Consider the following 144,179-nt stretch of genomic DNA (forward strand, 5'->3'; position numbering starts at 1 on the left):
CCAGGTGAGAACACAACGCCCCCATCACCCTCTTTGCACCAGGGAGGTGTGGGTAGTGAGGGAAATATTTCCTTGTGAAAGGGAAGAAGATCAACACAGAAAAATAACTGCAGAAGCCAGAAGTCTGACTTCTTTTAAGCATCATTAAGACAGGAACAGATTACAGCAATCTGGATTTCACTCTTCTTGCCAGACCCGTTTCCTCACTGCAGCATCACCTCTCGCAGCTGCCCAGGCAGAGGGCAGCCTGGAATGCCTTGTGCCACTCATGCTGCGAGCACATGGCAGAATTTTCCACCAAAAAGGTGAAAAATTTCCTGCTCTGTCTTCTCTTGCAATGACCTCAGAACAAAACACACTGCTTAAGGTTGTCCAAGCCATCAAGTGTGGAGCTGCTGAGCTGCCTCTCAGTGACACAGACACCCCAGTCTTACAGGACAGAGGAGGGGCTGGGGCAGGATGGAAAGCAGCTGGCCAGCCCAGGAGCAGCCTTGGAGAGCTTCATGAGGTCTCAGCACAAACAGAGGATAAGGGAGTTGTAGGAAAAGAAAGGGGAGCCAGGGCTGCCCCTCTCACCCACAGCCCAGGGATCAATGCAGCAGCTCTCCGGGCTCTGCCAGAGACAGAGTTTGAAACAAGGTCATTGTCATAGCCCTGATTTTCTAGGCACACACCTCCTTTGCCTATGCATCAAACTACACTTCCTGACCTTTTCTGGCCCCTTTTATTTTGTCTCCAGTAAGTTAATAAATCACACACAGTGGCGTACAGGAGGGGTGGAGGAACTGCATGCTCCTCTTCAGCATGCTCCCAGGCTGAGCAGCATTAGGTTAAACAAGTCTGCTTCTCCTGTGTCACTCCTCAGCAGTGGTGGAAGTAACTAAAAACTATGGGTTGGTACTTTTTAAGCCCTTCTAACAGAGGGACAGAGCTCCTGTGCTCATACCTTTCTACAGCAAAAAATAATTATACCTTAATCCTCCCAGTTAAATGCCTATTTCTCCCCAGTATCAAAAACTTTAGTGGCTAACCAGAACCTTAAGCTTACTCCAACTAGGAGATTTAGTAACTGCTACTTTGGACTGTTGAAATGTAAATTAAAATCTCTTAGGGCAGTTCTCTAGCAATTTAATTTCAGGCTGTGCAGAGCTGTGGAGAAATGCCAGGAAAAAATCTCCTTCTTGCAGAAAAAACCATATTAAAATATGGAAGCTGTTTTGCAGTCTATTATGCTGTCATTCATCACATGCTACCTGTGCCAAATAAAGGGCTGGGAATTTGGCAGTCAACAGCAAGTCTCAGAAACATCAATGAACTTTACATGCAGTCTTCATGCGTTGTACTGGTACCAGAAACACTTGACTGCATGAGTCCTCAGAGATGGAGCAGAAGAGAACCAGTGCTTCACCCCTGTGAGACACCAACCTAGAGTAAAATGGGTAAGGTTTACTGCAGAAAGGTTATGTGGGTGGGAAGAGAAAATATTTGGTCTAGAGCTGCTGAGATTGTCTAATCCAGGGGCTTGGATTCACTTTATTTAAATCTGTCTTCATTGCTTTTTGGGTCCCAAAGGCCCAAAAAAGTCACTCAGGGCAAAAGTTCCGGACTCAGCCGTGCAACCTATTGCCTTACATAGTGCAAAGGGTGCACCCATGCCAGGCAAGACTCAGTCCTCACCTGTAACAACCAGGACCTGGCAGTCCTGCAGCAGAGACTCTGTGGTTCCTGAAGACAGCAGGGTTCAGCCCCTTCCCTGCAGCACGTTGGCCAGGTCGTTCTCCTGCAACAGCTGGGAGAAATTTTGGAGAATCTTGAAAGCAAGATCATTAGATGTGCATTTCACCATCACCAGCTCCAACAGCAAAAATAAGTCTGCAATCATAATAAGTTTGCCTTACTGTGGCGCAAATTGAATATGCTGCAAGTACAGGGCAAAACAAGTAATCTGATTTATCACAACAGACACCAGTCCCCATTTATAAAAACTTGAATTTGTGCTGTACAGTTGTTCTACAAAAAGCCTCAGTAAGTCATTCGCTATCCAATAGCTACATTGAGTTATCACAGGAGCAGCCATTAGTCACAGTGACAGTCCCAGCACAACAGGCCCCTGTTGAGAGCAGGAGTTTCTGCCTATAGGAAGCAGATGAAGCTAATGGATTCCCACGTGCCTGGCTGAGCCCAGCGCCCGCGCCGCCCGAGCCTGACTGTGCACAGGGGGCAAAGCCACCACAAGAGCATCTCGCCAACAGCACCTACTCTCTGCAGGAGAAAACTGACATGCTGCTGCTTTTCTTTAGACAAGCCTGGGTTTTGTTGATTTGGAGGGTGGGGGGTGTTTCTTTGTTTGCTTTTGTTGAGTGAGTGAGAAGTAAAAATAACTCCCATTTAACAGGCATCAGGCACATCAGGCAGCATATGAGGGACAGGAGGTAGGGAGGAACCTTTCAGACGTGATGGGACCAAGCTTGGCTTTGATGTTCTCCATCAGACCTGATCTGCCTGGAGCGCTGGGGCACAAAGATAACCAAAGGCCTGGCCATGAAACCTTCTTTTGGGAAGGAAAGGGCTGTGCAGGCTAAATCAATCTTGGGGGCTATTCTAATCCAAATCTATAATCTTATTTAATTTACTCTATAATTATAAAATGTAAATTAATAATATTTATTATATTATTATGTATTATATATTATATTTATTGTCATAATATCAATATTATAAATAATATATCATTATAACCCTCCTATAGTATCAAATATCTTGAAAGGTAAGTTTTCTAAAGCTGCTACCTGAGGGAGAACAAATTTTCTTCCATGGCTATGTCTCTTGATTAGGAGATATTTCCTGGCTGCAGGCAGACATTGCTGCATTTGAGCTGATTCTAAATTATTTTTGTTAAAACCTATCACCAAGCCTCACAGTGAAAAGAGATGATTTATTCTCTAACCAAGAATAATAAAGAAGAAACAAAACGCACACCAGTTATTTTCCTACTCTCGAAGTTGCTTCATTGTAATTTTATAACTATTTCTTCCTTCTAAAAAAAGTAATGGAATCCAGTGTCTGAAAACAGAATATTAATTTTCTGGCTTTTTTTACCCCAGTTTTAGGATTTTATATCTTCACTGCATATTAGGAGGAAGAAAACCCCAGTAAGTAGCTAGTGAGATTGATTTCTGAAAATGTCATTTAATCTCTGGGGGTTTTGTAGCTCGTAATACAGCACAGCCAGTAGGGAACAGTCACATTTTGTGTTCATTCATCTGAGTAAGGAGAAAAAGTCAGATCCTAGTGCCACGAATTTAGCAGGGGATTAGATGAATTACTATGGTCTGAGTCACCAGGGCTGTACCTGTGCTCCATCAGCCTCTGCACACCCTTCAAGCAGGGAGCTGCATGGCATAGTCCTGCACCCCAGTTTCTGCAGTGCCAGCATCCCAGAGCAGCCTCCAGCCTGGCCAGCTGCCACCACTGGTAGCTGCTCCAATCCCATGGTGAGTTCTGCTCCCAAAGAGACAGGAGGAAAGAAAAGGCTCAGAAAGTCCTCCTCGCCACAGGCACCAAGGAAACATTGCCACTGACAACAAGCAGGAAAATTATGTCTACCTGGACTCTTTAGTTTGAAGCTTTGTTTAAAAGGAACACAAGGCAGATGGACAGAAAAAATCTGCACTAAGCAATGAAGTGGGATAACAAATAAGATGACAACACTGAACTCCGCTCTTCAGGGAGCACAGCTACCTTCTTTCCAAGCAGTAAGTCCCTTTAATGATAATACACTGGAAACAGTTCGAAATCCCATTAATATAAAAAATAAGTTCTTACCTTCAGTTTAAATGACAAAGCTCTCTATTAATGTGAAATCCTTACTATCTCATTCCCTGGATGCATATATCTAATTTGCAACTACATTATTATGGGGATTTAAGCTACAAATGACCCTACCTGATGCTATAGTACTTTTAGCCGTAGAGGGGTGGGAGAGTGAGAAGTAGGTTCTCTTCTGAACCATTGCCAAACACCACAGCACAGCAACTTCACTACCTGATCAGGAAAAACCTTTTTTAAAAGGCAATAGTTATTTACTCAGACAGTGAAGAGCCGAAAGAAGCACAGCCACAAGAAATTGCACAATGTCTCTTTGCCCAAAGATGAAGAACAGCACTGACAGAAACCACAGCAAAACTTCAGTACCTGAAGTCATTCTCTATCCATCACATCTGCAGCTACCTTTGCAAGGCAGGCGAGATGATGATGATAAATATGGTGCGAGGACATTTAAGTGTCTTTTTCCTGAACCACCAATAAAGCTACCTGCAGGATCTGCCTTCCCAGAAATAAATGTCAAGGAGAAATCCAGGGAAAACAAAGGGAGCTGGTTAATTAAGTGATGCCCACATCACACAACAGACATGATCCTACAGAATGGAGCATGCAGTTCCAATCTGGCACTGTTTACAAACACGATGCAACTGGCATAATTTCAATGTTGTTGTAACAGGTGAGAACACATATAGCCTGGGGAGAAAATAGCATTTTTATTGACTGACAGATTGTGGTACCACATTACATTGAACATCCCTATAAAAAGAGGGGTGAGCCTTGCCTAAAATATGGCACTGCACCGTGCAAAGGTTAGCAGTGCAGTGGTGGTTTTATCAAGGTTCAGGATGTTCTGCAAAGCTTTGCTGGAACAGCTCTGTTGGTTATGAATGTTCAATAAATAAGTAAATACAAATCATATCTCAAAGCTTAGCTCTGGTAACCCCTGGAGCAGGTACAGATATGCTTGTATCAGCTCAGCTGGGCTGTTGGAGGAAGCAGTGTAACAAAAGCAGGATCTCTGTGTGTCTGTGCTGCAGGGCTCAGCAGGCTCCTCGACCTCCCCTCCCATGCCACTTGTGCCTTCCCTGAATCCAAAATCTCGCTGTTCCTCCCCTGAATGACAATGCTGATGTCAGCTTCTACCGCTGAGCAGCTCAGAGCCAGCCCTGTCCCCTAACTGGCCAGGCAGACCTTGACTCTGCCAGGAATTTTGCTGAAACACTAATGAATGAAAAATTGGAGATATTTCTGCTGCTTGTTATGTCAGCAGCACATCTGTGGGCCTTACAGGTGCTAAGGAGCAATAAGGAAACATCATCAGAGCACTCACACATCTGTCACTCCACCTCTCCAAACACCACAAGTCACTGGTACAGCAAAAGCTTCACAGTCTCTCCTGGGTTCATAAATCTGAGGGACTTTATAACTCCCAGTGTCCCTTAAACTCTACTTCACATTTAGACAGACCCAGCACAGCACTGCTTTCATGAAATGCAGATTACACAGAGCCTTAAGTAAGACTCCTTGGATGAAGCACAGCTGGAATGTATTCTAGGGAAGTAAATATTTCACCACTAACTATGACACTGTCCAGGAGCAAGGACAGAGAACATCAATATTTAGCAAACTAAAAAAACAATATTTACTACACATGGACACCCTTGTTCAGTTCTAGCCAGTAACTTCTCCTGAGCTTGGGGCTTTGATAGCAAATGGGAGAGTGGAGAGTGGGATCTGAAAATAAATCACTGTCTGGGAAGCTGCTCTCTTAAGCAGTATACACTGGTATTTCTTACAGGAGAGAGAAATGCTTTCTTGGCTTCACCTTTGACACAGGTGAGCCTGCTGGGAGCAAACAGCAGAAGGAAAATCCTGCCTCAGATGTGATGCTGTGCCATGCAGCTCACACTCCATCCAGGGTCATCACTGCTCTTAGTTTTCAGAAGCCTGCACATTCTCAAAGAAACAGTCTGTTTCCATTAATAAAACCTCTACAGTGTGTTCAAAAGATGGAAAGCATAAAACTGTGCATGGAAAAGTAAGGGGTAGGATTAGCAAAAGTGTTTTTCAGTCTTTAATTTCTTTCATAGTCTGAAGAAAAGCTAACCCATACTATCTCTGCAGTTGCTTCAGCCAGTTCTTTTTCTTAAAATTCATGGAAATAATCATTTTCAAAAGAGCATTTAAAGACCACACAGGATTTCAAGCCTTTTTTTAATCACGAGACAGCAAAAACAGCAGATCACAAGAGATAAAGCTAGAAGGAGCCAAAACTCACTGAAGTTTAAAGACATCTCCAGATGGATTTGGTCCAGAGTTTGCCTTCTAGTCTAATCATCCTAAAGGCTCCAGGCAATGACAGAATACAATTTCTCCTTTTTCATTTATGTGAAAGTCACATAAATTGATAAATGCTGCCTCATTTGAAAGTTGGGTGCTTAGTCCCTGGTTCTAATAACACTCTGCAGACTTAGGACTGATTAATTGACAGACATTTGGGATCCCTAGGGATAAATATCAACAACAAAGTGAAATGTCAGCAAGTGAGTGAAATATATTGCAAGGCTTGTGTGGATTATGAGAAGCTGTATTATCAAACAAGAGAATGAAGTCAAGGGATAAGCAAGTGTAGAATCAGAGCATGCAGCAGGATAGTGATAATTAAGTCCAGGGAGATAATTTTGTAAACGTAGATTTAACAGCTTTAGTCAGATGCTCATCTTTTCTTGTATAACCAGCAGGTTTATTCAAAGATCTTGTTGGTAATCAACTCAAGTAGAAGTGGCAACGTGAGGAGAAAAGGGGTAGCACAGAGGAATGGTTAGGTTGGAGAAAAACAGAATTACAGTCTCCCTGCTGCCTGCTAATGACTTAATGACCTCAAATGTGATCCATAAAGGGCTGCAAAAGAAGCTGTCTTTTGAAATTCAAGAAGTTTCATAACTGTTATGCTCATTTCCAGGTATAATTGTGACCAAATTAATATATAAAAAAAACATTTTATCTTTCACTTTGGGCTCAAGATACAATTCTTTTCAGAATATATATATATATATATATATATATTGTCCAGCCATTTCCTCCTCTGTAGTGCTTGGTTAAAATGGGTCATTGAGTTACTGCAGTGTTTTTCAGTGGGGAGAAGCCACAGAGATTGGCAGATAAATGGACAGATAAAATGGCAGATAAAAAAAACCATTTTGTCTGTCACTTTGGGCTCAAGATACAATCCTTTTCAGAATATATATATATATACACACACATATATGTATATGTATATGTATATGTATCATATGTATCAGCAAGTAAGCAATAATGCCCCTTAGGTTAGAATTGTGACCTCAGTGTCACCCAGAAAACAAGCTGTGTTAATTGCCCAGCTGCAGTGCCATGAAAATAAACACATTTATTTATGAGAATTGCCTGTTCTTACATAGCTGTTACTGGGTGCCCCAGAAGCACCATCTTACTTTGATAATGGGTCTGGCCAGAAAAGAAAGCAAAACAAAATGAAATTTTTTATATTTCACCACAGAGTTTTGCCTACCATAAGCATGAGCTGGAACAACCATGTGGCTTTGGGAGAGGGCAGGAGAAAAGCAATAATAAGATAATTAGATAATTGCTGTGGATATCCAGTGTTAAACCACTATTCCTTGAGGTGCCAGATTTCCCAGCAGTTCCTCAGGTGCAATACCACATGATCATTGCTCCACACTGCATGTACAAATGGAATGATGGGCTTCCAGTCTGCAGCCTCCAAACCCATAAGGTGTCCATGGAGCGATGTTAAGGTGTCCAAGAAAGGGGATTACAAAAGCAAGATCCTATATTCTCTGTATAGGTTGGAAAGGGAGTTTTTTGGCCCACAATTGCTAGAAATTGAAATTCTCTAGGTAAATTCTTTGAACAGCCTAATGGGAGTGATAACCACAATCACAAGGCATGACCTGTGGGCTCACAAGACCAGCGCAACTGAGTGTGCCACCAGAGGATCCCTCAGCCTTTCTGCTGCAAACACCAAGCCAGAACCTGAGACGCCTTTGCAACAGACATCTTGCTAAAAGGTGTGCCCAAAACTTGCAATTCCAACAGATTATCATTTCTCTACATACATAAAACAATAATAATAATAATAATAATAATAATAATAATAATAATAATAATAATAATAATAATAAATAACAGAGGCACAAACAGTTTGCACAAAACACTTCAGTCTTTAGGTATCATAAGCTTAGAATCAAATGGAAAGAAACTTCAGTGCAGTGAGAGATTACAACCAGAATTATCATAAATTACAATGAGAACAAATGTGTATTCACTTTAAAAATTTTAAAGTCTGATTTCACATTTAAGCTATTGTTTCATTACGATGGCTTTTAAATACCTATAATTATATGTTAGTTACTATTGTTCAGACCATTTTATATGAACACATAAGGAAAATGCTCAGAAATAAATCCCAGGCAGTGATTATTTTTAATAATGCAATGCTTTTTCTATAGTAATTACTGGGGTACAATGCCCATTAACCTATTCAGCATTCCTAGAGGAATTTAAGTCAAAAGCAATCTGATTAACTTTAAGGTAAGGGCTTCCCATCTCTGCTTTCTCTCCCCCTTCTCTGCTGAAATAAATATAAATGTGTATTAGCTATGCAGAGAATCAATGAAATTATATTAAATTTGCAATTCAGCCAAGTGTCTGCAAATTCAACTAATTATTTATATTTTGAGTCTTGTTGATGCTGCAGTTATTGTAAAGCTTAACAGTTCATCTCTTTATTGTAATCAGTACCTGAATCTTTTTTACATGTGAATTTCATTAAATTTGAAACATTTTGTGACCTAGTTAAGTGGCATAGTCAGTTTTCTAATTATTTACCAGAAATTGTGAAAAATGGTTTGATGTCCTGAAGTGCATTTTATAAAGTAGCATATTTTCAATAGGTGCCAACAGCTTAGTACACCTGCTTTATAGATATTTGGATATTTGGAAAATGATTACTGACCGAGTTTACTTCTCATAGGACTTCTGTGAAAAGCTTTGGTGGTGGCTGGAGAGCAGCAGCTCCTTTCAGACTCCACACAGCAGGCCCTGCTCCAGGAAACTGTGAAAATACCCCCCAAAAAATATCATTCTCCCTGTTCCAACAGTAAGAAAGCAAATAGCTTGATATTAGCAAATCCTGACAGGAACAAGGAAAGCCTGCCCAAAGACATTGGGCAGCCATTTTCAATCTGTAATATGACAAACATTGGTACAAATACTTCAAACTTGATTTAAATCCACAAGGAATAGTTCACTGCAAAGACCTGCTGTCCACACTGCTAAACACCCTGCAACATTCATCACAGGAGTAACAATCTCACTTTTCCTTGGCAGACATCCTGCCTCCCTGAACTCAGCTTTAAAAATGTCCGTGAATTGTACATTACTCATTTCTGGCTTAAAAGTGTCCATTATTAGCAAAAATTACATTTTGGTAGAGAGAGAAACTATTTCAGTGCAATCTACAAAATTATTTTTGGGGATTTTAGCAAAACAATTAGGGGAATTTATGGACTACAAACACTGTAGTGTGTAATGTGAGATTTCATCTTGACTGATAGACCTGTTAGGATTTCCATCCAAAAATACAGCCATGTTTTCCTCCTTGCCACACCACCCTTTAATTAATTATACGTGAAATGTTCTTATTTCCTGTATTTTTTATTAGCACCTTACCAAACTTTAATCTATTTTAATCCTTCTGTTGTTCCACTGAGAAGAATAGATGTCCAGCAGAAAAAAGGACAAACAGGTGTTATAACTACAGGACTCAGGAGCCACCAAAGAGAAATGCAAACCAAATTAAACCTCTCAAACTTACCAAGTGCTCATTGGGCAAGGGGAAGCAAGGTGAACCAACTTTAAGTTCATAAGCAATCATAGAATGGCCTGGGTTGGAAGGGTCCTTAAAGATCATCTAGCTCCGATACCCTTGCTGCACTGGAACACTTTTCACTGGGCCAGGTTGCTCAGAGTTTAATCCAACCTGGCCTTGAACATTCCCAGGCATGGGCATCCACAGGTTCTCTGGGCAACCTGTTCCAGTGCCTCACCACCCTCACAGTAAAGAATTTCTTCCCAATATCTAATCTAAACTATCTTCTTTCTATTTTAAACCGTTCCCCATTGTCCTGTCACTGTGTGTTTTTTAAAAAGTCTCTCTCCATCTTTTCATAGGCTCCCTTCAGATGCAGAAGGACACAAGAAGGTCACCCAAAGCCTTCTCTTTTCTAGGCTGAACACACCTGATTAGCCTTTCCCCATAGGAGAGGTGCTCCAGCCCTCTGATCATCTTGTTGCCTCCTCTGGAGTCACTCCAACAGCTCCATGTCCTCCCAGTTCCAGGGACCCCAGAGTGGGAGGCAGTGCTCCAGTTCCTCCTGGCTCCATGGATGGTGCTGCTCCTGATGTGAGCTCAGCCTGCTGTTCTGCTGCTTGCTGTAAATCAGCTCAGACACAGCCATGCCAGCTGCACTGGGAGGGAACACAAGCACGGATAAACAGAGCATTAGAATAATTAGATACCCACAACACTGCAAATAATTTAAATAGGGGTTTTCACACTCTGAAGAGTGGGATGGAGCTGTTCATGGCAGATTTTTAGTGGCTGCATCTGAACCTACTATTAAAGCAAACAGCAGAACAGAAGAGGGAACTGAAAGCCTGCACCATCCATGCAGTCAGAAGGGAGATTTCCTTTCCTGCCTCATGTACCCCATGCTGGAGCCCTTACACACAGACCATACCCAGCCCTGATGGCTGAAGAAGAGATTATGTTGTGACAGAGGAGTGAGAATCATTAAGTTTCAGGTGCACTGCTGGAAGCACAAATATTTGAAGGTAGCATCAAATGGCAGATGGAAATCCAGATCAACATGAAATCCAGAACATGACAGAATCAGCAACTAGGAGTGTCCCAAACACCCAGAACTTTTAGCATCAGGATGCTAGAGGAGGTTACCTGAAGTATTTTTTCCCATTAAAACCCAAAGTTTTTATTCAGGTAAAATACCCCTTTACATATCATGTGCCTGAAAAGAGAATTTTCATCATTGCTCATTGTCATTGCAGGCAGATGAGACAGTCTTCTCCAGATTTCACACAGGAGGAGATACAATACATGTGGTACAGACTGATGCAAATGGGCCAGAACTGGGGTAAGGAGGGATGGTTCCCTCTCCCTTGCAGGTGGGGCAGGTAGACAATTAGCCACAAATCACCAGGGAAATTCAGAGTCACACCTCAAACAGAACATAAACTGTCCCAGGCTCTGCAGCATGGTTTCTGAGTGGCAAGAAAGGAGATGTTTGGTGGGACAGCCCTAAGAGCAGCAGTGGAGCTGTGCCTGCTAAGCCAACATGAATCTGATACATTTATTAGGAAGAGAAAATAAATTAGTGAACAAATTCACTGTTGTCCCAACATACAAGGGTGTCCCCATAAAAAAGTGTCTCTGCCCTCTGCTGGCATGTGACAGAAAGATTAAGAGATTAATGAAGCAGAAAAAGATGGTGTCAACATCAAAATCTGTTACTGCAGCTGTACCCCTCCAGAGCATTAAACTGCAGTTTGGGTATTTGGCCACTTCCCCACAATTTCCCAGGGAGACCACACAAAGAATACAACGAGCAAAGTTCAGAAACAGGCTCAGCCCTGACAAAACTTCACTTAGTGAAGAGAGAAGAGAGGGGTTTGCAATCAGCTTGTAAATCTGGAAATATTTGGCCTTAGGCTCATATTTGGCATTAAAATGTGGTAGTTTCTGTTAAGCAGGCAAGACTATGTTTGTCTTATCATAATTTGCTGGTCTTCCCATCATCTTCCAGTTCACCAAGGCAAAACCCTGTTATACCTACCTCTGACAGCATGTCAACCTTCTCTTTCTGGCAGGATTGCCCAGCTAGTCCCTATTTACCATCCTTCATAATGCAAGCTGGATACTGTACCTGCTTGCACATCCTGAACCTGTGACTCTGCAGTTTTTCATTACTGCCTCTGAAAACCATTCTGCATCCTTTTGTAATGCATGTAGATAAAACTGTTCTCTCCCTCCAGGCCCTATAATATTTTAATTTTTTTATATCTTTAGTAAAGTAACTAAAAAAATCATATTAAGAGACCCTTTTTACTGCTATTTATACCTAAGGTATGCCATTTTGTGCTGCATTCATCAGAAATATGTATGCCAGAACAAAGAGTTACTAAGCTTCACCCGCAGTGCATTGACAATGCATTTATTCTGGCTGTATTCAGCCACCATCAGTGGCTCACAGTGCATCCTGACAGCTGCCACTGGTGTGTGACTCCTGAGCAGTCCTTGTTAGTACAGTTTCTTAGCTATCATTTCACAAAAAAGAAATTACTATGGAATAGCTCCCAAATGAGCACCTCTCCCTGCAACTCAAATTCAAGAGATGAGACAAGACACAGAACATCTGCCAGAGAAGAGGATATTTTGTATGTTGATCAGCAGTGGAGAGCAAGTAAACCATGTTCTGAAAAGAGAAAATTGACTTCCTCCAAATAAGGAGAGCATCAGGAGAGCATCTATGCTAACTTTGAAAAGGAAAAGCAAGTGACTGACTCTGCATACAAGAGCACCCCCAGTCAAAGGCAAGGTAGCTCCCCAGCCTTGTTACTGTTCAGCAGGCAGAGGAAATGGTCCCTTTCCCAAAAAGACTGAGGTTTCTGGATGATGGAAACACTATCCCTTCAGTGTAGGCATTACTTTAAGGAGAAATTTAAATAAATAAATTAAAAAATTAAATTTGCCTTTCTTACTCTTTTGGTTGGTACACTTTAGACTCTTGAATGCTCTGTCCTTGCAACTGAAAGCTCATATGTGACTGCAGAAACAGATTTTTTTTCTTCTTCTTCAGCCTTTTGTCAGGAACAAAAGCATTTGCTTACTGATCTACCTGTAGAGAAACAAAGCACTACTTCAAATACCTGTTCCAAATCAGAAACTAAAATAAAAGCCAAGTAAGTGGGTGCCTGCTCAGAGTTCATAAATTTCTTTATGTGACATCATTTCTACAACAAGCTTCTTTTCCTGAAAGTACTATTTAAACCTGGAAAAAAAGTCTCTGAAGCAATTCTGGAATGGCAGAAAATAATTAAGTGACCAGAATACTGTTACTGAACACGTTTCAAGTTCTTATCATGAAGTTTTTTGAATGTATTTGACTGGAAGCTTTGGAAATAAAAACTGCGCTAGAAAGAACAGAGCAGGAAAGAGAACAAGCTGGTTGTTTCACTCCAGACACATCTGTTAAGTCTAACACTCTAGCGGAACATATCTAGCGTGTGGAAGACATTTCTGTCATCATGTCAAAGATGAATAAAATATCAAGGTATACATTTTGGATATTCAAGTATTGAAAAACTGTTTGTTGCTAATTATTAGGCTGCATGCAAACAGATAAATTAACAGAAAAGGAGTTCTCTTATTCCCTAGTCAACCAAATCTGTCAAGCAAAATATATTTTCATTTATTTTTTTGGCTGGGTAGTATTTTTGTATATTACAAATTGTTAACAGTTAGTTATGATTATAAAATAATTACTAAAATATGAGATCCATTTTATGGCATCAGTCCAAAGTCATTTGCTCCAGCACATAAGCTAGTATATGAAATTTGCTGAAGCCAGGGTTTCACTCCAGCTATAAAATCACAAGACTAGAATACAAAACAGACCATTCAAATACAAAGACATTTATGAACCTCAACTATCTGTATTTAGAGGATATGAGACCAGCAATGCTCAAAACGAGAGGAAGTGTTTACAAAGTAGACACAATCCTATTATTTGGTCAATCTGTAACAACAAAAATAGTTTATATTTGGGGTATTTCATCCAATCTTCAAGATCTCTCATAGAGGAGTACAATGATAAAACATGGGGCTGGCTTTGGCTTTCACAACACTGAAATCAATCAAGTACCTGTATGCAGTCCAGAGGGATGATAAATTGTGTTTGTCACACCTAAAACCAATTTTCTGGGAAGAAAAAAAAAAGTTTAACAATTTAGAGGAGCTTAGATGCCCTATATTTATTCTTTCCCTGAAAGCCAGAAGTGAAGACGAACACATCTCTCATATATATATATATATATATCTATATATATATATATATATATAGATATATATATATTTAATGAACATTTTTTTAAATAGAGCCTTTCTTTTTAGAGGTAGATTTCTTACTATAGCTGAAGCTTCTGCTTAAGGCAGAAGCTATTTGAAATGTTTGAAACAGCACTCTGGGCTCCATGTAGTGGCTTAGACTATAATTCATAAAATGAATTTACATTAATCTCAGCATTTCTCAGGAAGCATGAAAGAGGTCAAAAAGCCTTGGATTTTTTTTATGAAAAACAATATCATGAAAAATCCTTTCTATTATATCTGTTTAATTTACTACCTTCTTCTACATATATATTCTAGTTACAAGACATGTTTGTTTTCTTTATTGGTAATTATTAGGACAATATAAAATTTTAGATTAGAAAAAATACGTGCTGTTGTGAGCTCTTAGTTACAGAATTACTTGTTTCCACTAGATCTCCTAGATACATCACTGATCTGAACAATCCTAACAAATATTTGAGCAGGTCAGTCTCCAACACAGTTGCTTACCAGGCAGATGATGTTTCTGGAGCTAAGAAAACACAGGAGAGTCATTTTCTCTGCAGCATGTCCAGCCACCTTTGGTTATCCCCAGGCAAAATTACCAGGTACACAGAAGTGCTCATGCAGGTTTGATATGAGAGGGGAACTTGTGCTCTGAGCATAAGGTGTGCAGTGAGACTCATTAGCTGCACTGCAACAGTGACCAGACAAGTCTCTGGAGCACTGGGACTGAAAACACAACCTGAAGTCCAGGATGGAAATAAACCACATATTAAAAAGACACGAGAAGAAGAAATATGAGAGACACAGAAGAACTGTGCAGAAATATCCAACACAGTAAGACTCTTCTGTTTACAAAACCCAGGACAGTAGAACCTGCTATTTTGACAAGGTGAAAATCATATTTCATATAATAAAAATTCATGTGTCATGGTACTACAAGAATGCCAAGATTGAAAGTGTAAGTAACTTCAAAAACCTGCTTTAAAATTCATGGACTACCCAGAGAAGAATCACTTCCCAACTCGTTTCCTTCCTTTCCTAAGCATCCAATGAGTTGCAGCTGCCAGGGATGAGGTATAGACTAGAGAGTTATAGGACTCACTCGGCTTCATCAGGTAGCAAAAATTCATTTCAATTCAAATGCTCAGGGACTACAAAGCAGCAGCAACAGCAATGAAAATTTAAGATTTGCCCATCAGAATAAACAATATACAGAATAGGCAATAAGGATATATCAAGCTTGTTATTGCCATTCTATGTTATGAGAATTAGAGCTGGGATTGAGAGACTGCAAGGAGCACCAGAACTCATCACCTGAGTTACAGAGCTACTTTCTAACCATAGGTCTTAAAAACAGAAGGTATCATGACTAGTTTGTGTGTATAATATTTACTTACTTTTATTTTGACTGAAACAAGCAAAGAAATCCAACCTTTAGATGCCCTTGTGATCACTCATAAATGAAACTGAATGCACTAAACCCCAATATAGTAAAATAATCTTTGTAAATTATTATGAGCTGACACCCAAGAGCTAACATGGCTGAAATGACAAATTGTCATCTCATGATGTGCATTAGCCTAGTGTCACTCAAAGCCAATGTATTTTAACCATTTTCCAGCCAGGTACTGTGGACTTTTCTTTCCTTGAACAAGGTACAGATGAAAGGCCTGACAAGAATCCCACATTTCTTTTGGAACAACCTACAAACTTTCCAGATGTGCCATTAATGTTGGACATGGGAGCACAGCTGGTGCATGTCAAACTGCTTCCGTGGTGAAAATCCTGCTTTGGAAAACAAACCAGGCTCATAAAAATGTGGTTTATAAGCTGAAAAAAATATTACAAAGCTGAATGAAAAAGACTTGGATAACATCAGAAATAGGACGTGGACTATTCTGTCTCCAGAAGTCCCAGGAAGTCCCAAGCAAAGAAACAAGTAAAGCTTTCTGAACACTGAGAACAGCATGACTAAAGACCTTGTCAGACACAAAAGCATTCTTCTCATAGACATACATGAGAAACAGGCACATTGCTGTGCCTTTTGTTGTCATTGCAATGCCACATCAATAATCTAGAATTAGGAGCCAGAAAGTGAAAGCTCGTGCTCATGCAAGAGCTTCTGCGTTGTCCAAGGTCCTGAAAAAGTTTGTGGACAGCAAGAGAACACAGAGTAAGAGAGGTACAGACTTCATCTCAGGGTTATTTTGCATATAATTTAATTTCATGTATATTCTTTGTATTCATTGATGTAAAATGCTTCCTCAGTACCCGGTTGCTCATACGGGATAGGCAAGTGGACAGCGAACACTATGGAAATAATTAACATCTATTTTAACAACCCACCTCAAACCTTCAACAATACATAAATGTAAACATCATTGGTCAAAGTCCATGCCATTTTATATTTTACTCATCTGCCCCTCATATTTGTTACAGTCACTCATTACATCATCTCATAATTTTAACTGTGAACAGTTGGGGACAAAAATTATTCTGTCTTCCATATTCCTGTGCAATGATACCATGAACGATGAGACCCTGCCACAATAGCTCCTTTGGAAATTAATACATGTAACAATATTTGTAACAATACATGTAACAACCTTTTCTTTATCATTTTGAAGTATGTTTTTTGCTGTATTTCTTTAGGAGTAGCAATGGAAGCTCCTGTCTGGTTTGTACCTCTTTGCATTTTGCACTACATGCCCCTGACAGCACACATCTTCCATGGGAAAAGTGGGTTGTAGCAGCAGCAGAGTAAATTAATTCAAGAGGGTTTGTCCTTCAGGGGAAGATGCCTTGGTTTTGTCACACTCCATGTTTTTGTGGTGCTCTAAAGTCACAGATCAGCAGTCCACAGCATGCAGCACCTCAATATTGTGGTGGAGATTACACAATGGAAATTGTGTTCTTTTGGAAAAAGCAATTTTTCACACTGCATCTATTGACCAAAGTGCTGCAACTCAGGTGGCTCATTAGCATTTTAGCAACTTCCAGGTTCCCACAGCCTGATGGAGGAACATTCAGACATTCCTGGTACATATTTTCCCTCTTTCCCATTCGTTGAACCAGAACACACAAAAAGAGAATGGCAAAATGAAGTTTGCCTGAATGTCTCCATTAAACCAAAGCTATTTCTAAGAGCAAACCTGACAATAAAACCCCATATGGGAAGTGTTTTCAACTGAAAGCCTGCTCAGAGAGCACACACACAAAAAGGTCTCCTGCCTACCAAAGGGAAATGCTTGTGGCACTGAATCATCCCCTTGTTAGTAACAGTGAATAGGAGCAGCAGCATTTTCCCGCAACAGTGGAACACCATGCCCTGAAATGATCACTTGGTGCTGTTGGGTTCATAGCCGGGTTTAATGTCACCATTCTTTTCATTGTGTGATTCTGTGCATTCATAGAAGTGAAAATCTATACCGTTTGGGGGGTTCTTTTGAGCTATTTGTATTCTAACCACCATGAGTATTAAACAAAGTTCCTCAGATGTCACCCACAAGACCTCCAGTTTTTCTAGGTACCTGATGGCTGTTGGCACACAGCCCACAGCTCACATCCCATTTACTGTGCTATCAGCCCATCCAGGCAGAAAACAAACATATTGATGCTTTTATCCCTCCCTTTTCTATTTCAAAGCCACCCTCTGACCCCAAGGACCACGTTGGACTCCTTTTAGTGCTAACAACTGTCCTGAGTCATGAAAATAAGATTTTACCAGTCACTTACAAACATCCCACTGAGACTAGTTCAGAAGTATATCTTTAATTATTAGAGTTCAGTCTTCCACCTGGCAGAACAGACATGCAAAGCAACCCATGGCTTTAATAATTTACCCTCTGCAACCACAACTTGGTCATACAGCTAATTCATGCTGTAGATTCTGCTCAGTGAAGCACCACAAATTGTCCACACAAGGAAAAAAAAAACCAAAGGAAAAAAAAAAAAAAAAAACACTTTCAGAGAGTAGATTTAGGTTAAGCAACATTCAAGGATTTGCAGGCAAGACTTTCACCACAGTGAACCATGAAGACATTAACACCATGATACATTAAATACACCAAATGCATTTATTTACTTAGAGCACAGAAAGAGCCAACTCTTCATTCCCAAAACAGTCATTCAGCAACTATTAAAAATTAAGTCTCTTCTAAGTACCCAGCAATAGCATGTGTTGGTGTTGTTTGTTTAGGGAGTGGATTTAGGTTAAGTAACATTTAAGGATTTGTATGCAAGACATTCACCACAGTGAACCATGAAGACATTAACACCATGATACATTAAATACACCAAAAGCATTTATTTACTTAGAGCACAGAAAGAGCCAACTCTTCATTCCCAAAACAGTCATTCAGCAACTATTAAAAATTAAGTCTCTTCTAAGTACCCAGCAATAGCATGTGTTGGTGTTGTTTGTTTGATTTTAATTGAAATATTTAGACATTTGGATTTTAAAGGGATGCCAGCAACCTTCAACTTACTGGTTGAAATAAGTCCAAACCAAGTTGCTTATCTCCTTATGCAGCGACAAACTGAGCATTGAACTTGTGAATGAACTCTCACATGAATTCAGATTGTGAGATCTGAGTTTTGTAAGCAGCTGGTCAATGCACAAAGTACAGCCCACCTGCCTGTCAGACCCAAATTCCTGTCCTCAGATGAAAACAGTCACAAAGAACAGCTCAGTCTGATACTAGGAATCTCAGCCCTGTTGAGACATAAGTTAATACCAATTTCAGAATAAACTTTGCTCAGTAAAAGGGGTCTATTCACTTCTTTATAATGCCAATTTAACAGCTGTTAAAAGTGGTCCTTACTAAAGCTTGAGGTGTCCTTATTTAGACAATTCTTCCAGATTTATGGAGAACATTAGCTCTTAGTAATTAAATGTTCTCTACAGCTATGATGATTAAGAAGAGGACAACTGGAACAATGACATTGCATACAGGAGCACTACTCTCTGTTCTAAGATTTTATTGTTTCAAGCTACAGAAATTTCTCAGGTGATTTTTGTTATAGAAAATTATTATTGCAGTCACTCTCATTGAAGAAGATTCAGACAGGTTTAGGTCTATTAACATGAAGGGTAAAAAAAGTAACTTATTAGGAATAAACATCTGGCAATAAGCGCCACTGAAGTAAAAAAAAAACTTCAGTAACAGACTGTAATTAAGAAATGTAGAAATTTTTTCAGTTTAAATGTAATTAAAACTTTTTAAAAACAATTCTTTCTTATAAAGATTACCACAAACTACTGAATCACTACAGCTGAAGAGAGCAAGTGAAATTTTTGAAGCGGCATTAAATTCTATTTAGGAAAAAAGTATTTCTAGAGTTTGCTACTTGGTGAAAAATAAGATCAACTCCCCTAGAGAAACTGAATCTAAACTGTGAACTGAGAGTGCTGGCATTACTGCAGAGAACCGGGTTTAGTGCTCTAAATCTGCAGAGTAGACAATTTAATAAATATTGAAGTTATCAAGTTATGGAATAATCATGTGCTAAGAACACTTCTTGCAAAAATATGACAAGTCTGTTACAGTACAGCTGTTGTTATTCAGACATAAAACCCATTTAGAGAAAGCACTTAGCAGAACCAGTTATACAGCTGGATGGCATTCACAGAGATATGATTTCTCCCTCCCAGATAAGCATTTAAGCACCTTAAGTAAGTGTCACACAGGTGAACTGGCTTAAACAGGTTCCAGCTACCTACAGGAGACAAGCGGCTCTCCTCTGCCATCTCCTTTGATACATGCTGGGAGCACACATTGCAGTTAAAAAGACTGAATATCCCATCAAACTTGCTTGACAGCCAATTTAGATATTCCAGCTTGATGGCTGTGCTTCAGAAAATTTTGGCCTTCAGGTTGAAAGCAGTTCAGCAGGCTGAATATTCTACTATTTTCATTTCTGATAAGGCTACTGAGGTTGGTTTGGGTTTCCCTCACGACTGAAGTCCCATTTACATATGCTCCAAAACAATTCAGAAATCAAAAGAAAAGCTTTGCCTCTAGAACATATATAAATATAGTCATAAGTCTTCCTCAGTGTAATTACACCCCCCTGTTTAGAAGAAAATTTACTTAATTTCTTTATTTATCATTTCTTTTGATGGAAACTTTAGAAGGTCAAAGAGAGGAGTTTATTTCATACGGTTTATGAAGGTTTTCAGAATTTTCATTGTGGAGGGACTTTTTTCCTAGGTGATGCATGAAAAAAAAAAATGAATTTTTTTACAATTTCTTTTGATGGAAACTTTAGAAAGTCAAAGAGAGGAGTTTATTTCATACGGTTTATGAAGGTTTTCAGAATTTTCATTGTGGAGGGACTTTTTTCCTAGGTGATGCATGAAAAAAAAAAATGAATGAAGTCGGATTCTTTAATCCAAAACTACAAAATCCTGAAGTTTCAAGGTAAGGCCTTACACAGCTCATAAGAGGGAGCTTAAACCAAAACATAGACAAAACTACAAAATTTTGGATTGAGGTTTCAAGGTAAGGCCTTACACAGCTCATAAGAGGGAGCTTAAACCAAAACATGGTAAGAGACAGAAGCAAGAGACAGAATATCTATGAATATCAGTGATTAATTTTAAAATGATATTCCAATGCATTTTTTTCCACTGCATAATAAATTTGAAATTTTCACAAAACAAAATTATATCAATTTTTAAATTAATGTTAAAAAAGCAAGAAATATACTTTTAAAGGCTCATTTATAAACACACCAAGAAATAACCTGGGAAAGGAATACTGCACTTCTTTCACATACGCTTGCACACCCCAGATTACCATGGCAGCACTACCAACATGTTTGACTATTGTAGCTCTGATTACACAGCCTACAACCTACATAACAAGTACATTTAAATGATTCTTTTTATTTTTCTTATTTGTATTCAGGTATTTGTACTTAGGATTCAGGTATTTGTACTTAGGATTTTACTTACTTGTTATTCTTGATCTACTATAGTACTAAAGCATGTATAGATATATTTTGATGTACTAAAGTAGTGATGAAACAGAAGAAGACCATAGTTGAATACCTAAATCCAAGTGAAAATTTCCCCAACTGTAAAAAATTGTATTTCTATTAATGCCAGGTCCTAGAAAAGGAAGTTTTACAACCATTCCTTAGGATATCATAATAGAGAGAAAAACTGGATCACTGTAGATAAAACCACTCTTCAACAGTGCCACTGGATTTAAACAAGAGACAATGTAAGAAATCCTTCACCTCCTTCCTAAGCCACAGGTGACAAGGATTCTCCTTTTCTTCCATTCGAAGTCACACAGTAACTGCAATTATTACTGGTTTTCAGCTACAGCATGTTAAGAACATCACATATTTTTAATTATGCTCCAGTACCAAAGACCAGCTCAAAATCAAAGTCATTCAGCAGGTTCCCAGGTATTTTTCTACAGCAAACCATTTGTTTGAAAACTGTAGCTGGCCAAAGCACCAACAATTCAAAGACCTGAACTTCAAGTGGGTGAATCACACATCTCTGACTCTTCCGTCTCTCGCAGACTGGCTCCACATCCCACCCTAAAGCACTACAGTAGCTGCATGAAGCAAGGACACTTTCATCTTAGAAGAATAAATTTGTATTAAGCATAGAAATAAAGCCACATGTCATAGACTTGAATGGCCAAAAGGGCCAGTCAGGCCATCTACTTTGAACAGTGTAACATTTCATCCAGTGCATGCATCCATTTGACTGGTTCAGTTTGAGCAAAGACACTTCTGATCTAAATTATTTTTACTGAAGTTCACTTTAGCCATTGAACATGGCTGAGATTTTCTGTTTGCATAACATCTCCCATGACACAACTCTGATCCAGAGTAGAATGCAATATTCTTCTGAAGATTGTGCCATATCTTCTTCCACTATACTGATTTCTTTTTCATTACCCCATGTTCATGAACCATCTTAATTAAAGTTTATGATTATATGACAAAACATCCTCGACTTGGCTGAAAACTTTCAGCTAGAAACACAGCTTCTCATGATGCTTCCATTGTGGTTGCAATTTTTATTCTAAGAGAAACTCAGAGTTCATACATCTTCCCTTTTTTTTGCAGCCTAATCACCAAGTCTTGCTCTCCCCCAGTTGATACACACTGATATAACTTTCAAGTCTGCAGCTATTGATCTATTTTCCACCCACCCCAACCGTCTTCTAAAGTCTTCCAGTGCTTCCTCTGTTAATAAGTTAGTATTTAGGTATCTATTCCTCATATTTCACAGCTATAATTAATTCTTGACATTATCTCAGCCATTTTTATACTTGTTTTTCAATTAATTTACCTATGTAAACACTTCAGGTTCCTTGTGGGATTGAATTATTCCCAGTGATCGTAACCTTTGTCCAATTCAAACACCGTAAATCCTTCAGCATTTGAGGGGTTTAGACAAATCTCAGCAAGGAAGTGTGTTAAGGGGTGAAAGTCTTTTTCTTTCTGTCAACTAGCTATCACAGGTAGAAGTTTCAATGTTGAGATAATATCATTACTAAGAGTAGCTCATGAATACAAGCAGAAAAAAAAGTGATTCTTCTGTGGGTTTTTAAAGGACTCCAAATAGATATGGATTTTAGATTATGCTATATATGCTTTAAAAAAATAAATAACAACTGAAGTATCATGATGTGAAATACACCCAAAAGAACCACTTAAATATGGAGACCTTGAATACATCTTTCCATCTGTAATTAATTCGATTTTCCTGATAGGTACTTGGAGAAAACAAGGAAAGCATCTCTAATTGCTTGGAGTCAGTAAGCTTACCTGAAAGCTCACACACACCACAGACTCCTGGGGAGGGATGAAGGGAAAGGGTGAGAACCAAAGCAAAAGAAAAAAAACCAAAAAACCTCATGGCTGAGATAAGAACTGTTTAATAACTGAAACAAAAAATTTTAAACATATTATTCTAATAATAGTAATGAAAAGGACAGAAAGGAAGAAAACCCGTAAGAAAGAAGTGATACACACTACAACTGCTCATCAAACACTGACTAGTATTTGGTGACTCTCAATAACTCCCCTCAGTCTACACACTGACCATGACATCCTGCAGTATGGAATATCCCTTTGGCCAGTTTGGGTCAGCTGTCCTAACTGTGCTTCCTCACAGTTTCTTGCGCAGCTGCTCCCTGGCAGAGCATGGAACACTGACAAGTCCTTGATTTAGAGTAGACCCTGCTCAGCAACATCTAAAACATCTGTGCGTCATCAACCTTATTCTCATTCTCAGCCCAAAGCACAGCAAATAACAGCTACAGGAAGAAAATCGACTCTATCCCAGCCAAAACCAGGATAAATTACATGGACTTAAGACTGTCTGAAATGTTCACCACTTTCAAGGCAATCTCTCAAGTCACCTCCATTTGCTCTGCTTTGGCTCACGCTGCCAACCAGTCTGCATGCATACAAACTGGGTCACTTCTGGAAGGAACTCGCACAAAAGGCACATCCTGCACATTCCTGTACCTGTTACTGACCACTCCAGCCACAGTGCAAGACAAAAACCAGTCTGAAGTAAAGCTCCCAAAGCACGCAGAGAAGGAATGCAGCGTGCTCAGCATCAGGAGTGCGGCCGCGTGGATCAGCTCCTGCACTGGGTGCTGTGACAGTGGTGGCAGCTCCTGCCATTCCCCTTGCCACTCCTCACCTCAGCAGAGCACTTAAAGCCTCACTCAGCTTGGGAGCTCCTCAGCTTCCTTCTGCTGAACACCCAACAGTGACACCCTCTTCATCATTAGACCTTGAAAGGCTTTGAAGTCAGAGACTGTTTTATTGTCTTGGATGCTCGCACTTGACCAGCTTTGGGCCAGCATTCCTTTTGAAACATCCAACTCCAAACTGAACTGGGCTACATTTGAGATTAGAGGTTGGACAGAAAGAAAACTACTTCCTACATCAGCATGACTGCTGCACAGAAGTACATGCTAATAAGCTTCTAGCTTCTTCATAATGAGTCAGTTAGTAGTGTATCTTTTTTTTATTACTTTCTTACATACAGGTGTCTAAACTCTGATTATGTTCTCTTCCAAGTACCAAAACCAGCTCTCTAAATTTAGTGCCAAGGTACAAATTAGGAAGCTGATTTCCCTCAGCTCCTCATATAGAAGAGACAGACAGACTCCTCCAGAGGATAATTTTGATCGTAAGAACTCCTACTTAATTACCATCCCAATATAGCTGAAAAGAAAATACAAAAACCTTTGCAAATTTTTTATTAAGATGATACATAGAAAAGTGATCACAAAAGAGGATAAAAATATTTGAACTTTTTGAAGAAAACAAAAAAGGTAAGTCAGACAAAAATTACCTAATAATTGTGAAGAAAGTGTCATTTCCCATCCTTAAACACACCCTATAGAACAGCTTCCTAAAGCAGTAAGAATAAATACTGGATGCAATTACAGCTTCAATATTTATCTTTTGTTTTTTCAGCCTTCTAAAAGCACTAAATGCTTCTGTATTCCAGGTGGTGAAGTGCATATTCCTCAGTACAGAGACAAATCCAGCTAGAGAAGGGAAATAATAAAAGAAAAATAACAAATAACACTGCTGCTTAGTCTTCAGTGAAGTATGCTTCCAGTCCTTCCAGTTCTGTATCATCTTTTGCATTTGAAGAGGTGGGAGTAGAACTTGAATTTATGCTTTCCTGACTATTATTTTTTTGTTGAAAGTTTCCCGAGTTATTGAATTCCTTCTTCGGTTCTCTACCACCACTTAACAGCTTCTGACTCTCTGTAAAGTATTGATTAGGATGATTCAAAGAAAACCCAATGTCATCAACCTGTACATAAAAGGAAAGGAACACCAAGTTATCACACTTATTTCTAAAAATCATATTTTTCATATTCAAGAACAGATTAATTAACAATTTAATAAATTCCAATTTTGTTGAAGAAAAAGGCATCAGTTTGTAAATAATGTTTCTGTAAATGTTAGCATAACACAAATCTCGTTTCATCAGAAGTTTTCTTCCTTCATTGCAGAAATAATAACTTTGGCATATTCAAACATTATTTCACACTGTCTTTTCTACAGTAAAGAAAACTAACACCCCAAAGCATCTAAAACACATAAGTAAAATGACATCTCTTTAGAGATGAACCTACATCTTAGTTGAATCTTAATCATCTGCATTGAACCTACATCTTAAAATGGACTTTCACCATCCAAAAAAGGGAGTGAGAGAGGTCTAGAGTGCAAATGAAAGTGAAAAATACTGCTAGAAGTTGTAGCAACTGCACTGCATAAATCCAGATCTTAAGTATCAGTGTGAAACTGTAAATGGAAAAGGGGACCTTCGTGTCTTTCCCTGCTTTCCCAAGAAAGCACAAATGCAATATTTACAAGGGAGTGAGCTAAGAGAGAAGCCCCAGAGATCAAGCTTATCCTTGCTCCATCAGTGCCACCATCAGCACCCTGACTCTAAATGCACAACCATTTTGTCTTCTGTGCAAAAAATACAGAAAACTAGCAGCAGATTTGTATTACTAGTTTTTACTTCAGCAGAAGTATTCTTTCAATTCTGGAATTATTTGATAAATGAACATTCAATTAATGCTCTTCAAATACTTCAAATCAAGAAAGCTTTCAGCTTTAAAAGGAAGCTATTCTGATGTAATGACCAAGAACCAGAGTTATAACTTTTGTATTTCTTTTGGGAGGCTCAGAAGTTGGAAATGCTTACTTTAAAAAGTGCTTTCACCTCCTATTCAAGGCAACCTGCATCTTTCATTTGCCTCTGAGTTCATGTGAATTCTAGGAAATTTTTTAAAAAACCACTGCTCTTAAAATACATTGGAAGACTTACCAAACATGGGGTACAACACACCATGGAAGACTAAGAGTCATGTACCTGTTAATTTCTGCTACCACTATATTCCTTTGTTCCCAGAAGGGAGTGGCCAATTCAGGCATAATAAGCAACTCTGCATGCACACAGAGTCTCCTAAGGACATACTGTGGCTAATTTAATATGCCAAACCCCATCAATTTAAATTTCAGCTGCTTGTGAATAATCATAAAGTAGAGGATCAGTGTGTGCTCTAAATGGAACCCTGATTAAATGCATTACCACTGCCTAGCTTAGCTCCATTAGAAAATGGTGACATGGATAGCAAAATCTAATTCAGACATGAATTAGCAACTGTAGTCAGTGACCTTGCTTGAAAAATCTTAAAAGTAACAGTCCTAGCACTCTAATTTGGTATTCAAAGGCATAACAAAAAAAAGCCACCAAAAAATCCAACCCAAAGTCATCACTGAATTTGATTTTAGTCTTATCTGGATGAGTTTCATTCAGCCAGCTTTCATCCATGCTCCAATTTTCATTACATGCAAACTAAATTACTTCTTTACATGAAAAAAGCTTAAAAAGAAGTGATATAGTGAAAAACTGGCTTTCCTTTTAGAAGCTCTTAATGAGCTCTGGTTGTTTTAACCTGAAAATCTCAGTTCTCTTCAAACCAATTTAAGAGTCACTTTGTAACTCTTAATTTTATTCTAAACTCTTCTCTCCCCAGCAGTCTGGAAAAAGCTGTAGAAGCAGCTCATTGTATGAAAGGAGCCTACAGCCATGTTTTCAGAGGTGATTGATGGTATTTGTGAGCTTTAATTTCTGGGTTTTTAAAAGTTATTTACTGTTTGTTAGTTGAAATTCTTGTATGATTCCATGTACCATTTTTTTCCTTTTCAAACTTGAATGCTACATAAATAAAAATCTATCAGATGAAGCTTAGACAACTCTTCAATTAGAAGAATTCCACCCACGCAAACCATCAAATTTTTGTGAGAGCCTTAAAAGAGAAGGGGGAAGATTTTTTTCATTATCTTCATTTGCGATATAGTGATATAGAAAGAATTCTATTCTCTGTAATTTTCAACAGGGTTCAGTAAGCATTTCTTTGAATAAGAATATTCTACTCTGGCTGGAAACTCACAAGAAATTTGAACACAAAAATGGTATTTTTTTACATTAGAATGCTCACACAACTTTATGCAAGTTTTACAATGTTTTTACATAATATAGATCAAAGCATATGAATTTTAAAAGCCTCATCATTAACTTTGCTGTAAGTTAGCTGGGACTTACTACCAGAAATATCTCTAACAGAAGCAGCTTTGCCAGTGCACAGTGGTAAATCTATCTGAATCTATCCACCACACCCAAAGAAAAATGAATTTTTTATGCAGTCAAAACTTGAAGCTTTTAACACGGAGAAGCTTTAAAACTTTAAGCTTTTAACCAAGCAAAAAGACCTGGCACTTCAGACACAACTGTATAATCCATCTAAGTAGGTGATACTGACACAAGACTTTTTTTTGATTTAGCACATTTTGCACATACTGGCTCTCATACAAACTCCAGTTTAATATTCCTGCACTAGTATATACTGTTTTGAAAACCCTGAAATAATACTTTTGAAGCTATAACATCCTTGGGTTTTAACCAAGAACTTTTAAAATGACAGCTGATATTAAACAAAAACCACGTGGAGCAATCATGGTGCTACAGCTTTCCTTTTGCACTTACTGAAGAGTTAACAAATTGCCTGCATGTATCTTAGTTTCTGCCAGGTCTATCACTATATCACAAGTGATGTCTGCTTTTGTTCTTGGTTGGGAAAAAGTGCAACTGAAGTTCAGGAGAGGTGTAGCACTGGAGTTAATAAGCCCAGGTTACACAGAATACAGAGAGCATCAGCTTTTTGTTAGCCCACGCTATTCGAACAGAGCAGTGAAGTGCAAGGACACAACCCCCACCACTACCCCCCAAAAATGTATCTCAACAAGAATGATGCACCCCAGTCCAGCTGCATGTACCAGCACAGTCTTGGTGCCAAGCACTAGCCTACTGAAGCTGACCCTGTGAACTTCGAGAAATAAAATCTTTAACAAGTCTCTGTTACAAAGTCATTCATAGTCAATCTTACCCACATATACACCATAACTTTTAACAATTGCAGGCAACACCAACAGCTCTTCCCAATACAAATCAAGCACTTTCTTGGTAAAATTTTTACATAATTTAAGCTAAAATTCTCCATTTGAGCAAGTCCATTATTTCCATGAAAATTTTACTTAAGATTGTTCCCCTGCTCAAAGAAACAATTGAAGTTATGCTAATTGATTCTTCTGAAATTCCCTTCAATGAAAAACTCTGCTAGTGATATGCAGGAAAGCAAAGGTTTGACTGTCACATAAAAGCTTTGGAGACACATCTTTTACCTCCCCATAGGAAAAAAAAATTAAAATAATAAAGTATATAGCTGTAGAACAGAAAAATCAATCCAAGGAGGCTGGTAACAAGTTCAGCAGCTAAATTCTGTTAAAAATTGCCACCATAAGCATGTGCCACTCAAACGACAGGGTCTGTGTATTTTGCTTTCTCTCACTGAAATAATATCAAGAGCAAAGCAGAAAGATGATTGTGAGTGCAAGCAGCAAAGATGTTTATATTACCACAAAATTGATAAAAAATAATGCTTTTCTGGAATTTCCTAGAGAAGAATGTAAAGACAGCTTTCCTAAAATGCATAGTACTGATTTATCTTTTGATGAATGTTGACCTCGGCGTCTACAGTCATCTTGAGAAAATATTATTTCTACTGACGTGAGCAAGTGTTACACAGAGCAAGCCTTACCTAAATTTAAAATTGTGTATTATTTTGAATTTCCTTCCAGATTAGTAGACTTCTTCTCACATTTTCTAAGACCATAAGACAAAATACAGCTGCCAAAACAACACTAGACACAGGCTCAGGATACACCTTTGCTATACATTCATACATGTGACTGCTGGAAATATGTGAAGATGAACAGTTCCACTTAAATCAATTGTGAAAACCAGTCAGTGGTAAATGCCTCTGGGTGGGTCATCTAATCCTCATCCATCTCCTCAGTAAGGCTGTTCCATACTCTGCTGTTTGAAAGTGATGCTTCCATTTTTTGGTTTGTGAAGAGAACAAAGCTATAAGAAGAGCTGTGGTTCACTGGGTTTTTTTGTACACCTTTGCTATACATTCATACATATGACTTCTGGAAATACATGAAGACGAACAGTTCCACTTAAATCAATTGTGAAAACCAGTCAGTGGTAAATGCCTCTGGGTGGGTCATCTAATCCTCATCCATCTCCTCAGTAAGGCTGTTCCATACTCTGCTGTTTGAAAGTGATGCTTCCATTTTTTGGTTTGTGAAGAGAACAAAGCTATAAGAAGAGCTGTGGTTCACTGGGTTTTTTTTTTTGATGACAAGGAATCTTGAACCAATGGAAAAGCTGCTTCTTAGAATCAAGAAATCACACAGGAGATGGAGTGTGACCATTTATTACCTTAAAAATTTTTGGAGAAAATTTTAAGATAACTTTGCTTACAATTAAGCAAATGGGAAAGCCCTGAGAATGCTCATCTTGATTTAAAAAAATAATCACACATGACTACAAATGTGAAAAAATACCAAATAAAAATTAACAAAAGGTACCATGAAAATGCTGGGAGATTGAATTCAGAGGTTTTAGATATTTTCCCTTTATTTTTTGAAGGTTTTTATGTATTTCATATAAACACATCAAACTTGATCAATGTATTAAAGCCTACAAATTTGATTAAAAGCAGGATATTGAAAAAGCTAAATGACTTTGAAATAGATATGATTCAACAATATTGACCTTTTTGGGAAGATAGCATAATATTTTACCACATTTTGTAATATTGAGGGTATTAATAACATCAATATATAAATGCAAAAAATTACAAAGCAATATTTGAAATTACTGAAAAGATAACTAACAAGGCTAATGATGGATGGGCAAACTGAAAACAGTCTCAGGGCTTCATTCATGATTTCCAAGGCCTTCCTCAAGACAAAGTGGGTGATAACAAAGAGCAGTAGCTACTCACATCATGTGTCAGCTCGAAGTACTTCTGACAGGCCAGCTGGTAATGCATGCCCTTCACCAGCTCCAGCACCTGCACGGAGGGAGAGCAAGGAGACACACTCACAAGGAGCACACAGCCAACTGACTGATACTTACAACAAGGTGTTCCAGGACAGCCCTGCACAACAGCTCATGGACATTTGCAGCACACCTGTGAATCCTACAAATAACTGACAACATTTTAAAATGCCCCGGCTACGTTAAAAACAAAAAAAGCACAGGAAGGTACACGCGACCCTTAAAATGTAATTTCAATACTCTTAACTTCAAGCATAAGTTGAATCTATATTTTGGTAATATCATTGTGACAGTTATTGTCAAACTATCATATTGCAACATCTCTTCTATAATTGCAGACATAAATCTAGCAATTCAAGTGGTTGAAGCATGAAGCAATCAAGGACATGATTTGTATTTTTATTTTCCACATTACCAGTTCATGCAGATGCACAGCAAAATACTACTGTGCTCCCATCAAGAAAATTTAATGCAAATCCTTTAAACAAGTATCTGTGAGAGGGGAATGCTTTTACCTTCAATCAGATTTGTCCTTTTAGAAATGAAGCTATTTCTAGTCAAGCTCAGCAGAATATGTGAGTGAATAGGCTGTTTTGAACACGTATTAGGAAAATCATGCCATCTTTTGTAAATACAATTTGCTTCCCAATTCTACTTCAGGTAATCTCTTCTGTGCTGCATGAAGTCCCATTCTTATCACTAGAATGCAATGCTGGTTGAAATATTTTAAAGTTTCATTACCTCCTCCCTCCTTTATATAATCTAAATGTATGCTCTCTCTGCTTATCAAACAGAGAAAATTGCTGGAATTAAGAGATAGCCTCAGTGGAAGGAAAAATAGTTTTCAAGAAATGTTAATTTCAAGCCATTTCCCAAGGTTGACCTTTGTGTCAGACACAGCAATATACAGCTTAAATCCCTGCTGTACTCATTATCGGATGCTGCCTTGTATTTATTGACAGATATATAAATAAATTACATTTGCTGAATGGATAAAAACAGCAACACACTGCCAGGAAAGTACTTAGTCCCATTATTTCTCTGTAATAGCCCAACTGATTACATTTCTATCCCTCTTGCCACCTCCTGTTAAACCTTCTGTAAAACACAAAGGCCAAAGCCAGCCAGGCAATGAAGTCTGAAATCTGTGTACATACATATAGTTCCATTTTTTCTCCTCTCTCCTTGAAACTGACTGGAAAAATCAGTAGTTAAGGGTTGAAAAACCTCATTTATTCTTAACACTTCAATTTCGTAGTGCCTTACATTTGCTTATTTGTTCCTTACAAATAATCTATGCCATACAAAAGAGCCACCTCTATTTTAAAGAAGATGCAAACCATGTTATATGTACACACTTTCTTAAAAAGTATTCTTCACCTAATATGGAATAATTGTTAGAAGACCTATTTGTCTGTTGGTTAGTTAAAAGAAACATTCACAATATTCTGTGGCATTCAGACCTGTCTAACCTGAATTTCCCAGTTGAAATAATTCGGCTAATTCAATCTAGTTCATAAACACTTAAGATTTTCTCAGAATTCTTCGTTATTTAATCAAGATTACATGTAATAAAATTATATAAATAAAAAGTTTTCTAAATTTAGGTGTAAATACATTTTAAATCTCAGAATCTTAATTGGGCAAACAAACTCAGGTATGCACTAATTCTTAGTATAAATCCTAGGAGATTAAAAAAGTTAGATACATGTAAGTTTCAACTGGCCACATCATGGAGGACGAGGTTCCCCTTCTACATATATGAAAGAGAGGGAGCATAAGGGGCATATTTAAAATATTTGAAGAAGAGTAACTTTAGAGATTAACTTGCTTTATCAGGGAAGAAGTTGCTAAAAGGAAACAAAAAAGATTAAACAGTGCAATAGAATGAAGCCCAGCTAGAAGGGAGTCCTCTCTGTGAGACAAACAATCCTCTATTAAAATAAAATAGATTTACCATCCCTAATACATATTATCTTTTCCACTACATTTCTGTCCATAATGAAAGCAAGCTTGCAGCCTTTTTTCCCTAGTATTTCCCAGAAACAGACCACTCAAAGCTTCATTCACAGCAGCAATCTTTTGCCTCTATGTACATTAAGCCATTTACACTGCATTGCTTTATTTTGTAAGTAAAGGTACACACTCAAGGACTTTTCCTGTGAGTCCTTATGTGCCTTTTTCTTCACTGCCATCTGCAACTTGTTTTTCTGATGTTGCTCTAGACTGTTAATGAGGCTGAGATGATGTTTGGCAGATGTATGCAGCCACCTGCTTTTATAGATCCTAAGCACTCAAAGTAAAGATGTTGCATAGCAGGACAGTTGGGGCTCTATAATTATCCACTGTTATTTTGAACTTACTCAAAATGAGTTTGGGTTTGGGGTTTTTTACATTGCAGGATTAACTTATTATGAAAATCTTTCTACTATAGACTCAGTTATGTGTGATTAATTTCTAACTTTTCCTGGAAACCTTCTTTAGATGCAAGGGAAAATATTTTTACAGACAGCAATAACCTAAAATTTTTAAAATATTAGATCAATAGGCAGAGTGTTACATTTTTTTTCCACTTGTGGTGGGTTTTTTTGCAGGTTTGGCAGTGTTTTGTTCAGCATTTTGACAGGATTTTTTTCATTCATAGAAACATATATCCATATTAAAGGCCTAGGCACAGACTGGTTTATTTATTTCCATCTCTGTGCAGAATGTCCAACCCACCTAAACACTAAATTTGTTGAAGAATACACAAAGTTCAATGAGTGACTTAATAAAAACCTTTAATTTAACCCAGTTATAGGGAAAAAAATAAAATTAAGAGAAAAATTCTATTAGAAAGAACAAGCCTTCTTCTGAAGTTATACGCTGTTCACCGACTTAAGTATTTTTCCCTAAAATGCTTTTACTCCTAGTAGGAAAGCAAAAAGAACTAGTCTAGATTCTCTGTTTCTCCTGTTTGCAGAACCAGAAATTTTTACTACTTTTTGCTTTTGCTATTATTATTGACATGATTTGGGAAGAAGGTAATTTCTGCAAGAAAACTTTCTGAAACAAATAATAGATATTTTGAACAAACTAATTCAAAGCCTGTAGCTTCTATTTCTCTATATGTAAGATGCCGGCAACACATTACAGTGCATTTAGTACAGCATCACAACAGATGTATTAATCACAGAATCATAAAATGCTTTGAGTTGAAGGGACCTTAAAGATCATGTAGTTCAGACCCACCTGCCATGGATAGAGACACCTTTCACTGGACCAGATTGCTCAATGTCCCATCCAGCCTGGTCTTGAACACTTCCTGGGATGGGACACCCAAATTCTCTGGACAACCTGTTCCAGTGACTCATCATCCTCATAGTAAAAAATTTCTTCCTTATATCTAATCTAAACCTTCTGCTCTTCAATCTGAAGTAGTTTCTCCTTGTCCTGTCACTACATGCACTTGTTCATTGTCTCATACGTAAAAACATAACATATTCTTTAATCTTTATAGTCTTCAAATTGATTAGCTGATTTCATTAGGATTTTACCTAATCAGTAGTATACTAGAGAGAGAAATGAAAAATTATACACTACAAATTCAAATGCTATGCACTTACACATCCACATGTCAGATGCTCAGCTAATGCTTCTTTCTCCAAGCATTTAATAAAAAAAAACTACTATCACAAATGTAGACTAACCTAAGGAAAATGTGAAATTAATACAAGTTAAATAATGCAGTTCTTGGAATAAACATCAGGGATAGCTCTCTGCTTCAAGCACTTTGATAACTAGACAAGACCTGTAATCATCTGCCGCATTACTTTGAGATGATTACTTCAGCAGGTACAATCCTAGACAAGATACAGCCTCAGAAAATCTAGACTGGAACAACAGGTTGGATCCAAATACTTCATAGCAAGCAGATTCATATATTCAAATACTTTAATCCCTGCTTTCATTACTGACAGCACTACAAAATGAATGCAATGAAAGCAGTCTAATGCTCAGACTGACTACTGAAGTCACATGAGGTCTGGAAATATTTGCTCTTTACCATCATCACATCATCCTTCCCTTTTCATATCCAGTCTTGTGAAAAAGCCCTTTAGGATGGGGTTTGTTCCTACCATGCAGCAATCAAATGCTTTATCTGAATTGGAAAAACTCAGAAACTTCATGAATCTTAAAGGAAAGAGTGCCTGTCAAGAGTATGGACAGCCCCAGAAACAGAATGCTGAGAACATTCTGTTTCTGGAGCTGGGTAAAACCACAGCCACTAGGGCTAGACACTAACTTCCATAATAGCCTTGAGGAACAAGCTTCAAAGACAAGGAAGGGCCTTGTTTGTGGGTTTGGAGGGAAGACGTGAGTACTCTACCCAAAAGATGAAAATCCCAGTGGGGAACCAATTAATCAGTGCATAGCTAAATTCAAAATAGATGTTTGCAAAATTATGCATCATTCCCAGAATTTTGGAACAGAGCAAGGAACAAGCATAAAAGGACCCGAGCCCTGGAAAAAACATGCTTTTTATTGAAATACATAGCTGAAAGGTCAAGCTCCAAACCATTCATTAAAAACAGGTATCTACCAGTTTGTTGGACCTGGAGTTAACAGGAAGTCTAAGAGTCAAAGGGAATGGTTTGAGTGAATGCCAGTCTAGTTACATGAGACAATTGAATGATTGGTAAACCATCCACCCCTAATACCTATTCACAGGGCTAAAGGGAAAAAAAAAATTTCTGATACTCAGGAACCACCATCAACATCAGAGAAGAATCCTAAAAGCCCTGTCTGGACTGAAGGATCCTGAACTCTTCTTAGTCACACAATCATTACTGAAACATGAAAACAGAGCAAAATGAGGGGCAGAAGTAATGGCAACTTGGAGACTGATGGCAACTATTTCTCTTCCTCTTCTCCTACTGGATATCTCAAAGACTGTCTGATGTAAAAGCTTAATTTCTCAGAAGTCAGGCACAGCCAACATTTTATTTCACATGATTTTACTTTATTTTTATTAGATTTTGCATGGAGAGTGTATAATTTTGTGGGGTTTTTTGTTTAACACTAGGAGTGGACACTGAAGAGCCCTTTACCCTAATTGCACTTAAACACCACAAAAGTCATGGCCAGGACAACATCCATTTCTGGGCAAAAAAGATGTTGATGGAGACAGTTTTCCTTAGGCACTTTTGATAAAACAATATAAGACTGCTAGTGCATCCAAATTCTACTTAAAAAAAAAAAACCCCAAAAAAACCCACCAAACCCTAAATACATACACACACACAAATAAAATCACAATTCACATTAAATATGAAGACACAGTCTTACTGTGCAAATTCACTGAAGAAATAACCTCTACTAAATCCTACCCACATATACAGCAAGGCATCTAAGCCAGTAAATCCTCACCAATCTTCCCAATGATTAGCAGGATAAAAAATCCTAGACCAGCATCAATTCTTGATATATATAAAGGAAAAAAGCCAAAGGAAAGTATCTCTAGGGCATGTCAGATATATAGACGCTTATTGATATGAACCAGAAGAAAACAGGGGAAAAAATGTAAAAGGAAAAAACACTCCTATAGTGAACAGTAAACTCTTTAAAATTCTTTTAATTTGTATCTTAATTAATCCTTCCAAGTGAGACTGCTTCAAGTGGAACTTTTGCATTCTTTTCCATCTGGTACAACAGTCTGTTGATGCCTGACAAACAATGGTGACATTCCACATAACTAAAGACAACAACTTAAAGCAGGTTTTTCCTATGGACCTAAAGCAGTTCTAGCCAGTTAATACACAGAAGTGTTTGGTCTCAGCTTAAATCTCACCAGTACCTCTTCTTTCAATGAAAATGATGACAACCTCTCACTGCCTTAAGCTCTTGCTAGAGAATGCAGCGGGAGACACAGTTCTTCAGGACACATCTCAAAATTCCAATTCCCACATTGTTTTTGCCATATAAGATAGATTTTCAATACAAGTTTACATTTTTTAAAAGCTGATAAAAATTTCTCCTTAATTTCATTAGGGTTTTATGTGCTTTTGCTGTTCAGAGGAAGTTAGCAGAACAGATAATGAGGAATGCATGGGTTTTAGAAGTTTATTATAAAAAATAATTACATCTGTGTAATGACAACACAGTAGTCATCCACAAGTCACTACAAGAATAAAACTAAATTCTCTAAAACACTGCCAGATTCATTTAAACTTCTTTTCTAATCACAGTGCGGTAAAACAAAGCAAAAAGAATTTCTGGATTGTATCCACTATTGGAATAAACCTCCTCACAATATTAAACAATAAAATCAGTGGGAGCATTGCAGCCAGAAAGCCAAAATTCTGGTATAAAACCTTTATAAGAAGAATTATTTCACAATACGCAGTGACAAATTGCATATGGCATTCCTACACAAACTGAAAGTAAAACTGAAAAGCAGTGTCTTCATAATGAAAGTGTCAAGCAAAATACGCCTTACCTGAGCTATTCCACTGGGAGGGATCTTGTATGACTGCAGCTTTTGCTTCAGCAGCTCGGGATCACTGTGGCGGAATGGGCACCCTGACAGTAAAAAATAAGCAAGCTCACAAACAAGGCTGTTTACTCAGGAGTTAGTGCAGTAAGGCACTCAAGAGACCAGCTAAGCTGTTCCTAATTGTCTAACAGCTTATTAATAGGAAAGTTAATTACCCATGTGTACAATTGCCTTTTTTTTTCTCTTTAAATAATTACTTTACTGCAGAGTTATCAGGGCACCACAGGCCCAAGAGTCACATAAAATATCCCACCATAAAGAGGCCACAATTCTCATTCACTGACAGGAAAAGAGTTTAAGTTAGTTCATTACTAACAATGACAGTGTTGGTACATTTAATAGCTGTGGAAAAACCCAAGAAAATAAAAGTAATGAGAGTGAACTGGTCTTTAAAAGCATAGTCCATTGTAAAAATACTACCTTATAAGCAACTTAGAAAGTTCCACCACCTAAGTGGATTTTTTTTTTGTCCTAGAGTAAGTTTTGAGACACACATGAATTAATGACTTAGTGTTAGCATAACAACAATGAAGCAAGTGGAGGTTTCCCATGTTTAGTCACACAGTTGTAGGAATTTTTAAAATACCCTAGCAAACTTCAGACTTCCTATATGATTGAATTCATATCTCAGAACACCTCTAATTGGTTATTTCTTAAAGCATCTGCACATTTAAAGTCTCCTTGAGTTGCATGACAACTTATATCAAAACTAGCAGTTATGAAATCTGATCTAAAGAGAGCAATTCAAGACCACTATGGTCTGGAAATTAAATAAACAATAAAAGAGACTACAGGAGGGAATAACTTCTCTAGCCAAGAGATTCTGCTGTTTGTAAATGCTTGGGGTTTTTCCCCTTAAGGAACTCACCATGATAATCCCCTTGGCTTGGTGGATTGGACATGATAATCTTCATGCAGCTGTATGGGGTATAATCAGTCCTCTTTCCTTCTTGCCCATAGTTGTGGCGAATGCTGTATGCATATCCTTTGTCAAACTGAATAAAAACAGAAGAATAAATTCTTATATACTGGGTCAGTAATTCTACCTTCTCTGCAAATAGAAATATTGAATAACTAATGAAATTTTCCAAACATATTCAAACTCAGCAAAATAAAACCCAAAAGTTGCTTGCTGCTACCTTTGAGTTTTATATTACATGAACTTGCATTTGTACATAAATGTTCTTTATAGACACAACTCAAAAGAAGTGTGTAACTGCACTGATTTAAGGTCTTTTCAGCTGATTCTGTAATGGTTTTAAAGATAAGATGACATAAGGATCAAAATTTTGGACCCCACAGTATTAGTAAATGCAGAAAACAAGGTAATTTAAAATCTTTCACAAATGTCCATCAATTGATTGCCTGATCAGGGGAAAAAATAGAAATACAGATTTCTTTACTCAGGTTCTTGTTCTCCCAAAGTACAGCGTTACACCTAGACTTTGCTTCAGCACTGAAGTTCAATTCTTCAGATTCTAAAATGAAGTACACTTCATATACTTCTTGTATAAAAAAGATTTTCTCTTATGTCTACCAATAGACTACCAACTCCTCCAATAAAATGAAATCTTCTAAAGGATATAGATGTAATCAAGCATTTATCTTACAGCTGAGCACAAAGCTATCAATATATCATTTTAGACTTGTGGAAACCATGCAATTATATGAGTTCGTGTCATTTTTTACATGGTAATAGGTGACAAAATCTGTAGAGGAATCAGATTACTTAATATGCAAATTCCATTAAATTGCATTATCTACTGTAAGATATTAAGGAACATTTGTTCAAATAACATACTTCAGGTTCCAAAAACCACAAATATGAAAAAATAATGAAGCATCATATTTAGAATTACACCACTTCAGTCTCTCTTTGCCTCAAAAAAACCCAGACAATACATAAAAGGAACAACTCTGCTCTTGCTCAATTCAAAATTATAGCATTAATCTCAAATTCTGCATCTAAATATAGACAATTCCCACAAGAATTTAAGTTTTCTTCTCAAAAACAATTTAAAATTAACTTTTCACTCTGGCTCTGGTATTTTACTAATAGAAGACAATGTAATATACTGAGAAAAATCATTCAAACATATACTGCTAACAGTACTACTGCAAGAATATTCTCATTTCTACTGATACAAGTGGCTCCCTATTTGACCTGTGGATGTCCAAAGAGTACTTCAGAACATTCATATACCTACGACTGGCCTAAAGATGACAGAAAACAAAATAGAAACCTAAATGTATTTTTTTTCATATAAAACACTTCAATGATCTTGAAAATATAGTTACTTAAAACTCTGTAACATAATATGCAAATATACATAATAAATGTTTATAAAAATATACACAAACTTTGAGAATAAAGTCCTAAATTGCACCTGACTCGAACAGTAAAAAAGAAACTTCTCCATCAAGATGCTGCTCATAATCAAGTCAATACAAGAAGACTAAAATTCAGCATTCATCCATAGTAAGGCTTAAGACAGCCAAAGCTCTCAATAAATATTGACTAATTAATCTATACTGTGCATTTGACAAAGTGACTTTACTCTACTTCAAAAGACTTTTTAAAAAGCAGGAAGGGGAAGAAAAGAGAGAAAACAGCATTTTGTTTTCCAGCACAGCCACAGGCAGGATCAAGCAGGTGGGAATACTCCTTCCTATCTAGTCAACCTTTTTGCTCAGCAGATAAAAGAACTGGTTGGTTGAATAGGAAATGAACACCACTTTTTCTAGGAATAGAGTCGGGCTCACCAACTCATCATTAGAAGGAATTCTCTGGGTGTGTGCTCCCACTCGGAAGGGCCAGGGAACAGGTCCCCACCCTCACACAGGGCTCCAGCAGCTGCTGGCCAAGTCCTGCTGCTGCTCCTGTTGGAGCTGCAAATGGTCTGGTTACTCCTGAAAACAGCAAAGATCAAATACAAAGATGTCTGCATTTTAATTTCCAATCTCTGCATGAACCTGTTAAACTGAAGATGGAATCTGTGATCCTGTAGCCACCTGTTCTTCTAGCCAGAAGCAGTGGAATATTTCCTCCTTTACAAAAGATGAATTAAAGCACATTTCATCTTCTTAACAAAGGATATTTGAGCAAACAATTAAGTTAGACTAATTTTTTTTTTCCCCAAGGGTAAAGCAAATCATGAATGTTTCAGGAAGCACTGCTTAGTTTCCTAGAAAATTAACACCCCTCTTTAACAGCACTGTATACTAAAATCTTGAGCTGTACTTTTCACATCACTTGCCTTAATGCCCACAGAAATTACTTTTAGTACCTAACTCATTACTTTATGCTGAGAAGCAGCTCTTGCAGTAAATAGAAACAGCAGCTACACAATAACACAACACAGCCTTGGGAGAGGTTGGATATTTTCTCACTGCTTTCTTGTAATCCTGTTTGGTTCTCTCTTTTTGCAGTGGCAGATGGCAGAGAAGAACACAGCTACGTGGTGCAAGTTGGCACATGTGCAGTTACACACATCACTGAGAGCATGGCAGATGGCAAAGAACACAGATACGTGGTGCAAGTTGGCACATGTGCAGTTACACACATCACTGAGAGCTCTCTCATCCCTGTGATTCAGCTTTTCCTATCATTGATCAAAAAAAACCAGGATTTTAGCAGGGCCAGTATCTGACAGGCTGTGTGGTCATCCTCAGTGGGAAGAAGCCATGAACTGGGGCATTTCATTACAGAAAACGCATCCTGCAGAACAGCCTTCTTGTGCACTGGGGAGTGAACTCCATGGTCAGCCTCATTCTCTCCTAATACCATTACTCTAGGATGTGCATAAAGGAAAAAAAACCAAAACATGAGGAGCAACCAGTTTTGCTAGAAAAAGCACTGAGGGAAAATTGGACATGTTTGAAATCTGCAGAAACAAGAAGGCAGAAGGATTTGTTCCTTCTTATTTAGTCTAACGCTCCAAATTGAAGTGGTTCAATTAAAGTTCATTGAACAAAATAAATTATAGACATGACATATCATGCATGTAGATGTTTGCAGGATCATTGTAATTGCTTGCTTTTAAACTATTTTATAGAAACAGCTCAAAAACCCACAAAACTACTATCACCATCTATTCTAACTGCAATCTATTAAAAGGGCATTATGGCAACAACTTGTAAAAGGTCAGACTCAAATAAAGTGATTTGAAAAATCACCAAAAATTTTTGGTGATTTTTGTATGAAATTTTGAGGGTCTTATTGAACCCTGATATGAACTTGCTCAACAGTAACGATGCTGCAGGAGCAAGTACATTTCCCTTCTACTCTGCATGACAGTTTCCACTGAGATGAAACGAAAGCAAAACAAAAAAATTATTCATAGAAAAGCTGGGTATGTTCTACACATTCCACCACAGTTGTGATAAATATCAACAGAAATTGCCAGTTACTATGAGACAGTAATACTGAAGCAACATCATTATACTACTGAGATGATCTACTGCTGGTCACACTTGACAGCAAGGATTCTCTCCAACTTTTTAACTCTATGGCCCACATCAGGACTATCTCATTTACTCTGCCTCTGTTTAGCTCTCTGAGCTTTCTAAAATCTGCAACACATTTATAATTTATGTGTGAGGTGAATGAGGCATGGCTTTGGCAAGGGAGAAAGAGATCAAGAAATGTATCTCATTTCAGCAATGAACTGATTCACACTGAGGCCAAGAAGCTGAGGCAAAGGCAGCCCTACCAAAAATTGTCACTTGGATCTTGGAATGTGGAAGTCTAGATATCAGCAGCAGTGTGAATTTTTGTTTTAAAAGAAACTTCAAGTCAACTCTCCAAGCTTTAACTTGATGGCTAAAGGCATAGTTTTTTAGGGACCTCTCATTCTTTTAAGCATGGCTGTAGGATGCAGGTGATGCCATCAGCAGAGCACTTCAGACCAGACAAGTGGGTAGTTCTGAGGTTTTATGCACCAGTGTCTGCTGCAATGAACTGACATGTCCATTGTATGATAATGAATGTGCTAGTGGTGATACTGGGTACCCTGGTGACACTGAGACTTTCTTAGATAACTTCTCCCTATAAGAAACAAAACACTGGGTAGGACAAAGCAAATAGTCCAAAGCCAGAACCAAGGAGGCTTGGGAGATAGCTCACTCGGTACAGATAAGTGTACTGTAGCAAGGAACTGATCTTTTGCTTTTATATGGTACATGAGTATCTGGGAAAAGCAGATTAATTTGTCTAATAAATGTTAGTTAAGACACATATACTATACTAGATAGCCTTCACTAGAAGATATAAAAAGTTAGAAACAAAAAGGGATAGATATAGATACAGACATCTACAAGCTATAAATTTGCAACTGGTATAGCCTAATACCAGATATCCATACTCCAGATAGGAAAAGCTTTTTTCAACAAGTTCTGATCACATAAATGCATACAAGGCCTTTAGATATGGGATGAGGATGGACCTCAAAAGGACCATTTAGCAGGTGTACGCTCTCCTCTGAAGGCAAGTTTTCAACAGACAGAGCAGGAAAGCATGGGTCATGTAATTATCAGTCTGATATAACAGAATACACTTTCAAAGCTAGCAAGAAATTACATTCCCCAGCCACTCCAATCACTGAACAATGGGTATCATGTCATCACGGACAGCTACCACCCCTATATCACTTGCAATATTTGCAGATTAGTATCTGTAAATATAACTAGGTGCCCCATAAAATTTGTAATCAAATCTGATATTCAGCATGCATATTGGATGGAAAATAATTTGCTGAAAGGTCTTGCAAGCCCTGTATGCTCAGGTTCACAGTTCCACAAAACTTTTATGTTTCAGTTAGAACTACTTTTATATATTCTTGTAAGATTTTACGCATCTATTCCTTACAGTACTGGGAAATTTATTTAAAGTCTATTAACTAAGCAAAATTTATTTATTTAAAGTCTATTAAGTAAGCAAAATGGTGCACCAACTTTGTCTAGCTTCTTGACTGACCACCTGACTAGATCCAAGTCTGCAAAATTCAAAGAAGTAATGGCTTAACACTTTTTTTTTAAACAGTCACTGGGTAATTTCCTGTCTAAAATTGTTGAGCCTGTGTAGATAACAGCTTCAGATTCATAAATTTATCACACACAGTCATGTATCTGCTGAAGTAATTTGTTCTCTTTTTCATTCATTTCCTAGGCAGGCACTCAAATCATTACTGTTGACATTGCTTAGTCGGCATATCTTTATCCAAGCAACTTTTCTGTTTTTAAGCTCATTCTTAAAATAACTTCAACTTGAGATTATCTTTTGCAAGCACAGTTGTATTTAGAAGCACAAATAAATGCTTCCCTATCTGCCAACAATAAAAACTTGTCCTAAATTACCATCCTGTAGCCCAATTTCTATCTCAAAGGTACAGACCAGAGACACCACCTAAAACCGAGCTGGAAAACTATTACATTGTGTAGCAGTCAGCACAGACCAATTCACAGCAGTACAAAAAAACCTTTTCCCCTCCAGTCCCATGATTATCAAACTACATGAGGCAAGGACCACTTAGCACTGGAGATGGTTTTATCTACTATAAGAAAATGAGAATTTTTTTATATCAAACACCTTGTATACTACCCATATGAGCATAAAGTGTGGGGCTGATGAACTAGCTAAAATCTGATACTGAAGGCTTTTATTTTCAGCAGTCTAAGCTTGCCTTCATATAATTTAGCTAAATACACAATTTATGTACACAATTTTTTCACACATTTACATGCACCAAGATTTTGAAAAGGAAAAGTAAAACATAAACCACAGCAGGCTGTCTTCTGCCTCAAGACACTGCATCAAATAATCAGCACAGCACATCTTAAAGCCTTCTCTATAACAACTTAATTTTTCTTAGGCACATGCTTGGTCACCTACAAAAGATTTTATTAGCTACTTCAAAACATTGCAATATTTGTTTCTGTATCTAAATGATTCTGATGGTTTCAGTTGGGATAAAGTTAATTTTCTTTCTAGTAGCTGGTACACTGCTATGATTTGGATTTAGTATGAGAATGATGCTGTTAACACCTTGATGTTTTGCTTGTTTATAATTAGTGCTTACTCTGAGCCAAGGACTTCTCAGTGTTCTAAGCTCTGCCAGTGAGGAGGTGCACCAGAAGCTGGGAGGAAGAACTGTCAGGACAGTTAGCTAAGGATATTCCAGACCACAGAAACCATGCTCAGTACATAAACTGCTCTAAGCTGTGTGGGTGCTGCTGGTCACTGCTTAGGGACTGGGGGGCATTGCTCAGCACATGCTGAGCACATTTACTGTGTATCACTTTTGGCTTGTTGGGGGGGTTGTGATTTTTGGTGGGGGAGAATAGAGGGAGGGGGTCCTCTCGCTATTTTTATTTTGATAACTAAGAAAGTTCAACAGAAGTAGAATAGTAACTAATTGAACCTGCAGAAATAAGATCCCACTCCAAACATCTAAATCCAGACATCTCTCATTAGCATCAATAGCAGTCAATGCAATCAGAGGAGTCAGGGGAGCAATTCCATTTGCTCTGGAGGCTCATTAAATAAATCATTCTCTAGACACTATTGACTATATAGGCTAGATTTCTACTGGTCATAATGACATTTTATAATCCAAGTGTAAAGAGAATGTATACTTAGGAGAACGTAAATTTAGTAGGTCTGTATCAAAACTGGGAGAAATCCATACTTACATGTATACCACAGCACCAGGTATTACAGGTTTACAGAGAAGAGGGATGAAGACTGGCCAGGGACCCAAAGTCCAAAAACTAATTTCCTATTGCTAGTTCAAGCCCTATAAATTCCCTAAACAAGAATGCTCTCATATGATGTTCTATACTTTGAATTTTACCCTAAGTCTCAGATTTTCAAACATGGCAACATCACTCAAAGAAATTCAGTGACTGAAAAACTGAAAAACATTCCTTCAACCAAAATTTGATACAACTGTGACAAAACCCCCTGCCTTTTACTGAGATACGGTTAAACCTCTTGGACAAGGATCAGTGACAAAAGAAAATGATATTAAGTCCCAATCACATTTCAAGATGTCAGCAAATCCTCAGTATAAGTGCAAGTTTTAAAAAATTGATTTAATTTCTGGATTAATTGATCATTGGAAAAAAAAATCCAACAATTCTTAAAATAAAATTACAAGGAGACTGAGGAATGAATAAAATTCCTCAGGCTGATAAGTATTCCTTATGTCTACTCTAGAAACATATACACTTACCTTTTTTGAAGCAGTCACAAAAGAATGACAAAAGCAAGGCAATGAAACACAAAACAGTACATGGATAGTTATGTTTATTAACTCTCTTGAACATAGAGTAAACCAGAGATTGGAGCTCTCCTAACAGCATCGTTTGGCTCAAGATCACGGCATTCTCTCTCTAAAAACTCTGCGGTAAAACCAGTTTTTTTTATTTATTAACAGGACAATAAAAGACAAAATGACATTTTAAGATTATGATCAAACAGAAGTGCAGAAAACCAGGTATCAGCCTTTGCTGTCATAATAAAGAGAACTGCTTACATACAAAGAGCATTTTATATTCTATCTTATGCTAAGTGCACTATAATCAAGACATATTTCAACTCTAGACTGCAATTACAAGAGCCTTTCTGCACTCAACAAAAGAAAGCTTATTTCAAAAATACACATGACTATTTTCCTATCCCTTTAGGTTTTTTATGACTAAAAGATGACTTGACTGCAGAGAAAATGGGAACAGAAGAATAAAGAAGCTCCACTACCAGACTGCTCTGAACTGTCTCAGAAGAAGTAACACACATTTCATTTTCAGTGCCTGCTGTAAACTTCTAAAAACAGGGAAGTAACTGTGGTACCAAAGTACAAGAAGAAGCCCAACAATTGTAATTGAATTTTTAAGTTTATTAGAATTCACTAGTCATGCCCCAGTTCTCATGATCCAAATTCAAATCCATTAAGTACATGAAATTTCAAAAAACAAAATAAATTGGAATTTAAATGGCAAAACTTGCCATAAAGGCCACGTTTCCACTCCTACATGTACAGCAGGTGACCAAAAGAAAAAGAAGGAAACAAAAAAAACACAAACAAAAAAATCCAAAAATTCCACAAAAAAACCCCATATTTAAGGACATTTTGTTTTTCTTTTTTGTAAGTGGACTTAAGAGGGGATGCAAGGAGATGTAAAAGCCCAACCTATGGAATTCAGTTTCACAACTAAATAGCATTGTACATTTCATACAAAATCAGAATTCAATCTTCTTTCAAGAAGTTAGGGACTGGGGGGGGTCCCTAAACTTGAACCCTATCATCATTTCCCTTTCCTAAATCAATATATTAAATTTCCAAAACATAAATTGCACATAGAACAAATAATCTATGAAGAGCTGTTCTGACTTTAATTATGAGATTCAACAGATTTCAAAGATATGAGGCAGAATGTTAAATCAATTCTGAAAGCAAAAGGACATTTTTATTTACATCGTGCCTATTGTGATATATCAGCAGTGTGCACATTTGATACCATATGGTGCTTTTCTGGATGACTGAATATGAAACACAGCAATAATTTATTGGCTGAGTATAGACTGAATATGACAGCTATTTGATATTACAGCAATTACATGGACATTATCAAAAAAAGTATTCAGAATTCTGGGTTTTATTTCTGAAAACAATTTCTACAATTCCAGGATATCTGAATGTTTGAAAAAATATTTGAAAGTATTATTTCAACTAAGAGTATCCAGATTAAAAAATTTTCTATGAAAACTTTTCTGTTCAAAAAGCACAGGAACAAAACTGGAAGACACCTGCTGTGTCATTCAGCTTGTCCTGGAAGGTAGTAAGAAGATGTGGATGAAAAGATTTGCATCTCAAAAACCACTAAACCCTGTCTCAGAACTTGGGGTAAACAGCCAAAGAGCTTAAATACATTAGCAGTGGTGTGTGCAGCAATGTGCAGCAGGCATTTTTCAGCAGATGGTTAGAGCAGTATGGTTAAGAAGGTATTCAAAAGAGTCTGCTAAAAGCTCTATATTAAGCAACACTCAGATACTTCACTATCCCTAAACTTAGAAATTTATCAGCCACATAGGCAAATCCACCTATTACTTTTCTTAAAATGTCATGGAATGACTTTCTTGCTGCTGCTGCAAAGGCCAATAAAACAAAAACCTCTTCTGACAAGTACAGTCCATCTACACTTATGATGAAGTGCAAAGACTGACAAGTGATTCAAAACTACAAAAGGAATATTAGAAAATTAAAGGTCTGGCTTCACCATTCATTTTTACACATGCAGTTCTAAAAAGACACTACATCAAGGAATATCTAAAGCAATGTGTGTTGCTGAGAATAAAACAAGTCATAAGAGAGTAGATTCTGATCTAAATTAGTTTCAGTACAGGAAAGATAATTATTGCTTTCACTCTCTTCACTGAAAGAACCTTATCACCAACCAGCTCATACATTGGATTATTAAATGCAGATTTCTGTGTCGAATATGTAACAACAAAGTGATCCTATTTCTTTTTATGGTAGCTAGCACAGTTAAACATCACTAAAACTATGCCAGCACTGTTAATGTTCTGGAAGAGAGATTATAGCTAGAGCTCTTCTCTACCCCTAAGACATGCCACAGGCTGAAAGACGGCCCAAAATCCTTCCTTTTAATGTAATTCAGAAGATGAAACCTGATTATCATACATTTTTAAAAGGTTAAAAAAAATACTGAACAAATTAAAGCACTTTAAAGTGCCTAATCATAGGCAAACGCCAGCATAACTTCGGCGTTACAACAAAGACTGCAGAGTTCCAGTTTCAGCTGGAATAACTGGGAAAACTGAAAAGAGGATTGAGTTGGGACTGAAAGAGCACACATTCTTAATATCATTTACTACTGTGTTTCTGCAAATATTTATTATATTTATGTGCACACTATAGCCTTCATGTATATTACAGTCTAATACTCTTCAATGTTTTCTAGTACCTCATCTTCAGCTGGGGTTCACTAGAATAACACCAATGAAACAAAAATATGATGGAAAATAATGGGTCTATACCAGATCCATTTCATTTAAGAAATACTACTTTAAGACTTTGAAACTATTATGCAAAAACTAGTGGTTTTTTAATTAGAAGTTTCTGCAATAAAAATACTCTCTTATGAAACACAGTTATAAAATGAAACAGATTTTTGTCAATGCTCCTAAGCTTAGATAACTGCAAGACACTGATATGATGATTTTTGGCTTGAGACAGGAAAGTTTCAGAGGGAAATACACAGAAATGTTGTTGAGTTTAATATGCATCATTAGCTACAGGGCATAATTAAAACATAATTATGTCCCAAAGACATTTCTTCTTTAGCATCCTTAATTTCACTGATAATCCTGTAAACACCCTGGGTTAAAAAGGTCAGGCAATACTGTTTAAAATAAATTCTCACAAGTACAAAGTAAAAAGGGTTTGCTTTGTTTTTATGCCTTCTAGTGCTCAGAACTTCCAGTGTGTCAATCAAAAAAGAAATTATATGCAAACTGAAAGAAAACAGTATCAAGTGAAGCTACAGATTATTCCCTGCCAAAAGGAACCAGTGCAGAATCTACACTTGGAAGGTGTGTGCATGTATATTTATGTATTTATGTTTACATAAAGTTGTAAGTTAACAGAACCTTCTCAGTGTTGATTACATATATAGCATATGGGCAGAAATAGTAAAAAGAAAATTACTTTCAACTTACTTCCCTGAAATAAGTGGAACATGTACTCATATTCACATCTGATTTTTCATCTGATTTATGTGTCAATTGAAATTATGATGTGCTCTGTTTACTTGTCTAATTTGGAACGAAAAGTTTTTGTTTAGTAGAGAGGTTAGAGCAACAATACCTACAAACGTATTTGTGTGAGAACTGTGAACAACGTAGATGTTACTGGTAAATCTCTTTGCAGCAAAGTCAGAATTTTTTATCCATCAAGAAAGCAAAAATGGTTATCAACGGCTTTGTAAAACTTGTACTATTAATCACATCAGGCAGTAACAACCCCAAATGCAACACGGCATGTTATTTTAATGACAGCAATTCCATACCATTATTTATATCCAAGTCCTAATAAAAATCATTATCTGATGCAAACAACTTCAAACAATTCTGATTTGATCTCACGATGCTTAATTAAACAGGAAAAAAACAGCTATCTCTAGCTCTGATTAGATGAGCTGATTTTCTGCAGCCTTTCCAGAATCACTGTGTACACAAGACTAAACACAAGTAACACTGACAACGCTAACAGGGACTTCCCTCCAGCCACGGTTATATCTTTACAGGCATTGCTAATCATCTCTGCTTCTGATACAGCAACTAAGCAATCTTGTCCCAGTTCCTTCCTATGATCTGGCAGAATTTAACAGGACTGCAAGAAGCTATTCAAGTATGATCACAAAAGCACAAAAAATCATTTATGTTAGAAAATACCTTCAAGATTGAGTCCAGCCATAAATTTAACACTGCCAAATCCAACACTAAGCCATGTCCCTAGGCACTTTCCTTCTTGGAATACAATCAAGTGCAACCCCTGTCAGTGTGCTTTCTCAGTCCTCTCACTTCCAGAATCCATTACAAATCTCCTTCCCACTGCTGTAGTCAATAGGCACACACAACAAATTGACAAAACCTAACCACGCAGACCAGCCTGTCAGTAATCCACAAACAGGACTCCAAGGAGCTTTCAAAATTCTGAAGCACTCCGCAAAAAAAGGGAACAGAAGGCTAGCAAGCATAAGCAAATGTGCCCAGGACACACAGGACATGAAGGAAACACAGGACAAATTCCCACCTATAAAACACAACTTTAGATAATAATATATGATAGCAAGAATCTTGCACAGACTTAACATACATACCATGATAGCTACAAAGCCAAAAGCAACCCAATTTTAATGGCAATTGAAGCTTATTTTCATTCAGGTAAAGAAAGATATTACAATTTTATGATTCTATGATTCTAAACTCCGTGGACAGATGACAGAGGTTTTTTAAGAAAATCCTACTTGTCAGGCTCAGCTCTAACTATTCATATGGAACCAAATGGTGAAGAACAATAGCAGACCACAGAATAGGTCTTCAGGATTTTCATATATTTTAGTCTTATTCCCCACTGCTAATTAGCACGTGACCATAGCCAAAGGAAAATAAAATCTTTTTCCAAATACAGCCAACAAGAATACTACTAATTCAGCTTGACTTAAATGTAACACCATTAATCCATGTATTTATAGCTTGAAGTCATGTGTTTAATTCTCATGCCTGGTTGTATAAATTTTTATGATAAAACAAATTCATTCAAAACACTTCTGCACATTGCTTATTAAAATACAAAAGGGACTCCAGACTATACTCTTCAGCCAGGATCAAGGCAGCTCATCGATCTCAGCAGCCATCCATCTTCATGTGAATATCACCTACAAAAACAGTTATGTCCCATTTGGACAACACACCTCTCCTCCTCCAGGCTGCAATTTATATGCAAAAAAAATACTGAAGATGTTATATGAAAGGAATAGATCTCCTGATGTTTGATTCACTGATATTAAGCTGATTTCTGGAAACTAACATGAATAATTTTTTAACTTGGTGTTCAGTATATCACAGTCTCAAAGGCTGCTCAATTCCTAACAACCATCTCAAGATACAACTCAACATCTTGGTGGAGTCACTTTGCAGTTATGCACAAATACTCTGATTTCATAGACTTGTCTTTCTTTTCTTTACCTGGCTCTTTTCTTTAGCCTTTGGGGTTAAAATTCAAACTAAATATTAATTTTTAGTTCAAACCTACATGCCTAGTATTTAGGCCTTGGACCATCTACTTACTGTCTTGAGACACCTAACAACTGCACATTACTGTATTTTTCTTTGAACTTGCATTGAAAGAAAAGATTTAATGTAAATTAAAGTACAGTACATTTGGGAATAAAAATGAGTTATGCAAATGAAAAATGCATTTTCATGCTTCTTCTGACAATTAAATCACTTTAAGCATGTTATTAAAGAAATTTCAAGAGCTAACTTTGTAGAATATAAAACACATTTTGAAACATACTGTTTGAAACAGTTATACTACATAAGTATTGCCATTCAACATACAATAATGTTATGAATGGATTGCAATTTTCCCAAAACACAATAAAAATTATTCACTCAACATCTTAAAAATTCACTTATTTTATTTCACTACAACTATAATATGAAATTATACATTCCAAATAATCAAAGACAAATACAGACAGTAAGTGGTTCCACTGAAGCTAATTTTTACAGTCATTGGTGGAAGGAAAAAAACCTTTGTGATTTTATGGTAAGTTTAACACAAGACCACAATTTAATCAATAATGTGAATATCTAGGCCCCTGATAACTAATGAAAACAGCAACAACATTCTTTACTATATTAACATTTTGTTACCATGACATAGTCCTTCACTGTAGAATTCAGGAAAGAGGATCTTACTGCCAATATATGCTGCACTTTTATTACAATTTTGTCTTATATATCCTAGTAGAAAAACTACACCTTTCTGAAGTTCTATTTCAGTCTTCATACATCTCAGGAGAATTCCAGCCTGGCCACCTATTTACATTACCTTTCTACTGATGTACAATTTTTTTTTTTAAACGCGATTTTAATCAATATAGAGGCATTTCGAATTTTACCTTTATCCCTTAGATGTTAAATATTGTGGCTTGCTGTCCAAAATGCCATTCTACCCTGCAGATTTGTAAAGTTTACATAATTAAAGAATGAAAATAGCAGAAACATTCAGAACATTCATAGAGAATTAGAATTAAAAATATGAGAGAATAAAGATCCCTTTCTGATTTATGAATCAAAACTTTCCTAAAATAGTAGCCAGCAATACCCAATATAAAGGGGGCAACTAAGAAAAAAATATAAGAGCAAAACAACCCACAAATCTCTAAGAACTGAGAGAGTAAAATAGGAAACCCAAACATAGCCAATTGACTGATAGAGAAAATATTTCTGAGGATTTGAGCAGGTGGAGGCTGTTTTACAGAACCACCATATCATCCAAACATTACAAACTGCACTGGGGATAGTTGTATATGCTTAGAAGCAGTGACCTGAAGATTGCCAAGGGCCTACCTCTATTTTCATTTAAATACAAAGGGCTTTTAAAATAATATAATTGTACAGGTTTACAATGCATTAGAGCATAAACACTTCTAATTTACATCTATACATGATACTTGTTTATTCCACACTATCTTGTCTCCCTCTAGTGGTTGGCTCTCACAAACATGGGCTTCTACCTGGATTCAGCCCTTCTGCAGAATCACAGGGTAATTCAGGCTGGACAGGACCTCAGGAGGTCCCTGCTCCACACTCGCCCCCTCAAGGAATTTCTGACTGGCCTTGGTAGAAACATTCATCACCAGCTCTCTGCAATCAAGGTAAAGGCTCACTCTTGAATCCAGACTCAAGAACCTCCAAAGATCATTTGGAAAATAAATCAAAGAGCCAGGAAAATAAAGTCGCTGGAACAATCATTTGGGATGTATCGTCATCCTAAAATTTCATTGTTTTTTAACAGAGTAGGAGATATGTTTCTTTGCATATTGATGCAGTATATAGCCATCATATTATCTGTCCTCAGCTTCATACATGACCAACGTGTGGAAGAAACATGTAGAATATATCAATGATCAACTCCAGTTCAAAAGCTTCATTGCAAAGGGTTTGCTTCTTTAATAACAGACCCTGAGCAAGGTTGAAGTTGAGTGAACTTTCCTCCTCCTTCTTCCAGCAAAACATCTGTCATGAGGACCTTCCCCAGCAAGAAGGGATGAAGAGGCATACCTCAGACAACCAGAGAACAACCTGCTCCTCACCATTTGCAATCAACTGTGACAGAAAAACACGCCCTATGAAACAACAGTAAGTCAATCTGGAAGACTGACTCAGGATGAATAAAAGACTTTGCCAGCCTGAGTGCCACCACATCTCTAAAGAAAGAGCCCTGGAACACAGGAGCTAAAGAGCCATAAGTAGTCACAAAGACAAGAAAGCTGTTCTGTCACAAAGGATAGTTTTGGAAATATAGTAATACTTTCATTTCAAGATTTATTAAATAAATAAACCCCCATGCTCTTGCACGATTTTAAGATGCATTTCAGTAGCATATGCAACAATAATTAAAATTAGTGCAATATCAAACTGCAGCACCAAAGGAATTACTTTTCAACAAAAGAGTGTATAACTAGTAACTATTACTTCTGCACAATGAGGCAAAAAATCAGAGTACCAGAAGAGAGCATTTAGTACCACCATACACCAACAACTGCTAAGAAAACAGAACATGCATCAGAAGTATATGTAGCAATGGGAAGCAAAAAGTGAGGAGCTGCCTTAAAGCCTTCCATCTGTATAAAAATCTCAGATCCAGGCTATTAACTAAAGAACTAAGTGAATAACACCTTAAAGAAACTGATTCTGCATTCTTTCTTTCCTTTGTTCTAAATACTGCATTATCTTTCAACTCCTCCTTTTCACATTCACAGGTTAATCATACAAAAATATCTGAAAACAGCAACAAACCCCACTACAATGATATCTGTTAGATGACTTTATTTTCAATTACGAAAGCATTTTTACATCTGCACTCTAATTATTTAATTTGTCTTGTCATCTTACTACCTTTATATATTTTTAAATCATAGTGGAGTTACATCCCCCCACCATTTTTTTGGTGGTTATTTTTTTGGACAAGGTCAGGAGTTACTTTTTAAGCAAGAATTGTGAAAGAATCTATGAGAATCAGTATCTGTTTAGAATAAGATTTCAATTTATAGGAAAAAAAGCCAGTCTTAAAATAACACTGAAGTTATGAAGCCAACTGGCACAACCATTCACTCAGAAGTAATGCATCTACTCCTATTAGGCAGCTGATCCTTTCATCTGAAAAACAACAATTTACCATTTAGGCACTCTTAACCTAGCAATCTGCAGAGTAATTTTAATTGCAGTGCCTAAATTAGAAAATGTTTTATTTTGCATTCTGCATTTGTCCCTGTTGTGAAATGCCAATAGATGACCATTCCCCCCCTCACTCCACCAACAGAGCATCTCTACCTTCTTTGTTTGTAGGTGTCACTTGATTTTTTTTCCCCACTGACTACATGATTTCACACTTCATTCATACTTCATGGATTCCTCTCTAAAGGTAAAATATAACTTCTTAAAAGCTTTTCTACAGTGTTTTTATCAATGAGGCCTGAGGTATGCCTGAATCAGTTATTCAGAGCATAGGAGGAGTTCTTTTTGTGCAAACGGTCCATATGCCTATGCTCAGCCCGGAGACCATGCTTAGCCAGTTTGCTAACATGTTCATGGTAACTCCCTTCCTGCTGAAGACTGAAGGTGTGTGCCAAGAATTCTTAGGATTTAAAATTGCCATAGATGTTGCAGCAATTAAAAGACAAAAACGAACAAACAATTTTTAAATCATAACCATTTCCAGCAAATTGAACACTCCCTCTTTGCAATATAAGAGTCAATAGGTAATACAACATTAACCTTAATCTTTACAAAGTATCATGCATATATCTTCACAATGCTCCAGTAAAATGAAACAGTGTAATTAATTATCTCCACTCTACAGGAAAGGAACAATGGCACGAATGCCAGAAAATAAAAATGTCAAAAGAAAATAGTTATAAGAATTGCATTAATCTTCCTTTTTTCAGGACATTAAACACTGTATGACACTACTGTGAAAAATCATGGGCCACCAACCTCAGTTAGAGACATGAAAAATTAGTTTTCTCTTTCATTCAAGATTGAAGCTAGTTATCTAGAACTTGAAAAGGACCAAAATTACATGGAAGTTGCAGCTTGCTTGTGAAAAATGCAGTAACTTAACCCCTTGTTTGATTCACAATAAGCCTTCTAACTCTTGAAGCTAAACACAGGATCATAAAACTTCATTTCTAGGGCCCATCAACAGAGATGCTATAATATAAAGTCATAACCTTGTGACTGAAAACAGGATCCAAGGTGCACACATGTCTTCATACGTGTGCATGTACACATTTGGCCAAAGCACAAGTAGATGGAATCAGATGTGTTCTCCCAATATTTTTATGCTACTGTTATAATTTCTCATAATTTGTTTTAATTCTTTCAATTCCTTTAAGCACAGGATATGTCAACTGAAAATTCTGGATTTTCCTGAATTCAGGTAGTGTTGTGGTTTAATTCTGGCTGGATGTCAGGTGTCCACTCTCTTCCTCAGGTGGACAGGGGAGAGAAAATAAAATTAAGGACTCAAGCATACAGAGGGATCACTCATCAGTTACTGTGACAGGCAAAACAGACTTCACTTGGGGAAAGTAATTTATTACCAATCAAATCAGAGGAGGGAAATGAGAAATAAAAACAAATCTTAGAACACCTTCCCCTCATCCCTTCTGTCTGCCAGGGTTGACTTTACTCCTTGTTCTTCTACCTCATCCCACAAGTGGTGCAGGCTGACAGGAAATGGGAGCTCACCACACATTTCTGCCACTCCCTCCTTCTCAGGGGAGGACTCCTTACACTATTCCCCTGCTCCAGAGTGGCATCCTTCCCACAGGAAATAGTTCTGCATGAACCTCTCCAATGTTGAATCTTCCCAAATGCTGCAGTTGTTCACAAACTGCTCCAGCACAGTCCCTTCCATGGTGTGCAGTCCTTCAGGAACAGCCTGCTCCAGTGTGAGTCCCTATGGGGTCACAAATCCTGCTCCAGAGTGGGCTCCTCTCTCCATGGGGCCACAGGTCCTGCCAGGAGCCTGCTCCAGCATAGCTTCCTACTGGGTCACAGCCTGCTCCAGGCATCCCTCTCTGCTCTGGGGCATGAGGTCCTCCATGGGAGGCAGGTGGATCTCTTTTCCACCGTGGTCCTCCATGGGCTGCAGGGGCACAGCTGCCTCTCCATGGGCTGCACCAGGGGCTGCAGCGGAATCTCAGCTCTGGCACCTGGAGCACCTCCTGCCCCTCCTTCTGCACTGACCTTGGTGTCTGCAGAGCCGTTCCTCTCATGTATTCTCACTCTCCTCTCACTGGCTGAAGCTGTTATTGGGAAGGGGATTTTTACCCCCTATGTTATCCCAGAAGTACCACCCACCACTGCTGATGGGCTCAGCCCTGGCCACAGGGCTCCCTCTTGGAGCCAGCTGGTTTTAGTCCTGTCAGACAATGGGGGAAGCTTCTGGCAGCTTCTCACATAACCTAACCCTGCAGCCCCATGCACTACCCAAACCGGGACATAAACCCAATACAACTAGTAATTAATTGGCATTCCATTGCAACATTTACTGCCATTCTTCTGAGATCTTCTTCTTGAGACCTTTGTAAAAAAATGCATTTTGAAGGTTTTTTTAAGAAACTACCAATCTCCTTTTAAATCAAATTACATTTAAGGAACTAGATAAAGAGAGGTTTAGATACTCATTCAAATCATACCTTTAAATCCCTTTTTCCTTCCCAAAAAATTTGCAGACAAGTTGATCTATCTTCTGGATCTTGAAAGAGGCATATGTACCATAATTCATTTTAGCCTACTTTATTTTTTGCCCTGTATCTTCTATAAATAGCCATGGCCCAGAGAAGCTAAGGTAAGGAAAGATTGTCTACCAAGCGCTCCAAAAATGCTTCATGTACTCTGGAAGGCTGAGATCTCACAATATTAAATACAAAGTATCATACACCACACAAAACTGATATAAATTCTGAAACTCTGCTCTAACACATACCACAGGCCAGGCAGAAAAGGATGGGGGAGGAAGCCTGCTTCATGGTACCTGAATTGTTCAAGGTAAGAAGCAGTCTACAATTCTCCAAAAATTAGACACTACATCTTCCTCACCCACAATACTCCCAAAAATATTGACAAGAGTGAGGCCAGTGACTGATATGTCAGTAATACCTCCCATTGCACTGAATAGTATTTTTTTCACTATTTCCTTGAACATATTCTTCTGTCTTCTGTCCCCAGTTTCTTCTTTCATTCTTCAACTGTAAATTTGCTACGGCAAGACTACTTCACACAGAGCTGCCCAATATTTTTTATTTTTTTTTAATAAACAACAAAAAGTCTAACCTCGTCTTTCAGACAGTACAGGGTTTGGTCACTGATCTGCTTGGTGAATTAATTTAGTTACATAGTACCTGTATTCCATAAAGGACACTGGTTTCCTAGTAATTTACTGGGAAGGTTTTTCTAATCCACACTTATCAACAGCCTCTTTATGGTCTGCCTTTTTTACCCATAGCTCAGGTCAATACCCAACAAAATAACTAAAACTATAAGCAAAGAGAACAAAAAAAATCCTCCCACCTTTAAAAAGGTGTACCTTTTGCCCAGTTTTCTACTTCAAAAACCATCCATTCAAATCTGTAGCACAACATACACATTAACTACATCCCCACATTTACATTTTCTTCCATTACCTTATCTGCATCCACTTTTCCTCTGATAAATTCTTTCTTCCAGAACTCCAGTGCCTGTTCCAGCGTCAGGCCGATGCCTTTCAGGAAGAGCCCGTACTGCATGCGGCCGCCGTGCCGGAGGTGGTGGCTGTCACGCAGGGCTCTGTGCAGCTGCCGCATGCACAGAGGGAACGACTTCACAGAGAGCTGGCAACACAAGAATTTCTGTTTAAGGCATACTGATCATTTAGTTTGTAGGATATGTGTTTACTATGATTATTAATGAGCTCCATTTGAAAATGCCAATGGCTGGAAGAAAAGACAGGAATGTACAGAGAGCCTTGGGAGTGAATTCATAACACAGGTGAGTGCATAAACTCACCTGTGTTATGAATTCACTCCAATTCAACAACCACCTCAAGAACAAAATCCAGAGGACAGAATAATACAGCTGGTACTATCAGACTGTCTCCAGCTACAAAGTTAAAAATATACCCACACTTGCATTACAGTATTTCTTAACTCTGCTTTTTTTTAGCATCTGGAATGGCAAAATGACCTTTTATAGAGTTCTGGGGGTTGGGGAAAGGGAGGGGATTTTAATTCACTGCCAGAGAAACACTGTCATGGTTAAGACCGATGTTGAAAACACATGGTTCTTAAAATTCAGATGAAGAAGTTATGTTTTGAATGGATTCTGCACAATTTATGCATGGTGTTTTACATCCCATGTTTTACTTCCATTTTATTTACTTCCTTGTTTTTAAAACTCTGCCTGTAAATCAAAAATCAAAAACCAGCATTAGAAAGACTAATACTGCAACACGGTAATCATAAACTTCACGGTTTGCAAGACTGTCAAATAAGAAAATTTTGTTGTATTCTGCTTATAATTAAGTATTTGTGGAAGTACACAAAACTGAACAGCAAATTAAGCACTTCACTGCAACTTCACTCTGAGTCTGAATCCTGATTAGGAAGCATTTTCAGCTAATTCTGCTCAGTCTTGAACTTCAACGCAATTTCCTTCAACAGTTACAAATCAAGCATGAATAAAACAAAGATAAGGGCTTTATATTTAGTTTGTACAGAGTACTTGAATTTAAAAAGTTATACTTCAACATCCTATATGACTCCAGAAACATAACTTACAGCATCAATTTGATCTAGAGAAATTTTTCCGGTGTTCTTTTGGACGCTGTAATCTGGACCAACATAAGAATGGCTGAAAAAGAAAGCAAACAGTATGTCATCATTTAAAGCAGTTCCAAAAAAATTTTAAGTTTAGAAATTTTGAAAGAAAATAATTTATCAATTTTAGGCTGCAGATATTTTATATCAGGCAAAAATAAGAAACCAAGTAGTTAGGACTCATAAAACCAACATGAGAGCAAACATAGCAAAGAAACCCTCTTTCCCTTCATCTGAAAGGAGAGGTGAAGGATTATATAGGACTTAGATCAGAGAGACCACTGAAGATCATCTAGTCCAACCCCTGCTCAAAATGGTGTTTGCTACAGCAGGTTGCTTAGGAGCTCATAAAGCTGGGTTTTGAGCATATTCAAGACCCAGACCCATAACCTTCTGAGTAACCTGTTCCAATGTCCAACCATTCTGTAAAAAAAAAAAAAAAAAAAAAAAAAAAAGGTTTTTTTTTTTTTAGGAAGAAAACCCGCAACCTGTTCCAATGTCCAACCATTCTGTACAAAAAAAAAAAAAAAAAAAAAAGTGTTTTCTTATGTTTAGGCAGAACTTCCTGCATATCAGTCTCTGCCCATTGCCTTCTGGCCTATCACTGGTTACCACTGAGAAAACGCTCATTCTTTTTTTACTCCTCCCTATCAGACACATATTTACATGCACTGAATAAAATGCACACACACTTCCTGAAATCTATCTCCTCCAGGCTGAACAACCTCAGTTTTCTCAGTGTCTTCTTGTACATATTGGGGAGCCCAGGACTGGACACAGGCCTGCAGAAGTGGACTCAGCAGTGCTGAGTACAGTGGAAGGATCATCTCCCCTGACCTGCTGGAAGTGCCCTTCCTAATGCCATGCAAGAGGACTGTCAGCTGTCTTTGCTTCACAGGTGCTCTGGTGGCTCACAGCTTGCTGTCCAACAGGACCCCAAGGTCTTCTTCTGCATTCACAGCAGAATTCAACCTCAACCTTCAACCCTCAACTTATACTGGCTCATGGGGTTATCCTCTTCAACTGCATGCCTTGCTACTTCCCTTTGCTGAACTTCATAGGATTCTTGGCAGCCCATTTCTCCCTTTTGCTGTCCAACAGGACCCCAAGGTCCTCTTCTGCATTCACAGCCATTCAACCCTCAACTTACACTGGCACATGGGATAATCCTCTTCAACTGCATGCCTTGCTACTTCCCTTTGCTGAACTTCATAGGATTCTTGGCAGCCCATTTCTCCCTCCTGCCAAGTCCATCTGAAAGGCAGAGCACCCATCTGGTGCAAACCATTCTCCCCACTTTTATATCATGTGAGTCTTGCCAAGTACACACTGAATTCCATCACCCAAGGCAATAAAGTAGAAGCTAAAGAAGATAGGACCCTAGGTACTCCACTAGGGATTACTGTACTTAATAGATTTTTTTCATCACACAAAAGGGATAAATAATTTAAAGTATTTAAACCATGTGTGTCTATTATTACTAACTTTACCATAGAAGCATGTAAATTCCCTTTGGTCAGCTGTCTGTTCACTTCCAGAGGTTGCTTTTCAAGTTGCAAGGTCTGATATATTTTGTTCATTTTAAAGGAACTTACAACAGGCAACTTAGATGCATTTGTATCTTTTTTTTTTCAGTTGGTGACAAAATAAACTGCAAACAGTCCCTCCATTTTCAAAAAAAGCAAAATAGTGTACCAGCTGTATAACATACATACCCAAGGTAATATAAGAATGTACAAAAATTGTACAGTTGGCATAAATGTGGGGTATGGCATCTCTCTTGAAGTACCTTCTTTTGGAACCTTTAATTTTTCCATATTAAAAAAAAAAGCACAGACAGGACTGATCGTGATACTGAAGGACTGTTCCACTGACATAGAACAGAGCATACATCAAAAGAAATTTTCAATTTCTCAGTAATTACTCCTAGAGAGCACAGTTTATAAAAACCTAACTTAAGTGCTCTTGATCTTCAAATTAAGAAAGGTATACCACTGAGGCATATTTTTACAGCCCTAGTAAGATGTGGGGCAATAAAATCATGGAAGGTTATTGGCATTCAGAAGTACTCCCAGCTACGTAACAGTAACAATAACACTGCAATCCTTGTTTTCATTCATTGGTCTTGAAGGAAGTTCAATCATATGTAAATAAGCAGAGATACAATGAAAGCTATTTTTCCTACTCTGACTTACACTAAAAGCAACAAAACATAAAACTCTTCCTATATAATAAAAATTATGAGACTTTAAAAATCAAAATAAAATGTCAGGGTTTGGGAACAGGTAGCTCAAGCAGTAGAGCACCATAGAAAATAAGGAGGATGAGTCAGCAAACTAGATCTGCATCCCAATTCCCCATGCAGTGCTGCCATGATGGAACCTCAACACTTCCATTTCTAATTCATCCAACATCATTTCAATGATCTTAATGCTAAGATGTATGTGCTCAGAAACAGCTTTCATTGCTGACATCCCATATTTAAGTACATTTCTATTATTAGAGACATTAAAAATTCTGCAAAAAGAAACACATGAGCAACCTAATCTAACCAGATCTGCATTGAACACGGGCTAGATTAAATCATCTCCAGAGGTTCACTTCAAGCTCAATTATTCCATGATTCTAAACCAGCTTGCTCTACTTGTATGGACATTGTCCTCCTGCATGTGACCATAGTAAGAGAAGTCTACCATATAAAGTGGTAAAAAGCAATCATATATATACCTAAGAAAGAGACCAGAGTTCTCTACTTACACTCTTCTTCAACTAAAGTAGAAATTTATAAACATATATATACACATATATATTTATCTATACACACACACAACTAAGAGAGAGGCAAACTATTTACTCTAATGGTTCACACTTTCAGCAATCTACATAGGTCCATTAAAAGATCAAATTAGTATTCCGTTCATTAATGATAGCAAAATCTTCTAAAACAAGCAGGGAGTATGGAATATTTGCAACAAGGAAGGCCTATGCTCTGAGCATTGTAATGTGGAAACTGTTTTGTTTATAAAGGAGCTCAACAACTTTGCACTTGCTATTAAAAACAAAAACCACAAAAACTTTATAGAAGCTACAGCTATTTTTTGTTACTTAAAAGCAACACTGGTTCTATAAACTATGTTCCATGCAATTTATAAAGCTTTTGTTAAGTCAAAGAATTACTTTTGGGGTTTTTTTCAAAGCCAATCACACAGATGAGGTCTGTAAAAAACTTGTACCTAAGGCATTTTACCAGAACAATTACTTTAATCTATATGAAGGAATATAGTCATGCTTTCACTTTATACTACCTGAGATGATTAAGCAGAGGTTGAAGTCTCTCATCAGACTGTATGGAAGGTAGTGATCGTGCTGTCAGCTGGAAGAAAAATGAGTACAATTAATAAAATATTAGCTTAAAAAAATTGATAGCACAAGGCCAGAATTATGTTAGAAGTCACACTGCATTGTTATAACTTTATACAACATTGGGTAAGACATAATTTCTCCTATTAAAAATAACTAAGCACAGCCTTCCAGAATCTGACGCTAGGAGAAATATTTACAAGTTAACAAACAGTGAAAAATCATTTTTCTAAAATTACAACGCTATTAGAATTAAATAGCAAGACATCATTGAAAGTGGTATACATTTTCCAAACATATTTAAACTAGAAGTGATCTTGTGCCTAGACAGCCTTCTACCAATGTAAATATAATGCATGAAGCCATATTATGTATACTTTACATTTATATAAAAGCAATTTACATAGTATTTAGCACTATGTGACTTTTATATAAACATGCCTCTGTGTACACTGTTTCCTTTTAAATGGGCATAACCTATGTTACAATTTGATTGTTCTAGAATATTTTTTTTCCTTCTAACTTATATGACTTGTTAAAACACTCCAGGTTTTTCTGCAAAAATAAACCTAGCAATCTATAGATCAACAAATACATATCACACTGTTGTAGAATATTAGTTTATTGGTGTATTAACTAAAATAACTGTAAAAATACATGTAAGAGATTTGCTTAGTATCTGTACATAAGATGGCTACCTTCACCTATAAAAGCTACAAACATAGCACTTGGGATAATTCTGACATGTGTTATAGAATATTAGTTAATTGGCGTATTAAAATAACTGGAAATATACATGTATTAGATTTGCTTAGTATCTGTACATAAGGTGGCTACCTTCACCTATAAAAGCTACAAACATAGCACTTGGGATAATTCTGACATACATCTAACTCAAAATACTGAACAGAATCATGCATTTCAGGATTCTGTGGCTGCCATCATTCTTAGGCTGTATTTTGAAAACTACCTTTGAACAAAGTAGAAATTTCAAGATATTTCACACTGTATAAATAAACATCAAGGTCTTAAGTATTTTACAGGTAACTCAAAAATAGCATGCAGTATTTGAATTATTACTAAATATACATACTAATTAAAAATATGTAATTCCTGAAAGACCACCCATTTGTTACATCCATTTCACAACCTTTGCTGCTGGGCAGAAGTCAGACTGGGATCAAATTTGAGACTTGTACCTCAAGCTTGCAACACCATCCAAGTAAATGAGAGGAGGTTCGAGGCAGCTGTCTGCCAAGAGAAGGCTGAAGCCACTGAACACAGGGACAGCAGGGAAGGGGATGGGGACATTTCTGCTGTTGGGGGAGCCCTGGACTGCAGCAGTCACTGTCTTCCAACGTGGCTCTTCTCAGCCCCAGGTATCCCAAATGTACTCATCCGATCTGACTGCTGCAGAAAACATTAACCTGGCACTCTCAGCAACCCATTCATCCTCCTTTTAAAGAAGGCAGCTCTCTTGGCAATTACAGCATGATCCACATTCCCTTGTTTTATGGAGCTAGACTGAGAAGCATATGATACACTAAAACTTCAGTAAACTCTGCATTTAATCAGAAGTTTCTTTTACTCAAAAAACAACCCCTCATTTTCCTACCATGGAGTTTTAAAGGTCAATATAAGTATTGTCCTATATTCATATCCCTTACAAAGTAACCCTCTAACATTGTCTTGGAAGCCTTCTAAACACCAACCAAAGTTATCAGAATAAAGACAGAGCCACCTGAAATATGTTTCTTTCTCCATTATTAAAACTTAAGAGATACAGAAAACAGTATTTGTGTGCACACTCAAACACATAAGTATAATTTTACATAAGACAAGCATACTGTATTTTTCTCTACACAGTACTTGAAATATTGCATTTAATCAGGAAAAAAGAATGCATTTATGACAGGATGTTTATGAAAATCTGACTGGATAACAATGTAAGCAACAAAAAAAAAAATTCAAAACCTGAAAAAGTATCAACATTACTCTGAAATATTGCATTTAATCAGGAAAAAAGTATGCATTTATGACAGGATGTTTATGAAAGTCTGGATGGATAATGATGTAAACAACAAAAAAAAATTCAAAACCTGAAAAAGTATCAACATTACTATCAAAGTTATATACACAATAAACTACATTTTCGTGTAAGCACTATCAATTAACAGAAACACTGGTTTAAAACTAATTTAGGAGACTTGTAGTAAATTGAGGCAAAACCAAGACCTAGTGATCTTTAGCCAAGATTTTTCTTGGTGCTGCAATGAAAGAATATGGAAGAGGGGGTCGATGCTTGGCAGTTTCAGGATCCACCATTAAAGGGCAAAAAACAATCCCTTGAAGTCAAAGGAGAATCCAAACGGCCAATTTGTTTCCGAATCTACAAATCTTAGTAGCAAATTTACTCCCCATTTTCCTCTATGATGTTGCCTGGACAAGGTAATGTTCTCGACAGACTATGGTGTTGTGAAAATAAGATCTAACACTTTCCAAATCCTAGAACAAGCACTTTGTCCAGTTATTTCAAATTTTTAATGTCAGGAACATGTGGGATCCTCATGACACTGTTTTTTTTCTGTCTGCCACTAAGGGTAGCTTTCTTTAAACATAGTTGAGGAGACCTCATCAAAATATTTGAACAATGTTAATTGAAAGAGCACATTTTCCTTCAACTCACCTGGATTATAAAAAAAAAGGTAATATTTTCAAGTATAAAGTTTCTTCTTATAACCCTGTATTTTTATTAACAGAGCGACATTGTAAATAAAGCAGCTTTTACAAAGGTCATGGAAAATAATTGCTGGTATTTTTAAACTGCTAAGAATTTTATGAGCTTTTTCAATAGCATTTTTCTAAAAGATGATTCTACTACAAAAGTCTTGGGAAGCTTTTCTCTCCTCATTCCCATTTTAAGATATGGAACAGGTTAAAAATAATACTGTAGAAACATTTTAGTTCTACTCACTTAAAGACTGTGTCATAATATTCACTATATTGTTATAGATACACAACATCTCAGAGTACTCTTCACATCTTTATGGGATCAACACAAAATCACAGGACAGTTTGGGCTGGAAGGGGCCTTAAAGCTCATCTAGCTCCAAACTCTGTCATGGGCAGTGACACCTTTCACTAGACCAGAGCCCCATCCAGCCTGGTCTTGAACATGAATCCTGCAAATATCCAGCAGGATTACAATAAATAGCAGGCCTTTAAGTCTCAGTTCCATTTACACAGAGTCCATGAGTCCATATATAAGGCCATGCCTTTATATAAAAATGGAAACTCTACCATACAATGACATTTGAAACATAAATCATTCATGTAAAATCTCATTGCTACTGCAATCTGCCTTCAGAAACAAAAAATAGTTTTCATGTACATTTTATTCAGCCTACACAGAGGAAGTAATAGTTGCAAAAGACTTCTTAATGCATTTCTCTCTGATTAGAAGAATTGTTGATAAATAGAAACTCCTAAAACTTTAAAACAAAATCTGAATTTTAGCTGTCTATTCTCTAAAATGTAGTACTAAAGGATATGAATTCTCCAGTAAGGCATTATAATGCACCAGGCACCAAAATACTTGCTTTAGATTAAATTTCAGACTCAATGTCTAGAAAGGTTTTGTACTGCTCAGAAAGCCTTAATATCACTTTGGTTTGTTTTTATTTGTTTTTTTAAAAGACATTTCAGAATTACATTACCTGGTCTGTATGATTTTTCACTAGGAAGTCATGAGATGCAGATATTGCCAGAACCAAAGAATTCCAGTTAATTGTGCTCCAGAGAAACACCTTCAACATCCAACTAAGCTGCAGGCTGTCTCATACCAACAGAAAGTGATTGATTTTGAAACATCAGCTATGGTGCTAATGTTGTTAGAAAATGTCACAATGCAAATGCTATGCAGCTGGGGAACCTGGAATGAGAGAGCAGTGTTTGCATGCCAGTATGCTGCTGTACCTAGACAGCTGACATTTTAACACTGATCAATTTTCTGTTGAAAAAAGTTGGGGTTTAACCTTTCACAGCATCTTACAAATCTCAAGCAAAATTAATAAGTAATTTTGGCCAAGGCTTTTTCAGCTATTAAAAGTTATTTCAGCAGCACTTACACTGAAATACCCTCAATAAAAACTACACCAAACAATTAATGTTACATCCATTCCACAACACATAACCTGTATAACAGCAAATAACATTCTTCAAAACTAACAAAACTATGCAAAAATGCTTTCAACATTATGAAACTTTTCTTTTTAATTGGTCAATATAATTTAATACATAAAGCATTTAGATTCTTTCCATCTAGTACCACCAAATTTATGAAAGGAAGGAAATAAATAATATAGACTAGCATTACTGGGCTCCTAGTACAAATGTAACAATTCTGACATTTGTAAAGAACAGAAAGATAAATTCCCTCTTGAATCCCTAGTGGATTATATTAGTGTCAATATAAGGCTGAACTTGGTTTTGTGGGTTTGCTTTTGTTTTGTTATTTAATTACATAAAACTCCCCACCAACTCCATGCGCACACACCCCTGTTCACAGTAAAACAAGCTAGCCAAAAGAAAATCACACAGAACACTAAGTGGCCTACTGTGTTTAAGGAAAGCAAATCAAAGGCAGCAATTAATTTATTTACAAAACAAACAAAAAAATTAAAGTTATATTATTAGCACTCTCATTTTCTTTTTGGACTCTAAAAGGCAGAGAACAATAGTTATCAATGTTGCTTAGATGCTGTATCTAAACATTTAAAACCTATCTACGAGTATAATAAAATATAAATTATGTTGTAAAAATATATAGTCTAAATTATAAATATATATATATATATAAAGTATATAATGTCTTTTCATTTTGCCAGTTAATTCAAGCTGTCAAATGAAAAATTTTCCATAAGTGAAGAAACAAATTAAGAGTTGTGAAAAGTGTCCTTGCTAGCATGTCCTAGATATTTACCTAATGCTTTAAGAACTCTGAAGAAACCAAAGTCCACTAATTTCAGCTCAGCATTTGTCAAATGCACTCTGAATAATAATTAATGTTTTCCTGAGGCACTTGCTTCTGAAAGTAATTGATTTCTTTTTCCCATTTGGAAATGTCTAGGCTTTCATATTCACACTGATGTATAAATAACACCTGGATTAGAGTCTCATATTTAGTCTTTAAAGCAAAATCTTTCAATCATTAAGCCTTGTTTAATTGCCAAACGAACTGTTGCTGGGTTTTGCAGCATTATTAGTTGCACATATCATCATTTCACTTGCATTTGAGGGTGACAGCATGTAAATCAACTCATCTCTTGTACTTTTTTGAATACTAAAATAAAGCTGAAGTTGACAGTTATGAGGATGCTCATTAGTTATATTCCTCCAAAAATAAGTTATTGATTCTTTCTTACAAGAGTGCATAGTGTGTTTCAGGCTTTAATTATATGTAGATTGAAGAAGACATTAAAGAAGTTCCCTTGTCAGCAAAATCCAAATCTTCTGTTAAATAATACTGCTTCCCACCGTTGTGAACGTTCTTCAGTGATTTCATCAACTGACTCGGCCTTTACAGAGAGCTTACTCAACTTTATTTTAGTCTTGAGTCCTTTCTTTGTATCAACTTCCAGATACCTAGTTATTTTCAAGCCAAATAAAGAGTGTACTGGAACGCTCACCTTCACAGCAAGCGTGAAGGTGAGTGTTCCAGTACACTCTTTTTATTTCTTTCTTTTATTTCACTCTATTTCACCATGAACTTCTGATTCATGCAAACAGTTCTTCACCTCTTCATTATTGCTTACTATTCTTTGGCTGCATGCAGATTTTTTGCACCTTCTTCTGGCATTGTTTATGAAGTTTGTTGCCTTTCCAGTCCTCCTCCCAGGTTCACAGACTAAATGGTGATACCAGTACTCTAAAGTAACCTGGAATGTATTCCTCAGTTCCACTATACAATGATGCTTTAATTAACTTGCATCCATGGAGCATTACTGATGTGGGAGAAGGTAACTCAGACAGCAGTGATTTCCCCAGGGTCTCAACGTTACAATTTCAAAGTTTCACACACACATCCTGCCCCTTGCACTTCATTTGTGAGAAGGAAATTAAGAAAGCAAAAATCTTCATAAAAATCTCTTCTTGGTAGAAGCTACTAGGCAATATCGCATAAGAAGCAATTGGTTAGAACATATGAAAGATTATTATTTCAAGACCCTCAAAGTCACTGTCACAAACCATGGCAGGTGTTTCCCATCACAAACCTCATCAGCCTAGCAGTGTTCCAGAAGAGCTTTAAGAACAACCACACTAGCAAAAGTTCTCTGATGCTGAAGACTATATGGACAAAAAGAGAAGAAACAACTCTCTGTATACCCATCCAATATACTTGATTAAAAGCTCATTTTCCATAGTCATCATTACTACTACAGGGCTTCATCAATGAAGGCCTTCATAAAAACCTCCAGTTAAAATCAGTTGTGTTTTATCTTTACAAACCCTATTACTAAAGCCCTGTGCACTACAGGAAATAAATGTCTTCTACTGCATAAAAATCAGGTACTATAAATCAGTTTTACTGCAGAGCTTCAGAAGAGATATTTAGATTTTATTAGTAATAGGATTTTACTACTGGGAATCAATTATCTGTCCAAGTTCTAGGCTCCCCTCTAAAAGAGGGATGGATATACCAGAGAGGGACCAGCACAGGGCCACACAGATGAAGAGGCTGGAGCATCTGCTATGAGGAAAGACTGGGAGAGTTGGAACTGTTCAGCGTAAAGGAAAGAAGGCTCTGGAGAATCCTACCAATGCATCTAAATACATGGATGGAGGGTGCAAATAGGACAGAGCCAGGCTCTTTCCACGGCTGACCAGTGACAGGACCAGATGAAATGTAGGCAACAAACTGAAACACTGAGTTCCCTGAGATCTGAACATCAGAGATGTGAACAACTGAGATCCCATCTGAACATCAAGAAGCACTGTCTGTATTACGTTTTGTGCATTTGATTCTCACCAACTGTGATTCACAATGTGGGCAAGGTTTGAATGCACCTCTGGAGATCATCCCAAGCCCTCAGATCAAGCAGGGCCATCTAGAGCTGTTTGACCAGGGCTGCCCAGGCAGAGTTTGAGTATCTCCAAGGATGGAGACTCTGCAATCTCCCTGGGTAACCTGCTGAAAACCAAATACATAATACAGCCCATAATACAGTACCAAGTATTTCTGAACTACTGAGCCTTCCTGTTTTGCATATAAGAGCTTCCATTCTCTAAGCAGCCTCCAAAGTCCACATTTTCATCTGCATTGAAGGGAAATTTTAAAAATTACTCATGATTTTCTTAACAAATGCTAACAAAATTGCCAAGTCTTTTTTCAGGAGGATGAAATTAAGAGATTTTTTTGGAAACAAGATCATTTTACTTTTAGATTTTCTTAAAGGAAAAATTATTAACAAAATATCTTAAAAATCACTTGTTCTTAAAGACCAGGAGTACTTAATGAATTTGACCCTTATCAAGGCTGTGTTCTTAATTCAATCCTTAAATAATAAGATAGACACTAACATCTAAGGAAAAAGGATATTATTGCAAAACATTTTTCTGTGTTTAATGAGCTTCTTAATCTCCATGTACTTATTTTTTCCCTTGACAAATTTACTATACAATTTCAAATAAGTTTGAATAAGCCTTAGGAATTCCATACCTGATCTTCAGTAACAAACAAAATAGAAAAGATTTCATCACAACAGCCTGCATGACACCAATCTTTTACTTTCAAAACTCACAAGGCAGCATTTGAATTTCCTTGTTTTATTCTCTCACTATGTGGTACTGCTTGAAAATAATTGTTTTGTTGCTAAAACTTGGAAAAATATCCATCTGTTAAAAGCAAAAATGTATTTGAAACACTTCTGCTCATTTGTGCATATTTTAAAATATTGATTATCTTTTATCAAGAAGCAAAATCAAATCTTGCCAGCCTTAGAATTTTAAGTCCCAATTTCCCTCATGTTTAAGTACCAGTGATTACATTCTTATCTTTAGTGAGTAGAACTAAAAACATGACAGGCACTCAAATTTCATACAGCTAAAACCCAGCATTAATCTGAGCCTACTTATCATCATTTCCCAACATTTTACTTCATCTCAATTCTCAATTGCCAGTAACAATGACACTTCTCAGACATAAGTAAGAGTTAATGTTTAAGTATTTTCTTTCCAAAACAGAAAAGAACACTTGTATCAAAGAAAACTACTAGCAACTCAAATGACATGCAGCACTCTATTTTTTAATAGTTATTTGCATTTACAATTATTGCAAATGTTCTGAATAAACAAATACACTCCAACATAACACTTCCCCCAGGAGTAAATTTCACAAAGCAGAAAAGCAAGCCTTCAAAACAGCTACTTATTTATAAAACATAAATATTGCTGCCTTAGAACTTAACCATGGAAGTGGGACCCCCATCTGACCCTTATGAAGGCCTGTGGCTCAGTGCTCTTTCAGAGCAAAGTGCACACAGCGAGCTGCTGAAGCAAAGCTGGAGCTGATGGCTTCAAGCCCCAGGGATGTTCTCCTTCCCAGCCCCTGACCCCAGCCAGGCTGACCATGTACTCTTACACACAATACACTGTGGAGACACTGCTGGCTACCTCAAGAACTCCAAACACACAAAAACAGGCACCAGAAGACCATGGAGTCCAGCAACCAAAAATACAGGATTGAAAGGTAGAAGTTGCTTGAAGCCAGATGAATGTGCAAAGGGAAACCAACCCAAATAAATACTACATCAGGTACTGCAAGTGCATTTCAGAAGGTAAGGTAATCTACTTTACAGTAATGCTTTCAAATACAGGAAGTACTAAAAAAGAGTTTTATGAAGAATGTACTTTCCTAACATTAGTCTTTGAACATATCTGGTATCCATTTTCTGAAGCAAGAACATATGGTTAAGCAAAACCTGTTACCAAATATCCTTTGTATTCTTGTACCACTCCAACATTCTTCAAACCACAGTTTATGATCCATTGGGAGCCACGAAAATATACAATGGTATTGGCTAAGTGTCTGGCAACAGACTGCAGAAGTTTGGTTTCTGCTAAGTCACACCAGTTCAGCACCCTCAGGGTGGAGCAATAGAGGATGTAATTACTACTGGCAGAGGATCAGAGGCTGTAATGAGTAGTTCAAGTATTTATATTAGCCAAGGAACTCTTGCTGCTAGCATCAAATCTGTTTCACTATGGCTGCTGAGTAATTATAAAGCCCTAAAGGATCTCTAAGCTGCTCACAATTACTTGCAGCACGCTCTCATAATAGAAAATAACCCATGTAGAGAAAGTGTTCATAAAGTACATAAAAAGCTACTTTCTACATAGTTCAGCAAAGCCATTGTTAAATATAGTATAAAACAAGTAATGTATATACAATAATGTAATACAATAGAAAGTTAGAAGTTACTAGATCCAAATACATATCATACCAGTCATGTTCTGGGTAGTTCATCAACATAGCAACAGCAAATAAAAATTAAAACATCACTTATCAATAAGATTCAGCTTACTAATTTTTTCGCAGATTGGTTTGGCATAAACCTTGGACACCAAGGTGGCTCCAAAGCTCTCACTAAACTGGGACCAGGTGAACTGAGTGATGCTTTTTTTATATATACCCATTAGCTACTTCCTTATTTCTCGAAACAGTGTTCGCAAGTCCTGCTAAGCATACTTCCTGCAGCACTCAGCATATTGCATCATCCTTATGACCATAAAAACACAGATTCCAAACCTGTGCAGTTCTTTAATTTTGCTTTTTACAACACTTGCTGTAATGGTTACTGAAAATCATGTGAAAGCCCACTGTCCATTTTGCATAAGAAAATTAGCTTCTTTTCACACAACTTGTGACTTTGTACCATGACTAAGCCTGCACAGAATACTCAAGCAAGAAGAAAATTATCTGGGACAATAAGGTTACCAAGGTTGGGAAAATCATACTGTTTTCATCTATGTGCAAGAAATAATGGAAGAGGTTAGGAAAAAGCAGAAAACAATTCCCACAAAATGCCAGAGCAATCACAGTCACTCCTCAGCCTATATAGAATATTGTTTTAGAAAGCAAAATTAAACAAGAAATTACCTAAAATATTATCTGTTTTCTTTAAGGTCAATTTGCTAAGTGAAAATAGAAGAACATATGCGACAAAACATCCTTATTTTCCTTTATTCAAACTTTCTGTTCCTAATGCCTTCAAGAAGTGACAGAAACAACTGTGTATTGTCCAAGTGTGCTTGAAAGTGTCAGTCAGAAGACAGGAATTTGACTACATTTGTCCAGCTCTGGCTCTTCAGATGATACCTGTATACACTGGTAAAATGAGGAAAGCAGAGGTGGTGTAAGCTTGTCCAAAGAACATCTGCCTCGTTCTAATGGTTTAGGTTAGGGTGGGATAAAACCAAAAAGAATAGATGAACTCATAAGAGCTTTGCATTCTTACACTTGGGACAAAATGCAAAACAATGACAACATCTCAGGTAACACCAGCAGATGGGCTTTAGATATAGACAAGGTCAAAGAGACAACATCCCCAAGGAAGCCACTGACTTAATGCCAAGTGCCTAAATTAGAATGCAACAAATAAATAAAACAGCCTTGAAGAGCAGGAGGTGACTCACCTTGAGCACTGCAAAAGGCTGAGCCCAAGAGGGAACCACAATGCATAGAAGCCAAGCCACCAGCCAAGACCTGACTCTTGCTGGAAGTGCCCTGCTCAGAGCCCATGGCACCAGCCACAGCTTGACAAGAGGAGATTTGTTTGATGTAACTATCTTTTCTTCAAAGAATGTGAGAGCTGGTCATAGAACCAATTGGTGGGTAGAACTTGGCTAAGTACCAAACTCCCACCCAGCCATTCACACACTTCTCTTCCTCAACAGGAAGGTGGGAGAAAATAGATCTGTAAGTCCATGGATTACTTATAATTACCACTATGGGCAGAAGAGTTTCAGTCTGGGGAAATGCTAGATTGACAATAAAAATAGATTTGGATGGTTGGAAACAAAGACAAAAAACCAAAACGCAACCTTGCTGTGACCCTCCTCTTCTTCCCAAGCTCAGTTTCACTCCTGTATTCCCAATTTCATTACCCAGCCCTATCAAGTGGTACAGGGTGAAAGGTAAATGAAGAGAGTAAATCAAAAGCAGTGTGCAGTGTTTTAAGAGATTGCAATGTTCTTAACCGTATGCTCTAAAAGACATACTAAATTGTCATGCAGATTTTTCAGTTGTATTTTTTTTTGTTTCTAATTAGCCAATTATTTATCTTTTACTCTATTTTTCCATGATATTGTCTATATATGAACAAAAAGTTCAGAAAACCTACCAGTGAAGCAGTATTAAAGATGACTGGCTCTTTTATAACATTTATCAAGAGGTTGTTTTCTGCCAAGTAAGGTCAAATGCCTCTTATTTTCAGGAAGAGCCACTTCAGCTCCATCTCTGACATCCACTGCCACTTCAGTTGTTCTTCACTGAATGTTATATCTTTAAAGTACTCCAGATGAAGAAGGCAATACATACATGGACTATATAATTTTGTTTGCCTGAGACAGTCTGAAGCTTGGATAAAAACAAGGATCACAATTTTCACCAAACCAGGTCCCTTTATCTACAGTACAAAGTGATATTGTGTGGGAGCATTTGCCTTGCTCTTGAGGTGACCATTGCTAAAGCACTTTTCAACAGTGTGAAGCTACCACCAGCCAGATCAATATTTTTCAAGAATATTACCACTAGGGAAATACAACTGCATAATAAAACATGCCAACCTTGCACCAAACAAGCATCAAAGGGACCAAAAGAGATCAGAGAGATCCAAAGCAACATGCAAGGAAAGTCACAGAATTCCATCAAGGCTTCTGGGTAGAAACAGGTGATACAACACAAGTTATACCAGGCTAAACAGTCAAGTCTAGACACCACAAAATTTAAAATAAAAACTAAGACAGTCTCCATAAAACATCATTGCCTAACTCAAACATTACATTTCAAATCCTAAAAATATCTCAAGTTCTTTTTGAACCAAAACACAGCAAATATGTTTAAAATAGCATGCTTAATTTTTGCATATCACCAAATAATCAGAAACAAGATTCTGTCAATTCCCGTGTGTTTTCAATAAAAATGCAACTATTTTTCATTTAGTCCTAATGGTTAACCAAGTACACTTAAACACACCTACCAAAAAAACAACCAAACAAAAATCTCTCCACTCAAAACAAAAAGAGCTTTACATAACAGTCTATTATGCACAAAAAAAACCCCACGAATCTCTTTCAAAACCCCATAAACTTTAAGTTCACAGAATGAACTAGGTTGGACAGGTTATTTGAAATAGTCTGTTTGGATCTAATCTTCCTTATGTGTTCCTAAGAATTTTTTATTTCTTACTTGATATACCAAAGACTGAGAAAAGTACACATGGAAAATGTGGAATGGTAAAATAAGCCAACAAAAACACAAACCACACAAAATTTAAAATAAAAACAGTCTCCATAAAACATCATTGCCTAACTCAAACATTACATTTCAAATCCTAAAAATATCTCAAGTTCTTTTTGAACCAAAACACAGCAAATATGTTTAAAATAGCATGCTTAATTTTTGCATATCACCAAATAATCAGAAACAAGATTCTGTCAATTCCCGTGTGTTTTCAATAAAAATGCAACTATTTTTCATTTAGTCCTAATGGTTAACCAAGTACACTTAAACACACCTACCAAAAAAACAACCAAACAAAAATCTCTCCACTCAAAACAAAAAGAGCTTTACATAACAGTCTATTATGCACAAAAAAACCCCCACGAATCTCTTTCAAAACCCCATAAACTTTAAGTTCACAGAATGAACTAGGTTGGACAGGTTATTTGAAATAGTCTGTTTGGATCTAATCTTCCTTATGTGTTCCTAAGAATTTTTTATTTCTTACTTGATATACCAAAGACTGAGAAAAGTACACATGGAAAATGTGGAATGGTAAAATAAGCCAACAAAAACACAAACCATCCTCACCATTCACCTTGGTTCATTAATGAGGCAAATCTTGCTTAAGGAATGACACATCCAGAACATCAATATTCAAACACTAAGTGAATATGTCTTCTCCATAATGACAGCAGTGACACATATCTTTTACTTTAATAAACAGTGTACTAAATTCAGTGACAACACTGATGGATCTGTTTTATTTGCCTGAAATACATATTCTTTTGATTCAAGTTTTAAATAATAAAACACAATAATAAAAATATTATATTTGTGTATATATATTCATATATATCAAAAACTCCATTAGTTATTCATTACAAGCATTTAAATGCACAGTAAGATACACCAACAAATGGCAATTAACTTTTTTTGTAAGAAAAATATAATTTATTAGGACTAGAGAAAGTCTTTACAAGTATTCAAAGTATCTTCAGCTATCTGTGTTTTTTTAAACAGATGCCTGTTTCTAAACACTTGTGGGGACTACTAATTTAATGCTGCATAACCAGATCATAAGGGTTGATTAAACTGTATTTTAAATTCAACACACTACACAAGTGTACACAGCACTGCTACTCTGACTGAAACTTCACAAACAAGGCTTGAAATGGCAAGTCCAGGAAAACACAGAAAAGATTTTTTATTGTGAAGGCATCACTAACGGAGTTAGGATTTATAAAGTCAGATCTCTACCACTCAAGAAGTACTATGTCTCTTATTAGTTTTATTATTTTGAGAAAGACCATTGCAAACAGCAAGAGGAAATGTTGTTACAGGAGGAAAACAGCAAAACTGAGCTATATAGGAATCGTTACTTACAGACAAATTATGTCAGAAAATGTGTCAAATATTTTTCAAAGCTATTTTATTGCTTTATCTTGCTGCAAGAGCAGACAACTGCAGAAGCATTCCAAACTGATATATTTTTTTACTCAAGCCTCTATTTCTTCATTCATTTACCAGCTTGAACACAGACAGTAACAGGGTTTTAGCTTGTTCCTGATTGTGTGAGACAACCTAAATTTATATTGCCATTTAAACCAGGTAGATCTGATCTGAAGTAGAAGCAAATCTGATGAACTATGTTTGCACTATATTTAAGTTCACATGCAGAAAAGCCATGTTATGTAGAATGAGTTTTAGAATGTACATGCCTCCACACGTCCTAAGCACACAGAGCTTTTACTAGAGACACGAGCACAAGTCCTAAGGATAAAATCATCATGTTAGCATGGTACTCTGCTGCTACTTTCATTTACTTCTCAGTCACAGCTTGGCATAACACAGATATGCTGTGGAAGCTAATAGAGCCACATGTCACTAAGCTGCACACTCACCACCTAGCATAACCATTTTTTAAAGCTGTGGCTTTACAAAGAATAAGTAACATGGTTTGTTATTTACTTTTATTGCAGTCTATAGTAGAATTGTGGTTTGTTTTTTTAAGCTTGCTGAAGAATTAGATTTGTTGCCAGGTAGGGAGCACAGAAGTCAACATAAGCTAGATCTGACAATGAAGAGAATTCAATTAGAACACAAGTCTGAGAGAAATAGGGTTATAAGATGCTACATCCTCTCCTTGAAAACTTTTAGACATAACTCTGAGATATTACCTAAAACCCGGAATACGTATTTTCCTACAAGGAACCTGACACACAATTTCATAGCTGACAAGAACAAAAATCTGTGACTGAGCCCCTGTGCCACTGTGGCTCTACAGTACCAGGAACAGGCTGTGCTCTTCTTACAATATCAAATGCAGGACAATACTCTAAATATCCAGCTGGTAAAATGGTATCTATGGAGATCCAATACACAATATTTGCAAGAGAAGATCAAACACAGAGACCTTCAACTGAAATACTGGTCATATTGAGGTTTGATGGTGTGAAGAATACAACCACGCTCTGAACACAGGATGACTTTTACAGCCAGCTGTCCACTGATGATGATACATCTGCAATATTTCAGGTTATAGAGGACTTGAGGGAAAATGCTCAAACAATGACCTCAGAAAGCTGAAAAGACAGGTAAACAGAAACAGTTTTCGAAACCAATGAGTAGTTAGTTAATTAGTAAAGTCTTCTGCTTTTTTGGTAAATCCAGATAGCATTATTTTCCAGGATCAACAGTAGTTGGTAAAAAATATTCAGGTAGAAAGAATCACTCATCTTTTAAAGATGAGAAAAAGCTCATAACATAGATTATTAAAAAAGGAACATATTTCCATTTAGTAAAAATACAATGACATTAGGAAGAAAATTAACTAAAACACTAGGGAAAGAAAATAAGAACGAGGAATTGACCATAAAAACCAATGGCAAGCAGTCTCAACAACAATAAACAAGAAAAATGTAATTGCTCATTTATGGTCAGACACTTGATTTAGTTGATGCTAAGTCTTACAGAATGAAGTTTAATGACTGAAAGATTAACCTGCATAGTCCTAACATCATGGACAAAACGAAATATTACCTAGGACACTCAAAACTTAGAATGCACCATATGTAGAAGATGGAGCTGCAGATAACAAATACTCAGAGGCTTGGGGAACGCCGTCCCAGCGCGCCCGCCCGGCGCTGCCGCAGGGAACTCCCGGAGCTCCCGGCAGGGAACACGCAGAGCTCCCGGCAGGGAACACGCTTGGGCAGGTTCTGCCTAAGCCACACCAGGCTCCCAGACCTCACAGCATCACCTGTGTGCTGGCCAGAACTAAACCTGCCCCTGCGGCTTATAGTGGCGCTGCCGCAGGGAACACGCAGAGCTCCCGGCAGGGAACACGCTTGGGCAGGTTCTGCCTAAGCCACACCAGGCTCCCAGACCTCACAGCATCACCTGCGTGCTGGCCAGAACTAAACCTGCCCCTGCGGCTTATAGAGTCAGTTCACAAAACACCAAACTGAGGAAGCCACTCCCAACTCACACTCCGTGGGTGAAATGTCCAATTGGAACACATGATGCGAGTTGTGGAACTGCAGCAGCCTGGAGAGAAAATTCATACAAAGTATTTGATTTGTAGTTTTTTACCTGGGCTTGCTTTTCTGAAAGTTTCCTTAAATTCGAGCCCAGCACAAAAACAATGCATTCACAGAGCTCACTTTAACAAGCTGAATAAAGACTTCAGAGGCAAAAAAATCTAACTTGAAAACTGACAGAATTATCCAAAAGTATTTTGAAATTCCCACGCTCTGCCTTTTGGATCCTGCAAATACAGGAAACTTTCGAGTCCAATTATGCAGTCACTGAAATTTAATTGCTATAGCATTTCCATGTAATATTTAAAGTGCATAGTTTAATTATGTTTGCTAAGTGACAGGACACAGTAAACAAAACAAAAAAGGAGTATTGCATATTGACTTTCCAAATTTCCAAAAGCAAACAGAAATCAATTAGATCTTAAGTATTTTAGCTTCTAAGAGTAATGCTACAAATTAGAGACAAATGCAAGTTTGAGAGCAATTCTAACCTTCACATTTTTTGCCAATCTTTACTGATAAATTTCCAGACATTTACACCTTATAAAGATTATTTAAGGAAGCAAAGAACTACCAAGCAGTCAAAAAGGATTCAGTAAGAGATCTACCAAGAAACGTCCTCTAATGCCAAGTCTGTGAAACCTGACAGGATGTACCTGAAGGTACTGAGAGCTGAAGTTATGAACCCACTCTCCACCTTCACTGGAAGGCTACTCTCATCTGGAGAAGCTCCTGATGACTTAAAGAAAAGTCATCCATCCATCCTCTGATGGAGCAGTAAGGATGAATGGGGAACAACAGGCCAGGCAGTCTCCCTCTAGACCCTGGGAAAGCCACAGAGCTTAGAATTCTTGAAATGCTGTTATAATTAATTTGGTTTTAACCAACATGGTTGCCACTGTCACAAAAACAAGTGTATCTGTGAGTAAGGAACAGCGGATGTCATTTGCCTTGGCTTTGACAAGACTTTTAATACTGGGTCCCTGTATTTAAACTGCAACTTTATAGTCCAGGTTAAATTAGATGGCTGGAAAGCTGTTGGAAGGTTGGAGTGATGCTAACCAGCTCACTGCTCACTGTAAAATGCAAGCAGCTAAGGATTCTATTTACAGCAAACCTGAGTAAGCCAAGCCTGGACTGTTCTGCACTGCATGTGCTGCCTGGACTTGTGTTGTGCCAACCATATTCCTTGGCTGCAGGAGAAATTCAGGTGACTAATTGTAATTGAAATTCACCAAGCACAACTGAGAAGTCCTCTACACAGGATGATGGCCAACTCACTGGAGAACAGCTCTTCCAGAAAAGAGCTGAAAATCTGGTAAGCAGTAGGTTCAACTTTGGCAGCAAAGTAGAAAACACAGAGGGTAGAAGTTTGCAAAACTTGCCCCAGTTTACCAACATCTTGTACTGCAAGACATAATATTCTAGATATGGTCTATTAAGTGCAAAGTAAAGGGGTAATCAGTTCTCTGTACCTACCTGCTACACTTCTGTGGATACAGCCCAAGGTACTGTTGACCTTCTCTGCTGCAAGGGCGCTTTGCTGGCACACACTGAAACTACTGTTTGCTTAGATGTGAACTACACTCAATCCAAACTGCAACACTTGTACTAAAAGTTTAAGCAACAGCATCACATAATCCCACTGTGGTTGCTTTTGCTATGCTATTTAAGTGGCTGAAGGAACACACATCAGTGACCAGGGAAAATCTTGGTGACTGTGACTTAGATTTCAATAGTGCTATCCAACATTCAAAAATTATGAATGTTTTTTTATGTGGGAAAAAAACCACATAAGGAAAAGAGTTGAAGAACTAATCCGGAACTCAGAGTAATAATTTGTCAGGTAAGAGTATGTTACCAATTGCTATACAAAGTATTATGTTTCTGTGGTGAGCCACATTTAAAAATAAATTTTAAAAACATCCCAAAAAAGCCAACACACACAAAACCAAGAGTTGCATCTTTTCCCAAGAAGTTCTCTGTGGCTTCTAGACACTGTCACAAAGGCAAAGGATGTTATGAAAGAAAATAAAATTGATTTCTGTTTTCAAATATCCCATATCCTTATCCTGCTTGTAATAGCACTCCTGCCTGGGGAAAGGTTGTCCACCTGAAATAAGCGCTCACAACGACCCTCACACAGCTTCTGCACAGATTTGCCAGCAGGGGTGACAGAGCACCCTGCACTGAGCAGGACAGGAGCTTTCATTCTCCTCTCCTCCTGACCCTCACACAGCTTCTCACAGATTTGCCAGCAGGGCTGGCAGAGCACCCTGCACTGAGCAGGACAGGAGCTTTCATTCTCCTCTCCTCCACATCTACTTCTGAATCCCTCAGCAGCAGAGCACAGGTTTATGCTCACACCCTGTATGATGTATTCTCCCTTGCACCAACTGAATTCAAGTATCACATCTGTGCCTGAAAAAATCCAACTCTCTTAGGAGCTGAGTACCAAGTTGTGAACTTCATTTCATCAGAATTCCCCATTGTCTTGGAGCCATTATAAATTGCTAAACTCACAGACCTAAACACAGCGTTGGTTTGAAAAACATGTAGCTTGAAGAATTTTTTATTATTGCCTCTATAATTATTAGTTCAATCATCTTTGTTCTTATCACAGGCTCTAACAGCAATTGTCCTATAACATTAAAAAAAATATATATAGATTAATAGAAGCATCTAATAGTATTCCACTAGAAAGGACACTAATGATGAAAACCAGGGATTATTCCCCGCCCTAAATTTTGGCAAAAGCACGTCATTCTATAATTATTCGTTCAGTCATATTTGTTCTCATTGCAGGCTCTAACAGCAATTGTCCTATAACACAAAAAAAATATACAGATTAATAGAAGCGTCCAATAGTTTTCCACTAGAAAGGGCACTAATGATGAAAACCAGGGATTATTCCCCAGCCTAAATTTTGGCAAAAGCACATCATCAGGTGAACTACTACACTCCCCTCCTCACTCCTCCTGAAATAACTTAAGATCAAAAGTCCAACTGGATCTGCTATTTAAAACTGGTTAGTCTAAAACTGGCCAGTTGCACTATGAGTGATAAAAGCACTGACAGGGAAGAAAGAAAAGGTAACTAAGGGCATCAAGATGCCTACTCTCCAAATCCTTTTGTTTCTTGGACAGTAACATCAGAGAACATACCAAATTTAAAAGCAGATTCACCCCAAGGTATTTGTTCAGTAGCAACAATTTAGAGAAAAAATTTCAGTAAAGTTTAGAATCATATTTCAAAAGAAACAGTGCAATTTGCCTTTGAAATCACACTTATTAAAGTGTCTAACACAGCAAAATGTATTGTGTGTAACAAATAAGAGACTGATTTTAAATTTAAATATATGCTAAATTAATTCATAGCTTTTATTTTTTCTTATTACATTTCTTCTATTTACTTGCTCATGCAATATGAGCTATCATCAACTTTTATTTAAAAACAAGTATTTGCTTTCTGTCAACAAGAGGTGTCACATGCCTAGCATTCTACAATACTGCCTGGGAGACTCACCTCCTCCAAAAATTACTTTAAAAGCCTGTCATCTAGAGTAAGAAGTGATTAATAGTTTTATTCATTTACTCTGACAACTGGTGGCATTCTATTCACTTTGAAAAAAATTAATTCTACATTTCCACCATCCCCAAAGAAGATTCTCCTGATTCACACTTCAGTTTTAAAGAGAGAGGGTGGGGGGCAGTGTGTTGGGATTTCCACATTTTTAAATTTTATTTTTACTGTCTATAAATCAAAAGGATGGAGTAAAAAGAAACATAAATAATGTTTGGGATTAAGAAATCTGGTAACAGAACAACCTTCACCTCACTTTGCCATTGTAGCTACAAAAAAAACAAAACAGGGAAAATGCATTGGTTTGTCTGTTACTTAAAGCTCTAAGCACTACATCCAAATTTAATCCATTTTTTTTTCATGTGTACATACATACCAAAGGCTGCAGTCATTAATAAACCAAGTCATTTTGCTTAACTTGCAACAGATGGTAATAAAAAGACCTTTGCTTTCTGATATTTGTTCAAGAATACAGATTATTTAAATTAAACATCAATCCTTACAAACAGAGAAATACTAGTATTTACATAAAAAGGCATTTGTTTACATAAATACAGAAAAAAATTACAGCCAAAAAGATCTTTCACAAGCTACATGTAAATTGAAACTGAGTATCTTCATTGGTCTGTTTTCTACCTTTCTACAACTCAGACACTGGACAGCTAATTCAGTGTCCCTGCAAAAATCCACAGAGCACATACAAGATTTTACAAAATTTCACATAGAACTGGAGACTTCCAAATACATCATCACCTTCCAGAATCCATTTTTACAACAAAATATCTATATTATAATACTCTACTGTCTCCTCCCTGAAATAGATATCAGACCAATGAGGTTATAGAAAACATTTATGTATGTTGACACTACCAAATGTACCAAAATAACTCATGTAGGACCTGTGGAATAATCCAACAGGAAATCCAATCAAAAGAAGCCCCAAATCAATGATTAGCCTGCTTTAAAACACCCCTGCAGTCCAAACATGCAGGGATACAGCAGTACACTCCTGAGGAAGGGGAGTCAATGGCAACTAGAAGGAAAGGGATGACCCAGCAGGAGCCTGGCAGCAGAGCACAGGCAGGGCAGAGGCACCTGATGCTTTCCTGGAGACAAGTCATTATCCAAGCAGGGACCTGCTTCTTTTCAAGCCAGAGGTGCAAAATGAAGCCACAGCTGGGAAGGGATGGGGCAGGATTCCAATGCTACTACAGTCAAGTTTAACTACTCTAGCTCATATTTGCAGCCTAATTAGATCATGCTTCTAATATTCCAGGAATATTTTCTGTTGTAAAAATTCTGTTCAAATACACAGCCTCTGAAACATATCCTGTTTTCCTATTATTAGGAAAAAGCTATTCTGAAAAATAAACTTTGTTTACAAGAACTACAAAAAAGTCCACTTCCTCTATAGCACAGGTATGCCAATTAGGAATTAATTGAAGAAGTAATACATTAACAGATAAAATATCCTTTGGGAAACTGCAGTAAAATGGAAAGACATACAATGAGGTCACCCAGAAATTAGCTGCAGGAACACTGGCAGTGACAAGCATTTCTAAAAATATTCACTTCATCTATATTTAGAAGTCTGAAAATAAATATTCAGTAAGTTCAAAAAGCACATTGCTACTTTTTTCTTAAAAGAGTTCAAAACTTGAGTTGTGTAATCAGTAAAACTACTGGGGCTTTTTAAAATTGGTTTTCAGTAGAATTTCTTTTAAACACATCTTGGCAAAGGCGTTGCTGAGATAAAACTTGTGCATACTTTACTCTGACATTCACTGCTTTAAGGTGCGCTCCAACCTCTAAAAAGATTTTATAAGTTAATCTGCTAAGACCTGAGATGACTACCAGGTGTTCAATTTATTTCAAGTCTGATTTTGATCTACTCACAGTCATTTCCAATTTTTCCTTCTGACGGAAAAAATTATTTAAAATTTAGCCCTTCCCCAAAGGTCAGCCAGTCTTTATCATTAGTAGGAATGGCAATGAACATGTTAATGTCACATGTGCAATGGACATTCCTTGGCTCAGGACATCATAACACTTAACTAAGGAGAACAGCCATTCTCCATATTTTATTGCAAAATGTGTGAAAAAAAATCATGTAATTGGAGAGGTAGTCATCAAAATTTTTAGTGATTCAACCCATTTCTTTTTGCCTGCTTCATAAACTTGCTAAGCCAGAGCAGAGTGGATGAAATTAACTCCAGACAGAAACTGCTACAGCAACCACATAGCCAATGGCTGTGGGTCACAGGCCACCATAAGAAAATCATCAGGAAAAATTCACAATTGTAATACAGTGTCACTCTGAGATACAGACTTTTGTTTACTCACCAACTGCATATGCCATTGCAGTTCTTTCTGACTGACTAAAGTGCATCATTCACAAATTACTGTTAGCAGCATATTAATAAATTACACTTAATAGTGCCATATTAACTGACGAGTTTTCAGGTTATCACATCTACCACACAACATAGGAATAAAATTGCACTTGCAACTAATATATTCAATTCCAATTTTTTTCTGAAATTTGGGGAACAACCTACTTACTTGGGCAAACCTTCTACATGCTTCTAATACTGCAAATCTTGTTTTGTTAGCTTGACTATCATGAAGTATTGATGTGGATTTGAAGACTGAAGCATTTTTATACAAATCAAACCAGACAGGACTATGTAGATACCACAGCAATGGTTTATGCTGCAAATTTTGTACTTAACAAACTCTTATACTCTGTATGAAAGATGCAAGAAGACAAGAGAAGAAATAGAGACAAAAAAATACTGAATGCAGTCAAATTTCATTTAGCCTCCTAACATTATTTATAATTACTTTATGATAGCAATCTGTGTGGTCTCTAGAAGGAACACATGTACTTCAATTAGTAGAGGAGACAAAACACTGAAGGATGTATAGCAGAAAATAGCAATGGGACAATAGCCAAAAAAATGTCACAAAGGAAAGTCCAGTAACACGTCCACATACAAGCTTCAGTCTTCTCTTGACACACACACACTCTCAAAATAATTTCTGTGAATATCACTTTTCCCACCCAAAATATCACTATTTTATTCAGTTGACCTGCGCCTTAGACAATCACCTTGTAACACTCAGAAACCAAGACCAGCTGCTTCTCTGCAAAATTCTCACTGCAAACTTTACCTGAAAGATTCAGAGGACAAAGTCACTGTAATCATGTTTTACCTTACACTGCCTAAGTTATTGCCTTACTAACCTTGTATGTGCATATTATAAAAATCATCCATTTATGTTACAGTGAATTACTTTAAGTTAACATTGGGAACACAACACCTGAAATTAATTTCAAGTGACAAGACCATCATCAATCATACTTTCTCAACATTAATGCCACCACATAAAGCCTTCTGCTCTACCGCTTAAAAACGTAGGTGTTTTAGGAAGAAAATGTTTCACAGATGGTGCTATGTATACTGATACTTTTCTGAATTAGGAGGTTCTTTGTAACTATAGCATAAGTCAACCAAAAGAGCATATTTGTTTGACTAATATTTCATTTTAAAAGACAAATCATTACAAATATTAGTAATGCAAATTATTTTATTCCCATTTCTAACCATTTAAAAGATTACATGCCAAATAAGGAACAGAATCAAGAAAAAATATACAAAATTAGAAAACAGCAGTGACGTCTTCCTTTTGCAGCAAGTCCTCAAAACCCAGCAATTTTATTTGTAGACATTTTTTCTGATTACAAAAGATGGTAATTCAAAGTAAAAAAGTGCTGGAATTAAATTAGGAATTAAAACGCTCTATCAAGATTGTATGTATTTATATATGTATTTATATTGGAATCAATTTCTTATGATGCCTGTTAGTGCTATTTCTAGGTTACATTTTAATTTGCAAACAGTAAGATGTTATATGATGTTCTGACAAAGAGTTTTCACAAAAGCAACTTTTTTGCAGTAATTTAGAGACCAGCCAAGTTATTACTTCAATTAGGCAAAAAAGGGGCAGTATTTAAAAATAAGTATGATAAATCTATGGCTCAGTTATACTAGCATAGATAATTACAAGTCTTTGTAAAATAAACTCTTCAACACACCATAAAAGCACTCACACAGCAGGAATATTTACACATTCTCAAAGATCAGCTTACAGCTTTAAAATATATTGTTCAAAAACCACTAAAACTTTAGGACAAAGCATTTTCTGAATTAAGGTAAAACAACAAAGATTCAATGTATTTGATTCAAACACTACTGGAAGGCATCCCAGTCAGAGCTGGGTTTTTCAGTATCTAGGATCCCCACATCTTGAATTTATCAGGGAGCTGTTCCAGAGAAAGAGCCTAGGAAACACAGAAGCTAACATGGCTGTGTGAGCTGGAACCACAGTGCTGAGCCTCCCTTCCTCAGAATCCAACCTCAGCAGAACTACAAGTCTCACAACAAAATATTAGAAGAACAGCCATGGATAACTCACCCCAACTTAAGGGCCAAATTCCCACACAGATAAAGACAGGGAGATTGATAAACAATTACCACTGCGAGTGTAACAGACTCAACATGAGGGAAATTAATGTAATTTATGGTCAATTAGACTCAGGTAGTGAGGAGCAGAGACAAACAAGACAAGGCGTTTGCTTCCCTCTCTCATCAGCTGCTCCTTCAGCCCAGATTCCCACACCTCCCCGGTCCAGAGCTCCTCTCCATAGCTCCTGCCTGCTCACCATCCCCCCTGCTCTGACATGGGCTTTCTCCCATGAGATGCAATCCTTCAGGAAAACAACAATGCTTAAGCACAGGTTCTCCACAGGCTGTGGTTCCTTCTCCACCTGCTTCAGCGTGGGCTCCTCCTTCCATCCCACGTCCACGTGTCGGCTGCTTCTCCCACCCTCCCCCCTTTTGTCTCACTTCAGATTTCTCTGGAGCAATCCTCTTTTATGCAGTACTGAGACCAATGCAGCCCTGATATAGGTCTGTGATTAGTGTCTGAGCCATGACATTAAGCTGAATCTTCTGATTTTTTTTTCATCAAAATTTAAAACTACTTTCCTCAAATATGAGATGGATAATTTTGTATGTTAGTGTAAATGCAGTGAAACCCTCATGAATAAAACATTAAGCAAACTTCTATGAATTTAAATTGTGTTACATTATAAAACAATTGTTGAGCTAACATTACAGCTCACATGTTACAGAAAATGTTTAAGCTTTCTACAGTTTAATCATCACTAATGGCACAAGGAAATTATTTACTATCAAATGGGTCAGAGAATACATAAAGAAGGCCTTTGCAGTATTGATTTCGCACATAAAATTAACATCTTCAGTTGTACTTGGAACTGCCAAAAAGGTTTGACTAATATCAACTCCTCTTATTATAAGGCCTCAAGAAATAGCCACAGCTGGGGTGTCAAGCTTGTTTTTAAATGATGAAAGAACATCTGAATGCTTCATGGGCTTGACTAGTAAGTGATTAAAGTGTAACTGACTGAACTGAATTTCTGCCAGTGTCAACATAAAACTTTTTTTAAAAGTCAGTGCTATGAATTATTTACTGTTCTTTCAAAGCTCAGTGTCAACACATCAATTCAGTCTCATTCTATTCCTCCCTTACAACCCCAACCAGAAGCACTCTAATATGCAGGATGGTGACATATATCTGCAATGTAATGAGCAATGTAACAAGGCTAGGCAACCACCCAAATTATTCAATCCTTTGGAGACCTAAGAAGAGCATCTTTAGCACAAGAACAATTCCCATAAGGTGTACAATTTCAGAGCACCTTGGAAAAGACAGAGCAGGCCATCATAATATTGCTCCTGCATAGGCATAACTCCTTCCTAAAACCTGTGCATGTGACTCCTTAGAGTAGCACCAAATCAGCTCCATGAAGCAAAACCCAGACCAATAATACTGCACAAACAACCCATACTGGAAAACTATGGTGCATTAACATTGAAAAATTGTGCCACTAATGACAGCTGCAAGAAACAACATGCCTGAAAAACCATCTCCCCAATATCTGTAACCAGGGTATTTTGTCCACTAGAAGTATACAGCAGACTGCCAAAACCACAAGTATTGCCCAAAGTCACAGAATCGCAGAATCATTTACGCTACAAAAGACCTGTGAGATGATCAAGTCTAACCTATGACCAAACACCATCTCATCCAACAGACCATAGCAGCATAAGCCATGTTCAGTCTTTCCTTAAACACTTCCAGGGACAGTGACTCCACAACTTCCCGGGGTAGCCCACTCCAATATCTAATCACCCCTTCAGTGAAGAAATTCCTGCTATCCAACCTGAACCTCCCCTGGTGCAGCTTGAGGCTATGTCTTCTTGTCCTGTGACAAATCACCTGGAAGCACAGGTCAACCTTGCTACAACCTCCCTTCAGGCAGCTGTAGAGAATAAGATTTCCCCTGAGCTTCCATTTCTTCAGGTTAAACAACCCCAGCTCCCTCAGCCATTCCTCATGGGACTTGCACTGCAGACTCTTCACCAGCCCTGTTGCCCTTCTCTGGACCCACCTCAATGTCTTTCTTGAACTGAGAGCCCAGAACTACACACAGGACTCAAGGTGTGGCCTCACCAGTGCTGAGTACAGCGGGACAATGTCTGCCCTGGTCCTGCTGGCCACACTATTGCTGATACAAGCCAGGATGCCCAAGACCTTCACGGCCACCTGGGCACACACTGGATATCATGTTCAGCTGGCTGTAAACCAGCATCTCCAGGGTTTTTCTGCAGGGCAGCTTTTCAACCATTCTGCCCCCAGCCTGTGGCACTGCCTGGGGGAGTTATGACCCAAGTGTAGGGTCCAGCACTTGGCTTTGTTGAACCTCATACCGCTCACCTCCACCCATCCATCCAGCCGGCCCAGATCCAGATCTGCAGAGCCTTCCTACATTCCAACCCAACTTTATGCCATTCACTAATTTACTGAGAGTATACTCGAGTCCCTCGTCTAGATGATCAGTGAAGATGTTAAACAGGACTGAGCCCAATACTGAGCCCTGGGGAACACCACTAGTGACCACACACCAGTTGGATGTGGCTCCATTCACCCATAGTTGGGACCTGGCCATCCAGGCAATTTTTAAGCCAGTGATGTCAAAATATCTAACAAAAGATACAATTTTTTAACGTAATTTTACAAACCCCTTGCACCACTAGTGACCACACACCAATTGGATGTGGCTCCATTCACCCACAGTTGGGACCTGGCCATCCAGGGACCTTAAGCCAGTGACGTCAAAATATCTAACAAAAGATACAATTTTTTAACGTAATTTTACAAACCCCTTCTTTAGATATTTCTGTATTTAATATATGCTATTGCATAAGCCTAATTAAGATGATCACACCATTACAGTCTTAAATTCTCAAATTCTAATACAAGAATTGTCCATTAGAAAGTGCTGAGAACAAAGTGTGAACACCCAGATGCTGCAAAACTACTAAAACATACTCCCAAAAGAACACACAAGTAATGCTTACCAAAGTGATAATGTTATCAGATATATTCATTAAGAGACAAATTAAGTAACAAAACAGATGATGATGTTCAAGGCTTTATTACTTCTTAATTAAGTCTGGCCATGATGCACAACTTCTGTGCAAAGTCGTGAAGACCTCTGTATCACCAGAGTGCCTGAAATGAAACACATTTCTCTTGGCTGACTGCTCTTTTGCAGTGAGCACGAAAAAGCACCCATGTCCTAAAAAAGCACAGCTAAACCAGCTGTACTTGCAGAACTTGGGCCTAGATCAAATAGTATTTCAACAACTACTTTCCACAAACAATACTTGAATTGTGCTATTGTGTCATAACTTCTGCCTCGTCAGTCTACATATGGCTGAGGAAAATTGTTAAGATTATTCTCTGGATTTGTATATATACAATCCTTGCTTTTAAAAGTGAAAAGTGTATTCTTACAGTTTCACTGAAATGTAATTTATGTTTATAGCTTTGTTCTAGTGAAAACTACACTAAGTATCTAGCTACCAAGTATCACACTTCAATTAAGCCTCTGGTGTAACAGAGTTAACATCAGACTGACCTCAGTAAAACATGCTGGAACTTCAGCCTTCATTTCCAAAGACTCAATAATATCCCTAGCATCACTCATCTGTGCACTGTGCTGGCTAAAATTAGCTGAAACAGTTTATTAAATACAGTTTCTAAATTAGTAAATTAGTAATCAAAACCCCTCAAGTTCAATTAGGAGCTTTGGAATAGGACAGAAATCACTAATCATTTATCCCTTGCCTAGAAAACATGGTGAACTTTAATAAACAAAGCTTATATATTAGAAGACTAATGTGAACCAAGACTAATGTGAAACACCACAATAACTTCAAATACAGCAGTCCTGTAGAAGATAGTTTTCCTAGGTCATGACTGCTCAAATTTCTTAACCATGACTACTAAGTATCACATAAAGAAGTACTTTCCTGTAATGCAGTTATTGCCTTTAAGGAATCAATCCAGGTGCAATGAATAACATATGAGATAGTTTGAGGAGAAATCTGAGAACACACAGACTAAGTCAGGGCCTACTCATTGCAGTTCTTACTGTTTTTCAGACTTCTCAGCTATTCACACAACACACAAATTCCAGACGTTCACGAAGCTTCTTAAAAGTATTTTGAATAGATGCAGATAATGTGCATATTTAGCTACATTTCTGTGGAGTACGTTCTTTCTTTTTAAATCCTGCACAAGTGTTATCAGCTTCCAGCAAAAACATTATGCATCAACTCAAATAAAGGCATCTCTAGTTGCAGTTCTGTTGCAGAGTTCTAATGAAAATGTTCATATAAGACTATAATAATTTTCACTGTACATGAAATAATTCCACAGACTCCAGTTATATTCAAAATTGATAAGACTGCAGTATGCTAATTTTCTAATTTGACAAAGGAATGCATTTTTGCTTCCCACTGTTTGTTTACTAAATGCTTGTGGTCAACCTTGGCATTAATGTAACATAACAATACAAGGCTTTGAAAACATTTTTGAAAAGCAATCCAATCTGTCTTCATGTTATTCAATGCTGCATTTTCTATGACTAAAATTTTGTGTATTAGACATGATCACCCCCTTTTAAACCCTGTGAAGAGTCTCAGAGATATTGTAAAACAAGCAATTCCTGAGCTGAACACTGAATTACTAACAGGAGTATATATTGTCTGCAATAGGACAGATGTCCTAACTAGATATGATAACCCAAATGTTCATACAACAAAAACTTTACCTTTGCCTGACATATTCTGGCTTATCCTCATTTGAGTGCATAGAATATTCATTGTTAAAAGGGACCCAGAAGGACCTCCAAGCCCAGCTCTTAAGTGGGTGACCTGTACAGAGACTGAACTCATGACCAGGGCATTAATGGTCTCCATGCTCCAACCAAATGAGCTAATCTCAGTCCGTACCAACAGAACACAGAGTAAAAACCCACAACTGTTATACTTGTTCCAACAAAAAACTGTTGCAAAATGTTGTGGGAGGAATTATAGGTATGAGTAGAAAAAACAGTTGTGTGCATAGAGCTAACGTTGAATGAAAGGGCATCATGTTGCTATCTCTGCCAGAAACAATTTCTAAAATCCTCTAGCACAAATTTCTTTAGAATGCACACTATATGCTAAATACCATTTGAAATTAATGGACACTCAGCTCACAATGAATGCTTTTTAGTGCTACCTGTACTTGTAGTAAGGTTTCTGGTATTCTCCAGATGGAAGCATATACATTTTAAATCCAAAAAGGCTATTGTCCAGGAGTGTCACCAAGCAATACCACAAGAGCTGTGAAAAGCAGACTTCATGTGACTTACCGCCAGTGCTTTAGACAACTTTGTTCTATAGTTATTCAAAACAATCACATCAATCTCCTTAAACGGCACATAGGCAAAGCCATCTTTAATAAACACTCTTCTGGCTCTAAATAAATCCACAGCATCTGCAAGTCCAACCTAAGAAGGAAGAAAACCCCACATTGTGAAATAGAAAAATAACACAGTAACAATGTTTACAGACCTAAGATTTAAGATAGACCAATAAAGCTTTGAGTCATTTTCTGTCTTTTAACATTGTCTCCAGACAAAACTCAAAGTGTGTGAAATGAAATCTTGACTTAGGAATAGCTAATCATTATTTTGGTGGGAAAATAACGCTTGCTTACAAAAAGTCATGCAACTAGGCAAAATAAGGTATTTCAAAGTTTGTGTCTATGAGTATTGATCCAATTATGTCGCTTTGCATCACTTACTGATTTGATATTTGCAAATGGATTTCTGTTTCTAATGTCTGGAAATATTTGATTCACATAAGCTACATACAAAAGGTTTTGCAAGCTGATCTGGAACTCAACCAGCTTCACTCCAAAGAATCAGTGGGCCACATTACAAATTTTTTCCTCTCCCCTTGCTCTCTTGCAAAACAATCAGACCAAACCTAATTTCAGCAACAGATGTTTGACAATGTCTCCATCCTGAACAATCTGACAGCCATGTAAATTAAGTCATTTGTCTGGGAAACATTAAAACTTAAGATCATTTTTGTGGCAAATGTAAGGGATGGCAGAACAGGACACAGAGTTTCAAGCTTCCTTCATTTTCCCAGGCCCTCCTTCCACCCTTATACTCACATGAAGTAGAGGAACTCTCATTAGTCTTTTAGACACTTGGATTTACTGTGACTGTTAGGTAAACTTAAAATTAGTAACTCTGCGTTTAACTGAGAGAGAACGAATGCAGATCTGTGGGACTCAGCAATTTTTACTTACCTTATAGAACATTTGTTCTTTTACTTTAGGCAAACTGAAGCCAGGGGTTGACACACTCAGCTCATTAGCCAATTCATTTTTCAGGTCTTCACTAATCTAAAATTAAAAATTTGTTTTAAAACTGTTTAAATACTTTACGATAAGGCTTTTTTATTTTATTAGCATGAGCTAAAATATTACTTAATCTGTAATATTATCAGTTTAGTTGAAAAGAGAAAAAGAACTACATATTCAATAAGTGATCACTAATAATTAATTAAGCAGAAACCAGGAAAACATCAGTGGGTCAATAGTGTTAAGCAACCTTCCCTCTGAAGTGGAAGGGCAGATTTTAAACTACAATAATTTTAAGGATTAACAAGAACTATAAAACACACTTCTTAGAAGTCAGCTTCTCTAAAATAAAACTCATGACAATCTTTGCTTGTCTCTAGATATGCACTAAAACAAAGCAAGTTGAATAAACAGCAAATAGTAAGGACTTTACTTCATCAGATATAAACAAAAAGAACAGTTTCAGCTTATTTTTAAATACAGATTTAACAAAACTATATCTAACTATATATATCTATATTCAGGAATTTAACATTGCTTTCTCTAAGGAGTGAGAACAATAGTATCTTTACTGTCCTCTAAGTGTTAGTGTTTTTGCAGTTCTTGAAACAAGTAAGTAAAGCAGCAATGCTCTAATTTAACAACCCAAGGTATTTTAAAATCACAATATTACATTTCCTAATAGAAGAACTTAAATAGTACACATACACAAATACACATCATACAATCATAGAATATGCTGAGTTGGAAGGGACCCATCAGGATCGTGAAGTTCACTTCCTGGCCCTACACAGGACACCCCAAGAGTCAAACCATGTGCCCAAGAGCATTGTCGCAACACTTCTTGAGCTCTGTCAGGCTGGTGCTGTGACCACTGCCCTGGGGAGCTGTTCCAGTGCCCAGCCACCCTCTGGGTGAAGAACCTCTTTTTAATATCCAACATAAACCTCCTGTTACAACTTCAGGCCCTTCCCTTGGGTCCTGTCACTGGTCACCACAGAGAAGTGAGATCAGTGTCTGCCCCTGCTCTTCCCCCCAGGAGGAAGCTGCAGACCCCAGTGAGCTCTCCCCTCAGTCGCATCCAGGCTGAACAGACCAAGTGACCTCAGGCACTCCTCATACAGCTCCACCTCCAGACCCTTCACCATCCTCATGGCCCTCTCTCAGACACTCTCTAATAACTTCATATCTTTCTTATATTGTGGCACCCAAACCCACACACATTTGCATAACATGCTCTTGATGAAGTATAATGGGAGTAGTCCCTGACTGAAAGGATTTTAAGTGATAAGGAAGGCAGAATACCTCCTCAAAACGTAGATGGACAGAAGTGTCACCAAAGCATAACACGCTGTGTGACCCTGCTCTCCATGAACTGGATGTGTGCTCCAACACCTACAGTGAGCTGATACTAGGCTGCAGTCAAGGTAGTTTTTAGAGACTAGCCAGGAACAAAGCCCAGGCCATCACATGCAATAGATCTGCAGACTCCAAATGCAAGATAAAGTTACCCAAAGTCTATCCTCTCCATGGGAGGGGATGTGCTTAAGCAGTTTTATTCTCTGAATGGAGCAGAATATCTAATTTGTTGACCAACACTGATATACAGTTAAACAGGCATTTCAACAAAACTTTTTTCCTTCTCAACTGAAAAACCCAAGGGGAAAAAAAAAACAACAAAAAAAACCACCCACCCCACTTCTCTTGGAAGTCATAGGAAGGACCATTTAATTCCAAACTTGGACAAGTAGCTTAGTGAAAAACAGTGACTTGATATATGCATATGAAATAGCCAAGGCAGCAATGTTGAGAAGGCTTATGGTTACCCTGTCTGCATCTTGATGCAATCTGTAGTACTCCCCAAGGAAAACCAGCTTTAAAAAATAATAAAGATGCCAGCAAGGCAGAAGAATGTAGCTCTGAAGAGAAAGGAAATACACAACAGTATTACATTTCTGCATGTAAAAATGTAAAGCTCAGCAGCCTGTAAAGACAGCATTCTTCTTTAACGAAGTAGCTGTATCAAAACAATTAAATGCGATTCTGTAAATGAAATGAGAATACTTTCTATAAAATACTCTCATTAACAATCTTATTCTTGTTAGAATTTGAAAAATTCCTGCTTTTCATGACACATTGAAGCTATAAACAAATTTCACACAGTGGTACCAAAACTCCATGACTCCTTCCAGATGATCCATTTTTGTCTAAATAATTATAAATCTAAGTCATTGCATCAGTCTGAAGCCTGCCTTTCACCTTCCAGAGACCTAAGTTTTCATTTTAATTCCAACATAGTGGCTTCCATTTTCAAATGTAACAGTTTTATGCATTCTTAGTAGAAATCCCTTAGGAGAGCCTCTCCACCCTGTCATTCCAAGCCCTCACTGACCGTGTAAATACACTGACCAAATAAAAACAGTACAACATGTTGTATAGAAATGGTGGTTACAATTCCACTATTTCTTCTAAGATATCTCACTAAAAATAACTCCATCCAACAAACTAAGCCAAGGACAGAGCAGAGTTTTTTTCCAGAGAGCTATTAAAGGAGTCCAGAAACTGTTTTACAGACAGGCCAGCAATATTGAGGGGAGAACAAGAAGAGGGAAAGGATTCCTTCTTTATCTGTTCTTCCAAACAAATCAGCTTAATTTCATCAACAAAACCATTTCTTCCAGTATTACATTTTGTTTCAAGGGGAATTTATTCCAAGCTTCACAAGCTGTCTACATCCTTCTTTATTAGTAATTTGACCATATCAGTTTTGTACAGATACAGTGACAGTCATTTCAGATTTTCTTGCATGTCACTAGCAAATAATTTAACATTGTTGGGGTAAAAGTGATCCTGGTGAACCTTCACAGAAAACAGGTCATTTGCCGTGACTAAAGATTTAGGTTAGGCTGTGGACAGTGTGACCAAAAATACAGTTTTATCAGAAATTTTATTTTTCAATCCAACACAAATATTATTGCAAACCACTATTTTAAACCACTATTTATTATATACATAAAGCTGTTAAATAGTTTACTTCTTACAGGCTCAAGTATCTTAAAGGTTAGGCAATCATTCAGCAGCCCCACAAACACTTTGCTCCTTGCCTTTTCACAAAATTCACACTGCCTTCATGTTTTCAGGTAATAGAGAAAAAGAGGAAGATGAAACAAGGATAACCCTAGCCTCTACCTAAAGCTGGAAAATGACTCCAGAATGCATTCAAAAACAAAACTGGCTTCCCTAAATACTGAAGCATGAAAAACAACCTCCCACTGGCATTAATGATTTCACCATTTTCACATCAAAGAAATACACTACCCATAGTCTAAAGTCAGACTCAAGCTTTCAGTTAGGCCATGTCTGTATTGCTGCATGCAGAGCATCATGAAACATGTATCCCAATTTTTCTTGGTTCACAGAAGCTAGAAAAGCTTTTTTTTTTACTGTTGTTTTTGGGGCTTTTAATTATTTAAATAAGAGTACTACAGTTTGTATATTTAATAATTTCATCCTAAAATAGCACCTGCAAACACACATTCCAGTAATCATTAAAAAATTAGATATAATTAAATACAGCTTTCAGGATTCTAACCAAGATTAGAAAGATAAACTGGCTGCTTGACTTCTGACAGAACTTGGTGATCTTCACCAGATAAAACACTGCTTAAAATATTAAAAAAAAAAAAATTAGAGTCCTTCTGAGGATCTCACCAGTCATCATCTGACCTTCCACAAGGAACTGATTAAACTCACCTCACAGAAAAGAATTCACTAGTTTTGCCTCGTTCATTTGCAGCCAGTTTAGCAAGCTGCTCATCACTGTGTCAGACTTTGCTTTGCACAAGCAAAGGACACCAGGAAAAGGCTCTTCCCTTTTCAGTAACATGGGTTAGGAAGCATAGCTTGAAACAATTGAGCAATTCATTGCAAACTCTGGAGACTTAGAAAAAACAAAGGTACAAAAAGAGAGGAAGGGAAAGAAGCAAGTACTCAGGACAAGTTCCATTATTTCTAGTTTTCTTGCTTTCTACATGCAGTTTATTCATTGACTTTTAATCACAGGACTGTCCTGGAAACACAAAGACACATAAATTTAGATTAAAATATGAATAATTTAATGTGCAGGGCTTGGTTAAACAAACAGAGGCAGTGAGGTAGTCCAAAAACTTCAAAATAATTTTGATATCACTACTCTGTTTTAATGAAGAGATAAAGATGCATGCACACATTATACTGCTATATATGTGCAACACTTAGTTTTACTGTTTCTAAGTCTCCCAGTAAGGAGCAAGAACTCCATGCACAAAGTCCTTTCCTTTTCCAAGACTCAGCTTCAGGTATTTATGTGCACATGCCACTGGTGTCCTTAGAAAGTGAACTTCCTAAAATTTGCTTTTAGTTACAAAGCACCTGGTACTCAAGAGGCACAACACCCTTCCCAAAAACAAGTGTTGTCAATCTATATTTTGCTCAATTGCCACTCTAGGCATGAAGCAGAAAAAATAATAATTTCCTAATCAATCTTCTCCATTGCCACACATCACGCTACAAACTAAGTGAGCACTAGAATGCCAAAGTATTAACCTAGATACCATTAAATTTGAGAATATAAAGTGTAATCAGCCAGTTAATGAATTGCTTGATTAGCAAAGGACACCATTCCCAGCTCTCCTACCAATTAAAAGGATGAAGAGCCCTAAAGAAAACATTCCAGAGGCTTGTAAATCTGTCATTCACAAACCTGATGATTATCAATTTCATTTTGGCCAAGCACAAATTAATATGAAAATTTTATCTTGCAAAATACTACAACTTTATATCTTAACTGAAGTTCAGTTTGCTGGCATACCTAAAAACATAAAGGGCAGCACTTGGAATTATCTATTCTTATCCATCGATTGAAACATTGTTTGGGCTTTTTTAGAGTCAAGAGCGGGCACAGAAAGAACATTTTATGATCTGCCTCACCATGCAGCTCATTCATGGTTACCACAATGACAGAGAAACTCAGTGACACGGGTTCAGTCCCCTACATTCCTGACAAACATTTCCCAATATCCATTTAATGGAGAGCTGAACAAAGTAATTACTACAGAATTACCTAGAAACACTACCACATACAAGTTAGAGTCACACATAGAGCACTGTAGAGCTAACAGAAGACTCTTCTGATAAATATGTCAACAAGTTTTCTTTCATTTAAAAATCTGGGTAGTAACATCAAATGCAATTTTAAAGAAACTTGTTAACAAATGTTTCTCTAGATTCAATCACAGGATTAGACAGGAAGAGCGTTTCAAAGTTGGCAGATTGTTTTCCGAAGCTAATCCCAAGCAGCAGCTAGTAAATTCTACTTGCAGAGTAATTACATCCTGCAGAAACCATCCTTTTATGCTGCTGTGTGAAGGACCAACATAAACATCTCCAAAGCTACTGCATTTCAAAGTTGGCAGATCGTTTTCTGAAGCTAATCCCAAACAGCTAGTAAATTCTACTTGCAGAGTAATTACATCCTGCAGAAACCATCCTTTTATGCTGCTGTGTGAAGGACCAACATAAACATCTCCAAAGCTACTGCATTCACTGCTATGTCAAAAATAAATTTATTTTTCAAACATTATGAACTTTAACCACTACAAAAGAACTTAAGATCTTGATTATTCAAAAAAAAAACATTAGACAGGAAGAGCGTTTCAAAGTTGGCAGATTGTTTTCCGAAGCTAATCCCAAGCAGCAGCTAGTAAATTCTACTTGCAGAGTAATTACATCCTGCAGAAACCATCCTATCAGCTTTTATGCTGCTGTGTTAAGGACCAACATAAACATCTCCAAAGAAACTGCATTCACTGCTATGTCAAAAATAAATTTATTTTTCAAACATTATGAACTTTAACCACTACAAAAGAACTTAAGATCTTGATTATTCAAAAAAAAAACTTTTCTTCTTGTACAACATATGGGTATCATTTTTAAAAAATACACTATTGATTCCAAATTTTCTCTTTTCCCATTCCCCAAAAGAATCTCTAAAATATTTATAGAAAAAAGAGAAGACACTTGATGGCACTTTTCTGGGTTTCTTCCAAGAATCCAAAATTACCAACTGCTAAGAACTGAGTACCTATAAGGATGAAGTTAGGATTTGCTATTTTTCATCTTTTCCAAACCTTTAGATAAATGGCAGTCAAGTATGACCTGCTCAACTACTGAGTGCTAGAGCGCATAATCACACAAGTAGTTTGGTTCCCCTTTCCACTTATTCTACCTTTAGCTGAAGAGCCTGGTGTTCAAGATCCTATTTTCCACTACATTTTTGGCACAGCTGCCATTTCAATTTTACTTTAGAAATCCAGAGTTACAGCAGCACATCTGCCTCAGGATTCAGACTGTATTCCAAATGTTGTCTGGCTGCTTTCAGCTAGATTAAGAGGAAGAATGTTTTTATTCATCGTATTTTTAACACTGCCTTTTCTGCAACTTTTATTTCAAAACACTTAACTTTTTCAAAGCAGTTAGAGATGTACTTCATCCATAAAGAACACATAGAGTACCTAGGGCAGAAGGATTCAGCCTTACAGTGGACTGTAAAGCTCCTTTTTAACTCAAATGATGAATTACACAAAGCCATTTAGTAAGAATCATAGTGCCCCAGTGCTCTAAAGAGGCCTAAGTAACTGCACATTTTGTGGTGTTGTTTGACTTTACTTCCACAAGTCAATTTTAAGCAGTAAGAAAGACCTTCTAAGGGTCCATTTAGATTTCTGAGATAATCAGCATCTGTTTCTAATCAAACTGAGATGATTGCCAAATTAAAATTTTAATTAGTATTTTGCATCATTTACAAACTGTTGTTCATTAAGTTTATGAAGGTGAAAAAGGACATGCCCAGTAGCTATATATTCATTAATCACATATATTACTCAATTCTACAATTTCATAGAATATCACCAACACCATATGCGCAAATAAATACATGCAACTAGAATTACTGCAGCAAAATGCACCAGTTTTCTCCATAACTAATAATAAAGTAATGCTTCCAGCTCAAGGATCCATTAGAGAAGAGTGAAGCCCCCATACATCCTGCCAGTGCACCAAAAAAATAAAATTAAATTTAAAAAAAAAATCAAGCTTCATTTTTTAAGTCTGTGAGAGAGTATTACCGCTTATTTTAAGCTTAAATATTTTAATCAAACCTCATCCTAGCTACACATCCCTCAAAATGTTAGCTCACTAGAATACCCAGGCTGCTTGGCAATCAAGCCAATTACTTTTAGATGAGAATAACTCACAATGTTTGTTAAAGCACTAATACTAATACACTAATAATATATGTTTCACTGTCTTATTTAACAAACTCTAGCACTTAAAAAACCACCCTACTCCTAAGCCTTTCCACATACAATTTTGTTTCTGTTATACTCTAAGCATGGAGTTAAATGACGGAATACATACTTTTGGCAGTAAGGCACATTTCCCACTTAGGCATGCATCCCTTATGACTTTTGCTGTCAACTGTAAGACAAGCATCACTGGTTTTCAAGCAAAGGGACAAATACAACACTTAAGTAGCAGAAAAGAAAGATACAATTCAGAACCATTTTCTTAGCAAATGTAAACCATAGCCTACTTGCAAAGTTATTGTCTTATCTTGGCATAAGTTTTCACACAGTAATATAGACTCCAGACAGTTTCTACTTTTCCCCATCCTGTTTGGGAAAGGAAGAAATATTATTTGATGCCGCTGATATGAAAAGCCATAAACCCTATCAGAAGAACATTCTGGATTTAACACCTGTTCCAAAATGGACAGTTATAGTCACAGCCCTTTAATGGTTAGACATAGAATACTCAATATTGAGTATTCTCTCAAATATATCTGTCCTTAATGGGGACACAAACCAGTCCCCATTCTCATTAATCCCCATCTGACTTATGATCTTCTGTACCAAATAAAGGCAGTCATAAAACATTTTCTCAAGAAGCTGAACTACAAATATTTATACAACTGCCCTACTACCAAGATAAATGTTTTTGAAGACAGCATAATAGTGATATCAGAAAGTCTCTCATAGGACTACTCTGATCATAAAAATGGAAATTAAAGAAGTTTAATTTCTACTGCTTAAAGCAGCTAAAAAAGCACTTCAACTGCATCATCAAAGAGCTCTTGTGGAAAAAAATTCCATCGCTAATGCATTTTGCTCTTTCCATTTCATTTTGCAGTTCTTATTCCTTCCTCTCAAATGCCTGCAGATGCACTGAAGACCTTTAGCTCCCCCAGCTGACTATTCCCATCTGCCATTCCTTCCCCATTACTATGATCCAAAGCATTTCTTAAGATACTGTGCTTTATAATAGCATCTAAAAATTTGGACATCTGATTCTGCAATAACTGGCTGTTACCCAAAAAATAAGGCATCTAAACTAGAAGTTATTTAAAAGGACATAATATTTTTTAAATTTCAAGAGGCTATTCAGAAGTAAGAAAATTCAATTTTAACACGATTTTTTTCTGCTCTGTGGAGTGAAAACAGCAACACAGATGTATTCAAGATGAAATATCCTACACTTAGAAGTTTTTTTCTTTTGCACAATGCAGAAAGATAATAGTGAACAGAAGCAATGCAGGAAATATAAATCCAATTACACAATATCCTTACACCACAGATTAAGACATGATAATGCCTATTAATTTTAATTTCTTCTGGAAGCAACAAAGAGCTACTAGCAGGCTGAAGATAAAGAAACCAGAAAATTCAAATGATGACCAAAATAACACCAAAAAAATAAATTCAAAATTAAATTTTGCATTCTACTCCACTCCATATAATGTATGTAAGTTAAATTCCTAGAAAGGTGTAGCAACAAATCAAAGCATCCAGTAGTACTTAGGAAAAACACGAGACAAGCAGCAACACTCCTGTGTCAAAAAATCCCAACTGTGTTAAGCTGATTTCACAGCCTTTATCACAGTGCACAGACCTCTGGGGCATAAAAAAAGCAGATGTCATATTGTGTCAAACACCCTCAAAGTCATCAGAATATACTTTCACATGCAAAGGACCAAACAGTTCCAAACAGTTCCAGTCTTCTATAACCTGGGTTTAAAACCCATTGGAAAAGACCTGTGTGGAAGAATTTAACTCAAAATAGAAGAAAGATGTCTTAAGCCAAGTTCCACAACCAAAGTAAAATTTAATACTTAGCTTATATTAAAACGGAGCAGATCACATACTAAAATGCCATGAGGCTGGGGGCACTGCAAGAGCTCTAGAGAACGGGATCAGAGAAGAAAAACCTGATCTAAAATTGAAGGCTGTAAAAATAGCAAAGGACACTCACAGAAATGACAAAACACCACACAGAGAAAGGCTTAAAGAAGAAGCAAGAAAGTAAAATGACAGATAGAAGGTAAATACAAAGAGAAGGAAAAAACAAACTAACAGTAAAAAAAGACCTTCCTTTCTCAACTAGTGGAGAGAACAATAAGAATTATGTTAGGTTTGACATTATTTTTTAAAAGTTAAAAGGAAAGTAAAGCAGCAGAACGATGATCACCCCTGTGAGACTTGAATATACAGATGCAGGGAACTTTGCAAGCAAAGCTGTGACATTTTCATGGACAAGGCAAATGGAACTACTGTTATCTTCAAAATGCCACTGAAAGTGTTGAAGGAAAAAAAAAAACCCACCCAAACAAAAATAAAACCCCACACACTTTGAAAGTAACCACAGAACATTTTGTCCACTTATTTTCATGGACAAGGCAAATGGAATTATCTTTATCTTCAAAATGCCGTTGAAAGTGTTGAAGGAAAAAAAAAAACCACCTAAACAAAAATAAAACCCCACACACTTTGAAAGTAACCACAGAACATTTTGTCCACTTGAGCAGAAGACACCCTAAGACCATCCCCAGGAAGAAAAAGTGTGACTGGTTAAGGTGAACAGGCTTTTTGGCAAGTTTTTACAAGAACCAAGTGGAATGGACCCAGAAGTTCATTAGATGTTCTAAATCAGCACAAGATGTATCACAGACCTACAGCTGCAGATGCTGAAAGGGCAGATCTTCCATTTGATTGTCTAAGAACAAGTGGCAGGTCTTGGAGACTTAAAATTATTCAAGGCAAAATGGACAAAAGGCTGAAACTCAGATTGAGGGCTTCAAAGGAGATATTTCTGACCATGTCAAGAACAGCTTTGTAGTTGAAGTCCAAGTATCAGTTACCTGTAAAACCATTAATTTTATATAATTTCTTCATACCCTAAATACCTTATTTTGAGATTAAAATATTTTCTTCAATTACTATAATATTTAAAATATACACAAATTTCCCTTTAAATATCTTTAAATCTGTTAGTGCCTTTTACTGCCAGGCATCATTGATGTAATTACTCATTTTTAGTAAGATTTTAATACTTTAATCTCCTAAACTGATGTAAATCTCAACTGCACACCTGTGTTTGCATATTCTCTTTGGTGGGCTCTGTCACCTGAAATGTCATCACTTACTCCTCTTGAGTACTGCTTAAGGAGTTCTGAGGCTCTCTATGTGACTGATTTTGCACACAGACTATTTAATATGCCTTGAATGCTGAAAATTACATGCCATACATAAAAAGCTTCCGTATTTATCTGGATGATGAGAGTACTGTCCCTTAAACAACTTTATCTTTCCTTTTTTTAATATTTAAGACATAGAAGAGACTAAAAACATTCTGAAATACCTTCAGAACCATTCCATTATTCTCCCTTTACTGTGATAGAAAACCAATCAATACATCAGGGGAAAATACTCTTAAAGCACAGATTTATTCTTGCTTTCCTTTTACCCTCATCCTTTGTCGACATTTTATTCAGTATCATGCACTATACCTCTCACTCATGTTAACATAAATTGGTAGGTATAAACAATATTTCAGAGTGCTGTAAAATTTTAAGCACCCAGGCAATGTTCCACTTGGCTGGGCAGCACCAGTCCAGACATCTTCCACACTTTGCCGGAGAACAGACTGGCCAAAGCTGCTACTACAAGTGATTAAAATGCAATCTACATGTTAGTAGTTAAAAAAAGTATCTCAAATACAAACTCAAATCAAGGTTCTTTTTTTTTCCCAGAAATCCAGGTCCCAGAGGCTTCTTACAGAATACTAAAGATGGACTAACTTAATCCAGTGCCAGCTTTGCAAAAACTTTCCAAGGAAGAAACTTTCCAAGAAAAAAATCAAATCTCCATTATTTATATTAAACATAGAGAGGCTTATTTTCACAAACATTGCAAACATTTTGAATTGTAACAATCCTATGCATGTTCATTCATTTTCATCACACTGAAGTCATCATGTTTAGCTTGTAAAAACTTTCCAAAGAAGAACTTACATAACCTTCAAATTTCCATGATTTATATTAAACATAGAGAGGCTTATTTTCACAAACATTGCAAACATTTTGAATTGTAACAATCCTATGCATGTTCATTCATTTTCATCACACTGAAGTCATCATGTTTAGCTTGATTATCGTGAAGATTACAGCCTTCCTTTTTCAAGTGAAGGGCATCTTTATAATCAGGTAAAACTCCCCAGAGCAGGCATTTACTAACTGTAATAAACACTGTACCACTTATTTTGCTCCATCAGCAATACAAATGTCAGTCCCTAGACATAAGTAATCCTATCAAAAAATTAAAACATTAGTTTTCCTTACATTCCATTTCTATTTTTAATTACAGAAAGCTCTTGCTCTTTGATTAAAAATTTCTTTAACCATGACATGAGAACTACTATTATATCAAACTCTCTACAGCTGACTATCACATAAAAAAAGCTTTGGAAATCTGGTATTTTTTTCTTCTAGTTGTTAACAATTTCATTCTTTCCAAAATTTGCTAAATAAGACCGTTTTGTTAAGTATTCAAAGACCCTAAATACGGAAAGATCCTAACAACTTCATAAGTATTATTCACAAGTGGGATTGAAGATTTCTTTATTCTTTAAAGTAATAATTCTCAAACCACAATTCAAAAAATCTCAGAAATTAGTCTGCAAAATCCCTGCAAAACAAATATGCACGTATCACTTTCTCATGCATGTAAGCAAATAAGAAAAGGTGAGAGATGACAGTTATTGAATTCGCAATTTTAGGTTCACTTTGTTGGTGCTGTAAAAGACGACAACTGTGACAAAACTGTACAAGACAATCCATTTATTCCTCCTCCCCACTACTGAAAGAGTTGACTCTTTTAGTAAATACTGAGAATCACTTCTTACAGTGGTTCTTAGAATTGTTAATATTGCTATGCCAGACTACACCATGATCAAGCTTTAGCAACTGTGACCTTTATCAGATTACAGTTCTGAAACCAGAATCAGTATCTAGAAAATGCAAGGCACCTCTCTTCTGGTTAAACAAATTTAACTACAAGTTTCTTAGTGCATCATAAGCAATTGAAAAATAGAAATAGAATTTTCTATCCACTTACCCATATAGAAAACAGATTGTAACATCAGAACTTGCTTCCTTTTTCTGAAAACTCTTCTAATCTTTTTTTCTAACAGGTAGAGCACAAAGTTTGATTTCCATCTTGTTTTATGCATAAGGCATGAAAACATTGTAACTTCTAACAGGGAAGCATGAGGAGAATAGTTCATCCTAATTTCCTTTTCAAAGGAAGTGTCTCCTTTTACAAATAGAACACTGAGAAAAATAATACTGCTTTTAAAGTGGCCTTGCTTTTGTAGTGGCCTCTACATAGCTTCATAGCATTTAGACCTGTTTCAAATACATATGGAATTCATCAGTAATATTCAAATGTTTTATACATGATAGTGCATGGAAGGATTAGTTTTGCCTAAATTCCCATGAGAATTGGAAGCAGGGGGTGAAAGCAGAAGCAGGGAAGTAGATTTTCAATGAAATAATGCTTTTTTGCCTCAACAGGAGTAAGAAAGTAATACCTTCTTAATCATTTTGACATACTGAAGGCACATGCAGTAGCACGGAATCAAGCCATACTCCCAGCTATTTCCAGCAACCTGCAAACATTAATTTATTCTTACAAGCCCAAATGCTGAAACTGTGACAGGAGAATATGAGCTGGGGGAATAAGCAACAAAAATACAGCTCACAAACACACCTTTCACTGAAAGGTCTGTTGAACCAGAGCATGGCATTTCTAATAGTCTCTCAAGGACACAGGAAAGCCTCTGTTACTCTTAACACTTCAAAAATCCTATTTTACCAACATGCACTGACACCAGATATTTCAGTCCAGCAACACATAATGTACATCAGCCACATACCTCAGAATATTTAAGCTATTCTAATAAGCAGTATTTTAAGAGAAAGGCTTTAATTTTTATTCACTCAAGTTTACAATGAGAGCTACAGGCAAAGCTGGAGTTTCCCAACAAAAGAGTTCATATCTGCAGTGCAAAATACTATTAAAATAATTGATGAAGACACTGCAATAGACATTTTCCTTTAATCAACTCAGACAAACAAAACAGTATATAACAGTAGGAACTCTTTTGTAATATCCCTAAATAACCAACAACAGTTGTTTGTCTAAACAGATTTTGCATTTCCAAGGTTTTTCATCAAAAGAAACAGAATGAGTTTAAGTCAAAAGGGAAAAAGTTTTGACTCTAAGTTATAATGACAATACAACAACTGTGGGATGAAAGCATTTGCAGAATTTTGGACAACTTATATTCTGCATTCTCCACAGCATGTACTTAATGGGCAAATATCAAACTGCCTGTTAAAAGAAAATAGGATAATTTACATGTATGTGCCTGTATAAAGTTTAAGTTACAATGAAACTAATTTAATTGCACATAATTTCTTTTAAAATTATAAATAATAAACAATCCAAATATAAATATAAATATAGATATAAATATAAATATCCCTTAACCCACAATTTGTAGCTATGGTATTTAACACCAGCCTCTAATTTTGTGTTATTTAAGCTAAGTCATTGTCTTTGTTATACATCTGTGACTCCAGGAACTCACATAATAAGCACAGACAAGAAGAGTCAAAATGGTTTTTAGCATGCACAAACACTGCATGTCCTCATGGTGGCAGTAATACAGAAAGCTACATTTTTGAGCAATCCATACAGGATTTTCATACTTGGGTTATTGAATTTTAACTATGTCCTCAACTACTTATCATAAGCATTAATTCAATGCAATTATTTTTCACTACCACATAGTTTTCCAGATGCAGTGTTCACAAATGGAACAAGGCACAAAGTCCCCAGGTCACTGTAGTTTGCTGCGGTTTCTATAGCAAGAAGCCACATCTTAAAAGTAGTTAGTAGGTTGTAAAGGTTCTAGAGCAAAGTTTATGAATAAAAGCATTTTTTGACCACAGTTATTTTCATCTGAAGTCAATAATGTGATGAGAACAGACTGCACCTACAATTCACATAAGAATCAAATGTAGCCATTGCTTTTCTTATTACTGAAACATTTAGGGTTAATTATCACACAATTCACCAAGAATACAACATATTTTTAACATCAGTGTTATTGCCCAGATGGCCAGATAAGGCAGATAAGACCTTATCTGAAGAACCCAAACTATGCTCTTATCTGAAGAACACAAACTAGGGAACTGATAAGATGCATCCCACAGTCTTGAGAGACTTGGATGACGTAGTTGCTAAGCCACTCCCTGTGATATTTGAAAAGTCATGGCAGTGAGAAGTCCCAGGTGAAGGGAAAAAGGCAAACATTGTACTCATCCTTAAAAAGCTCACAGAAAACCCTGTGAACTACCAAACAGTCAGCCTCACCTCTGTACCTGGAAAGATCATGGAACAGATCCTCCTAGAAGCTGTGCGAAGGCACACGGATAACAGGAAAGCAATTTGGGACAGCCAGCACGGCCTCATCATGGGCAAGTCCTGCCTGACCAAACTAGCAGCCTTCTGTGATGGAGTGACTACACCAGCAGACAAGGGAGGGGCTGCAAATAACATTTATCTGCATTTCTGTAAAGCTCTGACACAGTCCCCCACAAATCCATCTCTCAAAACTGCAGAGAAATGGATACAATGGATACAATGGGAGAACCATTAGATGCATAAAGAATTGGCTGGACATCTGAATTCAAAGGGTAGCGGACAGTGGTCAACTAAAAGACAGGAAGATTCATCTCTACATGAGGAAGAACTTAATGCTGAGGGCTGCAGACCACTGGAACAGGCTGCCCAGGAAGGTTGTGGAGTTTCCCTCTCTGGAGGCATTCAAAACTCACCTGGTTCCTCTGTAACCTGCTTTAGGTGACTCTGGCAGGGTGATTGGACTGGATGATCTCCAGAGATTCCTTTCAACCCTAACAGTTCTGTGATCCTTCCCCTCTGCTTCACTCTGATGAGACCCCACCTGCAGTGCTGCTTCCAGCTCTGGGGTCCTCAGCACAGGAAGGACATGGATCTGTTAGAATGAGTCCAGGGGAGGGGCACCAAGAAGATCAGAGGGATAGAACACGTCTTATATTAGGAAATGCTGAGAGAATTGGAATCGCTCAGCATGGGAAAGAGAAGGTTTTGGGGTGACCTAATTGTGGCCTCCAGTACTTGATGGGAGCCTACATGAATGAGAGGAACTTTTCACAAGGCTATATGGTCACAGGAGAAAGAGGGATGGATTCAAACTGAAGAAGAGTAGGTTTAGATTAGAAGTAAGTTTAGAGAGAAAAGATTAGAGTAAGTTTAGGAGAAAATTCTTTACTGTAAGGGCAGTGATGTCCTAGAATAGGCTGCCCAGAGGAGTCATGGATGTCCCATTGCTGGAAGTGTTCAAGGCAAGGTTGGATGGGACTCTGAGCAACCTGGTCTACTGGAAAGTGTCCCTAGTTGGAACTAGATGCAACTAGATATTTAACGTCCCTTCCAACCCAAACCATTTTATGACCTATGATCTAATGCATCCAAAATTTTGAGTCAAAAATACTTAACAGCTTTAGTAAACCTTGTTAACTTACCTGTGTAATTACACATTTTTTCAGCTGTGTTTGTAAACTGAAGCAGACTGAACTTCTCTTGTTGTAACACGAAGTTACATGACTTAATCCTCACACACACTATTCCCCAAGTTTAGAAGTCCTGTGTGGTTAGGGTTTTTTTAAAAACCATAACTGCACTTTCTATTTTTTAAACAAGATTGCTAAAACTACCTTAATGAGAATTTAAAAACAACAGACATGTGCAACATAAATACAGAAAGTAACATACTTACAGCTTCAAATGATAAGTTAACATGTTCCAGGAATTTCTGCATTAAACTTTCAGTTAGTTGACTGAAGCGATATCGGAAGAGATCCATTTCTTGTTGAAGAAACCAACGCCTGAGATCCTCACTAAAAAATAATAATAATAATTCTGAATATACATTATGTTTTTGCTTGAAAACTAGACCACAAACCTAGTGAACACAACACTAATGCTGACTTTAGCATGTGACCCACACACACTGAGAAGCTTGGAAGTAAAGGCAGGAAACCTTCAGTAACACATTCAATCAGAAAAGACTTGTGGAGAGACAATAATTTTTACCTGTTTTGGATAAAAATAACTGTAGATAACATTCTCCCTTGCTATTTAAAGTAGAGGTTTTATCTACAACATGGCACAATATTTCTTTATTTTACATTTAACATCACAATTAAAGTGATGAGACAAATATATTTTGAAGGCTACTTCTTTTAATTCTCACTTTTGGTGTATCTCCAGCTGAAGAAATATGCATACATCTCAATAAATGTGAAGAACAGTGCATTCTAATCTAGGCAGCAAACAGCCTGCAAACAGGAAAAATGAAAATATATGGCAATGAAGCTGGGTGAGGAACACAAATTGAACATTGAACTCTTGACAAAAGAGAAAAAGGGGTTTAGGTGAACAAGTAGAAGAACAAACAGGAACACAAGGACAGGAGTCAGAAGATAAAATAAAACAACACTGAAGCCCATCCAAGTACTTTAAGTACTCATGGAACTCTTCACATCTTAGTGCTCAGATTCCCAGGCATCAGCACATTACTCAAAGCTACAGCAAGTAGGTACCAGAGTGACAGTAAAAAAAGCCACCCCACATGTGCAAGCACAGAATGCAGATGATGCTGTATCTCACTACCACAGGGCACTCTCTTAAACTGTCCTCTGAGAGCTACCCTGTGGGCCACTGCCCTGGGAATTCACAGAGCACAGAAATACTGCAGTCATATATATGCTCTCTTTACAATATTTAAACATCTTTTCCCATAGGAAATATGTGAATCACAACAAAGTGTTTGTGGTTTTGTGGACAAAACCTCTGCTTGAAATATGGCTTAAGGAAAAGTAATTATTACATAGAACAGCCAAACAGAAAGGCTGTTAAAGTGCTCTGTAAAATATAATCCTGTGGACAGCCTCAGTGCTTGGGATGTAATAATAATCAGTGCAACTTAAAATGGAAGTTAATGCTGTAATGACTGATCTGTTGCAGTTCTTCTGTGGCCATCTTGGACTGTAGTTAAATCCTGGGATGTGATAATTTTTTTCCATTTTCCTTGATTTACAGCACACTTGTTTTCCTGTGGGGGGGAACCAAACAAAACAACACCACCACACACACATAAAAAACAAACAAACCACAAACATGATTATATATAATTTCTTTGGAGGCCAGGCAGTCTGTTGTTCCTTTCCTTCAGGAAAACAGATCAAAGGCTGTAATCCCACCTATCCACGTAAGTTACCATAACAAGAAAATACTATTTTATCTTTTATACATCCACCTATGTGGATTCTTCCTACAGCTGACAAAATAGCTGACCTCACACTTCTGGATATGTCCAGCAAATACTTTTAAACTGACTTTCCTAGGATCATCATCATTAGGGCATTATACATCACTTCTAAAGCCAAAGCATATTTTATACTCATTATTCACTTGAAGAAAATTGTACACTCTCATCTCAAACTCATACTAAGAAACAACACTTATTATCAAAACCCCATGCTTAACTGAAAAGCAATGTCACTGTCATTAGACAGCTCCAGCAGCAGCTTGGTTAGTTAAGGGAGTAGCAGGTCACTGCAGTGTAGATGTTAAGGATATCTCCTCAATTTTTGCCATTTAACTTTCTGGTGTGCAGATTACTTAGCAGTTTAAACCAGTTCATAGATTCCCAACTTGAAAAATAATAGAAGAAAACAGTCTCTTTCATATAGGGAACAGCACTTGAGGGGCTGGGGTTGGAATAGAAATACTCTCCACTCCAAGGAGGGGTAGGAAAAATCAGCATAATTGTTAGGAAGCATGAACATAAAGTAGTTTAGGGGAGGCATGCAAATGCTTGTAAATCTGGAATTTTAGACTAGTAGCTCCCATTCCACAATTAATACAAGAGTTCCAACAACTTAACAGTGATTTATGAAAACTCCGAGCATGGGTCAGATCACTACTTTTCTAGGCAACTAACACCAATGGATTACTCAGGGTTTAAGTTTTAAAGACTAGACAGCAAGGGGAACATGGGTACAGATAACACATAAGAGGAAATGCTACTCAACATAAAGAGGCAGCTATTTTAGCAGACAAGTCTAATTTATCATCTAGGAAAAAAAATGTCAGGGAGTAGTGAACAGGCCTTGCTAAGTTTGAAATAGAATTTATAGCCTCGTTATGTTACATAGACACAAATCAAACAAAAAAAAAAAAACTTTAAAAAGGCACAAAAGAATGTTTGAAAGTTTCCTGGATAAAAGGAATTCCTGCTGTCAGAACAGAGGTTAAATTTATTTCTTCTGTGTTAAGAAAGTAAAGTGAAAAATATGCTCCTGTGACTTTTAAGGTTCTTCAGAGCTGATCTGCTGAAGTGACAAGAGCTGCAGTAGACAAAAGCAAAAATGCACACTCCCATCCACATACAAATAAAATTATCTTTACATCTGCATCTGCCAAGCAGATGAAACAAAATTATTGTATTTCCTGGTCTTGACAGATCTAAGTGACATTAGAAGAGGCGTGAAAGAAGGGTACGGATGAGACCATTCTCTTGAGACTGTAAATACCCTGTCATATGAAAACAAGCTTTAAAGTCTTGGATTTCAGAAAGCAGAAAAAGAAAAGTCAAGAGATGACGACTACCTTACAAATATAACTGACCAGAATGGTGGAGCTGGCCACTTCAGATCACATAAAAACCAAATCAAAATAATCCAATTTGCAAGTAAGGACTGATAGAAACTAGAAAAGAAGAATTGATATAAACTTTTACCCCTGGATGGCACTGTTGGCCAACTGAAAACTGAAAAAGCACTATCACAGGAAACACTAAACACATGTTCACACAGCTGCCTCAGGAACTGAATTCAACCTAGTTTGCAGTTATGTCTATTCAAGTGCACTTTTTCAATCACTCCTACTTTCTTCTTCAACTTTCTTCAGTTAACCTAATGATTTGTGCCAAGCTTATTTTTCTGACCTAGTATGATAAAAACATAAAGTACAGTATATTCTATTTGCCTCCCAGTTTTATCTTTTGGAAACTTGCCAGCTGTAGATGAGAGAAATATCCCTACAGTAGCTGCTTTTCAAACGAGAATAGAGAACACTGGGTACAGGCTCACTTCATAGTTCTTAGAATGTTATTTTCCATGTAAGCATTAAATTAATCTTTTCAAAGTAAAAGTAGAAAGCCAAAAAGCTGACCAAAAGCTGCTTTATCAAAATGCAGCTAGTACATAAAAATGGGAACACAAAATGGCATCTGGAAGGTGGCTAAACACTGTCCCAGAGCTCTATTCAAAACCCCTCCTCTAAGGATGTTTTTCCTCACAGATTACAAGGCCAGGCTCTTTCCTGCTGATTCTGTGGCCCAAAATAGCTTGTATTCATTTCTGCACAGCAGTTCACCTTCATCAAGCTGCCCATTTCTGCCCTGCCTATAGTGTAATTTTTAAGATACTTCCCTGAAATACTGGGTTTTGTTGCGGTGGATGCTCCAAGTGTGGGGACACGAGGCTTGACTCCATTTTTGTCAGAAGGCTGATTTATTAGGTTATATATTATATTAAAATACTACATTAAAACTATACTAACAGAACAGAAAGAGAGGAAGGATCAGAAGGCTACAAAAGACAAGAATAGAATAGAATAGAATAGAATTTTATTTACTAAGCAAGAACTTCAGTCAAATTCTCACCTTGTTAAGAGCAGAACTTTTATCAACTACCAAGACCCTCAAAGCATCTCACCTCCCAAAAAAAAAAAGCAATGGTCTAATAATAACAAAATGTTCAAAGTAAAGTTTTGGCTTTGTAATTAAGCCAAACTGATTATTCAAAATGCCACTAATACAAACCACTGTTTTCAGGGGCCTTTTAGACCCTAGACTACTTGAGCATACTACCTTTTAGGGGCTTTTGGTAATCTTACAATACACGTAAAGAAAGATAGATATTGTCAAAATCAGCAGGACTAGTATGATTAACAGAGTTTATTAAAATACAACAAACTGGGGCACTAGAAAGAAGTCAATATTACACTTAGGATTCACAATCACAAATTATGCATGTAGAATACAAAGAGATATCAGTTGCAATTCTGTCATTCAATCTTCTCCCTTCTTTCAGCATTTTGAGCTACACTATCAGAGTCACTGCAGTGAAGGCTGGTATTGATCTCCCCACCCACAACCTGTTCCTCCTGGTACATGCATCACGGGTCTAGCAGGCTCATTGACCACACATTGACAAACTGTCTTCAGCACAGCCCAGATGTCTTTTGAAAGGACAACAGGATGGTACATGAATGATCTGGAAAATATCAGGGTGTTTAAAAGTCACCCAGGGCCTGTCATGGTGAGGTTTCATCCACCTGGAGGCAGGCTTTTGAGATCTTTGCTACTTCCTACTCTGATCAGATGCTCTGCAGCAGGAAGCCAAAGCCATTTCAAAGAAAGGCCCCATCTATTCCAGCTCCATATCCCAGCTTAGACCACAATCCCTCCTACTCAGCTTTCCTGTCTGCTTTTGCTCACAAATCTGTATCCATAGGAGTCATGTCAGCTATCACAGCATCATAATATGCATTCTATCACAGTCACTTAATTAAAATGAACTGTATTGCAGCTTTAAGTGCAATTGAATCAACAATTCAACACACTTCATATCTGCCAGTTTTAATTCTAAAAAGACCACAGTGATGAGAACTAAAGAGTTCACTCAAATGTATAATAAGACTACTTGCAAACATGAAGAACTGACAACCTCTAATTTCATCTAAAACCTACAGGGGAAACAAAAGAACATGTTTTACAGGATCAACATTTTGCTTGAAATTTCACATAAAAAAATTGCAGTGCAACCAGCCACAGCAATGAATATAGACAAAAAACAGAGGCAGCAGATGAAACCTCAAACTCAGATGGTATTTTTAGTCAGTCAGAAACAGTGCTCCCTATAAAATAACATAAAGCCTATTTAAATAGTCAGGTCTTTGGTTAGAATGTACAGAAGTTAAACTATGCTCCCAATCACTGCAAATGCCTGACAGTTAATACTGATGTGTGTTCATTTAGTAAAAAGCTAAATTATTTGAGTCAAGAGACTCAAATCAACTGCATGTGTTTCAGAGCCAAAAGTTTGTAAATTTTTTAGTTAGCACAAAATCCAGTTCTTAATTGATGACACAGATCCCTTTTCATCACAGCTTAGATCAGATTCCTAGCAAAAAACCCTCTTTGAGCCTACCTCTCTCTTTAGTAGCCATGGAACTCTAAAGCATCTGTAATGTCTATAATAAAGCACTGCAGTATCTGTATACATTTAAAATTAATAACAAGAGTACAGCATAACCCAAAAAGTACTTACGACTGGCAGTAGGCAAGGCGGAGTATGAAATGAGAGATATGATCTTTTCTTCTTGCCTCATAATCATCCTCAGCCAAAGCCTGTAGAACATACTCTTATTATTTCTGAGAAATAATCTCTCCCAGATTAAAGATTCACAATCAATTTACCATTGCTGTTCAACAGCTATTAATAGTCATCCTTTCGACAATAAATACCAACTTATTGAGGAAGGGGGTTACCCTAAGGGAAGAAAAAGGTCAAAGAAAACCCTCTGAAGAAAAACCCTCTGACAAAATGACAGAACTGCAGTTTTAGAAAGAGTATCTCATAACCTCTACCTTTATTTGTAATTCTTGAATGGTATAAAGAAAATAAAGTGCGAGAGAGTTCTGTGTCTTGATCTTTACTTACTCTGTAGGGAAACTTCAGTTTCCGGAGCTCAGTCTCTAACTTAACTTTGTATGCATCAGAACTTCTTACATAGCTCACACCAAGATTTTCAATTACTTTAAGCACTGGGCAAAAAAAGAAAATGTCCATGTTAGAGACAATATGCTGAAATCAAACCAAATATATGACGGCTTGGGAAAGGCACAAACTGGGGTAAGGCCACAGGAATTGCTTTTAGAGGCATGAGGAGGAAAAGGGAGAGAAATAGGGAGGATAAAGCGTGGCCTGTGAGTCCTGAACAGCTGGCCCAGTTCTGGGATCCATACTGTCAACAAGGAAAGGGAGACAGCTAACTCTGATGGACCAGTCTCAGAACATCGGTTTCAACTCCAATGGAACTCAGATCCCGTTTTCAGGACTTGAGGGGAACCCCTGGCTGCCAGCCACAATGACCTGAAAAGCAATACTGAGACATCAAATATGTCACAGCACCTCTAGAATGTGAAACGTGCTCACAGCACCCCCCCGACCCGTGCAAACCAAAACTACACAATCCCGGGAGCTACAATAAACGCTCATTGTGAAACCTGCCCCAGCTCTCCGGAATGCCCAAAGCAAGGCGTTTTCCATTAACGGGAGCTGCTGGCAGCAGGAGCAGCTCCCGTTTATGTCAGGCGAACACAGCACCCAGGCCTGCCAGGAACACACACAGCCATGACAGGAAGGATCCAGAGCACCGAGGGAGGAAGGAGAAGGGAAAGGGGAGCAGGGGGGACGAGGAAGGGGGCAGGGAGATAGAGACGCTACTCACGCCTCAGGCGGTCGATGGCAAAGCTCTCAAACTCCACCAGGGAGATGCTTTCCGTGGGGGGCTCCAGGTAAAACTGCAGGCTGTGAGGGTACTGCTCCCTCCGGTCTCCAGCCAGCCGCGCATGCCTCTGCCTCGCTCGACTGGAGAACTCCATCTCTCTGGCCCCGGGGCTGCCTCTGGCCCCGGGGCTGCCTCTGGCCCCGACCGCGACCGGAGCCCGCCCGCCCCGCGCCCCGGCTTCCCGCGCTCCGCCGGCCCCGCCCACTTCCGCACAGGGCCGCGCCCCCCGGGCGCCCATTGGCTGCTGCGGCGGGGCGGGGCGGTGCTGGCGGTGCCCACAGCCGGCATGGCGGCCCCGGCACCAGGGGCGGTGGGAGGTTCTGGCAGGTGCCCACAGCTGGCACCGCCGCTTCCGGCACTGGCACATCCTCCACCGTTCTACAGTTTCATAATTGTGTCGCTTTTCCAAGAGAAATGCACGATTTGCTATTTTTGGCGCTGTGTTGGCAATTTTGCCGCAGCTGAGGGTATGTCGTTTTATGTCCCTGCCACAAAATGCTACTTACCGATTTTTCCCTAAAAGTTGCTTAGTGGTCTCGCAGGCAGTTCGGAGCGTAAAAGGGTGGGAAATCAGAACTGGCACACAGTTTGTGCCAGCAAAGTGAGGAAAATCAGTGGTTCAGGCTGCCAAGCGCTGCAGAGCAGCAAAGGACGGTGGCTCGGGGCGGCGGCAGCGCCGTGCCCGCGGGACGCTCCCGGCCGAGCGCGGCTTGAACAAACTCTGCCCTGGAGCTGCGGCCTGCCTCCGCACCAGCCCACAGACTAAACCTGCTGCTGAGCCCGGCTGAGGAGGGGTAATCCACCCTCAAAGCAGGTGGCCGCATCCATTGCCCACAGCGCTCCTGCTAATTCTCTGTGGCGTCTCCTCCTTGGGCTGGGCCAAACCACTGCCACGGCAATACCTGAACGTTTTAGCAGGACAGAAAGTCAAGTTGCACTCTCCAAGACTCCTCTGTAATTTTCTAGAGCAAAATATACTGTTCATATATTTTTATGTATTTATATTTTTGTAATATTTAATACTTAAGCGAAAGCAAGTTCTTAGCTTTATATATATATATATATAAACAATCTGAAGCAACGTTTTTTTCAAATAGCCACTGCCCATCCCACACAGTTTCTTCCCTTCACCACCTGGCTGCAGACTGCTTAGGAATAAGGAGTACATCTGCCAAAATCCTAATATTTGCAAGGAGATGGAGCTTTTGCCTTTGACCCGTGTGTTAATACCCAAGAGGTTTTACAGAGACTGGCAACGCACCGTCCAGAGCAGGTCAGGGAGTTCCATCAGTTCCCGCATTTGCTCGGAGTGCTGTACCCAGCCTGGCCCAGAGGGGGAGAAGTGCGACAATGCTGAGGAGCACGGCAGAATCCAGAGATGCTTTTCATTTTAATTGAACTAAATTTCTACTCATGTTTTAGGGTTTGGCACATAAGCAGCAGAACACCTTTGCAACCATGGTTTGCAGTTTGCTATCCATCGCTAATTCCACTGAGCCACGTGCTGCTGATTTTTGACAGGTCAGCAGCTATGTCTACATATGTTGTTTCCTCTGTTTATTTTTAAGGGTTTTTTCCCTTTCTTGCTGAATATTAATCCCCAAATTGTCTACAAGCAGGTGAAGATCTACCTTGTTTATTTAGGTTTTTTTTTTTTAATTTCAGTTAACTGGTGACACTAACAGCATTGCAAAAAGATTACTTCAACAGAAATTAAGAATCAAAATTAACATCTATATTACTAGACTTAGTTACTATATTACTACACTGAAATAAAATTTACAACTCAAGACTACACCCTTTCACCCAAAAATAATTTTCTTGGGAAAAGAAAATAGACAAGTGAAAATTTTTCACCTTGGGGTAAACCCCTCCCCCCGCTCCCAATTTCAAACTTCCTTACTGGTGCATCTATTGAAACCTACAGATGGTAATATTTCACACTATATTTTGGCTACTTTTTTCTAAATGTATTTTCACGACTTCCACAGTAACATTACCACTGGGGGCTGGTTTTTGAAGTAGTTTTTAAGAGAACTATTGCTGTTGCAACAACCCACCTCACAAGTGTTTTACAACAACAGCCATATGCTCAGCTGTCAAGCTGTCCCCCTCATCCCATGCAAACACAGTCCAAGTCAGCATGCCCCGAACTGTTCTGCTGCTTAATTAATGCACTGTTGGGAGGACAGGGTTAAAAACAGAAGAATGGCAGTGAGGAGGAGGATGAGGACTGGAGATTCACTCAAGTGACATTGCAGCTGGGAATGTCAAGGCCTGGAGAGTAGCACTGAGGGGAGGCCTGTATATTACATCTACTGTTGTTTATACTCTGTTTTTAGAAGCATTTCTTTGTGGAGATAATGTGTTTTGAGAGTCTTGGAGGCACTCTTACAGACATGCTTAAGCTCCCTGGTTTCGGGAGAGAGAGGGTCAAAGCTCAGAGATCATAAAAAAGCCCAGAGGAGATCACAGCATGCTGGTAAATTACAAATGCAGGGCCCTTGATAAATTGGTGCAAACAGCAGGGCTGCCTTTCACTCAGATGGACTGAGCCTAGCAGTGCCTGCCTTCCTGCTTGTGTGTCTGCCAGGGTGTTGCCTTGGGATCTTCCAGTTAGCAAGGTAATGCAATAAATTTCCTCTTTGCATTTTAACTGTGTAAATTTTGTGCTTGTTCCAGCTGCCTGCCTGTGTCAACACACACACATACACAGAGAGAATCCTTATTTGCATTAAATATGTATCATTGCACAGTTGCTACTGCCACTTTTGTTGTATTAGCTAACAGAGTGCCTAATGCTAATCTGCCCTAGCCCAGTTGTTCTCTATTTGCTTAACTACATCAGCTAATAAAAGGGTAAATGTGGTGATGCTGATATCTAGTCTGTCTTTCAAACCCCATTCATCCCTCATGTCTGGGATGTTTGGATCTCTGTGGATGGCAGTGATTAGCACAAAAGGTCCCTTCCCTGCTTCCAGCTCCATTTCAGCTCTTATTGTTAATTGACAATCTTACTGCATGTATCATCAGTCTGATTGAATTCTCATGTAATTCTGTCTTCAAATATATTGTATTAATATCTTGGACTTTTGGTCTTTTCACCTTTTAAAGTGTTCTTCTCAAAATATTTTTTAACTTTTGTTTCTTAGAAATATTTACTCACATATTTTCCCCTTGTCTAACTCTGTTCCTTCACTGATGTGACCTTTTCAGAAATCTTTTCTTGCAGTCTATCGGTGTAATTCCTAGCCCAATTCCTATTTCTTTATTTCTGCTTTGCAATTCTCCTTGTTTTTTATTACTTCTTTAAATGTTTGACATCCAGGTTATACAGGGATTTTACTTCTGACTAAAATGCACAGATACCTCTGTACTTACTATAAATAGCAGGGTAAATGTTCTGAGCTGGCCTTTAAATTCCTGCAGGCTCTGAAGTGAGTAAAGCATGAATCATGCAGGGAAGAGAGGTTCAGAGGGCTGCTTTAGCTGGAATATGCTCTCAGTGTTAATTTATTTAAGTGTAAAGTAACAATGGTCACATCCCCTTGTGACACTCTAAATTTCTCTGGCTCCACTTACACAGGGCTTACAAATGCTAGATCTATTCCCCAAATCCCCTGTCCAAGACTGTAGTGCAGAGGCAGATAAAATCTAGCTATATCTTCACAATCTTCTCAAATTTATCCTGACAGGTAGGTCTGTCATTCACCTCTGCCTCTCACTTCCTGCATCTTCTTCATATTGAAGAAATTTAGGCTGCTGTAACAAATACATTCATTGTATCTTTCTTCAGTTATATATAATATTTTTGATTCCTTTGCATAATTTTTCAAGGTACATATAGGCAAAATCTGCCCTGTCCCTGCACTAGGCTTTTTCCAAAAGGATGTTATCCTTGTGTTTCCTTACAAGATGCTCCATGTACTTGAAATAATTTTGCTTGTCATACTGGGGCTTGGGGGAAAGGGGGAGCTGACTTGCTTATTTTCTCTTCCTCTGGTAACTTGTGAGCATTGAATCAATATTAAAGAGAGGGGTTGAAGTATCAAAGATAGATGCACTCAAGTATTTGAGAAATTAGAGCCTGGGTAAAGAAAAGAGAGAAAGATTCAAATTTCTACCATGGAAAAGAAAAGCAGAACTTGGTCTTTTTTGTGTGTGGAGCAGCAGCAAGGAGACAATTAACACAAACACCCAGGTCAGTCAGCATAAATACAGCTTGAGCTCAGTCACTCCAGTTCACTCCATCACCTCCAAACAGACAGGGGAAGGTTTGAACTATCCAGAATCAGGACACAAAAAAAGTAGAATTCATTTCTAGACTTAATTTTATCTGCTGCACAAATATCTTCTTCGTAGTATGTCTATCTTTATCATATTTAAATTGTGAGCTTCTGAAACACACAAAGAAGTTTTTCAAAGTCTGTTTGAAGGGATACTGGTGTTTTCTTTTCTTGAATTTTTATTACCACTAAAATAATTTACAATAAGAAAATGCTTTTGTTACATAAAACATTTAAGATTTATTACATTTTTTTACTCTATTTTTACAAGCAAAATCTCTTATTGTGTGGAAAATTTTAAATATTATTCTGTCTCCATTAAAAGAAACCCACGGCAGTTGAAGGATTTTGCTCAGCCTTTTTGGTGTTTGATGAGGGGTATTGTATAATACAGACTTGGCCAGGAAGACTTCCTGTTTTAAGCCTATGACTTGATGATGAAAAAATGTCCTGTTCAGTCCTGAGACATACTGAGTGTTCAAATACTCAGACACCATGTGAAACAGTCTGCAAAATTCCAACCTAATTGTAAGTAGCCAGCCATGTTCCAATTGCTAATAAATGTTCATATTAAACTTACTTACAGCACTTCCACTATTACAAGTGAAACCCACCAAAATAAACATTGGGGTGGGACTTATTCTGCCTAATCTAGTCACTAAACCTGCACCCACCTTTTAAGCTCTTCTTTTAAAGGGTCTAGTTTTCCTGAGAATACTTGGAAAGAGGTAGGTGTCCTGCAGGCCTCCAAAAGGACATCTAGACTTCCTAAATTTGGGTTAATTTGGGTTCTTACATAGCTGATTATGTCCCCTTTGTTTACCTCAAGTTTGTTCGGCTTCTTTACTTGCTTGTTTTCTGGGTTTGGGGTTTGTGGTCTTCTTTCAAATATAAGTGATGTTCAGGAGTGGAAACTTAAGTATTTTTGCAAATTAGGGGAATGAAGTCTTCCTTGCATGTAACACAAGGTCATCTTCCCCATTGGGAATAGATACCAGCATCAGGAGTTAGAGATAACTTACATTCTCTATATAAGCAAAATGCCAATTAATTGGAAGTTGCCTAAGCAAGACATGAGATTGGGATGATTAACAAACATACCAGACAATTTCTTGGGCACCTTCCTACTGTAAACTAAATATATTAATGTGTCTTAGTTCGCAGTATTTTGCCTTTGTGTTACTATTTTCATCCTCTGTAATTTCCCTTGTTTGAAACTCTGTGGATATTGAGCTAAGAAAGTAAAAGTGAGTTGGAAAAGTTCCAAGTAAGACTTCTCTCCCTGTTAAGTATTGTCTGAAACTGCACTGCTTTCACCAGAAGCAGAATATAGCCTCAGAATATAAAGCCCCAACCCAATCCACCTGTGGAAATCAGTTCCTACTGTAATGCTCCTTAAAATTCAGGGCTTGCTGATAAAACTTGATTTATTTTCAGACTACAGAGCTAAAATAACTATTGGCACCAGCATCTTGGCAATCTTTCTTCAGCTCACCTACATGAATATGCAGAAATCTGGTACATACATTGTTATTTTGAAAACTACGTGGCACATTTACATAACAAATTTCAGAAGCTGCAACTCATCCTAATAGCTTTTGAATGACCATTAAAATTGCCTACAATATAGCCACACTAAGTACTATGGTTTAATATGTTTAAATTTCCAATTAAAAACCCAAGTTTATCAGGTGCACAGCTATTAACAACATAGTGCTTTAAACAAAAAAAAAAAAAAAAACCAACACAAAAAAAACCCCAATGCTATTAGATATGTTGAAGACCTAACATTTTTAAACAGATCTGGTAACAGTTAAACAGCAAGGGTGAATGTATCTAAATGAATCCAGCTATTATGCTTTGTATTTTCAGTAGTACTTATGAATATAGCAACAGATAGCATATAGCAGATAATGTTACAAATGCTACAATAGGGGCTACTTTCTCTTCATACATATTTAATTTTTATGGAGCCATAACTTACATGGGTACCTGGATGGTAATACACACTTAAGTGCCTGCAGTTTTGCCCTCTCAATGAAGTTAAACAGGTAAATATGGGTAAAAATTGTGGTACCTATGTAATTATATACTAAGTGTTGAGTATATGTGGTGTTGCACTTTCTCATACAATGCCAACTAATCTCATCACCTTGCAGAAGTGAACAGATTGTATTCGCAGGGAACAGTCAAGAGCATTAATTTATCTACAGGCCTGTGGACCTCCTGGTTTTTGCTTTGTATACCCAAGGCAGCCTACAAACTCTACACAGGCACAAGCTGTAGGAGGGTAATACAGAGCAGGAAGTGTCAAAAAGAGAGAGACAGACCGAGGTGTCCTCAGAAGTATGCTGGTGACACTGCCATCCTTAGATCCTAAGTCACCTCATCTGCCATTCCAGTTCACTTGGCACAACTCAGTCCACTCTGACAGTTTCTAGGCCCCAGAAACTCATGATGCTCATTTCTACTCTGGCCCCATCCATGTGTGTGTGTGTGTGTGTGTGTGTGTGTGTGTGTGTGTGTGTGTCCCCCCATATTTCCTTTCCCTGCTCTGTTTTCTGCATAGGCAGCACTTGGGTTACTGCCTGCCCAGTTTGCCCAGTTCCACATGTGTGCAGGCCAAGCTCATTTTCAGGCAGCAGTAGAACAGCAGTCAGAGCAATAACCCCAGGACATCCTGTGTCCTGGACCACACCACCACAGTTCACTTCTTGCCCTCCCTCATGGCCCCACAGCCAATCCTATTTCTTCCCACACTTCTTTTCACCAGCGTCTCACTAACTAACATGCTTATTCTGCATCTCCAGGCACTTCCCTTCAGCAGTTGCAGATGAAGTGATTCAGACCTTGCTCTTCATTATGGCTCCACCTCAGCCTTGCCATCCAAGGAGTTTACAGTGTCCAGGGAAGAGAAGCAAACCTCCTATCTCCCAACATTCTGCCCTTCCAAATGTAGGCATAGACCAAGAAGGCAACAACGACACCTTCCCGATGCTGTCTCCTGACAGTACAGAAATTCAAAGGAGCATATTAGACAAAGGGGTTTTCTGAACATTCAGTTATGTCATGTGTAAAAAGAAGAGGGAGAGGGTAATGATATTTTAGATAATTAAAAATACATTTCCTCTTAGAAATTATTGGTGTTGGAGGCAAAAGACTAGCTTAATTTCTCATTGCATTTATCCTTCTTCATAATGTTTTACTTTGGTGAATTTTATTGAGAGTTTTCCTGAGTCTGGTATAAAAATATCAGCATTCCCTCATAAGGTTTATGTCTCCCTCAGTAAACTAAAGTTGGATTCACTAACTTCTTTTTTTAAGATTGTTGGGACAGACTCTTCAAAGTTAAAGGGTAATAGCCTGAATATTGATGAGTTTTTACTAGTAGCCAAAGAAAATATCAGGAACTCATTCTTCCTGGCATTTTTTGATCTTCAAACAAACTGAAAAAAATGCCTGGTTGAGATTTTTCCTCAAGCAACCAAATTTATATATCAATTTGGTTTGGTTGCTGGGAGTCTGTACTGGTCTGTTTGTCAGCCACAGATTTACTTTGGGATATTATCTTTTCCATGCTGCATAGGACTGAGAAGGCAGTTGGTTAGTATCTTTGGATATCTGTAAAAACTACTTCAAAATAAGATGGCTCTGGAAATTCAACAGTACAATTTCTATGTTGTTTTTGTGATTCACAGATCATTTTCCATTAGTAACAACTGCATATTTTAAATTGTGCTCTACTGATGACAGGTTGACTGTAAGGTGCTTACTCATGATCTACAAAAAGAGACTGACAACACAATTAGAAAAAGTAGAATATGCTCTATGATTTAATTTTAATTAGGCTTTATAGCCAGAAGAAAGTATATTTAAACTTCCTGTATACAACAATTCATGGAATTCATCCACTGTATGGACGCATACAATTAAAACTGGTCTAAATTATCTGGTTTAAAAAAGAGTGGATCTTGGCGTCTTTCAGTTAAATCCAAATTTTCCAGAGTAAACTCGAAGCAAATGGGAGATCTGGTTGTGCCAAAATTTAGTAAAGTTTACATGTTGTGGTCACAAGAACCTCGAACATATATGTGAAATTTGCAGCAAGACATTGCAAACAGTCCTTCGGATCAATAATTAGTTATTCACATATGATAGCAAGACTGGGATTGGTAGACATCACTGTTTATTTTCTTATATTTACCAAAATGTAAGGGGCTTTTTTTCCTCATGTAATCTGGCTGTAACATGCTAGAAAGTAAAATTCTATTGTCCTGTTGCTTTTAAGTATAAATTGCTTTCCTCTCCTGCTTGCAACAAAAGGCCTATAGTGGGCAGGCCCTTAAACACAGAGGCAGAATATTTCCACTGTAATCTGTACAAAGACGTTCCGAAGTTGTCTGTATGTTTTCCAGTTATTCTTTTGCTTTTATTTGTGCTAGTTAGTTTCAAATGTTTTGCATTATTTTCCTCCTCATGAATGTCTAAACATAGATTTAGTTTTTCTGTCTACATTGACATGATCTCAGCCTAACAGTACATCATGGGAAGCTGGAAGATTTATCGGCAGAAAAGAGCTTGTTGGAAAAAAATCTGGGTAGTGGTAATTGGAGAGTGAGTCAGTGTCTGGAGTCCAGCTGTGCTTACTACTCAAGCCTGACTAGAGCTGAGTTACTCACATTTCTTCAACTATCTGAAAGTGGCTTTTCAAAAAAAAGTATGATATCTAAAACAGTTTCAGCTCATAATAAAATCTGATGTGGTTGACAAGTTTCTTATCTCAGTTTTTGACTTATTCCTTGCAGTTATAACTGTAGATAAGGCTTGCAGTTATAACTGTAGATAGGCTAAAATTTCAGGAGAGCAAACCTGATAAGATAGTATGTCTTGTATTTGTTATAGGTATTTATAACACTGTTTCTGGGGTTTTAGATTGACTTGGGAATTTAAGTAAACTAAAAAGATAAGAGAAAACGTAAGAAGCCACATTACCCTTTCCTCTCTGTCCCCATAACTCCACACGAATGCTTCAAGACTACTCATTCCAGCTCTGTGTAGCTACAAAGCCAGCAGTGTCTGCTGGGTTGTAGAGAGCTGGATGTCTAACTAGCTTTGTTTCTGATGGGAATACAGAGTGACCCACTCAGTCTGCAGGAACAGGTCACTGGATAAAGATCTCTGTGATGCATCTGAGACCTGACATAATTCCTGAACTCCATATACCATTAGAAGTACAGCATTTATTCTATATTAGGAGAACACATACAATTTGACTTTTTATGGATCACCATTTTTTCTTTCCCCTAGCTTGCCTACACTCGTCTGCTCCATTTCACACACACCCTCCTCCCCATTTGTGTTTCCCAGTCCCTCCTCTTCTTCCTCACTGCCTGAAGGTGACAGTACATGTGAGCACAGCCTGGACACTGCTTAGTTTAGTGGTGGCTGTCAAAAGTGACAGATAATTTCAGCTGTCTTGCCCCTGGATGAACATGCAACTAGGTCTCTTCTACTTCAGCTATCAATTTTAAGGCATGTTGAATGTTTACCATCTCCAAGATGTTTAGCTATCTAGATTAATTGAAATGTACCATTACCAGCTGCCAACTCAAACAAAACTCTGCTGCTGCTGTTGCATTCACAACAGCCTCAAAAGGCAGCCAGCAGAGATCAGCTACATAGACAGCATTTGCCACTCAAATAGAGTTCCTGTCTTCACCACAAAATGTCATGTGCAATGGGAACAATGCTGGCAAGCTAATATGGTGCTTATCTTGCAAATCACAGCACATTGTTTCTGATGAAAAATAACACTTTTGGTCATTATATTTCTTTCTCATTTCTCTTTTATGTCTTAGAGAAGGTAGTTTATTGTTAGGTCCTTAAGAATTGTGATTATCAGAATTCAGTTCTACAGAACTTCTGAAAAGTTTATCCTACTAATTTCCTTAATTTGCTTATCCACAACTCTTTAGCAGTTTCATGCAAGATATCCAGATGTCCCAGCTATCTGAGAATAGTTGCTGATCTGCTGGCAGTGCTCAAGGAAATAGAAAAGTACACAGGAATTTTAGTCTTTAGCAGTACCTGTATGTGTTAGCCTTGAATTTTCCAGGTTTCACAGCAAAAGTATTTCCTGATTTTCATGAAGGCATTTCCTTCATTGCTATTATATTAATATGAAAATAATAAATAATATTTTCTGATTGTAGTGACGCAAAGAGGAAAGTGAGAAGTCACGTAAAAATAAAGAGGATCAAAGGGTTCTGAAATTCTCTAAATGAGAAATAAGGGAGTTCCCTAGATGTGAGCCAGGGTTACTCAATTCAGGCTTCTCATAAGCAACTTTTTTGCATCGCTGTAATTATTTTACCTTGAAGGCAGATTTAACTACTACCAATTCACACATGAAAGAAAGCATTTAATGACTGAGTTATTTTTCTAAGTAACAAAACATGTCATCTTCACAGTTTTCTTTTAAAAAATGTTTGAGCTATGCGGTGTTTTAGGAGAGAAATCAGTTTTGTCTATTTTTCAAATGCAAGAGAGACAAGCTCTAAAAGCAAAGTCAACATAATACATAGAAAAGACAAAAAATAACTCCAACCAGCACTAAGGAGACTGATAATCAGTCACAAGACAGAGCCTTGGTACAGAAATAAATCTAAAGCAAGCAAGAGGAGCACCATGCACTACCCCATAACTAGGACATTGGATTAAAGTGCCAAAATTCTTTCACTGCCGCCATCACCAAGGACATCAGTTATATAAGAATGTATATAAATATGAGAACAGATAGATATCCCTCTACAAATGAAGGAAAAGGGGGTTGTTTTCCATCTGTGATGTTGGCAAATGAAATACTGAATGACTTGACAAAAAAGATTAAAAGCCATTGGTCCCTCTTTTACAATCACTTTCTACCCTTGTCTGCTCACTAACATCAGGGCAATGCAGAGCAGAGGTGGATTGTCGTCTCATACAGATATCTGCATCTGCACAAAGTGCAGGAGCTGCAAATACAGGAGCAGCCCAAGCACCTACTTAATGTGGTCTGATTTTGACAGTGATTGGTTCCAGATGCTGCAAAGGAAATTTCCACAAAACCCATGAGGCAAGCAGTCATGGAAGAACTGATGTATAAGGACAGATTCTTCCCAAGTTTACTGTTTAGCCGGTTCATGCCCTGAAGAATGGCATCTAATGCCCTTTCCAACTTCACTCTCTTCCATCACCTCAATAAAGTATATCCTGTTTAGTGAAGCCTGTCTCTGTACTCTGCTGCACACTTCCCCTATCCCCGGGGCTTTAGCAATCTCTGCATCAAGGATCCTCTGGCAGCACAGCTGCACAGCCTCTGTTCAGATTGCAGAAAATAAGTTGTGAATCCATGCAGAGGAAAGGAAAGTAAATATTCTAGGTATGGTGAGCGAGAATTATTAGCAGCTCAAGGATCCAGGATGGAAAACACTGGCACAAGAAGGTATATCAAAGGAAAATAAATATTCTAGGTATGGTGAAATAAATATTCTAGGTATGGTGAGCCAGGATTATTAGCAGCTCAAGGATCCAGGATGGAAAACACTGGCACAAGAAGGTATATAATCATAAGTTAAAACAGAGGGGAAGGCTCCTTGTCCCAGAGACTATTTAGGAGCTTCTTGGTCATGTCACCAGTGCCATAAATGTCAGTGGAGATGGTGGTAGGTGGCTGCTCAGCAGCCCTGGGCATCCATTGCAGGGAGCCATGGGACAGCCTGCCCTCCCCATGGTGACTGATGGCTGAGCAACAACAACCTTGGGTACCATATCTGGAGCAGTGAGTATATCCTTAACCTCAGAGGTCATTAAATCCAAGCTGACTTTGTGAGACAGTAAGCATTTGTTTAATACCTGTAAGCTGGACATGTCATGCTTGTGTAAATCATGGGATATGGACAACAGGACCAAACAATCCAACTCAAAACAGGGCCCATAACAACTGATGTGTGCTTATTGCTGAAACCTACTAGACTCTTAACCTTAGTCCTTACTGAACAATCAAACCCATAGATTATGTGCTGTATCAAACATTGGTGATGTCTATGTAAATTGGGAGAAATTGCACCTTTATGGGTCTGTGTTGCAGATACCTGATTGAAACAAATATTTTTTCAAAGCAAAATTTTTTTTTTAATATTTTTTGAAGCAAACATGCTGTTTTAATCTCTGTAAAACCAGTCAATTCTACCACTCCATTTGCTTATACTGCAGCTATTTGACCCTTGACATTTTCAGCAAATTCACCATAGGTCACCAGTTGCAACATGTGTGTACAGTTTCTTGAGTAGATAGCCCACAGCCATGTCTATTTTGTTTTTACAAGCATTTTTGTTCAGTTACACTGACAAAGCAGTCAGCAGGATAATATTTCATGAGGTCATCTTCTGCATTAATATTTTTTTGCATTAGTAACAAGAATTTCCACAACAGAATATTGTTGCTAATTACATTCACTCAGCCAATTTAACCACCTAAAGGCTAAGTCTAATTTAAACCTAATTTACTTGCCTGCCTCATTGTTTACTGCAGAGAGAGCATGGTCTCAGAGAGAAAAAGATCTCCAGTGTATTTTTGAAACTTACACTATCCCAAGATGAATCACTCTCTAGGAGTCCTCCTTCTTTCGGCTGAATACAGAGGTAGTCAAAATGGCAGATTTAAAATTTATGCCCACCTCTGCTTTTATGCAGTGTACATATGAAGTTCTCTGCAGATGGACAACAAAGAAATGGCATTACATAGACACAGCTTGAAATCACAGTTAGTTGATGTGAATGAGTGTTTAGGTCACCTAAAGAATCACTATCAAAGGTATTAGCAAAATCATGTGTAATATAAATGTGCAAAAGCATGACTTAAAACTTGGCAAGTTTCACTCTATTACTTATTACATGGATGAAGTACACAAAGTAAAATTGTATTAGGATAAATTTGTATGGAGACCAGGGTCACAAAAGGGCAAGGGAATAAGGGAGATCCTTTCACTGAGACATAAGGCTCAGAGTTGACCCCTTACTTTCTAAACTCCTGATGGAGCCTAGGGGTTGTTGAGTCCAAACTTCACCTCAGACTTGGTCAACAGCTTACATCTAAAGGGTTTAACAACCCTTAATAATTGACTAATTTAACAATGAATGATACAATAGGATTTACAATAATCACAGCAGTAGCTTAACTAAAAATCAGAGATGGCAACATTCACACTACACTTGCTGTAAGGTAATTACATCAATTACATACAAAGGCATCTGTTAAAAATTCTCCTCGAGTTTGGTGAAATACCTCAAATAATAAAAATAATTGGGAATGGTTGTTACTAGTCCAGGCTCCATCATCAGCTTTCAGTAATGATCTTCCAATTATCTTGAGCTTGAGAGCTGGCAAGCTCTGAGAAGCATCCCACTCAGAGGGAGATGCTGCAGCCCAGGAAACTTGAAGAGCCTCACTCAGGACTGCAGTTTATAGGCTGACCAAAGGTTTGGCTGTAATCATCTGTCCATCGCCATCCTGGCTGCAAACTATCCAAGTAAGTACTGAACTTTCCTCAGTAGCAATAATATTGCTCCACTTGGGCTATGATTCAGACAGAATAATGTTCCAAGGCTATCTGTTAGAAAACAGACGTTTCTAAGGTGACAGAAGTTCCTGGGAACAGACAGGCTCAAGGGGAGTCTAAGTGCCCAAGAGTCATTAATCAAGATGGAGGCTTAATAAGAATTCCTAAGGTCACAGAACAGCCTTGGGAGGAGGAGGGATGCACCACCACAGCTGAGACATATTATTTCACATATAGGAAGAAAACTTGAAATTTTCCTCTCCAAATCAAAGCCCAGGTCTTGGTCTTTTGCGTTGCTGTGTTTAAAATAAAATGAAGTTGGTAAGCACAATAAGTCCTCTGCATGGATGGTAAGTACTGAACTTTCCTCATTAACAATAATATTGCTCCACTTGGGCTATGATTCAGACAGAATAATGTTCCAAGGCTATCTGTTAGAAAACAGACATTTCTAAGGTGACAGAAGTTCCTGGGAACAGACAGGCTCAAGGGGAGTCTAAGTGCCCAAGAGTCATTAATCAAGATGGAGGCTTAATAAGAATTCCTAAGGTCGCAGAGCAGCCTTGGAAGGAGGAGGGATGCACCACCACAGCTGAGACATATTGTTTCACATATAGGAAGAAAACTTGAAATTTTCCTCTCCAAATCAAAGCCCAGGTCTTGGTCTTTTGCGTTGCTGTGTTTAAAATAAAATGAAGTTGGTAAGCACAATAAGTCCTCTGCATGGCTGTTCAGCTCAAGGTATTTCAGTTTCTTTTGTGGTTGTTTTTTTTTTTTCTTTTGGAGGTGAGGGGTTGGAGTGTGGAGTTTCAGTAGCAGCCATCATCACTAAAAGCCCAGACCACAAGTGAGGGAAGCTGTAAATATGGTTTTGCAACTGATTATCACATTTAAGAGGGATACACAGAAATTGGAGAGTGTTACAATGAGTAAAATCAAAGATCCAAAATCAAAAGTATATAATAAAGTGGGATTTTTTACCTTAGTAAAGGGAAGACTGGTAGGGGAGAGTGGTGCCTGATGATTTTCAAAAACCATCATGAAGGTAGGATTTCAGGAAAATTTCAGGAAAAACCTTCTCAGGGTGAAGAAGTTCCTGGGAGAAATTGCCAAGTTTTCATTACTAGAGCTTATTAAAACTAAGACAAATGTTTATCAGGAATGACTTAGGCTTAGGTGCTCTGTTCTAGGAATACAGAAATACAACAAATACATCCTTCATCTGTAATATTTCATTATCTAAATTGTTTCTTGTTTATAAGAAATTTATTTTATTTCAATGTTTCTTATGACAGGAACCTTATGAAATTCAAAAAAGAGAAAGCCCTGCAAAGTCCTGTACTGGGAGAAGAACAACCCCAGGCACCAGACTCTTAAGATTAGCTCAGTTGTGAGAGCATGGTGCTGATAACACCAAGGTTGTGGGTTCACTACCTGTATGGGCCATTCATTTATGAGCTGGGCTCAATGATCCTGTGGGTCCCTTCCAACTCAAAACATTCTGTGATTCTGTAATGAGAAGCAGATAAAATTACCTTTGGATAAAATGACCTCAGTGTCCTGGTGGACATGAGGTTCATCATGGCCAGCAATGTGTCCATGCCGCAAAGGTGACTACTGTTATCCTGAGCTAGGATGCAGGAATGCTGCCATAGCTAGGGGCAGTAATCTTTCCCCTCTACTCAGCACTGGTGGGACCACACTTGGAGGAATAGGTGTCAATGCTGGGTCCCTTCTTAGCTTCCACTAGGAATCAATGAGTTCCATTAGCCTTTCCAGGAAGAGGAAAGCTTGAAAAGTAATCCTTAAGAAAATCAAGTCTCAGGACATTCTGGGAGTGAGAATGTGTGGAATGCAGGGTGGAACAAATACAAGGCTTTTATTTTATGGCTGGGCTCCTATGGGACAGACACCTTTTGTAATGGATGCTGTGTCAGAAGAACGGGTTTAGTATGATAGGGTGGGTCTCAGAATACAACTCGGGCTCAAAGAACAGGTACTTTTCACTTTCTGATAGCTGTGGACTTAGTTAGGAAGCACAATGTATCCCCAGATGAACAGTACTGTTAAGAGCAATAGACTTGAAATTTGGATTTGATAATAGACTCATATACAAACCTTCACCTTTTCAAAATAAAGAAATCATATCTCTAATCTAGCAAAATAACCATATGCTTGGCTAAATACAGTTTATAACCAAACTGATATCTGAGTGGGATTACTTTTTTCAGCCCAAATTATTTTTAGAAGTCAGTCACTGGTGAGTTTCCACCTATTAGTCACTGCTACCTCTGAAGCCCTGGTCTGCTTATTTAGCAGGAGTTCAGAGATTCACAGTGCAGCTCAGAAGTGAAGCATGACCTGTATCAATTTCAACAGAGCCACTGGCAGGGAAAGTCAATCACTCTGCTGACAGGAGCTGTAGGCAACCTTCTTGTGCAAGGCAAGCTGCACTGCTTTGCCTGGTTACTGTGCCTTAAACAGGACAGCTATGCAGTAATTTCCTCCTACTTTCAGTGGCATTTTAGCTGATATAAATTTTATCAATACCTATTTTTCTTTGAAAGTTTAAATTATATAGCTGACTCCAACAAGCATTTTGGAAAATACCTGATGAGCTCTCCTGGCATTTGCAGTAATGTGCTTTCCTGGTTCTGGCTGGGATAGATTTTTTTCACAGTAGTTAATATGGGGTCATGTTTTGGATTTCTGCTGAACACAGGGTTGATAACACAGACATGTTTTTTGTTGTTGTGGAGCAGCACTTGCAGAGCGAGGAGTTTTCTGCTTCTCCTAGTGCCTGGCCAGCAAGAGGCTGAGGTGTGCTAGGAGCTGGGATGGAACACAGCTGGGACAGCTGACCCCAACTGACCAAAGGGGTCCATACCATATGGTGCCACACTCAGCATATAAAGCTGGGGGAAGAAAGAGAAGGGGGACATTCAGGGTCATGGCATCTGTCTTCGTGAGCTCTCCTGGGATTTACAGTAATGTGCTGTCCTGGTTCTGGCTGGCATAGATTTTTTCACAGTAGTTAATATGGGGTTGTGTTTTGGATTTCTGCTGAACACAGGGTTGATAACACAGACATGTTTTTTGTTGTTGTGGAGCAGCACTTGCAGAGCGAGGAGTTTTCTGCTTCTCCTAGTGCCTGGCCAGCAAGAGGCTGAGGTGTGCTAGGAGCTGGGATGGAACACAGCTGGGACATCTGACCCCAACTGACCAAAGGGGTCCATACCATATGGTGCCACACTCAGCATATAAAGCTGGGGGAAGAAAGAGAAGGGGGACATTCAGGGTCATGGCATCTGTCTTCCCAAGTCACATGTGCTTTCCTGGAGAGGCTGAACATGTGCCTCTCCATGGGAAGTGATCAATGAATTCCTTGTTTTGCTTTGCTTATGTGTGTGGCTTTTGCTTTCCCTGTTAAACTGGCTTTATCTCAACTCATGAGTTTTTTCACTTTTGCTCTTCTGATTCTCTCCCCCATCTCACTGGTAGGGTGTAAGTAAGCAGCTGCATGGGGCTGGGTGTGCAAGGTTTCTCTTGGGCCTCCATCCTTCATCTTTTTCTGTCCAAACTTTTCTAAGACTGAGGTCACAAACAAACTTTATTGTTAGTCTAATCTTATATATTAAATGACCCAGAGCTATACTGAGAGCAACAGTCCCCTTTCCAGATGAGCAGCAGCTATCACAGTGTGATGGTTGAACCAGGCAAGCCCAAATGACAAGGAAAGAGGGGTACTTAAAACATTTCCTTGCATGGGTCTATTTTTATGGCTTTAAGCACCAAACCTAATTCCTATTTTAAATAGTCATGATTTATGCAGGATTAAAAAAATTTACTGCCTTCAGAGATCTTTTGTATAAAGGTCAAATTTTTGAGCACTCAAATCTGCACCAGGGAAACCTTGGATTCTAGTCATATGGCAGCTGGACAGGGCCTGAATTCACTACATCTAGCTCTCTTAACTTGTTGTTGAGGGTTTTTTTGAATATGCACTACTAAGAAGGGAGTAGATAAAAATATAATGGCACATTGTCGCTATAAAGCGTGACACGGCACAAGCACCAAGACTCAAATCAGAAGGCTGTAGGCTATTTATTAAAGCAACATGTTGCCTTTATAGTTTTACAGGATATTTACATTTGCTTAAAAAACACATACACTGCCATTGGTCATAAAAAAGAAACAAAACTCTCAATAAGTGAAAAGGAGCCACGTCACTCTGTAAGTCAACTAAAGTCCATACCTTTTGACTTTCTTTCTTTCTTCACGTTGTCATGGTGATAGCCTTGGTACCTTCCTTGAGAGAGATAAGAGGCTTTCCTTATCTTCAGGAAGCTTTCACTGGCTTACAAGAACAGCACAGAATGTCTTTCCTACAATTCCCCCTTTTTGTATTTGACCCGCAAACACAACTGCTAAGGATTTCTGCAAAAATCCAAGGCCCTTGCAAAAATCCAAGCAGACAGAGGATCCTTCTTCATTCACTTACAGATAACCAACTTCTACCAACACCACAACACGCACCCTCACAATCTTAACATTCATGTACAAACAAGGCACATAAAAAATAGATCTTCAAATACCATTATAGACCTCACAATTTCCAGATTACACATTTGTAGCAGAATGACACCTTCACCTCTAGTCAAATAACTTTCTCCCACACAGAGTCAGAGACCAAGTCATCTGCCTAGTCACCACTTAGAACCAAGTAGCATTCACTTACCTTTACAACTGGTTGCTGCTATCATAATGGGCAAGCAACCTAGTTGCTCAAATTGTGGACTTCAGCTACGAATTCAACCCCTATGAAAAGCCAACATTTCTCCCTTAGGTACATCAAATTCCCTTATTTTTGGGAGTGTCGGTGCCCTGCAAAAGGAAATGGTACAAGACACATTTCTCAGTACTACCAACCTCTTTGTAAGTGAATTCAAGGAAAAGAAGCAAAAGTAACATCCACTAACTTAAATTTTGGATTTTCAGCGTAAGCCTATAACTCCCTTTACACTGTCTCGAATTACCATCTTCACCACACATTCCTTGAAGGTCCATGCTTCCATCTGTAGAACCACCCACCCTGTCCTTTCCTGAGTGCTCCAAATAAGGTTTAACACAATGGGCAGAGACCCAACGAGGGCCATTTTTTGTTAAAACACATGCATATCCTCTTCCCTATTTTATTAATTCCCCTGGGCTAGTCCACTTTCCCATGATTAAATCTTTTACCCATACCTTAATACCATTCTGCAAGTTTGGCTGTTTTGAATTCAAAGACAAAAAATGATAGAATATAAGAGAATAGAATATAGGACAAGAGTAAGTCAGGTAAACGACGCAAAAAGTTTAAGACATAGAGGCTTTGTCTAATCTTACTTGAGGCAACTCCCTCTGCATTCCCCCTTTTTGTTTTTGTACCTGGCACTTCAACACACCATGAGCACGTTCAATAATTGCTTGGCCTGTTGAAGCATGAGGAATACCAGTAGAATGAACAACACCCCAGGCATGAAAAACACTTGCAATTTCTTTGAAACATACGCCAGGCGTTATCCGTCTTTACATGTGATGGAACGCCTAAGATGGAAAAGGCGTGGCAAAAATGACAAATAACATCCCGAGCTGATTCACCTGCCAACACTGAGGCAAGCATGGCATGAGAAAAGGTGTCAATTGTGACAGGAACTTTAGACAGCCAAATTCACTCATTTTTGTAACATCTGTTTGCCTTTCTTGCAAAGGAAGTAAGCCTCTAGGATTAGTACCGTAATATTGCAAAACATGAGACATATGACAATCAGGGCAAGAAGAAATAATTTACTTTGTCTCACTATGTGATAATTTAAAATGCTGCCATAGTGCCTGGGCACCTGATGAAAAAACTGGTGAGACAAACAGCATGCTGTAACACATTAGGCACCGTTTTTACTGCAGAGGCAGCCACGAGGGAATCCACATAGGTGTTACCTTCAACAAAGAATCCAGGTAACGATGTATGGCTACAAATACACATAATAAAATAAGAATGCTTTCGATTACGAAAAACAGTCCACAATTTCAACAACATAACAAATAATGGTTTCTCCTTTACATTATACAACACAGCTTGATTCAACTGTTTCACTAAATTAGCAACATAAACATAAAGAATCAGTAACTATATATATATATATTTTTACAGAACTAGGAAATAAGGTAAAGGCCAAAAGTATGGCACAAAGTTCAATTAAATGAAGAGACCCTTGTTGAACCATTACTTCATATTCCCAGCAGTCATCCTTCTTCGAGGCTACAGCAGCTTTTCCAGGTACTCCTGATCCATCTGTAAAAACTGCTGCACCTTCCACTGGCACAGAAGAGCAAAGTTGTTTCCCCTGAAAAGGAATCCTCTTAGTGAAATTCAAAATAGGATGAGAAGGTAAATGATATGCTATGCTAGGTTCTTTTTCTTGGGCCAGGTCTTATGAACTCTCAAAAGGGAACCTAACACACCCAGGGATAGCTTAGCTATTACCTTTGGAGGCAAATAATAAGCAGGATGGCTTCTGCTGCAGTGTTAGAAACAAAAAGGTTTAATAAAAGGCAAAATAACAAACAGAAAACTCGAGCCAGGTACAGAGGTCTGCCTCTGGTATAAACACCTTCACAAAAGCCTCTTAGTTCTTTTGTTCTCCTCTTTTCTACCTGATGGGCTAGGTGTCACTTTTTGGCTTCTATCCAGTTAGATGACCCCGAGTTTTTGGTGGAGTCTCTGAGGTCCTATGAGGTGGCTTGTCACCTCATCGTTGAGAGAAACTTCTCGGCTTCTTTCCTTTTTTGGGGGGACAAAGGCTAGCTTTGCCACTCTGTCATTAGGGGACACACTCCTACAATGCTATTTGACCTGTAAAGGAAGATAAAGCAGATTGCAGCTCATTATTGTTTTGAAAACACCACTCAAAATACCATTGTTGTACCGGTATGACAATAGTTACAGGATCACAGCCTAAGATTTCATGGCAGCGTCTGCAACCTTTGATCATGATATCTGCAAAAAGCTCATACAGACCTGGAGCTGTTTTTTGGGACCTGAAAAATAGAAATATCCATTCCAAAATATGCAATTTGTCTTTCCATTTATCATTCCGTTGACACAACAATCTGCATGGTATTTCATCATCTCTCAAAAGAAATAATTGCACATCAACAGACACATCTATCCTGGTAGCAAATTTAGATGTCAAGGCCAATTCAACTTCTTCTACAGCCTTTGTTTGCTGCAGTGGTCAAATGTCTCTCATCAGTAGAGGAAGTAATCCCTGACAGTAAGTCAAACAAAGGTTGCAGCTGATGATTAGTTATCCCCAAGTATGGCCTAAGCCAACCTATTACACCAACCAATTTCTGTACATCAGCAGCAGTTATAATTTCAATGTCCAGTTTTAAAGGTTGAGGCACAATTTGTGTATTGGTGATTATCAACCCCAAATATTTCCAAGGCATCTGTCTTTGAACTTTCTCTGGGGCAATAACCAAACCAACTAGAGTGTACACATCATCCAGCAGTTTGAGGGCATTGTGTCTTCACATGCCCTGATTCTTCACAAGAAAAACATCTGGGTGAGGACTTCATGACTGTTGCCAAAGCAGCCATTTCATGCTCAACCAAACCAACCTTTGAGCAAGCAACTACAAGATCAGACAGCGAGGGATCTCTCAGTAAAGAGTCAATAATTCTCCTGTAATCACCGTTTGCATTGTCCTGTGCTAGCTGTCTGCATAAAATTTGCCTCAATTTATCATCTTCTACTTGCTTCTCAAGGGTTGCAGCAACCCTTTCCACAAACTGCAGAAAAGGTTCCTTCACCCCTTGCTGGATGGTAATATACCTTGGTTTAGGAGCTGCCATCTCCATTGTTTTAAGCAAGGCAGTCATACCTAGCTGCTGGGCCTGTGCCAGAACCAGGGGGTCCCATCTTGCCTGCAAATCTGGGTTAGAGAACGGTCCATTGCCCAGCAAGGCATCAACTCCCACAGCATGACGTGGATTGTGCTGAGGTAACTGCATATTGTTCAATGCTCTCCTTTCAACTTGTTTCCAGGTAGCTTGAAACACACCATACTGCACTGGCTGAAACAGAATCGTAGCAAGGTGAATAATATCATAAGGCACGAGTACATCAGCATTTAGAACATGAATCACTCGCATCACCTGCAAAGAGTTAACACCATACTGATCTACTTTTGACTGGAGATCCTGCACAACCCTCCATGCAAAAACCTGATGGCTGTCTTGTTGTCCTGAATTAGGAGCAGCTTTGAAAACAGGAAAAGCCACAGGCCCACCAGAAGCAGCAGCAGCTATCTCCATTCTTTTAGTTGGACCTATTTTCTCTAACAAATTCCAATCTCCCACTTCAGCTGCTTTCATTGTCACATGCTCTCAAAATTGCAAAGGGTGTCAAGGAGTCACAGCCACCTGGCAGGGAGGCAGAGTCCAAGAAACAGCAGGCCTGGATCTGCTATGAGATCTAACAGAAACAGATTCCTGCATCTTTTTAGATGTACTTATAACAGGCAGTTCATCGTCAGAACTATCACTAGACAAAGAAGGACACAATGATCAAGATTGCATTTGTTCAAACAGTTTGGGGGGGGGGGCAGACGGTTCAACTGGGGGTGGAGCGGAGGCAGACCACTCGAAAGGGGGCAGAGGAGGGGTGGACGGCTCAAGGGAACATGGAGAGGAGGCAGACGACTCGAAGGAGGGCAGAGGAGGGGGCGGATGGCTCAAGGGAAAGCGGGGGAGGGAGCAGCTGCACCACGGGAGGGTGGGGGAGGAGCAGCCGACCGAGGGATGGGTAAGGGAGGAGCCGATCCGTGGGAGGGTGAGGGGGGAGCAAACGGCCCAGGGAGAGACAGGAGGGCCGATGACCCAGCCTGTTTTTGACTTCTCTTCTTCTGTAACTTCATTTTGGCTAATTGCTGTGCAGGCGTAAGATACTTTGGTTTAGTACTCAGCTCAACTAACTGCTGAGCAGCGAAGTATACACAGGTTTAATATAGTCTTTTGGAGATAAATACCGAGAGAGGAGAACAGTCTTAGCCTGCCGTTTGATTCTCACGATAGCAAACCCTGGGGAAACCTCTACAGCAACTGCAGCAGACTCCTCAGGGGGAGATACATGACAGGCTCAGCATCTTTCTCCTGTTCCTCTACTTCAGTTTCTTGCTCTAATTCCTGTTCCTCCAATTCCTCCCTTCTATCTCGTTCTGCTTTCCATTCCTTCAATGCCTCATATAACAGTCTCCAGATAGTAGCCAAATCAACAACCATCTTATCCCCCTTAGATATCACTTCTCATAGTCTCTTCCCAAACTTTTTCCATGCCCAGACACTGAAGGCAGTGTCGGCATCAGCTTCAAAATCCTGTGATTTACACCATGTCAGTAAACTACAAAGAGCATAATCAGAAGCTTGAAAATTTTTCCTTTTCAGTAAAACTTTTCACCTGGACAAAACAGTCTTTTCCTCATTTGATAAATTATTTCCCATTATTTTTCCCAGTCGCTCACCTTGAATCAGATGTCTGAATTAGCTCCAGACCTCCACAGCATTCTTGCTGCCTTCACTCATTTTTAGGGTACCCTTCAACTTTTTCTCTCTTTTTTTCTTTCCTTTTTTACAGTCCAATTGCAATCAGAGCAGGCGGCCACGAGATGTGGCTATAGAGCGTGACATGGTGCAAAGCACCCAGACTCCATCAGAAGGGTGTATAAGAGGCATTTTTTATAGCAACATGTTGCCTTTATAGTTTTTCAAGATATTTACATTTACTTAACAGAGACAAACATCACCCGTTGGTCATAAGGAAGAAACAAAGTTTTCAGTAGGTGAACAAAGAGCCACGTCATTCTGTGAGCCAACTAAAGTCCGAATCTTTAATTTTCTCTCTTTCATCATATTGTCATGGTGATAGCCTTGGTGTCTTCCTCGAGAGAGATATGGGGCTTTCCTTATCTTCAGGAAGCTTTCGCTGGCTCACAAAAACAGTGAAACAAAATGTCCTTCCTACACCAAACTCCCAGTAGTACAAACCTCTTCAGAGTGATGGGGACCTAAAGCTACTCCCTCAGCATAGACTTCGGTTATGACTAAGCTGGGGAAAGATGACACTGAATTTTTGGTAGATACTGGAGCAGCATATTCTGTGTAAAATACTTTAGAAGGGAAACTGAGTCACAATACTGTCTATGTTAAGTGGTGGGACAGTGCTCCTCTACAAGGCAAGTGGAGAGGACCATTCCTAGTCCTGCTGACCACCCTGACTGCAGTCAAAGTTGCTGGCAAACCACTCCAGAGTTCACTACTCCTGGAATCACTACTCCAGAGTTAAGAAAGCTTCTGCTCCTGAAACAACTGTAAAAAGAGACTGATGCAGACAAAAACATGTTTTAAATAATTCCTCTTCTGTGCCTAAAGAACTGTTAATAATAATTATTATTCTTTGCATGATACCCAACTGTGCAAGACATTACTAGTGTTAGATATTTATCACATTTATCATTCTGATAGTTAGTTACTATTGTTAGATATTTATCTATTATTAGATATTTACTGTTAGATATTTACTGTTGTTAGATACTTATGTGTTATTAAATACCTATTATTAGTAGACATTTAGAATAGAGACTTGACAAGGTAAAGGCCTTGTCAAGCCTCCATAGGGAGGAAATGATGCCTTAAGATTTATCTTCATATTTTTAGATTCTGTACTGCCTTAGTGTGTGGTTCTGAACTTCACATAGAGTGTTAGTAAGTTCTCTTCACAGAGTAGTTAGACAAAACAATCCTCTTCCAGAACCAAGGACAGCTGTTACAGCCTCAAGCCCAAAAAGCATAAACAACAGCGAATTGAACAGAACAAACTGAGAGGAACAGACGTCATAACCTGAAGCTGTAATTAAGCCCAATAGGTAAAGGGACCAACATTTCTAAAAGTGTGAAGACTTGTTCTAATGAATAGTTTTAAGGGAATTTCAGAGAAAATGAGACCTTCACTAGAAAGTGCTGAGGCAGAGTGTAGAAAGGACTTTTATACTGGCAGCCATAAATGAAGAAGGGAGGGAAATAAGAAGAAAATAAAGGAGGAAGGAAGGAGTGAAGGAACTGTAGCCTTTTATAAATATATCAAGAGTGTATTTTAATATGGTTTTTTACTCAGTAAGGTAAAAAAATTGGCACTTATTTGTCTGTGCTTAAATCAAATACAAGGTTTTGTTTGCAGCAGATTTATTCAGTTTCATTTTGTGAGAAGGAAAGGAAAATTCTATAGATTTCAAAGCAAATTCACCTATTATCCTTGTCATGGTTTTCTTGACAGTTATGTATCAGAGTTTTCTGATTGCTCAAATGCAAAATATCTGGCTTCACTCTTGAAGAGCATCTTTTTCTGCCATCTTCATTTCTACTTAAACAGTTTTACTGATGTTTGTGTAAAGAGGGCAGTAAGAAAGGTTCCATTTTCATAGAACAGATTCTGTTGGGTTTTGTAAATATACTTACAACAGTGTCTGGGATAAATGCCCATAACGTGGTGTTCCACGTTTAAACTGCTTTCCATCAGCAAGTGCCTGGAAAGACAACCATCAGAATGCAAGACTTATAATGTGGAGAACTAATGCTTCCAAAAATAAGTAAGGATGCAGAGATGTTGACCACTCAATACAGTAAATGTACACCTTCTATCTAATAGATTGTTTAAAACAAGTATGTTTTATATCAGTCTTATGTAAATAAGACTGATATAAAACATACTTGTTTATATATATCATACTTGTTATATACTTGTTTATATATATCATACTTGTTATATATCATACTATGTTTTATATCAGTCTTATGTAAATAAGACATTAGCTTGCTTCAACAATAGTTTGGACATGACTCATTGTACACAAAACTGATTTTCCCACTTTTACTAATGTGACAGTTATGAATTATTCTAGTGCCTGAAAAATGTCTCAAGTAGCACAGACATGGCAAGCAGGCAGATATATTACCTGCCTAGCTACAGGGATTCACATGCGTATGTTTTCTTTTCCTGATTCTGAAGGTGAACTGTAGCACAGAAGTGCTTACAACGTAGGCATTAGGTGACATGAATCCCAGCCACACCCCCAATGTCTCCCATGGTGAAAACAGGGAAATATAATGAGGCACGCTTCTAATATATTACTTTGGTATTAGGCAGGTAACAAATTTCTCTTAATGTGAGGGGTCTCCGATTCAAGGCCTTTTAGAACAAGGAAGCCCTGGCATCACACAGATTCTGAGACTATAAGCATTAACAAAATGAACATAAATTTCAAAACAGAAGCCATGCATAAAATCCTACTATTCCTTTGGGATGTAACTGCACAATGTTCCAATCCAAAAAGTATTTATTTAGGGACCTAACTGACTCTAGAGCAAAGCTATTGTCTTGGGAAGCACGGGACAGGCACAGAGAGGTCTCTGTTGTGGAAGGCAGACTCCATTAACCACACTTGGCAATATCTGAGTGTAACTTGGCCATCTTTGAGTAGCAGGAGGGCTGGGGGCACTAAGAGGAATCACCCCAGCCAGGGATGTGCTCTGCAATATGGGAAGGGGATTTAAGGCAGTGGACTTCTTTCAGTTTAACATAGGAAACCAACCAGCCAAAAAACGAACATAAGGGGTTAAGAAAGGTTAAATATTCAGAATTTAAGACTACCACCTCTATAGCTGTGCCAAAATTTATGCTGTTTAATGTACAGCCTGGGAGCTAGCACACCACGTACCAAGGTGATGGGCACGTCTTGGTTTAAAAAAAAAAAAGGGTGCTACACACAGAAAGGCAGCTGCCTTCTGTGGTAGCCTAAGGAAAACCCGCGGCTGATCACACGGGTTTGTTTTCCATGGAGGATGAGGTGAGGAATGCCGACGTATAGGGAGTGGACCAGGAATGAAGGCACCCGCAGGCAAGGAAAAGATCACCCTTGTCCGGATCTTTCCTCAGGAACCCAGACGAAAACCCCTAAAAGCAACTTCTCCCTCGCCTCAAGCCCGACTCGGGGGCACAACGACGGCAGCCCAGGCGCCGGGCGCGGCTCACAGCCCTCACAGCGGGGCAGCCCTCACAGCGGGGTCCGCCGCGGGGGCGGGGGCAGCGGGCAGGCGCCTCCCCGAGCGGCGCCCCCGGTCCTGACGGCGCTTCCGGGCGGGGGAGCCGGGATGTGCGTCCGGGTTGGGTCGGCTCAGCGAGCGGTTTCCTCTCGCCTTCCCTCCGTCTCCTCTTCCCTACCCCCTGCACCGCCGTGCCCTCGGAGGGAGCGCCGCCCGCCCGCTCCGTGAGGGGTTGGTGAGAGGGGCCGCGGGCGGGCGGGGATCGGAGCCGGGGCGCCCCGGGCTGGCGGGAGCGGGGCCGGGGCCGCGGCAGGGGCCGGGCGGCCGAGCCTCCGCCCTCGGCGTGGCCCCTCGGGCAGGGCCGGGAGGTGCCGGTGGGATGGATCCCTGTGCGGAGACCCATGGGTGGCTGCCTCTGTTCTCGCCCAAAATGGCCATCCGGCTTCCCGGTGCTAGCGGGGCTTGCCGAGCTCCGGGCAGCCGGGTGTAGGCTAATGCAGGCAGGAAACATCATCTGTCTGAGCCAGCCGAGCGAAGGGATCGGGCAGCCGCGCTCTGCCAGCAGGGGTGTGAGTGTGGTGATGGGCAGAGCCTTGAAAACCGGAGTATTTTCCTCTCCTTCGAAAGGAGCGTGATCTGATTCTTGGGAGGAAGTTTGCCGCTGCAGAATGTTACTGTGATGATATCCCGACACGGCAGGGCGTGGGGCAAACTTAGTTTTTATTATGTGGGCAGTGGTAAAGTTGTAGCAAGTCCGAGGGCCGTCAAGAGAGACTTCAGAGCCTTGGAACAACTGGTGAAGGGAGCAGGAACACAAGCAGTGTTCTCTTCTGGCCTTCCAATCGCAGGGAATGAAATAGGAAGAAATTGGTGTTACAGGCAGAATTTTGGTGTTTTGGTGGTGGGTCAGTCTACACGACAATCATGCTTGCTGGCAGTAGATGGGGTACATCTGTTTTGAAGGAGGAAACTGCTTTTACAAGAGTCAGTAGGACTCACTGGAGTAGTTTTAGACTAGATGTGAAGGGGAAAAGGGATAAAACCAGGCTCCCTAGAGAAAAGTTTGGAGAAGGCACGAATTTGAGGGATGGAGGTCAAGAGAGTGGTGGTGAGTAATTTAAATCCATCTAGCAGCTGGTTGTTAGTGGTGTTCCCCAGGGCTTAGCGTTTGTGCCAGTCCTGTTTCATAACTTTACCCATGATCTTGATGAAGGGATCGTGTTCACCCTCAGTCAGTTTGCAGGTGACACCAAGGTGGGTGGGAGTGTTGGTCTGCTGAAGGGCAGGAAGGCTCTGCAGAGACATCTGCAGGTTGGATGGCCAAGTGCCAGCTCCTGCACTTGGGTCACACCAACCCCATGCAGAGCAACAGACTGGGGGCAGAGTGGCTGCAATGGGGCCCAGTGGGAAAAGGACCTGGGGTGCTGGTCAGCAGCAGCTGATCATGAGCCAGCAGTGAGCCCAGGTGGCCAAGAAGTGACATCCTGGCCTGCATCAGCAATAGAGTGGTCAGCAGGACCAGGGCAGGGATTGTCCCCCTGTACTCAGCACTGGTGAAGCCACACTTCAAAATCCTGTGTGCAGCTCTGGGCCCCTCACTGTAGGAGAGAAACTGAGGGGCTGGAGGATGTCCAGACGAGGGCAGTGAAGGGTCTAGAACACAAGTCCCATGAGGGATGACTGAGGGAGCTGGGTGATTTAGCTTAGAGAAGAGGAGGCTCAGGGGAAACCTTATTGCTTTCTACAGTTGCCTGAAAGGAGGTTGTAGCACGGTGGGGGTTGGTCTCATCTGCAAGTAACAAGCGATAGACAAGAGGAAATGGCCTCAAGTTGTCCCAGGGGAGTTTTAGGTTGGATATTAGAAAAAATTCTTCGCTGAAATGGTTATCAAACATTGGGACAGGCTGCCTGGGGCAGTGGGGCAGCATCACCATCCCTGGAGGTACTTAAAAGATGTGTGCAAGTGGCACTTAGGG

General features: G+C 38.2%; 2 protein-coding genes across 5 annotated transcripts in view; one reads left to right on the forward strand and one right to left on the reverse strand.

Moving 5' to 3' along the window:
• Positions 1-22,923: 22,923 nt before the first annotated feature.
• On the reverse strand, positions 22,924-115,315 carry PRIM2 (DNA primase subunit 2). 3 transcript variants are annotated; one of them, XM_039730519.1, is made up of 13 exons: positions 115,119-115,272; positions 114,329-114,432; positions 113,936-114,015; positions 108,313-108,433; positions 92,002-92,097; positions 91,052-91,189; positions 61,521-61,588; positions 58,177-58,249; positions 57,046-57,231; positions 37,409-37,535; positions 36,484-36,566; positions 29,950-30,018; positions 22,924-24,833 (listed from the first exon to the last, which is right to left on the reverse strand). In XM_039730519.1, the coding sequence occupies exons 1-13, from the start codon at positions 115,270-115,272 to the stop codon at positions 24,606-24,608; spliced, it is 1,527 nt and encodes a 508-aa protein (XP_039586453.1). In that variant the 3' UTR covers positions 22,924-24,605. The 3 variants fall into 3 exon arrangements, with proteins under 3 accessions (XP_039586453.1, XP_039586463.1, XP_039586473.1); XM_039730529.1 differs by lacking the exons at positions 22,924-24,833; positions 29,950-30,018; positions 36,484-36,566; ... (2 more) ...; positions 58,177-58,249; positions 61,521-61,588 and adding an exon at positions 88,750-88,860 and having other exon boundaries at positions 115,119-115,315; XM_039730539.1 differs by lacking the exons at positions 22,924-24,833; positions 29,950-30,018; positions 36,484-36,566; ... (4 more) ...; positions 91,052-91,189; positions 92,002-92,097 and adding an exon at positions 105,706-105,818 and having other exon boundaries at positions 115,119-115,315.
• A 26,976-nt stretch (positions 115,316-142,291) lies between these two features.
• RAB23 (RAB23, member RAS oncogene family) overlaps positions 142,292-144,179 on the forward strand; it is a 17,536-nt gene continuing 15,648 nt past the window's right edge. Inside the window, exon 1 of one of the 2 annotated variants that reach the window (XM_039726980.1) lies at positions 142,292-142,438. The gene's annotated coding sequence lies outside the window, so the exon portion shown is untranslated. The remainder of the gene's footprint in view (positions 142,439-144,179) is intronic. The other variant, XM_039726970.1, reaches the window with a different exon arrangement.

The sequence above is a fragment of the Passer montanus genome, unplaced genomic scaffold (assembly GCF_014805655.1).
Source record: "Passer montanus isolate IOZ18808 unplaced genomic scaffold, ASM1480565v1 scaffold11, whole genome shotgun sequence".
NCBI lineage: Eukaryota > Metazoa > Chordata > Aves > Passeriformes > Passeridae > Passer > Passer montanus.

Coding starts and splice junctions, on each gene's coding strand:
- PRIM2 (XM_039730519.1), bottom strand. CDS start 115,272: ATGGAGTTCTCCAGTCGAGCGAGGCAGAGGCATGCGCGGCTGGCTGGA. Junction 37,536..57,045: donor GAAAAGTGGATGCAGATAAG/GTAATGGAAGAA, acceptor GTTTTTATTCAG/TTTGACAAAGGATATGCATA. Junction 30,019..36,483: donor CTCCCAGTGGAATAGCTCAG/GTAAGGCGTATT, acceptor CCCTCCGTGCAG/GTGCTGGAGCTGGTGAAGGG.